The sequence below is a fragment of the Alnus glutinosa genome, chromosome 7 (genome assembly GCF_958979055.1).
Source record: "Alnus glutinosa chromosome 7, dhAlnGlut1.1, whole genome shotgun sequence".
NCBI lineage: Eukaryota > Viridiplantae > Streptophyta > Magnoliopsida > Fagales > Betulaceae > Alnus > Alnus glutinosa.
The window spans coordinates 1,108,487-1,237,351 of NC_084892.1; the positions used below are offsets into that span (position 1 = coordinate 1,108,487).

Sequence of the window (128,865 nt, forward strand, 5' to 3'; positions counted from 1 at the left end):
AGAAAAAAGAAAATAAAAACTCACATATCCAGTATCATTTGCAGAGCGAAGAAGCTCCTCAGGAAGATTAGACGACATAGGCGGAGGTTCACCGCAATTAAACTCCTCGAGAGTGTGCAGGGCTTCTTTAGCAGGTATTTGGTTAGGAAGAAGGTCAGGTATGGGAAGTGTGGGACATTGCATGGTTGCTCTAGTGTGGGGTAGGACGGTAGCTGGCCGGAGAGAGAGTTTACCGGCGGTTAAGAACGAACGAGAGAGAGAGATGCGGGCGGTTGAGACGGCACCGGAGAAGACGGCCGAACGGAAAGACGGAGTGCCGCAGAGAGAGAGAGAGAAAGAGAGAGCGGGCGTTGGGGGTGACGGCTGCGAATAGGGAGGAGAAAGAGTTGCTTTGTTTGTTCTCTTTCTGTTTTGTTTAGGGTTTACGTGCTGCTGTTTTGTTTCTGTAATAAAGGGTTGCTTTGTTTGTTCTCTTTATGTTTAAACGAGACCGTTGATTAATGCAATAATTATTTATTTGTGGGTGTGAGCTCGGCAGTCGCTACGCATGGAAAATTTTGATATGTCTGTTGTTGGAGATTCCGACCGGTGACGTGGAAGCTGGTGTTGAAAGATACTTTCGAGTGACCTACAAAATACAAGAACACACTGTGGACTCCTCCAGTGGTTCTCCTCCGACTTCCAAGTTAGACAAACGCTTGTGTGAGAGAGAGAAAGAGATCAAAAAAAGTCTCCCAAAAAAAACTTAATACCTTGGTTCTGCTATTTATAGGCCGTTGTAGGCCCTGTTCACTAAACCCCTTCCCCCCTCCCTCCCCTCTCCTCCACTCATTTTTTTCTGCTTGCGTCGATACAGATGATCAGACTACTGAATGGTTGGCCAACATTTTACTTTATTCTCATTTTACCCCCAACATTTCAGTTTATTCTCTTGTTTTTGTTCTTTATATTAAAAGGTTGAGGGTAAAATGGGAATAAGATAAAATGTTGGCTTCCTGAAGAAGCCAACATTTATTTCTATTCCCATTTTACCCCTAACCTTTTAGTTTATTCCTTTTTTTTTTTTTTTCTTTTCGTTTTTTATATTCAAAGATTGGGGTAAAATGGGAATACAAAATAAATGTTGAATTTTTTTTTTGCAGACTTCACACTTTTCGCACAAACAGGAAAGAATGATTGGAGGAGAGGGGAAAGAGGTTAGTGAACGAGGCCACAGGCGCACTTCTCTGTTACAGAGTTAGATGAGATTGTTTCGGTTTTCAAGGGACATCATTTCTCCTTACGTAAACAGTATTTAAGTACACTTTCAATAATGATTGGCAGGTTGACTCCCCGCTGATGAGACATGGGCTTTTATTAAATCTCGAATTTTCAGGGTTCAGCCACCTAAGCGCACTTCTCTGTCAGCCTCATCATCATTACCCCATGTCCGTTAATGAAGCATCCGATGCTTCGCTGCTCGGACTTCTTTGGCCGGAAAAAAAAAAACGCATCCACACGCGCACTCACAGTCACAGTCACAGACTCACAGCAACAGCAGATCAAAGGATCTGCAATTACCGAATCGAAAGAAAAAGAGGATCCGCAATTGCCGCTGCAAAGGTTGAGCTGTGCCTTAAAACGACACCCCGTTGTGTAGAAGAGAAGAGGAAGGGACTCAAAGAAAGGTTTGTTGAACAGGTTTTGATGGCTTCTGTGTTACAGATCCAAGGGGACGAGTCGGTGCTCTTGCGCGTAACCCATTCCAACCTCAAGAGCTTCTCCGCCGAGCTACGCTTCTCGCTCCAGGTAAACCCACCAGCCAATCAAACAAAGCTCGCATTTTTCTGGGTCTCTAATATTCTCTCTGCCTTGTCCCTCTTAGACGACAGTGGAATCGGCGAAAGAAAAGCTCTGGAGAAAATGTGGGACTTCTCTGAATTCAATGTGCCTCGAGCTCTACGACGATACCAACACCAAGGTTTCGGTTTTGACCGACGATTCGAGGCCGCTCGGTTTCTGTTCTCCGCTTGATGGGTAAGCCCAATTCGCCTTCCTTCCTCGTTTTTCTTTCTTCTGTTCTTGTTTAGTGTTGCTAGTTTGATTAAAGCTGTTGAACGACAGGCCGTGTTAGTGTCAAACCGCAAATTAGCCCAGTACACGAATGTATATGTCTCTGTTGGATTTTGTGCCTTCTGGCTGTTGCAGAGCGCAAGCTAACTCATATTTTTTTTTTTTTTTTTGTTGTTGTTGGATGAAGAAGCTAACTCATCTTCATGAACATTGCTTCGAGGTTTTGTCTGTTTGGCATAATTTAGCATGACAAGAGGTCCCAACATAAAATGGGTCGGCACTTGTAACGTTTACATGTTATACAGGAGTATTAAGTGTGTCTGCCATGGCGAGAAGAGTTCTCTGACGTTTATCTTTTTATTCATGGTCTAGGATGTTATGAAGGGCCTACTTTTGCTTGTTTTCTTGATAAGACCTTTCCCTCTTTCCTTTTTTTTTTTTTTTTTGGATCTTATCTTCAATATTTTGTTTTTGTTTATAATCAAAGTTGCATCATAACATATCAGGGAAATGTGGAGTTTAAATAGTACTAGCTTGTAACCCGTGCTATGCACGGGATTCTTCCTTATAATTTAGTTTTATGATAATAATAATAATAATAATAAAATGGAAGAAGAGAAGCATAGAAAATATAGATAAAAAATGAAAATTGAAAAACACAATATAATATAATAGGGACAAAAATTTCTTATAAACTGGTTTATAGGAAATTTTCTACGACTCACAATTAAAAAAGACACATATCCTTTAAACATGTGAGAAGCACATGTTTTTTTTATTAATGCTATGTTTGTACATGCTATTTAAATAACATATGTTTCTCACATGCCAAATGACACATGTCAATCTTATATGTGAATTGTAAGAAATTTCCTACAAACCGGTTTGTAGGAAATTTCTGTCCATATAATAGTATTATCTTTTTTGTATTACACAAAGTAATAAAAAACTACTCAATAAACATAATACTCTAAAAAATATCATACCTTGTACAAAAAACAACCATAGGAAACTCTCTCTCACCTTCATTTTCTTGAATTTAGTGTAAAATTTACAAAAGATAAAATAAGCAATATGAATGAAAAATAATATATTAATTACATAAAAAAATAAAGAATAAATTAGAGTTTTCTTTTCCATATACTTTTCCGGTTCATATGAAACCTTGAAAATCAATATTGTCTATCAATTAAGCACGTTAACAATATGCATTATACAGGGAAAAAAAAATCAGTGAACAATGTAAATTAAAAAATCATCATACCTTGTACTCAAAACAACAAAAAAAATAAAAAAAATATAAATTATCAATGCAAAAATAAGGATAGAAAATCAAATCAGAAAAACATAAGCACATAAAATAAATACAAACATATTATTTACAATTCTGTTGAACACAACCCCGACAAACTTGAAAGGCAAATTAAAAAAAAAAAAAAAAAAAAAGCTATAGCAATATTACAAACAAAAAGGTTCCAACAATAGCAAAAACTTTGCTCTCTTTGCTTTGAGCATCACTCTCCGATAATGTAAACAACATTGCAGTTTTGCATAGCCACAAACTATTACTTCTCCATATATTTATTTGAGAAAGTGAGAAATATTGGAGTGACTTTTGACATTTCCCAAATAAAAAAAAAAAAAAATTGACATTTGACTCTTTGAGGTTTAGTTTATAACAGACATTCAGTGGGAGGGGAAGCGGTGTTAGAGTAAAAGATTTTACTTAAAGGAAGAGAAAGGGGTAGAAATTAGTGATGATTTAATGACAAAAAAAATTGACGTTTCTATTCATTTTTTATTCAATATAAGATAGTTAATTAGTGATATTAAATGCACCATTTATATGATATATAAAACATTTAAATGAATTAATACATAAGACTCTTATTTTTAGTTTAATTCATATAAATTAAAACATGTTAAAACATTTGTTCTCATAGGTGTAGTTTAGAATGAAAATAAGTATGAAGAAGAAAAATAGCAATAAGAAAACCAAGATTTTGATTATCAAAATATAAAATAGAAAATTAGTAGGAATTTTTTTTAATGTTGGTGTGATACCTATTATATTTCAATCATATATAATTCTGAACATTCGAAAAAACAAATGAACGAAAAAAAAAAAAAAAAAAAAAATCTCATAAACATTCACAAACAAAATGGAACCATATTTAGATTTCAACCAAAAATATAAAAATACCAAAGAGTCATACTTATATCATTAATTGAGAGAGAGAGGCTACTTGTATCATTAATAGAGAGAGAGAGAGAGATTAAATAGATCGGTTATATTTAGAATACAACAAAAAATATAAAAATACCAAAAAGTCATACATGTATCATTAATTAAGAAAGAGACTATTTGTATCATTAATAGAGAGAGAGAGAGAGGGAGAGATTAAATAGACCGGTTCAATTTTATTTAAAATAAAATGAATTAATACATAAGACCCTTATTTTTAGTTTAATTCATATAAATTAAAATATGTTAAAATATTTGTTCTCATATGTGTAGTTTAGAATGAAAATAAGTATGAAGAAGAAAAATAGAAATAAGAAAACCACGATTTTGATTATCAAAATATAAAATAGAAAATTAGTAAGAATTTTTTTTAATGTTGGTGTGATACCTATTATATTTCAATCATATATAATTCTGAACATTCGAAAAAACAAATGAATGAAGAAAAAAAAAATCTCATAAACATTCACAAACAAAATGGAAACATATTTAGATTTCAACCAAAAATATAAAAATACCAAAGAGTCATACTTATATCATTAATTGAGAGAGAGAGACTACTTGTATCATTAATAGAGAGAGAGAGTGAGAGAGAGAGATTAAATAGACCGGTTATATTTAGATTACAACAAAAAATATAAAAATACCAAAAAGTCATACTTATATCATTAATTGAGAGAGAGACTATTTGTATCATTAATAGAGAGAGAGAGAGAGTGAGAGATTAAATAGACCGGTTCAATTTTATTTAAAAGAAAATGAATTAATACATAAGACCCTTATTTTTAGTTTAATTCATATAAATTAAAACATGTTAAAATATTTGTTCTCATAGGTTTAGTTTAGAATGAAAATAAGTATGAAGAAGAAAAATAGGAATAAGAAAACCACGATTTTGATTATCAAAATATAAAATAGAAAATTAGTAGGAATTTTTTTTAATGTTGGTGTGATACCTATTATATTTCAATCAAGAGAGAGACTATTTGTATCATTAATAGATAGAAAGAGAGGGAGAGATTAAATAGACCAGTTCAATTTTATTTAAAAGAAAATGAATTAATACATAAGACCCTTATTTTTAGTTTAATTCATATAAATTAAAACATGTTAAAATATTTGTTCTCATAGGTGTAGTTTAGAATGAAAATAAGTATGAAGAAGAAAAACAGCAATAAGAAAACCACGATTTTGATTATCAAAATATAAAATAGAAAATTAGTAGGAATTTTTTTTTAATGTTGGTGTGATACCTATTATATTTCAATCATATATAATTCTGAACATTTGAAAAAACAAATGAACGAAAAAAAAAAATCTCATAAACATTCACAAACAAAATGGAAACATATTTAGATTTCAACCAAAAATATAAAAATACCAAAGAGTCATACTTATATTATTAATTGAGAGAGAGATGCTACTTATATCATTAATAGAGAGAGAGAGAGATCAAATAAACCGGTTATATTTAGATTTCAACCAAAAATATAAAAATCTAAAAAATCATACTTATATCATTAATTGAGAGAGAGACTATTTGTATCATTAATAGAGAGAGAAAAAGGGAGAGATTAAATAGACCGGTTCAATTTTATTCAAAAAACCGGTTCAGTATTTAAAGGACCGGTTTAGTCACTAAAAAGTATGGGTTCATGCCACGTGTCACTATTCTATACCATTCTAAGGAAAAACTCGGCTTTTATATATATATATATATATATATGATGTGTCAAGGGAAATGTTACCATAACTGTTCCAAATTGAAAACACGTAATTGATTCAAGTAATTTAAATTTCATATATTGTTATTTATTTTTTTTATTGCGTCTTTCAGGCACTTTTAGAAAATTTAAGGAAAAATTGGCCTCTCAAAATCCATCAGCTCTTGGGAAAAAGGTAAGCTCCTGCGCTGTTATTCGTTATTCTGGTGGTAAGGGACCATTCCCTGGTTTTGTAAGTTGTGTTAAAGGCTCTCTATTCAGCGAAATTTGGTTTTCTATAAGCATTGTTTAGTTGTTATTTCCATTAACTCGGCATTAATTTACAGATACCCGACAACTATATGGAAGATCTTTGTGCCAATATCAAGGTTAGTTAATTGTCTTTGTGCGTCTAGCTATTCCGTAACCACTAAATTATAATGATGAAAGCTTTGTCCATTAGTGTAAACTTGCATTAGCTTAAGTGAAGTTGCACGTCAATGAAGTTAGCTTTATGGATGAGAAAATAGGAGAAACTTAAAAATGATAAGAAAAAAGAATGGAAATAAATCACTGCTTATTAATTTTATCTTATGTGTTTCCATTGTATGGTCATTAGCATCTTGTTTTGGGTTTTTTTTTTTTCTTGGAAAAAAATGCATCGAGAATTCCACTAGAATATGTTTTCTTCCTATGATGGTTATTATATAAAATCAGGAGAATGCTCCATTTTTTTTCAAGCGTTATTCAGCACTTCTGAAAAAGATAATCAGTCATATTTTTGGCATCTCTAAATACAGAGCAAAAGAAATTAGCTAATCTTTTTGACACATTGATCCTATCGTTAATTATGGTGGACCTACTAAGCTTTGGGGGATAGGCAAATGACAAAACACATTGCATTTGAAGGATCAACTTACATGAATGATTTTGTCTTTTCGTGTGTATGTGCATCCATAATTAATACACCCAACATCCCATTTTATTTGTCCCGCTTCATACTTACAACTTTTAAGGGACATCATTTATTACTTTTGCTATGTCCGTAAAAGGCCCTTTCCAAAACTACTACTCCTGTTTTGGTGCTTTTTTATATTCTCACTAAAGATATTAGGATAATATAGGGAAAACATATTCTTGTTTGTAGTTATTGTGGGACATCACCAAATGGAATAAGCGACAAGTAAAACTTAATTTATAAATTGTCCCAATAACAAATTGATATACACGGTACATGAATGGTCCATTCAAATTTGAACTTATTTTCTCTCTGTCTTCATTTTCTATTTTTACAATTAAGGTAGGAGATAGATGTGAAGTTGAACTGGGGGCAAAAAGAGGTGTTGTAAAATTCCTTGGTCAGGCAGAACCTCTGGCACCTGGTTTCTGGGTTGTAATTCAATATGATGAACCGTTGGAAAAACATGATGGCATGTAAGTTGGCACTTAATGCTCATTTCTGTGGTTGTTCTTGGATAATTATTATTATTTTTTTCCATTGTTCATCTTCAGTTTGATATCTGTAATATTATTTGTGATTTCCTACAACATCCTATCGAAATTATATTGTATGTTGTTCATAGTGCTTGCCCGCACATAAAAGAAGAAGGTGTTTGAAAGAAAAAATTTAGACGTACTCTTGCCGACGGTTGTTTTGGAATAACTAGATACAAATTCATTTAGATTATAGAAATGCATGAAGAGTTATCCATATAAATATTAAAAGTAAATTCATAGAGTTAATTTAATAATAATAAAAAAAAAAAAATTATAACTATATGTAGCTACCTTGGAAGAGATCCTTTCTTTGCCCTATCATCTTTTGTATTGTTGGATTTCGGCTTATGTCCATCCTTTGCATATTTCTTTTTCTGACTTTCTCACTCGCTCTTCTATTTCTAGTTAGGTGTTTTCCATGTATACTTCTAGTACACTTTTTCAATAATTGCTGTGAGTTGATATATCATCAACAATCTGGATAACATTCATATATATATTAATGTCACAATAGCTTATGATTTGGGCTCAACAACTTAATAGCCAAGATCGATAACCATAAAAAATATATATGAAAAAAAAGAAGGGAAATGGAAGATCTTTGGGATTAAAATGCAGAACTTTAGGTCATTATGGATGAACTGTGTAACAATCTAATAAACTTTGAGAACCACAACCACTAGTATATATATAAGCCATCCTTAATAACCTAAGAACTTGGAGGCAAGCTCGGGGAGAACCTCAAATGCTTAATTACTTCGATTACTGTGATTTCGCTGGTTTGAAGCCTGGAGAAAGTAGGATAACCTCAGTAGCATGATTTGTTATTAAGCAATTAGATTTGATTATTCTGAAGTGCTCTTATTTTGTCTGAAACTTTGGAGGTACAACCTTGTACCATTCTGAGATTTGTGTCCGACTGTCCGCTACTTGGGCTTCATTTTCTTGTATAACTAAGTCATCACTCATTTTGGAGTTATTTCCAAGTTTGAAGTGTAATCCTTTCTTGTGTTGGGACTCTACTTTTTAAGCTCAGCGAATACCTGCTACTGCTTACTTGCCTTTTGGATTTTTGATGAAGTGCCTCACTCTCTTAACAGATTGTCATGCTATGTTGCCCATATGCCATTAGTTAGAATTTCTCTTGGTCATGTTGCAGGGCGAAAGGAGTACGTTACTTTAATTGCGCTCCTCTTCACAGTGCAATCATTAGGCCAGACAAAGTAAAGGTTTGTATGCAATTTATTCTTGTTCTTCAGGCTCAAATCTGTTGGACTAGATTTAATTCAAGCCGTGCTTTTTTCCTTGTCTCATTGCAAGCCGTATTTTTATAAGAAACATACTTTTTCTTACATTCTCTGTATAGGATTAGACTTGTTATCCGATAATGATAAATGTAAAGTGTTGAGAGTTAGATCAAGATTCTTATAAAAAAAAAATAAAAAAATCAAGATTTGTCCTCTATGGATATTCTTTAGAATAGTTATATTCTATTAGTCTAGGTCTCTTTAGTCTTGTGATAAGGTAGATAGTTATCGGTACTAAAGCTCTTCATGTAAAAGATATCGAGTGTAACCTAGATGATCTATTCTCTATAAATCTGTTGGTTAAGTTTAAAACTTTTTAAGTTATCAATTCAAAGTCATACATCACTCTATTTACTTTTTTTCATTTATTTGATTAATTCAAATCTCGATTATTCTATGAGACAAAAAATTTATAAAAATAAAAAGACAAAAATATGGAAAACCCAATTTTTCTTTTTTCTTTTTTGTTTTTTTGTTTTTGTTTTTTTTTGTTTTTTGTTTTTTTGTTTTTTTTTTTTATCATTTATTTGCTTCTTCTTCTTCTCTTCTTTTTTATTTATTTATTTTATTTTATTATCATAGTTATTTTTTTCACTATAGCACGGAAGAGGGAATTGCAACCCCAAAAGGAAATTGGAGGGGACAATGTAAAAATTAAAAGATTGGGAGACATGAAATTATTTTGTATTGATGTCCCACATTCCACAATCCCATTTCACATGATTATTTCTCATTAAAATGATTACATTTGTATACTTTGTGTATTAAACAGGACTTGCTATTTAAGTTTTCACATACATTCTTCCATCCAGGCAATACTTCATATTCCACCTACACATGAGAACACATAAATCAAGAAGCCCCCCAAAATTATAAAGCAATAAAGACGGCGTGAATCATTTTACAGAAGTCAGGCAATCAAAAATCAGTTTTAACAATTTGAGAAGTCACATATGAAGCTCCACCCTTTTTCTTTGTCTTAAACAATACTTTTAGATTCTTGAGGAGTGGGTAGGGTGGTCTGATGTTGTAAGGTTAAAAACGAACTGCCCTCACAAGGCCGTATCCCTGCATACCCAATCTGGAACGGCTTCCACGTTAAGTCCACGGCAAGCACAATCAAAGCAGTACCAAAAAATACAAAAAGGCAGCTAATGGATTTGTCAATGACTGAACATATACCCAAACATAAAATTCAATAAAGGGGGTTTGGGGTGGGGAACTTGCCTTCAATTGCTCAAGAAGACGAAGATCTGCAGGGACTGATTTAATTAGTGTACCATCAACATGTTTATAAGAAACCCCCAACTGAATTTCAGGGAGATCCGACAACACATCAAGCTTGGTGAGATTCAATGATGAAAAGCCATTGATCTGGCAACAGTATTTCAACGCTACTATATATCAAGCCAACCACATGCAACATCGAGGACGACCTGTAGTAGTGCCAAACTCCTGACCGGCAAACCTCGAGAGTTTACCCCCTTGACCCAATATTTATTATTTCCGTAGGGAAAGGACCAGAACCAACTCTTGTATTATAGGGCTTTCACCTGCACAGGATATGTTCCAGTTAGGAACCTCAACTGGCTATGTCAAATGTTCTTAATTTATTTCAAGTATTTATTTAAATTTGGCTCCATCGAGTATTTGTTATAAGAGGGCTGTTGTTTGTGAGGTGTAGGGAGGATGGTGTGTGATGAAGGCGATATGAGATTTTAGGGTTTCTTTTCTTCAGACAATATGTATGGGGGTTGTGATACATGCACTTCACGTACAATTTCAAGACACATTGGAATTTTAGCATTTTTTTTAATCACTTTTTTTCTCTCTCTTTTTAATTACACGTCCAATCTCTCCTTTATCACGCATCAGATCAGCACGAGAGAGAGAGAGAGAGGTATATGCCTTTCCGCTTCCCCCACACGCCAAAGAGGCTTGTGACCCAAGTCTGCCCTGCATTTCAGCTCGTTCAGTCAATGGATTTGACATGTTTGCTTGACTATTTTTTATTCTTTCATTAAATAAACAAATAAATTGTCAATTAGAATAAATTACTACACGTTTCCTTTTCAAACAATATATAATAATGCCCCCACAAAATCAAATTCCAGGGATTCGAACGATTTTTTTTTGCAGGATTCGAATCTTTAGTTTTAGGATTTCAGCTGAGCATTTCATTAACCGAGGCACGCGGCTTTTTCTAACAATTATATTACTATTATTTTCTCTATCAAGTTTTTTTTTTTTTTTTTTTTTTCTCATCACAATATTAAAAAAAAAAATGTCATTTTTAAATTTTTGATAAGTAAAATTTGATGAAATTAATAGAAATGATTTTAAGCGTGACCCATGTTTTGATTATTTTATCATAATTTTAATTACAATTTTAAAAGTTAATCAATTTTAAAAAGACACAACAAATACACGGTCATACATTTAGTATTACTTCTTAATCAATTTTTAAAAGACAGCATCTTGCCTTCATCATCCCGCTGCTGGTCTCCTCTTTTGAATACATTCTAGTTGCTACAACTTTTTTTTATACGAAAATTTCTCTTTTTCATTTTTGTCCCGAAGAATATTTGCAGTTACATAACCATGTAAACGGGACAAATATATTGACGCTATTAAAGTTAATGCATGTTTGATAGAGGAACAACGATAAGGGGAGGGTATTTATAGGGTGGAAAAAGGATTATTATCCAGGAGTAACTAGGTGCTGGTTGCGTGGAAGATTCACCGAATATTAGAGTGATCCTAGTACATGTATTCGCCAAATAGTGATCCCTCACATCAAAGTATGATATGCACCAACATCGAGAAAATAACAGGTGCTTAGGAGGATAGTACAAAATCTAAAAAAATAAAAAATACCAGAATTCGTGATGTTACCAAGAGTCCAACAGTTAGAAAAGAGTCAAATGCCGACCTAGATCTCGGGAATGATCAAATGCCGACCTAGGTCTCGGGAAGGATCAGCTGCCAAAAGAAAAAAGAATCCATGGGTGGAACATAGATCCAATCATCAGTGGGATTAGAAATGTTTACCTTCCATACATCGAAAATTTCGTTTGGAACCAAATCAATAAAATTAAAGAGAATGCCACGAAAACAGTATAGATCAAGGCCTACCAATGCAAAGGTAGATTTCACATCTAGACACCATTGTGCCCAAACTTCAGAGATCGACCCTATTGTACCGTCGACGGCGTCCGCAGGAATCTTCATGGTATGCCACCTATCAAGGTTGCGCCTTTCCTTCCAGTCCCAGTCAAAGATAGGCATACGGATGAGGACAACACAAGGAGAAGGATTAGAAGATGGCGATGAACCATCCGTTTTTCTCTTCTTATTTTCTGGGAGTGATGATTGAACAGCGAGATGGCCGCCGATGGCTCCCTCCATTGAGTATTTGTTATAAGAGGGCTGTTGGTTGTGAGGTGTAGGGAGGATGGTGTGTGATGGAGGCGATCTAGGATTTTAGGGTTTCCTTTCTTCAGACAATATGTATGGGGGTTGTGATGCATGCACTTCACATACGACTCCAACTGACGTTGGAATTTTAACATAAGAAATGATACATACACTACAACTGAACAACTCCAAGGCCCATTGAAGTAGGGCACTACTAGGGCTCATACATAAAATTGGTAACCTATCCAGTCAATTGAGAAAGAAAAATGCATAACCAGGTACAGAAATAAGCTTGAACAAAAATAAATAAAATAACTCAATTATGTTTATGTTATCTCATATCTTCTTTCTATTGCTTTTCTTCTTTTCCTCTGGCGGTGGCTGTGTCATTCGAAATGAATAATAAGAAACTTGTGAAACCTCGTCACCACTCTTAGAATAAACTAAAGACATCATATGTCCAAACTACCTATTCAAACTGGATTGTGAAACCTCAAACAATTTATTCCAGGACTCCTTTAATCCATATTCTTTCATCACCCATGCATCAACAAAATCATTACCGTAATTGCAAAACATGCACAGGCACCCTTCCAAGACCCTCAGATCTATTTCAAAACTCCTCAACCACAAGATGAGAAGCAACAATCATACAGTACAATCCAAACCCTCCATAAACCACCCAATGCAAAGCACCACCAGCAAGTACACCAGACACTCTTCTAACCAAGCTGAAACAGATATCGAATATAATAAGGCATGTTCTTGATTCCTCTCCGAGAATTGGCCTTCAAGCTATAAACTTTAACCTCAGCAGAGAAAAACCCATTACCACCAACAAACTGCCCCATCGTCACCACCTTGTAATCGTCGCTAATGGCGTCGTACCCAAATCTATAAAAAGTAAAACGTTGAGGTTTAACATCACCTTTAGGATCCTCAACCAGCATCACATGCAGTCTCTGATGCTCTCTAATTGATGGATTCCACAGAGCTATTTCTTCTTCAGAGTTGCACAGCCACCAAGCCATTGATTTCCATGGCGGTCACAGACTAGCGATTCTGGGCATTTTAATAGGCTAACTTGCCCTGCGTAGCTTGTGAATAGGAGGCATAGGGCTACTATATCGCTCTCCTTTTCTCTACACTTGCACCATTACGTGTTCTCACGAGTAATGTTCCGGATGTCATTGATCTGCACCCCAAGCTACTTCGTTTTACTTCTTTATAATTTCATATTTAGGAACCCAGTTGAGCAAACGAAAGATACAACACAGAGGTGACTAAAAAGGAAAGACCCTCGGAATACAAGCAGCGCACTTGCAGGCCTACACGTACAAAATGACATTGTTTTAAATTTGGTAAGTTTAAAACCTTTTTAAGTTATCAATTCAAAGTCATACATCACTCTATTTACTTTTTTTTTTTTTTTTTTGGATTAATTTAAATCTCGATTACTCTATGAGACAAAAATTCTCTATAGCTTGATAATCGTGAGTTGTGTAACAACTAAAATAACAACTAAAATCTTAATTTATTTATGCATACATATAATAATAACCGCATTATTTAATCTTAAGCGGGTTTTAAAACCACAATTGAATTAAAATCCACAATTACGGAGAATCATATTACACTTACACCCCTGTAATTAGAAACATCAATGTTAAATTATGGAAAATAACCTTGTCCCCGGATTCACTAATTTGAAATAACCTATTACAAATTATTAATTCAGGATAATATCTTCTACGGTAGACAATAATTTTCCATACAAAAGCAATAAACTTCAAATAAACATTCAACACAAGTATCCTTATCCAAAAAAATATACCGACTCGGCCTTACAAAAACATTGGACAATGTCATGATATGGATACCTAATCTAGACTATAACAGTCAACTAACACAGTACCGACTTCTCATAATTCCCTGTGCTCTTTGCACTTTCTTTCCCTGTGCTTCTTTGCACTTTCTTTCCCTGTGCTTCCTTGCACTTTCTCCTTGCTTGACTTCTCCAAATCTACTTACCCCTGCAATTTTCATACCCATTAGCACTTCCACAAAAAACTAACAGCAAGTGTCATTCTCATGTGCACATAAAATAAACCCTATAGCATGGTCAAGGGAGAAAATTAATGCAGCAACACATGTTCTATTAGAGGAACATCGTGCTCAAGAACTACATTCAGAGTCATAGGTTAACTTCTTAATAAATGGTAGCATCTTAGTACCTAGCAGACTCCTAAGATCTTGTATATGTCTAAATTTTCTGTCCACACATTTCTTGTAGATTTTAAGGGTCTTGCAGAAAACTAGAATTTCATGTAGACAACCATTTCTGCAAAATTTACATATCAGGCACGTTTGGCAACCAAGCTGGTAGGTGTACAACACTTTCAAACTTTAAATACAACTAGGCAACTAGGGAAGGAATGATATGCTTCACAGTTTAACAGGGACAAGAACTCAGCGAAAGCAACTGCATTTAGACAAACTCGATCACCTAATGCAAGACCACAACAAACCCAACTCCTGCAAGACAATATAAACCGTAAGAAATCAACAACAAACTCACCTACAGCCAGACTATATGAACCGTAAGAAATCCACAATCTAGTGTCTGGCTACATGCTTTGTTGACAAAAGGATCCTATCAATCACTTGATTAATATAATTGACATCAAGAGTCCTAACTAAAGTCACAAATTTTGGAAATTTTCCACCTGAATTGAAGAAAATGTCAAACTGAAAATTAAAAAAAAAAAATTATAGCCAAAATGTTATGGAAGATGGTTTGGTAAAAATACAGGAAGAAACACTTACATTAAAAAGGCATCCCTGACGGAAGTGGTCCGAGCCGTCTTATATTTGATGGTGGAAACAAAGGATATACGCACACTCTTCAACTCGGGCATATGAAAGACATCAAATAGGATGCACTGAACGTAGCTCTCAGGTGTATAGCGATCAATTTCAGTGGTGTGTATAACGCAGAATCTTTTCTTCTCCAAATGGATCAAACAAGGAAGAATGGCATCAAGATGTTTATTGGTCGAAATATTCAGACCTTTCAAATCCCCTGTTAGCCACAAATCCGACTCGAAATTGTAGGCCAGCAAGTTAGCTTTATCTAGAATCCAATATAAATAATTTCCTACCGCAAGAGCCTTTCCAAATTCACCCAAAGGACATTTCGGGTGAATCTTGCGAGGTTCAGAGCCAAGAATTTTCCAACAACAATTCTGCACGTCGTACATAATGAAGTTTGCAAAAATATCTTTATGTTTATCTTCATCTTCATCTTCATCTTCACTTTCATAATCTAAAAATGGAAGCGTAGCAACGAGAATCCTGTTTGGATTCTCAAGAGCTGCAGAGATAATATGATATGCCTTACGATATGGAGGCTCAGGCAATGATTCCCATACTCCAGTCATGGGGTCATAAACCTCAGCACCCCAACACAGAGAAAAAGGACATTTATTTAAGACATATAATTTATCGCCTACGACTAAGTTGTGAGCACAGCATCTTGGAAAATCCAAGGGTGGAACATGGATCCAATGATCAGTGGGATTAGAAATGTTTACCTTCCGTACATCGGAAATATTGTTTTGAACCAAACCAGTATAATTAAAGAGAATGCCACGAAAACAGTATAGATCGGAGCCTACCAATGCAAAGGTAGATTTCACATCTAGACACCATTGTGCCCAAACTTCAGAGATCGACCCTTCTGTACCGTCGACGGCGTCCGCAGGAATCTTCATGGTATACCACCTATCATAGTTGCGCCTTACCTTCCAGTCCCTTTCAAAGATAGGCATACGGATGAGGACGACATAAGGAGAAGGATTAGAAGATGGTGATGAACCATCCGTTTTTCTCTTCTTATTTTCTGGGCGTGATGATTGAACGGCGAGATGGCCGCCGATGGCTCCCTCCATCGAGTATTTGTTATAAGAGGGCGGTTGTTTGTGAGGTGTAGGGAGGATGGCGTGTGATGGAGGCGATCTGGGATGGAGATGGAGGCGATCTGGGATTGTGATGGAGGCGATCTGTTTAGGGTTTCCTTTCTTCAGAGTCCAGACGGTATGTATGGAGAATTGGGGAATTGCCAATTAATGTCGGTGGAGTGAGGTGTCGGTTAATAAGAGATGTGTAGGTGAGGCGACGATCTGGATAAAGGAGTGTGGTTTAAAATGAATGGAAAAAAAAAGAAGCTTTAAACTAACTGCCCAATTTTAAAATAGTCATTTCAATTTTTAAATGCATTAATATAATCGTATCAAAAATTTCACTTTTATTGGAATATTCATATAATACCTTTATTTTCATAAAACCTAAAATAAAAGGCTACTTTTGTTGAAATATTTTATGAAGCGATGATTTGTTCTTCTTTTTATTTGATTGAATCCGACGTCAAAGTATTCTACATGTAATTTTCTTTTTTCATTAATTCAAGAATCAATAATGTTCTTCACTTCTTCATTTTTCATTTCTCACGTATGTGCATTCTTTTTTTTTTTTTTCTTTTCCCTCTTTCCAAAACATTATGCAAAGCCACCGTTCTGAGTCGTTTTGTGCACCATGTATTGTCGTCTTCGACCTTGAGATGTCCTAAAGTGGGGCGTAACGTGTTGGAGAGAGATTTCAGGCGCCGAGGGGGCGGCACTGGGTGTGCAAACATTTTCAGCTTATTTGAGCTGAGCTCGAGCCGAGTGCTTGAGCTCGAGATCAGCCTATATGATTGAGCTCGAGTTCGATCTAACACAAGGTTCATCCCTTGGCAAGCCGAGCTCGAGCACAGAAACATGGCTCGTCACGAGCTCTTGAAAAACTCAAACGAACCAATCTTGCAAGTACTACTCGCTCAAGATCGGTTTGTTTACATCCCTTATGCATAGATAAGGTGGTGATATGGAGAAGGGAGTTTGGTTTGCAACACTATTTTTATATGTTTTTTTAATAACTATTTTGATCCCCTTTAATGAACTCCTAAATTATTTTAATAAAAAAAAAACACGTCATTTCATTTTTATTTTTATTTTAAAAGAAAGCTTTTTTCTTTTTAATTACGACATTTTCCTGGGACTCTCATATTTTTAGTTATAACATGTGACTTTATTTATCAACCTTGAGGTTTAAAAAACACATGAAAGAATAACTAAATAATACAAATGGTAAATTAAGGAAAATGACAGAAACTGTCAGTCATCTGGAAAAGAGTGTAGTTGTTGTGTCAAACAATTTATTTCTGCCTCTATTAAAACAATTTGTCAGCTTAAACTACTAATGGGGTAAGATAAACTAATCCTATTAATCCTTAATTGAAATATTATGTATGGTAAGGTTTTCACTTTGTGCCAATTTTCTGTCATTCTCTTTTGCTTGCAAAGCCAGTTTAAAGCCTTTTGACAGGAAATCTTCCTGCAAAACAATGACCAATCCATCAAAGTAGAAAGTTAAACTAAAACAAAAATAAGAAGATGCTATAGCTATAGCAGTCATGTCGAGTGATTCAAAAAGAGTGAAAATACATCAATTTATTTTTTTTAAAAAAACTTGAATTCTTAAGAGAACCAGAAAATTAAACTAAAGAGATCAACTGTTCACATAAAATTGGTAACCTATCCAGTCAATTGAGAAAGAAAAAGGCATAACCAGGTATAGAAATAAGCTTGAACAAAAATAAATAAAATAACTCAATTATGTTTATGTTATCTCATATCTTCTTTCTATTGCTTTTCTTCTTTTCCTCTGGCGGTTGCTGTGTCATTCGAAATGAATAGTAAGAACCTTGTGAAACCTCGTCACCACTCTTAGAATAAGCTAAAGGCATCATATGTCCAAACTTTCTATTCAAACTGGATTGTGAAACCTCAAACAATTTATTCCAGGACTCCTTTAATCCATATTCTTTCATCACCCATGCATCAACAAAATCATTACCGTAATTGCAAAACATGCACAGGCACCCTTCCAAGACCCTCAGATCTATTTCAAAACTCCTCAACCACAAGATGAGAAGCAACAATCATACAGTACAATCCAAACCCTCCATAAACCACCCAATGCAAAGCACCACCAGCAAGTACACCAGACACTCTTCTAACCAAGCTGAAACAGATATCGAATATAATAAGGCATGTTCTTGATTCCTCTCCAAGAGTTGGTCTTCAAGCAATAAACTTTAACCTCAGTAGAGAAAAACCCATTACCACCAACAAACTGCCCCATCGTCACCACCTTGTAATCGTCGCTAATGGGGTCGTACCCAAATCTATAAAAAGTAAAACGTTGAGGTTTAACATCACCTTTAGGATCCTCAACCGGCATCACATGCAGTCTCTGGTGCTCTCTAGTTGATGGATTCCACAGAGCTATTTCTTCTTCAGAGTTGCACAGCCACCAAGCCATTGATTTCCATGGCGGTGTGAAGTGAATCGAACTCAACGGAGTAGAGGTACCAATTTTTGAGAACGAGGCTGAGATTGGATTTGGTGGCAAGGTAGAGGCTAAGTAGAAGCTTGATGAAATCTGGGCCATCTAACAGATTTGAGACTTACAGAAATACCATCTCCGACACATAATCTAACAAGTTGACTGTTACTGCAAATATACCAAGGGATAAAGAATATAAAATTAAAACTCTATACAGATCCCCCGACCATATTTTTTATCCACCAGCTATCTCAAATAGAAGAGAATGAACCATCCTATAAGTTGTCTTCATGGAAAGAGTAGAAAATGCAACTCATTATTCACTGCAATGAAATAAAAACTCCCAAGACATTTACCATAGGAAAGAAAATTTGTTACACAGAAACCTACACAAACCCTTAAATACGACAATTACATGGTAAAGGAACCCAGGAGGACGGAGAGGAGTTGATGATGTATTGATATTGCAATGATTAGGAAGCAGGGTGCCAACTCCTCACCCAATCTGTTAAACTCTCAACATTTCTGGTAATGTCTTCAATAGTATCGCTCTTCAATGCCACAACAATGTCCTCTTGATAACTTTCCTTTGCCTCCTGAAGCAAAACTTGAAAGATTTCACACTCAATATTGTTTGAATGCTTCGACCCTGTGTAACCTCTGTCACATAAATGGTTTTTGAGGGTCAATAAGATTAGAGAGAGGGACCAAAAACACGGGAAAAAAAAAAGGAAGATCAAGTGACAAGGAAAAAAGCAAAGATGGCAGGCACTACCTTCTACTCAAGCGATCGTACAACACAGAGTTGTCAGTCTGAAGCACAACAACTCGATCAAACCATCGCTCGGGAAAGAAATCACAACCATGGTAGTCCACTAGGTTCCCTCCTCCTTCCATCAAATCCTCAAGCTCATCGCAAACCTGCAAAATCAGCACGCTGTAGTTGGACCGGTCACCAATACAATGTGCATATCTTATGCATTACCAATTTTTCCTTGAACTCAACCCACACATAAAGGATTCAACCACACCTCACACTCCAGACCTTATTTTAGGGGAAGGATATGCACCATTTGGTCCAAAGACCATTGGCTAATCATACATTGCGAGTTATCAATTATATATTGTAAACCCAGGAGACTCGCATAATGATGTCCACTATTCATAATCATAAATTGGCAAGGAATGCGATAAAACCTCTCCAACCAATAAAACTAATGGTTGGAGAGATTTTAACGCATTCCTTGCCAATTTATGGTTGTGAAGAATAGAAGTTATTTTTCTTTACATGGTATCTTTGGACAGCAACTTTTGTTTTTTCTTTGGTAATTAGTTATTACAATTTCAATTCATTGTTTTCTTTTCTCCTTCTAGTTAGGTGTTTTCTCATGTATACTTCCTAATTTCCTATACACCTAAAGCCGCCTTCCACTTTTAATGATATCTCAATTACTTATAAAAAAAAAACATAAAATAAAATCTCTCCAACCAGTACAACACCATAAACCATGCAAAAGGTAAATTCAAACATTTATGTAAGGATAACGAAATCAAATATATTACTTAATTCATTCAGATGAAATCCATGCTCTCTGTACTATTGCAAAACAAGATATAGCTATTTGATTAAACAATTTACCCCAAATTAACAAGGAAACATCATACACTCATCAAGAACATGAACATATACCTCCATCAAACGAACAGCAACTCTAGTGTAGATGTAAAAATTTCACAAATATTAATTGTTTTTACCCAGAACATATTAACCAAAAAACCTTAACATGCAAAACTATGTTTTTAAAGTACCTCCAACTCGAACCCAACAATTCATTTTAAGTTCATAATTCATGCCAAATAAAACCCACAACAGTATCTAATCCTCGAAATTGAAATTTCTTTTCTTTTCTTTTCTTATTTTGCTTCAAAATGAAAAATCAACTGCCATGTATGTATCTACATCCTTATGTACGTATGACAACATATTAACATAAAGAACATAATTTAAACGTAGCGAATATTAAAAGGTACAATGAAACAGAAACAGAAATAGGGGTGGGTTTGTGGGGAAGTACGAGGTCTTCGTTGATGAGGTAACACTCGAACTCGTTGTCCCAGCCGTCGTGCAGGTTCTTCTCCCTCACCAAATCTCCGACGCAAATGTGGCGGAGCTGGGTGGCCTCTGCCAGAGCAGACGACGTCGTTGTCTTGCCCGTCCCGGGTGTCCCTGTCACCAGTATGTTCGGCTGCCTTCTACCTCTTACGCTACCGTTTTGCGCCATGGAACCCTTCTGTCACTTCTTCTTCTATGTATGATTACGAACTTACCAGGGTTTTAGGGATTTGGCTTCAGTGCAGTTATATAAATGACCGGGTATCTGCTGTTAAAATTTAAACGGTCAAGATTTGATGTAGCATTTTTATAGAAACGACATCGTCAAGAGACAACAATTTAAAGCAAAACAGACGTCGTTGTTCTTCACGTTCTTTTCCACTGATACTTTATGAAAGTTCTCGTCTTTGAAAAGATGTTGCACCAAGAATTACGCAGCTCCTGAGCTCCTCACCAAATTCAGCTTTCCACCTGAGCAATTAATCACCGCCGTTAAATCCCATCTCACAGGCAAGGCAAGGGAGCTTCGATTCTCCAAATGTAAAGTTTTTTTTTTTTTTTTTTATTATTTCCTTGAAGTGTTTCAAAACAACATTAGGGGAATAGTAAAAGAAATTGTTAGAATTGAATTTTAATTATGGCTAGTTTAGAGGAAACGAAATGATGAAGAAACTGAATAGGTTTTGTGACCAAATTACTTACCACAAACTGTGAGAACTTTTATGGGGAAGCCTTGTTGGCGTGAGTTGTAAATAGTCAACAAGCGTGAGTTGTAAATAGTCAACAGTCAAAGAAGGGAAAATCTAGGAGATAGACATGCAGTGATTACAGGCGTAATACTAGGCATAATTTGCGTATAGACCAAAATCAAGATAAATGTAATTCTATTTAAAGTGTATTCGATTAAATGAAAAGTGGAGAAAAACATTTTATCCCTAATTGTTGACAAGCCTTAATGGCCTTGATTTTGGATTAGGTCAAAAACGAGAGAGGAAAGAAAAGGGTGGTGTCGATTTGGGAAGAAGAGAAGCATTGCTGAAGATAGAAAGGCATCTGCTTAAACGCTGACAACCCATTTATCTGTCACTTAAAATAAGAGTTACTCTTCTTTTGATTCAAAATCACTCATATCTATCTTTTAATTTTTTTTTTTTTTTTTTTAATAAAATGAGATACGCAAGCATTTTTAATAACAATGACAAAAGTTTTTTTTAACATGTTATTTAAAAATGCACGTTCATCTCACATGCAATGTATTTATTGAATTTCTTCTAAAAATAATATTAAAATAAAACTAAAATGAAAAAGCTAACGTGCTTCGCCTTCTTAAGCCCAGCCCAAGCTTTGACGGGCCCTGTGTTAGGATATCCAAGTTAACCATAATTGTAACTGCAATTAATTAGATTGGACATCTCTTTTTATCAAAGATTATGAGGATTAAGGGAACCAAATAACTCTTTTTACAGATAACTTGTTATTGCATGGATAGATAAGTTTCATAATTTATCAAAGAAAAATGTTTGTAGCATATGATTGGACAGTAACAAATTTACACGGTAATTAAGTGAGGTTATGTGAGTGTAGGAAATGCCGAAATGGTTACTGGACAGGTGTTTGGACTGTCCGAACAGAGAGGATTCAAGCTATTTGGACACGTGTCCGAACAGGTGAGGTCCTTCCCCTTCACTCAACACCTGCCGTTTTGCACGGATCTTAATATATTTTGACCAAATAAATATATAGGAGAACAAGTGTGATATATATTGCACGATATATATAATATAACCAAACTTCATATTCAGAAGTCAGACCCCCTCTCTCTCTCTCTCGCGCGCGCGCGCGCGCGCAAAGCAATGGCCGCGACGATCTCTCAGCTCTCGTGCTTCGCTGCAGTGAACGGCGGTGTGAGGCTACGGAGGAGGCTATCATTTGCAAGCCCATCGCTGCGCTGCTCCAAGGTACTTCCCTAAGCCCCCAGCACCCACAAAATTGAGCCAAATAATAAATAAATAAATAAATAAATAAAATGGAAGAAATGGGATATATGGAAAGGGTGAAAACATGAATTTTGATTTTTGTGTGTTGCCGTGGTAATTGAGAGACCCTCGTAATTCACCATTCAATGAGCCAAATTGGGATCAATACGGCGTCGTTTGAAGGATTTTCCAAGTACTTTTCTTGTTTTCTGGTACCAAACACTCGTCATTTTCTTGACTGAATTGTTAACTCAATTCAGTCAAAAAAAAATTGTATTTATGTATAACTGTTACTGGATTCTGATCCGCGAAGATTTTTGAAGAAATTTTATTTTGTTGATTTCTTTTTTTGGGTTGGCTTGGACTAGAATGTTAGTCTGTCTCGGAATGATATCTGCATCCGGGTCCAGAGTTTTGTATTTGGGAAAGATTGGTTGCTGAAACGTATTTGTAATTGTGAATATTTTTGCCGGTAGTGTTTGATATGGTGCTCTTTGGTTTCATTTTTGTTATCTAGTTTACAGTTTTTATGAGCCTTGAAGGGCGCCGGACAGATGCTTCCAGTCCTGACGTTAAGAGTACTCTAAGGTATACAGCGGATGCATCGGAATTGAATGTCGGAGGAACATCAAAGTCATACCCGGATTTAGTAGAAGATGCTGCTGGAAAGTTGGGAATGGATGAGCCAGTTCTAGAAAACGATATCATTCAGCCAAAAAGAGGAGCAAAAATCCATGATTTTTGTTTTGGCATTCCCTTTGGTGAGTGTGTATCGATTTGGTAAACACCTATATTGTTCACTTTGCTGCATCAGAGAGACTTGGTAGATAACACTCACTTTTATTCTTTTGAAGAATAATAATTTTCATTGAAAGAAAAACGCAAAGCCCTCGTACACAAAGTATACAAGAACACTCACTTTTATTATTGCCACTTAATGGGTCAAACTATTTCCAATTTAATGAATAAAACATGAAATCTATTTTAGGGTTTGTTGGGCAATGATTTTGCAGGACATGTTAAGCTGATCTACTTTTTTTTTTTTAAAAAAGAAAAAAAGAAAAAAGAATGGATGGATGGATTAATTTGATCCTCTCTTCCTATACCTTAGACAAAATATGTGTTATATATTTATATGAGATCCACCCATAGTTAGTTAATCCCAATCAATACACATATTTATGTCAATAATAAAATTCTAGATATTGGCATTCAGTTCTCTCTCTCATTTATGGTATTTGTTGACTTGATTTGTTAAGGTGCTTCAAAATTTAAGTTCAATTGCTTATCAAAAAAAAAATAAAAATTAAGTTCTTATGCAGCCCAACTTAAGACCTTAACATGCACTTAAACACGCTAAGTAAGTAAACTTGAATTGACCTTAGCTACCATATCTTTGTAAAGTTGTAGAGATGTCCACAAAAGCATGTTAAGAGAGAAATAGACTCAAAGCAAATAGGGGGTTTGGCTTCAGTATCTTTCTTGGAGTTTTTGGATCTTTGTAATTTTAAATCATATGCATATTCTTTTGTTTAGTTTTCTCTTGCGTATCTTTTGTATACTTCCCATCTGCTAGCGCTAAACCCATTTTTTTACTGAGTGAATATTGTTAGTTATATAAAAAAAGAAGAAGGTGAATTAAACATCATATTTAAGTTGTAGGATAGTGGAGGGCGAAGTACTTATGCTGTGATTTATAATTTGTTTCCATCTTCCATTTTATTCCGATTTGCATATTGAGGGAATTGATTGAATTATAACACGAGGGAAATAGAAATTGCTGCTTATTTCAATTAAAAGAAAGTATTACAAATTTACAACTAAAAATGAAACTTGGAGCGGTATAGCGAACTGCTTGTCAAGAAAACTTGGATGACCTCTTGGGAAGTCTTCGTGTTGCCCCCTCCCTTTTATTAAAAAAGAAGAAGCGGTGAACTGCTTAACATCTTTAATCAAGCGAAAGGACCAGAAGACAAAGCAGTTATTGTTGGGCAAAAACCTTTCAATGTATAGCTTAGTGATTTCGATTAGAATATTGCCTAAAAGTGATAGATCTTTGTAGGTAACCCTGTGGGTGTGACATGGGGGATACAAAAGCTGTGAAATATTATGTCCTTGTTTAATTTAATTTATTTTCAACTCTGTTTAGGAAATGGTTAGCAAAATATACTTGGTCAATGTTCTCACACCCTTGTTCAAGTCATCCCAGATGTTACTATCAGATATGAATGACTGAATATACTTGTGTGGAATCAAATCACTGAAAGGCAAGCCCTCAAGGTACAAGTTTTGCTAAATGTTAGGAAAAGGAACCTTGAGGTAATTGAGTTACTATCTCGATAAATAATGCTCTGTAGGCTTTAACTTTGATTATGGAGGATGTTAGCCAAATCATGGAAATCCGTGGGATAATCGATAAAGGATGTTATTCTAGGCTTTAGATTATCAAGAAGGATTTAAGAATGTTGGAGGTTCTGTCGCGGAACTAAGAAACATTTCCAGGAGTTGTTTTGGGTTCTAGATGATTTAGAAATAAGAGTTGGTGTTTGATTTTGGGTTAAAAAAATGGGATGGTTGCCTGAATTTCATGTTATCAGCAGACTTCGATCGATTGAAGTTGGAGTTTGATTGATTGGACCTGTGGCGCTAAAAGAAAGAATGATGTGGCAGATGAGCACTTATTGAGTCTGACCAAGTCAACTTGATCGATCGAAGTAGGGTTTCGAACAATCGAAATGGAATCTACACGTGGCAGAATCACGCATGCGGGTAGGTGAGAAATGACACGCATTAAATGGGCATGACATGTTGCGATCGATCGAACCAGGTTTTAATCATGCAAGGGAAGCTTCATAAGAAATCAAAAGAGAGGGGGTTCCCCCCCGCCCCTTCAAAGATGCAGTGACAAGAGAGAGTGAGGGAGAAGGCATAGAGAGAGGGTGCGTGAGAAAGGAGGAGAGGAGCGCCAAACCTAAAAAGCTCAAACCTCTATGCTCTTTGAGTTTCATTTTGGTTATGTGGGTATGTTGTTAGTTTTGATTGTTGAGATTGGATGATTTCGTTGTTGTGATTTTGATTGTTGGAGTTTTGATTAAGGGAGAGGTTTTTGTTGCATGAGAATTTGTTGAGTTGGAGAAAAGTAGCGTTATTGAGGTTTGAGTAGAAAAAGGGAGGATTTTGAGGTGGGAGGATGTTGTTTTATGTTGTTGGTTGATTGATGAAGCTTGGCGAGGTATGGAAAAGGAGAAATGTGGAGAGGGAAATTAGGGTTTGGGTGTTTTTTGAACGTGAAAAATGCCTAACAGCGTGATTCGATCAAACAAAGTTGGGTTTCGTTCGATATTGAACTTAGAACAGAATGGTTTGATCACATTTTGATTGATCGACCCAATAACAGTGTTGAAGTATGTCACGCGTGTAAGTAAAACTGTGCATTATGGGTTCGATCAATTGAATGAGGGACAAAATGATTTGATTGCAATCTGATTGATCGAACCAGAAACAGAAAGGTTCGATCGATACTTCGATTGCAGTCCTATCGATCAAAGTGAAATAGAAAAGCTTAGATGGGCTTTAAATCAGTTTTAATTATGAGGTAATATTAGGGAGTTTAATGCAATTAATTTCAATGTAGGAAGAGGATCAAGATATTGAGGAATTAGGTTTAAACCAAATAGAGCACTTGGGGGTGTTACAGATATACTTTAATTGGTTCAGATTTCTGTTTATTCATACGATATAATGAACGATTTTAAAAAAAAGAAAAAAAGAAAAAGAAAGATTCTTAATTTACTGGTCTCCAAAACATAGTTTCTTTTGTACAATGCATTTTTAGGTCACAAACTGTTCGAGGTTGGTCCCTTGGTCAAAGCAGTCCTATAATTGCAGTTATGATTGTTATTACAGTCAAATCTGTTGGACCACTGGTCTTCGTGCAAGTTGGTTTGCACACGCTTTGCATCTGTCCAAATTGCTAGTGATAAGTATGCTAACTGTACAGGTACATGCCCATATGTGTCTTTTTTTTTTTCTTTTTTTTTTTTTTTCCAATTGATGTTGCTTTTTTCTTAAATGAAGACTGACTAGTGCAAACTTTTAACTTTTGTCTTGTTACAGGTGGACTTGTTTTAAGTGGTGGACTTCTTGGTTTTGTTTTCTCAAGAAATCCTGCAACTCTGACTACTGGTGTGCTCTACGGAGGTGCTTTGCTAGCTCTCAGCACCTTTAGCTTAAAGATCTGGAGGCTAGGAAAATCCAGTTTACCGTTCATTCTAGGACAAGCAGGTTCTGATTTAATCTCACTTGAGACATTTTGGGTCCTGCAATATCTTTTGTTATTCTTAGATTTTAGTTACGGATTTACTTCTCTTTTTGGGAGATCATCCTATACTAAGTATGTGTATACTTTTAAAATTTGCAGCACTGTCGGTGGTCCTTCTTTGGAAGAACTTTCAGGCGTATTCATTGGTAATACATCAAGCAGAAAACCCTTTTTACTCATTGGCCGATTGATTTGATCTTTCTAACTTTATAATGGTACTGTTGGTGCAGACGAAGAAAGTATTTCCAACAGGTTTTTACGCTGCTATTAGGTATTGCGTTATCTGACTGCCAATGTTTTTTTTTTTTCCTTTTAATTTACTTGACAAGAGAGTTAACTTCTTTCTTTTTTTTTTTTTTTTTTATTTGACAAAAGAGAGTTAACTTTCTTGAATCTGGTTTGACTCCTTTGTATTCTGTTTTTTGTCTTTAGTGCTGCAATGCTTTGCTTCTATTCATATGTGCTGATTTCGGGGGGAAACCCACCACCAAAGAAGTTGAAGTCATCTCCAAGTGTTGCATCATGGTGAGAACCCCCAAGGGTCTGAAATGAAAAGATATTAAAGGTTAGGACATTTTGAGATTAGATGCTGCATTGTGATTTCAAGGGTTATAGGTAAATAAGCCCCAAGTTGCTTAAATAAACAGAAATTAGGTGAACTATGAGCTGAGCAAGTGTGTATTTTTTCTTTGTATGGTGAGATACTCTATTGACAATAAGTACTATTTCTTAATGTAAACGACCAGCAAGATTTTTTTTTTAATTAATTAATTAATTAATTATTTTTATTGATAAGTAATAAAAATCAACAAGATTATGTTTCTCAGGGTATAATGCCACTAGTGAAAAACCAACTCGTTTGCTGGGTCAATATGTGACCTTGTGAATTGTGTGTGTGGGTTTTGAACCCAAAGAAGGATAAAAGGAAAAATAAGTAAATAAATTCAGTCTTTCTTAAAGAATTTGGTCAAAGGAAATTAGCAAAAGGGGAATTTCAGTGCTCATTGTAAATAACCTTTTGTTTACTTCGTGTAAAGCGATTTTGTTGTAATATGGAATCCAACCTTAGAAGGTAAAGTGTCCTGACATCGATGGATTTGGATCTTAGCAATTTATAATTCGGACAGAAAATATGAGAAAACTTTTATATGGCTTACTTGTCCAACAAGTAAGCAAACAGTCTAACACTTGTTCGAGCATGTAAGTCAAATTTTTTTCACATTTATTGTTTGAATTATTAGTAATCTGGTTAGCAAAATCTCAATCCGCAATGTGCATTTTTAACCTGAAAATCGTCTCCTTGTAGCAATGTTTTCTGTGCACCAGGATTTATAAGTCGTTGATATTTGCTGCATGCAACACGTGGTATTATCCGCTTGGCAAAACGTTGTTTTTCTATGCATGATTTTTGTCCCTCAATTGCAACAAGTTAACAACTTTCAAGAATGGAATTTCTATGACGTTTGTGGGTAAATATTTGGGAATTTAGAATGTGTGCGCTTATGCAAATTATGTGGGGATAATCACGGGCATTATGGTTATGTTTGTACGTGGAATGATTATTCCAATAGGAAAATGAATAATTTTTATTGAAAATTGAAGAAATTTGGCTCATGAAGGAATAATCATTCACTCGTGTGCAATGAAAGTAGCTATTCCAAGTGTTAGATCATTATTATTTACTCTAACACTAAGGTTATTTTATTCCCCACCTTCATCAATTCTTAATAAAAGATATTCAATTTTTTAAATAGAATAATCATTCTACGTACCAAACAAAACTTAAAGCAATAGTTTTGAAGTGACTATTTCTTCATATTGGAATTCCTAATATTAGGGCAACTTAAGAGAGTGGCTATAGGACCTACTTGTCTTAGGTAATTAGTAGATCCTGCATCCAACACTATCTAGGGTAAGTGGCTCATGCAACCCCCTTCTTTTAGGCGGCTCAAATTTCTATAAAATTCAAACAACCTAATAAGAGGGGATCCTCATCCCTATTTCGAAGCCCTATTTCAAGGATTAAGTCTCCCATGTGAGAATTAGGAACCCCACTTCCTGATCTATGGCTCTTATTGCAACACGATCATAGGAAAGATGCTAAGGCAGCTTTTTCTTTCCTTTTTGGGTTATGTAACATAAGGAGATGAATAAAATGAAGTCTAGAAACCCAAGGTTCAAGTTCACTCAATAAGAGTGCATTAATGCAGCATGTTACGTGTAGTCATTGTTAAGTAGTAGCCGGCTCTGTTAGGAAGTATTATATGTTAGGCTATTCGATCAGTTCTTTAATGTTTTATTGTTCTATTAGGTGGTCAGTTCATTAGTTGTTTTATTAATTAGTTTACGATTTTTGTGTCGGTAGAAGTATGTCTCCTGTTTATCTTTTTATATTGTTATTTGGGTAGAATTAGGTTTATCTCTTTTATTTTTTTTAGAAGTCCTGTTAATAGCAGGTTAGGTTGTTGAGTTACAAGTGAAGTTTTATTTTATGTGGGACTCTATTTTCTATTGTATTCTATTCTTTTAAATACTATTTCATTATTGAATAAAATTTATCAATCAGGTAAATTATCAAACATTGTGTTTGTGAGTTGAGAGTACTTCTAATTGCTCAACCAACGACGTCCAAGATTCCTCACCTATGTGACGTACGCGAGTAACACGTACATAAGTTATTTGATAAAAAAACAATGGTAAAGTCCTCCCCCTGGTCCTTTATTTTTCTTCTTAAAACTGCATTTAATTTGCAGATAGGTTCACGTTGGTGCACATATCTTTACTCACTGCTTAAGGAACATGAAACAGTTATCAGATCATTATATACATAATATATTATCTTTTATATAAGGGTTTTTTTTTTTTTTTTTTTTTAATTTTTTTTTGTGGGGGGGGGGGGGGGCGGGGCGGGGGGTGGAGATTAAGTGAAATAGAGAGCATTTATTTTATGGTCTAAATTAAGTTTTGTAGATCTAACAGTATATATGTTATCACATCGTGAATATGTTGCAACGTAATTTAAATTTTGAAATAGTGTAGGCTTATGTACGTACACCGTTAGATATATAACAAAATAAAATCTTGATCATAAAATAGATATTTCTATTTCGTTTAAAATGAAGAGGATCGGTATGATATATATATTAACTCGAATTCGGATTCATAGGAATTAGCTACCCAAATTATTAGAAAGTTTATGTGGGACCCAACTTCCCAAATAGGCGGCCAAGACAACACAACACAACTCAAAATTCAAATAAAACAACCTCGTAAATTTATTAAAGAAAATCAAGCCATTTTGAATTGAGGCTTCGTTGAGATCTGTCCCAAAGAAGTTTTACTAAAAATCTCAATTGCTGTCTTTTGGCAAATCTTAAGGTACAAAGAGCTTAAGACATTCATCTCATGGCAAAACCATAAACACAAGCAACTAATTAAATACAAAAAGAAAAACCCACCATATATATTATTGCAACAAAAGAAGATTGAACTGTAGCGCACATACGACGACGTTTGAGCCTTTTATAGTTTTCTTTGGCATTCTCCTAAAAAATGACACTATATATGGATTGGAGGAGGACTCTCCTCCAACCATACACAATTAACCCTTATGAGATAAAGCAAATTTTGCTAAAGTATGAACTGCATTATAATTTGCAGTCCTACGGCAGTGCCTCACGGTGACTAAATCAAAAGCTATTATATATATATATATTGCTCTTATTGCGAGAAGAGCCGCTTGTAATTGCTTCGAAATTCCAGTCCCGATAATAATATCTTATTAATATAGTAAATGGTAAAGAGACTTTTGTGTAAGTGTTGGGGTTAGAGATATTTTTCAACGTACGGTTTAAATTTATTTATTTATTTTTTCTGATCATATAAAACTTTAAATTATATCTAAACTAATAAAAAAAAACTACAGAACGTAAGTATATATATGTTGTAGTCTCGTTACATCACCCAAGTAAAATCCCTTATTTTGCACTTGTATATATAGCTAGCCACATTGATTGTTTCTTTTTAGTTTTAGAAGATCACTTTGCTTTGCCTCTTCTGATCATACGCATGCACACCCTTTTAAGTTTTAACAAGGGCCAACATTTCCAAGAGAGAAAAGTGGTGGGGGAGGGGGAGGGGGAGGGGGATAGGGGGGAATATTGCGGCTGCCACATGCAAGCTAAGAGAGAGGAGACGCATGGGTCGTTGGATTGATCACTTTTTAACACATGGCTTTCATTGATTTAAAAGATGGGAGATAATGGGAGCTTGGAACTTCAATTGGAGGTGACTCACCTCTCCCTGAAGTGGATGACCAAATTTAACAAACTGACGCCGGCCATCACACCACCTTATTGGAGAGAGAGAGAGAGAGAGAGAGAGAGAGCTTTCAAAAACTTCGACATATTACATCAATCTCAGCATTTTTTTCTTTTCAAAATCTTTGGGAGGTCAAGGGGAAATATTTTGGACCCCCACCCCTCCCCTAGCCCTCTTGGATTCATCCCTGAATACACTAATAAATCATTATTAATTCTAAACACTTACAAAGTTGAAGCATAATGGGGATGGAACCAGCCACTTTACAATATGATTGTAGAAAGCATTAATTACAGCAGAGAATCGACCCTTCCATATATATATATATATGTCTATTTCAAACGAAGCTTATTTGTGGAGCTAGACACATAAACTAATGATGTTTTATGTCATAAAAATCCTTGTATAGTTGTAGACAAAATGAAGACTAGCTTATAGCTAGGGTTTCGTTTTTTGACGTTCAAAAAGGAAATATTGTTGGGGATCGAGCCAATCTATACGTTATCCCCCCCACTATATCATGTATGTGGGTGGAGTATATTGTGAGCCACCATTTTCACTTACGTGTAGCTGGCAAATATTCAAAGACAGGAGAGGGGGGTCCAAATTCTTGCTTGCCCATATATCCGGGCTGATGAACATGTGCTTCGCTAGGGTTTTCTTTTAGTGCATGATCACCAACAAACAACCCTTTGGATATTGCATGCGCTAGCTAGCTATGAAGCGACTGAATTCTACCTCATTTTTCACATGTCATCTCACCTTTAAGAAGTCCCTTCATGTTTTCTGAAAGACAATAATCGATGATCGATCAATACAGTTTGGTTTACTTCTTCTCAGTGCAATTTGGTTGGAACCTTATCAGACTCCCACACATCAATTCTTTTTCTACAGACATTTGGGAAGTCTTGTCAAGTTTTCAACTGATCGATGATCATGAGAGTAGTACTGTTGAACTGGCTACTTATCATGTTAATTGATGGCTGCCTTAATTCGCCTATGTGTATCTAAATTAATCTGTCATGAACAAGTTACTACTGTATATATGCCTTGTTAAGATCAATATATAGGAAAAAGAAAAAGGGCATAGAATAAGTAAGTACATGAAGTTGTGAAAAAGAGAACTTTTAGGCTAGGGTTAAACTTTGTGAGACTATCTCATGGTGTAATTCAAAATTGTTCCAGTTTTGTTATTGCTCGATTTTGGGGTTCTTTGTCAACATTAATTCTTCGACAAAGATATCCGTTCTTAGAGCATATATGCGAGAATTATATGCTCTAAAGACAATGTCGGTTCAATATATTGAAATAAATTTTTTTTATCCAAACTCAATTACGAGAAAAACTATTTTTCTTGAACATGCTTTATTTACATAGACTTTAGATGAATAAATTTTCTGTGGTTTCCTTCACGAGAAGCTTTTTAGATTCTTAACTAATTAAATGCAGATAAAACTTTGTCTTTGTCAATAATAAAAACCTAATGCTTCATTTCAAACCTTATGCTTCCCATTAATTTAGGGTTTCGATCGCCGAAATAAGCCTTTCACCGTTTCCTTTGTTAGGCTGATAGGAAATAATAAATTTAATTACTTTAATTAATATTCTAATACTCCCCCTCTCACTTATGGGCTCAAATTTCACCTCATAAGTAAGGTTTAACATGCATATATGTGAAAGATTTAATTAAAATGAGAGGTGAATAACAGAGACAAAGTTCGAACTCATTACCTTTACTCTGATAGGATGTTAGATATCAAAAATATAAAACCAAGAAGTAAAAACAAAGAAAAGTTTCCTGAATTTATTACCTTTGCTTTTAAAAGAATTTATTCACTAAAAGAACTGTATATTTTCTTGATGTTACAATGCAATCTATTTTTTTTTTTTTGAAGCAGACAATGCTATCTATTTATACACAAAGGATGAGAGACAAATTACAAATCCCGTATCAACACTAATTAACACGACGAAATTGGGTATGGAAAGATTGCATTGAATATGGAATATATATATATATGTTGCCTTATCTAGCACGCGTGGTAGCCTGGTAGGTGTTTGAATATTGATTGCCGCTGTGAATTCTTTGGTTTCCTTGTTTGGCCGATTGGTGGCATATGTTTGAGTTGCCTTTTGCTTCTTTGGTTGATAGATCGATTTCCTTGTTGGTGTTGATTGCCTTCCTTAACACCCTTAATTACAAGGAAACTTTCCTTTCAATTTTTTTTTTTCTTCTTTTCAGAACAATTAAATAATTGTTCTTTCCTTCTTTTCAATTCCCTAGCTTCCTTTTCTTCTAGGTTCCATCATAAAGGGTCCTATGAAGCCGATTGATCGACAAAGAAAATTCATATCAGAGACATCTCGTGCTAAATGTGACTCCCCAGAGAAAAAAGATCAGAACCCAAAAAAGATATGGCTAAGATATGCCTCCAGAAAGAATATCAAGCATTAGTGCATGCTTGTGTTTTACAACACTAAAGGCATCACTTCTTATGTGTCAAGCATGCTAGACGCTATCAGCTCTTACACCATATATGCTTTATTTCATAGTCAGGATATATAGCAATTGGCATGCATCCCAGGGCCCATTCAAAGTTTCTAGACTTATTGAAACTTCCAAGCCCTTGTAAGTTGAAAACGTTGGGCATTGGGTCTACACCTAATTAACCTCTAGGTAGCACATGGATCGATCTCCTAATGCCGAATGATGTGGCAAGAAAGTGACAAATCAATGTATACCAAACACACACATATAATGATGTCAGAGAGAGACAGCTTTTGGTGAAGATGACTGGAGCAAAGTCATGATATATCATCCCAACAGCAAAGAGTTGTTGTATAGATGGAGCATGCTCTCAGAAAGACTTTCTGCTTGTACTTCAAACACTTGTGAACATCCTCCTTTCTACTCTCGGCCCATATATGTAGTTCTAATAATAATGACCTCCCTCTCTCTCACACGCACACCAAATCCATCCTCCACTAGAGAAAACCCCCTTGATGTGAAAGTAGTCCATGTTGGTTGCAGCATTTTCTTGCTTGCTTGTTTCTGTTTTGAAGTTGCCAAGAAAATGATACAAGGAAGTAGCATTTCTGTTAGAGGTAATTAATCTTTTACTAAGAGATAATGTGTACTAAGATGATGTGGAGCTTATTCATTGGTACCCGTAGCATTTTTTTTTATTAATTGATTTGATCATCTCCAATGAATAAGCCTCACATTATCTTAATTAATACCCATCTCTTAGTAAAAGATTTAGTATTCATATCTGGCCGTAGACTAGGCTATAACATGGATATATAACCCCTATTGATGAGTCATACAAGGCATATTCTCCCTTCTTTTTTATTGGTTTATATTTTCACTAAGGCATGCATATATATTCTCCCTTATATGGTATTAAATCACAAGTTATCTTAAGCGGATAAAAAAGAACATCTCCTCTCACGCGTGAATTCAAATTCTACTTAGTAAATGATCCCAACATGTAGATATTTAATTAAAATATGAGGTAAATTATGAAAATCAATGTTCGAACTCAAGACTTTTAATCCTGATATCATGTTAACTAATTAATTATAATTTATCTTAAAAGTTTAAGCTCCCTAACTTCGTCATAAACTCTGGTGGGTACTCTGGTGGGTTGCTGTTTGAATTGCTTATTGACATTCAATAGAACTAGCCAAAGAGTGAAAACCTAGCTAAAGGTACCATCCTAGCTATCATCTTTTTGACGTTCTAGCAATTTATAGTACAAAAGAGATGGTTGCAAGCCACATGGGTAAATGTCATCAGTTCACACTTATACTCACATAGTGTGTAAAATGTGAGAAAATAGTGGAAGCCTAGCGGAAAGGATCGAACACAAAGAGAATTTTGAGGCCATTGAGTGTACACTACCTTAGACACCTACGTCTACAAATAGAAATTGTCCTAAGACCTACATTATGCTTTTGTTACTTTATTATATTTTACAATTCAAATGACCCATATATATATTTATAGGGGAAAGATGATTGGTAAAAACAATACAAATAAGGTATGATTTGATTACAATCACACCTATGAAAAATAAGCTTCTAAATGCTTAAGCTAGTAGAAAACGTAAAATTTTATCATTTAATTAATATTTTAACACACTCCTTTACATGTGGGCTCAGACTCATTCTTAATAAGTGAGGTATAACATGTGAAATGTTTAATTAAAATGAAAAGTAAATAACAGAGTCAAGGTTTGAATTCAAAATTATATTAAATTATCATCACAAAAGCTTAAGTTGATATGAAAAGATGAATTTAATTATTTAATTTATATTCTAACACACAGGTGACAGTACCATTGCTTGATGCTTAAGCTAGGTTACTTCAACTTTGTTTTTTGTCTTTTATTTTCTGTACGTTGTCAAGTCAAAGACGTCATTAACAAACAACTATAAACACAAATTACTTATCGAAACACAAAAACCTATTTCACCATTAAGGATCACTTCAAAACACATTTTTAAACTAAAAACAAAGAATACTCTTCAAAACATGTTAACAAAGATCTGTGTTCTTCGGCTGGGTCCTTCATGACACGCGCCTCTCTATGGTGGAGATCGTTGGAGATTGGTGGTTTTGGCGGTTGTCTACTGCAGAGGGAGGTCTCTGATCGATGAAGGCTCGTGTTTACAGTTTACACGCGCTAGTGCCGATGACAGCTTTTTCCCGACGCCAGTTTCGTTTGATTTCTGTTTGGGATTTTTGTTTGTTTTTCTGTTTACAATCTGCCTTTGTAATGCTCAATTGTTACTGGACTATTTGTTGGCATAGTAGCTAGATTAGCCATCTTTTTCTTTGTTTAGATTGTGCTTAAACGTAAAGAGTGGCTCAAACGTTGTTCATGTAATGTTTGTGTGTTGTTTAGATAGCTGTTTTAAGTCAGATTATTCTGGCTTAGGGTGTATAGGGTCCTGTACCTCTATTCTCTGTAATTGCTTTCGAGCGTTCTTCAGTAATATATGGTGACTCATGTTATCTGTTCAAAAAAAAAAAAAACAAATTCTACACTCCATCTTGTTTCTTTCTAACAAGCTAGAGAACTTAATTATCATATTAAGTTGGCTTTTCAGAATAGTTAGAAAAAGTTGTTTGAGATGTGAGAAACAGAATTAGGGGGGGGATCGGAACAGAAAATTAAAAAGAATGATATGAATGTAGATCAGATTTGTAGCAATTAGCCATGGGGTATAGTTCAACATGTCTAGCTTGTATTGATAGAAAGACAGGTTTGTTTTGGTGTTAGATGCTTTAATTTGTTTTAGCATACGTTGTTCCAACTTAATTGGTTGCTGGAATGGGTTGTATATATATAACTCATATATTCATCCAAAAAAAAAAAAAAAATTAAAATGGAGGATCTATAATCGCATATATGAAGATTTACAAAGGGTTTATCAAGGGCCATGGTTAATTCTCATAATAAAAAGATTTGTCCAAAAACTTATGATTAATTAGTGACAATTGATAATGGCATTAATTAGTACTGCGTTTTGCTTTCTTTTCAGCAGTGATGATATATACATACAATCATCATTTGCGGGAAAAAAACGTTTAGCAAATGTTGATGAATAGCATATATTATACAATGAACCACTAACCAATGACATTGACAGTTCGGGTGAGTTGGTCCAGCATATATACCAGGCCAATTGCTTAATTATTGTTTTGAAATGACTCTACAAAAGACCAAATAATTAATGGAATATATTTATATATCAACGGATTCAACTGTCTCTGATCTTGAATGAAACCGTTGCTCATTTTGTCAAGTGACCTAGACAGCATCATGACTCCCTTCAATTCAGTGCCTCACTGCAACGGATCCGGATTCTCAGCAATTAATTGTTGTTCGAATCGTTAGCAAGTTAAACAGTAAATTTTTTAAAAATCTCTATTTCACTATAACACCGAAAATTAAGAATTGAAATTATTTATAATTGGTTGTGCATGAGAGGCTAGGGGTTCTTCTGCCGAGAGGGGGCTTAATTACTTGAGAAACCCTTCTATTCGGGCAGAGCCTCCTTTCACAGATCTCGTACAATTTTTTTTGGCCCCTCAATCCTTTCTAGGCAAGGGGATTCTAGGGGACCTGTATCCGAAAATTAGAGCTTCATCTTTTCATGCATTTCCTTTTTTGTTGGCATGATCACCCCAACCATATATATATATATGTTATTGAAGTCTTCAATGGACCCCGGCCATATATCCTATGTCTTACTTATCATATTATTCTTTGACTTACTACACCATAGCAGAATTCTTTTTCTTGCAGGATCAATTGTCATGCTTATATATAGAACCTTAATTTGTGCTACGTTTGCTTTGGCATCTAATTTACACAATTCTAATATATACAAGTTTTTCAGTTTACATTTATCTGAGCATGAGCTAGCAGGCATCTCCTACCCACCATCTAGTTTATGTTATTATAAATTCTCTTTCTTTCTTTTTTCCTAGGGTATAATATTTTTTAGATGATTTAAGTACCATCTACATTTCCCCCAAAATAATCAAAGTTTGAGAAGGCTACCAGCCTATGGTTAAACCTACTTCCAATATGATGGTTATTTTTATTTTTTATTAATATACATGTGGCACAGTGGCCACGTGTATTTAGATACACGTGGCGAATTGTACAATTCGCCACAACCGGATCTACCACCCCCTGACTGAACATGTGGTCAATTACACGTGGCAAACTGTTCGCCACGTGTACGGAGCATGTACACGTGGCGAATTGCAAGTGGCGATTTGCTGAATTTTTTGTAGTGACATGATGGTATTTACTTGAGAATGTTTTCCAAATACTAAAAAAGAAATAAGTTTTCCTTCAAACTGGGTCAGAACAAATTTCTCAAATACAATGTATTAAATCAATATCGATCGGTTTAAAATGCATATGACTCGATCTATTAGCGTTCTCTATTAGGATCACATGCCTTTTGGACAGACATCATTTTAATAGGCTAAGTTGGATGAATTTCTTTCAAATTGGTTCCTCCAATTCAATTTGGAGGAAAAATTTATTCCTAATTAGAAAGAGGCATTGCAAAGTACATTATAATTTGAAGCTTTTGTGGTCTTGCTATTTGAGAATTAAGATCTAGTTAATCCAGCCAAAGGAGAGGGCATTGGGGAGTGCTAGGAGGAGAGGGAATTAAGGAGGTTCTAAGTAGCTCAATATAGAAATTATTGGATCTGTGAGTTTCAACTTTTTTCTATAATTTAGAATCGAAATATAAAATACGTACAAAATAATTTCTCATAGAAAGAATGACTTCGAGGAAAAATATTGGGAAAGAAAGGATAGCCTCTCCTTTTTTTTTTTTTGTTAATTTCTTTGCCTTTTTCCTTTTTTTTTTTTCTTTTTTTTTTTTTCTTTTTTTTGGTTTTGGTTTTGGTAATAGCCATAATCATGTTTTTAGGATTTAATTATTTTCATGGATGTAATTAAAAAAATCAACCCAACAGAAGTACATGGATTGAAGTAACTAGCTAGTATAAAAATATCATTAATTTTATGAGTATCAACTAGCTTAGGTGGAAGAAATTAATCTTATGGATATGATTACTTTAATCATTGCAATTTGATTAAGGACATTCTTGTTCGTTCAAAAAAGAAAAATGTTATTTTGTATTCTTCTAGCATATTTAGCTGACACGGCATGCTCAATTAACCATTGATTTTTTATTTTTTTTAACTTAAAATTAATCTAATGATGAATTAATTATGTCACGTCAATTACGTATGCTTAAGAAAAAAAAATTAAAAATTAAAAAAAAATGACTTTTTTAATATTTTATAGAGTTTGAAACCAGCCGAGTGGAAGGAGACTGACAAGGTGCCATGATAGAAATTGTAAAAAGGAACCTTGCCCTCGAATTCCATTAAGAGGCCAATAGAAACCATTTGATTATGATTTATGCAAATCATTTTAATAATTAATTCGATGATTCGCTTGTCTAGTCATTTTGATTGTTTGTAATCTTTTGAAAGCTTCAAAGATGTCCCATCTCTTCCAAGTCCAATGCATCTATTTCCCAAACATGTTTGGTACATGAATTAGATGAATGACTTTGTTTATATGTATCTGAAAATGCATGACATTAGAATGACAATAATGGTGCGTTTAGTCTCGCAATTTCGCAGGTCAAACGTACGTTTTTAAATAAAATTATAAAAAGTGTTTCGTTTGAGAAGGAAATTTGAAAAGGTAATAGTAGGCAATGGAATATGTTTTGAAAAACGCACGATTTTATAGATCGAACCACAGTTTTAAATGCCAAATCGCAATCTACGTTTTCATTAACTGCATTTAAAAACTGTTATTTTTTTTAAGCCATATGTTTTGAAACCGCTAAAACATATAGACACTAATACATTAATTAGTTTACATTTTAAGAAAAACCTCTATCATGAGATTTTTTTTATTATTTTTTTTTAAACAAAAGATCTGAGTATTTGATTGATCAAAGATCACGAACATAAAGCTCTTACACTACAAAACATAAAGCTCTGCAAAATCATAGTCACATGCTATGAGGTTACAAAGTCATAGATACAAACAAAATTCTTACAATAAAGTGTTATTTATGACTTTCATATTCTGTTATCCATGTACAAAAATAGTTAAAAAGAATACATGCTCCTAGCAGACTAGATCTAATACAATGGTGGCTAAATATCCTATAAAAATTTATTTAAACTGGCCGTGAAAGATACCCCCTCACACCTGACTAACCTGCATCCCATAGATTGTTCATGAGGGCAGACCTATGGAGAAAAAAACTATTATTCAAAGCAAAAACTCAATCAGCAAACAACAGCAACGGCCATGTAGGATATGAATGACACAACACGGAAGTAGATGGACGGATGCATAGCGGAGAGATCAAAATTGTTAATCTGGTCGGAAAATACATACAAACAAAAAAACTAGAATAAGAAGGGGAGGATAGGAGCGGAGAGTAGAAAGAGCCAGCTGAGAGAGATATATAGTTCAAATTAAAACACTTATCTTCGAATCTTGGTCTATCATGGGATGTTTTAGTATGTTCTTTAATTAAACTCTCATTTTCTCATTAACAAGAATCCAGAAACAGTATTAAATTAAAACAAAGAGTGTAAGATGATGTGTTAACTATTTATTTATGAGTACCATGAATCAAGACTCAATAGCCTTACAAGACTCTATTTTATCATCAAACTGATAATCATTCATCATTTTTTATTCTCCTTCTTATCAATGAAAAGGTAGTTTTATTCTGACAAAAAATAATAAAATTAATTTTTTAACAAAATTAAATAACACGTATAAACATTAGACTGCAAACAAGAGGTCTTTAAATAGAGCCCATTGAAGCTCCGATCCTCCTTCTAGTTCTGCAAACACAGAAGGCATTAATTATTAAAGAGTGGGAAGAATTAATCATATTTACTCCTTAATATATTATTATAATTAAGTTTCTCTTTTTGTTTTTTAACAAGTAAAAAGGTATATATATATATATATATAGGCATGCATGTATATATTATCGACATGAAGAAGAAAGGGTGAAAGCAGAAGCGACAAGAAGACAAGAAAAGAATGGAATGTAATTGAAACGGGGAACACGATAAGAACACAATAGGGGTTCATTTCTAATCTATAAAGGGCTTTGGGACATGTAGATCACCTAACCACCTGTGTATCCTAGGCATATCTCTCTCTTTTCTCCTTATTTTGCAGCATGATGTTGACCAGGAATGCAACCAAAATGACATCGTACGTGATTCATTGCCCTTTCAAGATTACTAGTCATTTCTTTGATTGTAGCCCATGGAATTTTTTAATTGAAAATGAGGATAAACGGAAGATATATACTCATCCTAAAAAGTTTAAGTGTACGTATAAAAAAATTATGGACTTAATTAATATTCTAATTATCGATCTCCATAAGAATTTATGGTTCCGTCCTTAATTAATTTTTATCAATAGATAGAAGCCAAAGCATGAAGACTACTGAAGAGCAACTCTGCAGCTAGCTTAGGGCCTCGCGGCAGTACTAAAGCTTCTCTTCTTTTGTGTACTGTCTGGGTTTTCTTTTTAATTTCTTTCTTTGTTGTCAAATAACAAATAGAAAACATTCTAGTATGCAATTAATTTGTCAACTTACGTGTGTTGATACACATGATAATGTGTTCCACGTTGTGAAATAAGACCCCATTTTGTTTTCACAAAAACTAATTATACAAATTATAAAAACATTTGGGTGTAAAGAGGCTAAGATTGGATTTTTTTTTATTTTTTTATTTTGGCCAAACTTAATATTTCGGCCTTAATTTTAAGATATATGTAACTATGAGATCATCCTCATCAAACTCTCTATTTTAAACTTTTCACCAAATATTAGAGAAACTTCTCAAAAACCTCCATGCATTGAGCTCTCTAATATTTCCCCAAACTAATTCTTGTCAGAAACTCTCTCTAAATTTAACCCCATTTGGTCTTACGCTATTCACTTTAATATCATTTTTTTTTCTCTTCCCGCGCGTCTTCACTTTTCCTCCGCGCCTTCAAGCTTCCGCAATATCAACTCTCTCTGGCGCGATGTCTTTTAATTCCATGGAGGACAGTTGCTGAAACAAAGGACTCTGTGGCAGACGGCGTTGCTGCTTGGAGAATGAGTGGGAAGAAAGAACTTGTCACGGGTTGATTCCTCATAAGGCAAGGAATGCGGTTATTGTGGAAGGAAGCTAAAACTAGAGTGAAGGGAAGAAACAAACTGAAATGAAGACTAAGCAAGAGAAGAAGTTCAAGAAGTCTTGAGAAGGTTTTGGAGATAATGTCATTGCGTCATCTTCAGTATAGGTGGTGGCTTTTGGATGGAGCTGAGCAGTTTGTATTTTACAGCTGGAGGTCGGTTTTGTGTTTTTTTTTTTTTTTTTTTTTTTTTTGTAAATAGGCCGGTTTAGTGGTGCAGTGTAATTTTGAGATTGTAGTTATGTGCGAAGATGATTGTAAAAGGGGCTGTTTTTGGTAGGAAAATTTGATGTTCATATAGTTAAATTAGTTGGTGTCAAAAGTAATAAAAAATAATATATAATTAAAATAGAGAAATATTTAAAGAGTTTGATGTAGAAAGGGTTTCAAAAGTAAGAGATAAAATCAAAAAAGTAGATTGTTTAGGTTAAGTTTAGAGAAAATTTTGGAGAGCTGAGGATGCTCTGAGTAATGCTACATACTATACTCCTATCTTTTCAATTTTTACTTTGTAGATGTGGCGGTACCTATTAACCATTGGTTTATTTATTTTTTAAATAATAATTTATGGACACTACCACATCAACCTAATGAAATGTGAGTATAATATACTATATAGAAGAGGGGGAGAGAGAGGTCATGGCCCTATGACCCCTCCCTTGGTTTGTCTCTGTCGATGAGGTAAAATATTTTAATTGAAAATACGGAATAAACTGAAGAGTCGGGGTTTGAATTTAATATTTTTGTTCAGATATCATATTAAATATATATATGTTTTTTTTTTAAAAAAAAATTAATAAATTAATAAATTTAATCATTTAATTATCACTAATAACTAATTAAAAAAAAAATAATCTAGATATGTTGTCTCCTATGGTTGTCAGAATACCAATAATTTATACTTGGTGATAGTCTTTTTTTTTTTCAAATAAATGAGGCTTAGGGTTACATATAATATATTATAGGCTATACGTGTAAGATTTATAGGAATAAAAGATTCTGCTGTCGGGTGCTGAATAGAAAAAAGAAAAAGACTATGAATGTTAGACTACACTTGACCTAACTTGGTCTTTTTTCGACAAAATCGGTCTCCTTCTAGACAGCACATTTATTTTATTATCTAAGACCTCATTTTCTTTCTTCAAATTAGTTTTTTTTTTTTTTTTTTTTTTTTTTTTTTTTTTTTTTTTTTTTTTTTTTTTTAACTCTTAGACGAAGACTTTTTAGTGGAATTTGAAGACCAAATCATTTTTTTTTCTCTTCCCGCGCGTCTTCACTTTTCCTCCGCGCCTTCAAGCTTCCGCAATATCAACTCTCTCTGGCGCGATGTCTTTTAATTCCATGGAGGACAGTTGCTGAAACAAAGGACTCTGTGGCAGACGGCGTTGTTGCTTGGAGAATGAGTGGGAAGAAAGAACTTGTCACGGGTTGATTCCTCATAAGGCAAGGAATGCGGTTATTGTGGAAGGAAGCTAAAACTAGAGTGAAGGGAAGAAACAAACTGAAATGAAGACTAAGCAAGAGAAGAAGTTCAAGAAGTCTTGAGAAGGTTTTGGAGATAATGTCATTGCGTCATCTTCAGTATAGGTGGTGGCTTTTGGATGGAGCTGAGCAGTTTGTATTTTACAGCTGGAGGTCGGTTTAGTGTTTTTTTTTTTTTTTTTTTTTTTTTTGTAAATAGGCCGGTTTAGTGGTGCAGTGTAATTTTGAGATTGTAGTTATGTGCGAAGATGATTGTAAAAGGGGCTGTTTTTGGTAGGAAAATTTGATGTTCATATAGTTAAATTAGTTGGTGTCAAAAGTAATAAAAAATAATATATAATTAAAATAGAGAAATATTTAAAGAGTTTGATGTAGAAAGGGTTTCAAAAGTAAGAGATAAAATCAAAAAAGTAGATTGTTTAGGTTAAGTTTAGAGAAAATTTTGGAGAGCTGAGGATGCTCTGAGTAATGCTACATACTATACTCCTATCTTTTCAATTTTTACTTTGTAGATGTGGCGGTACCTATTAACCATTGGTTTATTTATTTTTTAAATAATAATTTATGGACACTACCACATCAACCTAATGAAATGTGAGTATAATATACTATATAGAAGAGGGGGAGAGAGAGGTCATGGCCCTATGACCCCTCCCTTGGTTTGTCTCTGTCGATGAGGTAAAATATTTTAATTGAAAATACGGAATAAACTGAAGAGTCGGGGTTTGAATTTAATATTTTTGTTCAGATATCATATTAAATATATATATGTTTTTTTTTTAAAAAAAAAAATTAATAAATTAATAAATTTAATCATTTAATTATCACTAATAACTAATTAAAAAAAAAAATAATCTAGATATGTTGTCTCCTATGGTTGTCAGAATACCAATAATTTATACTTGGTGATAGTCTTTTTTTTTTTCAAATAAATGAGGCTTAGGGTTACATATAATATATTATAGGCTATACGTGTAAGATTTATAGGAATAAAAGATTCTGCTGTCGGGTGCTGAATAGAAAAAAGAAAAAGACTATGAATGTTAGACTACACTTGACCTAACTTGGTCTTTTTTCGACAAAATCGGTCTCCTTCTAGACAGCACATTTATTTTATTATCTAAGACCTCATTTTCTTTCTTCAAATTAGTTTTTTTTTTTTTTTTTTTTTTTTTTTTTTTTTTTTTTTAACTCTTAGACGAAGACTTTTTAGTGGAATTTGAAGACCAAATCATATGTCTTGGAAAATTTTACCACGTCCCCCCACCCTCCCGCCCCTTACACGGTAAGCAAAGCCAGAATAGGTGCTCATGAGTCATGACCACTAAATTGATGATAATTAATCAAGCTCCCCTTTATGAGAGCAAAGGGACTCCCATGATAACCGATTTGAAATATAGAAATGGAAAATGTCTAAAAGATGTTATACTAATTTTTTATTACAATCTTTTACAAACTGTCACGGTAGTTTACGTAGCATTTATCACGTCAGTTACAATCAAATTTAACTGTTTAGTGACTAACATAGTAAGTGTTCCGTGAGCTGGCCATGGCACGTCAGTTTATAAGGGGGTTGTAGATAAAGTTGTAGCACCCATAACAACGCTTTATAAAAATGAAGATTCAGAAAGTGATCGAGGATAATTAAGAGTCAATTTTTGGCATCAAATGTCTATGCGCGCTATTGTGCTTTAAGATCAATGCATGTTTGAAGCACCTAATTACACGTTTTGTTTGATAACATTCTTTCTTTCTACATTTTTTTTAAAAAAAAATAAAAATACAAATATTAACAAACAACACAAAACATTTATAAAACGCTCAAAATTACTTTCAAATTTATGTCACAATATAACATTTTTTTCCCACACTCTCTAAAAAGCATTAACAAACAGAGTATAATTTCTAACTTTTACATCTGGGGGCCGGGATGCCCTCAACGAAGCGTTGTTCTTTGTCCATATAGTTTGTGCGCAGTCTTACACATACATTTGTAATTATTTTTATGGATGAAATCAAATGCACAATAGTTACGTATTTTGGATTTGTAATCAGCGTATTGTGTTGCTTATCAAAATAAGTAATGTTATATATCATATTTTTATTTCACAATATTGATGTGGCAATTACAATCAATAATTAAATTTTGTTTTTAACAAAGACTTATTCAAAAGTTGATTAAGATTGACACTATCAAAATTAGTTGAAGACAAAATTCAAGGCCTAGGTGCCCCTTGGTATCGATCAAGATAATATTGAGTCATTGACATATGCAATCAAAACTCACCCTCATTTGGATTTTCCCAACATTGGAGGGAACTATTTGATATCTTAGAAAGCAAGATTTTTCTTTTGGCTTTTAGGGGAACAAACCATTTCAGCAGTTTTTTTAACTTTATGTACAATTGAGAAGTAGTGTTAAAATATTAATTACATATTTAAATTTATTTATTTATTTATTAATTTGAGCTTTTAACATCAATGATGATTTAAGATCATGATTTATCAGAGCACAAAATCATGAAAGATAAACCAATAGTTTATTCCACACGTAAAATAAAGTAATAAAATATTAACTAAATCATTAAATTTACACTTTTTGATCCTTATAAGTAGACAGATTGATAACTTAAAAGAATAAGTTGTTTTTCTCGTAAGACTTTGTAATTTTAAAATATAAAAAAGGAATCATTTTGCCGTGTTCGTGCTTGGATCTTGGACCCCATGGCCATTCTAGTTTTAAGATTAGCCTTTTGCCTTTAATTAATTAATTAAAGCTTTGTTTACATTTTGGTTAGCAGGGTAAAATAGTTCATGATTACCAAATTGAAAGCAAAAGTTGTCTACGTGAATGTGCTCTTCTTTTTTATTTCCACTATTTTTATTCTGTCATTTTATCCGTACGAAAAAAAGTAGGAATATTTGAAAGGTGGTGACCTTATGCAAGAGGGATTTCCTTTCGGTTCAAACGAATGGGAAAGGGAGTCGGTCCTTTATATATAGGGGGTAAAATACTCTTAAGTTGAAACCAATAGGAAAGGAGCCGGTCTTTTATATGTGAATGACAAAATAGTTATTTTGTCCTCTACATATAAATGACTGGCTCCTCTCCCGTTGGTTTCAATTGGAGAGAATCTGTCTCCATGTGAGGGTAATTCTTGTGTGTACCAACATTAAGAGCATTTTTATATGGGAGCAAAATGAATCTCTCGCCGATATGTTAAATACTAATAATAATAATCTTTAACATTTTATCTCTCTTCAATAAAGAATAAATAAAAAATAATATTTAAATAAAATAGTTAAAATGGCAGTACTAGTGGGGCCATGGCCCCCACAAAAGTTGATATGCGATGATATAGAAGGTAAGGGCATGTTTAGGTAGCATTTTATTTTATATTATTGCATGTTTGGGTAGGTTTTTTAAATTCAATTTCTACCAAGTTTTATCCAACTTTTTTCAATTCTGTCACAATTTCTCTAAACTATTCAAACATAATTTTAAAAAATAAATTTTTTCGTTATTCGCAATTTTGAATATATATAGTAAAATATAATTAAAAAAAATCCCACATCCAAACAAACCCTAAATGTCGTAAGATGAGTTCCTAACTTCTCCCATTCATATTTTTTATGAATTTAATTCTTTCTAGACAAACTATTTTGACACATTGCAAAGACAGACCATTGGCTTACGTTTTGTAGTTTTTCTTTATCATTTGTTGAATTGCCTTTCATGATTTGGAAATTCACAAACTTGCATCTCCTATTTCATGTTTTTCTTTTTCTTTTTTTACAAGTTTAATATATTTATCCTTATTCAAATTTGAAAGAAAAATTGTTGAGAGCTTCAATTTATATATTTGATAAGTAATGATTTTAGTACTCTAAAATAGTGTAGTTTGCAATTTCAAACACTTTATTTTTGTATTTTTATTTCTTTTTATACTTATGCATACATGTTACCTTACTAATATATCATTCTTGACACATTTCTGAAGTTCAATAGATGTATTCTTTGTGATGCACATATTGGGTTATAAAAAGTTACGTATTCATTACATTTTAATTATGCCCCTTCAAAAATGAATTCCTATCTCCGATACTAGAAAATAGATAGCTAAAATAGAGATTGAAATATATGTGCTTTTGAAAAAGTTGATAGTTAAAATATTAACATAATAATAATAATAATAAATTGTTGAACCGAATGTGAATGCTCTAATCGAAATAACGACCCAAGAAATACCTAATGAAAACCAAACAGTGACCTAACAATAATTAAAAGAATATCATATTAGCCACCAAATTCTATGGGATTGGCCTAAAACCACTAAAACTCAAAAGTTTGGATTAAAACTATTCAATTTGGATTTCACAGTTCACACAGGGCCTCTTTAAGCCCCTAATTTATTATATATATATAAATAAAAATAAAAAGTGAAAGAAAGGCCTTAAATAATAATAAAATGAGAGGAGACCATTTGACATTTTTTGAGTTTAGAAAAGAAAAAAAAATTAAATAATAAAAGTGATGTAGCAGGTTTAAAATCTTATAAGATTTCAAACTAAAGCATGCACTACAAAAATTGCAGCAAATAGCCACATGCAGTTTGACACGTGTACAGTGTCGTACACGTGTCAAACATTTAGACACGTGTAGTTTGACACGCGTATTACGCGTGTCAAATGTGCATGTTACAAACTGCACAATTTGACACGTGTATCGGAATACACGTGTCAAATTTGACACGTGTATTCCAATACGCGTGTCAAATTGTTTTTGACACGTGTATCGGAATACACGTGTCAAATTTGACACGTGTATTCCAATACGCGTGTCAAACTGTTTTGACACGTGTATTGGAATACACGTGTCAAATTTGACACGTGTATTCCGATACATGTGTCAAACTGTTTTTAATTAAAAAAATAATAATTTTTTTTATTGTTTTTTAAAATTTATTTGGGTTAATTAAAATTTTTTTTGAATTTTTCAAATTTTGTAATTTTCGACCACAAATAACGCAACATTTATTTTACCCAAAACCAACACGAAATCATACTACACAAACAAATAATTAATAACATATTCGTTAACAAGCAAATATTTACGAACAAAAAATAATTACACAAAATATCTACAAATCTGAAAGGCGTCTCTGCGAATCACGAGGTACCGTCCCAGGCGTGTTCTCGCCCACCGGCGATTGCTGCGCAATGAATGGTGTAGCGGGCGAAGGTGTAGCGACAGTGGAGTGCTGGCTCAGCTGTCGTCCAACAGGCGACAACGTACCAACCGTTGTCGAATTACCTGCAAATAATATAGACAATTAAAGTATATAATATTACTTGCAAAATTAAAGGGGTAATGAAAACAAATTGAAATTAATTTTGTCCTATACACAATATAAATCATACATGCAGATGCACTACCAACGGACGACGTACTACCTACGTGTGCAGGAGAAGACTGATTACCAACACATGGTGCTGGTACTCCCATGGAGGACATGAAGACCTCCATCTCTCGCAAGCGCTGCTCTATGCCGTCGAACTGTTGCACGCGCTGCTCCAACCGGTCATTCCTCGCTCGCTCAGCCTGTAGCTCCGCTTGCATCTCTTCCATCTTCCGAGACTGTTCGGCCCAATCCCGAGACGTCCCCTGAGATGGTCCCCCCTGTGACCGAGGCCTATATGAAAAACATGTCTCTCGAACAGGTGTGACGTTCGGCCCAACCTGCCGAACCCTCCCTGCATACTCAGGCCTCCCAATCGCCTGTTCGTAAGCGTCGTTCGGTGCCCAACGCACCGTGTCTGCGGAGACGCTTTGCGTGGCGGCTGGATCACTGGCTAAACTCTGCGTCATCCTCTCTTGTACGTCGTCAACATGAAAAAGTCATATATTGAATAATGACATATCACACATAATTTAAAAATATTAGTAAACTAAATCAGTAGCATACGCATAAGACCCGTGTACGGTCGTTCACGAAAGTGCCGTCCTTCCTTGTGTGGGTCTTCACGAACGACGCGGCGCGAGTGGGGGGCGTGCCAGATGTACATGTCTGTCGTCATGCAGTTGACATATATAACAAACAGATAGCGATAAAAATAGTTTAAAGAAAAAGAAAAAGAAAAACAATTACCAACAAATATTAAAAACATAAACATATATATTTAATTACCTCCTCGTGATTAAATCTGGCATAACTTTTAGATCCCGCACAATGGGGTAGGTCATTCCGCTCCCGCAACCTCTTCATCCGTTCAGAGGTTGCCTACGCATTGAACATGAAAATAAACATATAACAATTGACACACTTAAATTAAAACTAAAATTAAATGAACTGTTATTAAAAAATAGTTGACAATTTTTTGGCCTACATACGATTTTATGCTCTCTGCACCAATCTCTCAGCAGGAATTCTACATCTTCTGCATCATACTCCTCAAAAAATTTCTCCGGCATTCTCGCACGGATACTCTCGGGCGTGTCACTGATGAGTGCCAAAAAGTGTATATTTGGACCCCTTAATTTACATTAGTTAAACCTTTAGCTTTGTTATTTTCTAATGCTTTGGTTAGTTTTAGTGTTTTTATATTTTGTAGGACAATAAGAGAGAAATGATATAATTCAAGCAAAATACAAGGAAATTCGGATGCAGCAGACCACTACATTTATACTGATCATAACAGGACCAAACGATATCCGTTTTGGGAGTTTCTTAGGTCTAAATTGAAGTTCAAGATGTCAGCTTTCCAACGCAACAAGTTTCAGCCAATTTGGAGATTCGTGGAAAAAGATATGGCTGTTTGAATTTCAGTCATCGGATCATCCCGAAAATCCGGAACCATCTCTCTTATTATTTTTCTTTTGCTTCATCCCTTGTCTCCCCAAAGCTAGAGCCAATACACGTTTTTCTCCACATTCTCAGCCACTTAATCACTTTTTTTCCACTCAACATCATTCCATAAAACACTCACCACTCATTCCATAAAACACTCACCACTCATTCCATAAAACACTCATCACTCATCTCTCCACTCATACACCCACTCACCCATTCCACACAAACCACTTGGCTATAAAAGGAGACCAAGGCTGAAAATCAAAGGGAGGAGGAGAGGCATGAGCCTCTTTGTACATAACTTCTTGTTTCTCTTCTTCTTGTAGCTTATTTCTTTCCTTTTGCAACTCTTTGATTTTTATGCTTTTAATTTAATGTTTTAAGTTGTAGTTATTTTATCATGTGTAGCTAATATTTTCGTTTGGGGTTGAGGATGAAACCTCACCATTGAAGAGAAACCGAGTTTCTTGCTTGTTCATGCTATTTGAGTTTATGAGTTTGATTTCTCATTGTTCTACTTCGATTTTTATGAGATGATGTTTTGATATCTCTTGTGGTTTCCGGATACAAGTGATGATGTGGAATAAGTCTCATTAAAATTGATTGCTTGGTGTTTGATCTATCTAAACATTGGATATTCATTGTGCGTCGTTCGACTAATACATTGTTTTATCGGTTTGAATGATGATATCCATTGTGATTGAATGATACATTAGATGTTTTGATTTCAATTGGTACTCTTTGTGATTTGTGCTATGAACGGAATCATTGAATGTTTCAAATGATTTTTGAAGCAATGTAGAGCATACCTAAGATTTGAATGTGACAACCTCAAAATATGTGTGATGAGCATGAGATTATGTTCTTGTGATTTGGTGAGTGTGGATTCCGAAACCCTAGACCCCTTTATCTTCATTATTTTTGTTCATGTTTTCTTTTATAAAAAAAACCCCTAAATTTGGAACTAGGTTAAAATAGGATTAGTTTGAATAGAGATTAATTTTCGCAACACAATTCCCTGTGGGATCGACCTCGCACTTGCATAACGCTATATTGCAAAACGATTCGTGCACTTGCGAGTAACTATTTTAAAACACATCAGTCACCGTCTCCAATTCGTAGTTGGGTTTTGAACCTCGACTTCCACGAGCGGTGCTTACGTCCAATATCATTTCACGCCTCCTGTTGTGCCCTGCGCATGTCTACTGATACAGGTAGATAGAACTCCTCCTGCACATTTCAATCAAAGCATTATAGGTTTAAAAACTTCAACCTAAACATTAAGCTCAAGTTTAATTCAAATAAATAATTAAATTATATTCATAAACATACCATCAGCGCGTTCCACATTGCCTGCTTAATCTGCCTATTTACCCTCGCCCATTCATCCCGCATGTGTATGTAGGACCCACTCCTGATCATCTTGCCCACTTCCCGCCGAAAACGATTGCAGGCTCGTCCTACAGGTTGTATAGCAGCATTGTACTGCAATACAACCTTCTTCCCCCTCGGGAGCACCCAGTTTCTCGCTGGGTCGTCAATCACCTCATAATAAATGGTCCCGTCTGGGTTGTACCCTAATGAAAAAATATATTCAACATTAATTTAATTGGTTAACACACACACACATATATAAACAAAATGTAATCAAATAGTTATTTTTTTCCAAACCAAAAAAAATATTTTGGTAACATAATATGAGTTTTAAGGATGTCTACATATGTACTTACCCATCAACCGAATCTGCCCAGTCCCTATGTGCTGCGTCGCTGGGTCGCCTGCAACCTCCTCGCCAACCTCTCCGGCTGGTGGAGGATGCTGATCATCATCTGAATCCATACCCTGGGGGCTACCGGGGGCCAACTGATCGGTACCCAACATCGCAACGTCCTCCTCATGGGTAGTCTGGCTCCCCCCCACATCTGGCATCTGACTCTCACCGGAAAGCGGCATATGGGTCTCACCAGGTAACGGCATCTGCCTCTCTACATGCCCCGGGCCCTGACTCGCCCCCGATGCTGGCATCTGTCTCGGCCCCAAAATCTGGCCCTGCATCGCCGCCTGTGTCGGTATCTGTCCCAACCCCACAGCCGGCATCTGCATCTCCCCGGTCTGTGACAGTGGAAATCTACCATCCTGCGTCTCACTATCAGGGTTACACGTCGACGGTACACTATACGTAAACGGATAGTACGATGCATAACCCTGTTGACCCATCCCCTCTCGCATCCACCATCGATAGGCGTTACCCGGATAGGTGAACCCTAACTGAGATAATGTCGGCGGCTCCGACAATGGAGAGCTGCCAACTCCAGCTGTGCTGGTCTGCCCGTGATCTGACGTGGGCACGGCCACCATACCCAGCAACAATGGTCTGTAAGCCCCGTCTGGGTGGTGTGGCCACGCCGCAGTATATACTGGCGTCGAATCAGTGGGCGTGGTCATGGGGGGCACGGGTGGGCGAGGTGCCCGATATGCATAAGGATGGCGTCCCTGGTCCATCAATACCTGCGAACAAATGTAGACAAATTAATTAGAATATTTTTTGTAATATATTTTTAATGAATATGCAAATTATACAACGAAATTTATGCAAATAATAGAAATTCGTACTCAGTTCAAGCGAATTGTACAAACAATATATATATATCAGTCAAGTGTGTTGAGTTCAAGCTAATTATACTCACAAGAAATACATCAATCATTGTATCACGGGAGCTTCAATCGGATCAATGTCGGGCCTGTCGTACTCAAATTCATCATTCGTATCGGGTAGGTCATCAGTGGCTAGTACGAGCGGTACGCACTCATGGTAGGTTGTACCATCCTCATTACTCCCATCCCCCTGGCCAACGTCGTACACGTTGCGCGGTTTGGTCCTAACCGCACAAACCCAATTTGGGTTCCTTCCATCTTCGACGTAGAATACTTGATCCACCTGAGATGTAAGCACGTACGGCTCGTCCTGAATCAATTCTCCCCTGTGGACGAGGTGATTGAAGTTGACAAACACTAGGCCATACTCGTCTATTGTGAATCCTCTTTCCATCGTGGGGTCTGCCCAATTGCACTTAAATAGGACGTACGTGGTCCTGTCATAGTACTCGACCTCAACTATATCGGTTAACTGCCCGTAGTACGTTTCGCCTTCAACGGTAGGAACACATACGCCGCTGTTCTGAGTCCTCCTTCCCACATCATGGGCAAGCGTGCGAAACAATTTCCCATTTACCACGTACCTGTTGTACTTGACCGCTGTCTCCTTCAGCCCTCTACAACGCATAACCAAGTTGTGGCCCAATTCCTCCCTACGTTGATCGTCAAGGCCATCGACCTATGTTATAATTACAAATATTAAACACGTGTATTGGGTAATTATATTGAACCCGCATAAATTTATCCAACTTAAAAATTACAACTATTTTCTTACATATGCAGGGTACCATTCGCAGAACTGCTCATGATGTTCTGCTTCAATAAGAGCCTCCGTAATGCGACCTCTAGTGCATGATCGCCTAAGCGCGTCTTTGTGCATCCTACATTCAGCGTATACAATTATGTAGTAAAATCAATTAATTGCGTTATTCGAATTCTGTTAAATATATAAACACTACTTACGTCCGCAAATTGTGAAGAGTTGAACACAATATAACGATGAATCTGGTGCATTATCAACCGGTTCAGGGTAACACGCGTGCCCGCCCCTTTGGATCCATCAGGATTCCTCTGAGGTCTGTTGTGGAATGTTGGTGTGTTATTCAGATACCTTGAACAGAACGTTACCAGCTCGGTCGCTATGTACCCCTCCGCAATGCACCCCTCAGGAGCCGCTTTATTGCGCACAGTAGACTTGAAATGCCCCAGACTCCTGGTGTACACACATACACGACAATTTAATTGTCGTCAATTATGGTTACATTTAAATCAAATTATATATTTACATATTACGCCGAATTTTACCTCTCTGCCGGGTACATCCATCTATACTGCACGGGTCCGCCGAGTCTACACTCGCGCACAAGATGCACGACCAAGTGGACCATACTCGTAAAAAACCCTGGAGGGAATATCTGTTCTAGTTTGCACAAAGTGATACAGACGTCACCCTGTAGTCGGTCCATATCTTCTTGTGATAGCTTTGTTGAGCATATGCCTCTAAAAAATGCCGAAATCTCCACAAGAGGTCTAACAACTTTATCAGGCAATGACTTACGCAGTGCAATTGGGAGAAGCTGTTGCATCAGTATGTGGTTATCGTGGCTCTTCAACCCGGAAATTGTACGGTCCTTCAGCCGAACACATCGTGAAATGTTCGAGGCGTATCCGTCCGGGACCCTCACATTTCGAAGAACCTTCAGAAAATTTTCTTTGTCCTCTCTAGTCATGGTGTGACAGGCAGCGGGAATATACGTTTTACCATTGGCGGCCGTGAACGGATGCAACTTAGGTCTCAACCCCATTTCCTGCAAGTCCAGCCGAGCTGCCAAGTTGTCCTTCGTTTTCCCTTTTATATCCAAAATAGTGCCAAGTATATTGTCCATGACATTTTTCTCTATGTGCATAACATCAAGATTGTGCCGAAGCAAATTGTCTTCCCAATACGGCAATCTGAAAAATATACTTTTCTTCTTCCATATAACATCGGAACTCCCTGCACCCTTCTTCCGCTTCTTCCGTTTCTTCTTCTTACCCGCGGTCTCATCCCCAAACGCAACTCCGTCCAACTGTTGGAGAACCTCGTATCCGCATGGCACAATCGGGGCGCTGTCAAATTCTTCAGTACCGTCAAATGTCCTCCTATTAAGCCGCCACAGATGTTCAGGCGGCAGATATCTCCTGTGCCCCATATAGCAAAATTTGCATCCGTTCTTTAAGCGTATAGAACGCGTCGATTGCATACAGCAAGGACATGCCTTCGCACCCCTGTTAGGCCAACCAGATAAATCTGCATACGCTGGCAAGTCGTTTATCGTCCACATCAACTGAGATCGCATAATAAAATTTTCCTTCTTTGAAGCATCGAATGTTCGTACCCCTACATTCCACAGTTCCAGCAACTCATCAATCAATGGCTGAAGGTAAACATTAATATCCATACCTGGTGAGCTCGGTCCAGGGATAACCATGGAAAGGATGAAGGACGACTGTTTCATGCACATCCAAGGTGGCAAATTGTACGGCACAAGCATTACGGGCCATGTGCTGTGGGATGTGCTCATGTTCCCAAATGGATTAAATCCATCTGCTGTCAAACCAAGCCGGACGTTCCTACTCTCTGCCATAAAATCTGGGTGTAAAATGTCAAACGATCTCCATGCCTCACCGTCGGTCGGGTGCCTCAATACGCCATCCCTAGTGCAACCTTCTGCATGCCATCTCATATGGGGCGCAGTATGCTCAGACATGAATAACCTCTGCAACCGTGGGATGAGTGGAAACCACCTCAAGATCTTCACCGGGCGTTTTTTTCTCGCTGATATGATCTCACCATCATCATCTACATGTGTATCAGCCCTCCACTTAGACTCTCCACATACGGTACATGAATCTAATTCTTTATTGTCTTTCCAGAATAACATACAGTCATTACGGCACGCCGGAATCTTCTCATACCCCAGACCCATGCCACTTAGGAACTTTTTCGCCTCATACGTGTTATCTGGCAATGCCTCATCGCAAGGAGGCAACAACTGATTGATGAATTCGAGAATGTAACGACCCGCTTTTTACAAAAAAGCGTAAGTAATTATATCTGGATAATTACGTGTCATTAACCATTCAGAGTTGATAAATCTGGCAGCGGAAAAATACGAATATCTTTTTTTTTTTTAAAACCTCACCGATAGGGACAATTCCCTTACGATATATTCAGAGCTTTAACTGACATCTTCTAGAAAATACATTAAAAGTCTTTACACTATTTACAAAGAAACATATGTCACATATGACACTAAAGCATGCATGGAACTTATTAATTACAAGTAAATGTCTAGTCATATTACAAGCAAATGGTACAAATATCTACGAGTACAAAGTACTAAAATCCTAACTACACAGCTTTAAATCTCTTAAGCTAGCAGTTAATCCAATCCATAATCTTCAGTACCTGCGCAAACATCTATGAGAAGGTGGTTACCGCCACAATCCCATAGTTCCATAAGTGAGCTAACTATCATTCAACAACATCATGATTTATGCGTTATTTTAAGGTACAGATATGACATAATGATGAGGTGATAGTTTTCATGCAAAGTTTAACAGTTCATATAGTGATTACACTCCTCTCTTGTAAGGGCCGTTCCCCCGGTCAGCGTCTTTCTCGAGGCCGTTCCCTCTACATTACATTTTAATTAACTTGTTTTCGCACTATCGGAGACCTCCCTCCTCTAGTACTTTGAAAGCCGTTCCAATCAATATGATTATTATTGTTTTCGGTTCAACTCTATCATGAACCTTTGGGAGACGTCGCGCCCAATATTAATAGGTTGATTATTAACAGTATGCAATAATCAGTCATGCGCATCCAATTAAAATAAAACATAAACACAACACTATTGAAATCCAGTACTACCCTCAGTAAGTATAAAAATACTTACAGCCCTTTTGTGCTGTCTCAATTCATCATCTGCATCAAATACATCCACATGTGCATACTAGGTCAATATCATTACTTCTAGGAACTCATGCCTAAACATGAATTCCAAAGTCACATACATACATAAATGGAAGCGATCATCATGACTAGAATTCAACATGTAAATTTTCAAACGTTAATACCTTAATCCATATTTCCATAAAATACTAAAACTCCAAACAAGACCTAATCCTTTCTAGGGAGCATCAATCCAAATACCAAACTAATTAATAAAACATATTAATTCTAACAATTATCATATATTAAAGAACTCGCAGTAAAACATTATGCTCAATTTCCATAATTAATTTTATACTAAAGTAAACTAATATATTTAAACCTTACATATTAATTCTAACATCCAGTTTTTACTCACATCACAGTCTATTCTAAACAAACATCTTTTCAATCGTTCTAGCATGTTTTCTCCAAAGATAATTACTTTAATCAAAGAAACATTTAGAAAGAATACTACTAATAATTTATTAACTCATGTCTCGTAAATAAATGCTTAATTTAAAAATATGATTAAAACATCTATTTATTATTTAAACACACAATATTGGTTAAAATCATAAACATGATATACTTTAATAAATACCAAAATTTAGTTCTTTTAAAAGTACTAATTTTATCACTATTTTTCACGTATTATAAAAAAAAACATTCCAATGAAAATTTTTTACCCTAAAATACATTACTAAAACAATCACCAAAAATCATGGTTGTTCACAAATACTCTAACGAGCCAAAAGCAATCCACTAACTAAAAATCCAGATTAAAGCTCATAATTAAAACCTAGAATATTATAGGCAGTTGAGTAAACAGTGTATCATCGATTAAAAAAAATACTGCATATAGCCAAAAACACACACCAATAAACTAGGACAGTATTTGGCCAAGACACAGTTTTAGTGCAGGTTATTATTTTAATACAAAGTAATCGGGTTTCATTATTACCTACTGTGGAGAATCAACTTAAAATATTCATATTTGAAAATCATTAGTCAATAGAATATTAACTAAAACTTAACTATTATTCAGAGAATACGGCCAAGCAAAACACTAATCACTGCATTGAGTAAACTAGACTATCTTCAAGGATTGCTTACTCTAAGGGTCTCCGTGTAAACCAGGAATTTTGTCCTCTAAACGGCTGGGAGTCAGCTTCGGGTTTGCCAGAGATCGCCACTCCAGCTCACGAGTCACGCATGGTCTGGGTTTGCTGGGTTCATGCATGGCTTGGTTCGGTCACGGTGGGGGTCGAGTTGCATGGGCACAAGCACGGGTTGAGCTGAGCAGCTGCCGAAAACTGGGTAAGGGTGCGGGTCACTGGCTCTGTTTCTGGGTTTGCCGAGTCTCGGTGGTCATGCATGGGCTCATGGCTTCGGCTATGATCACGTTGTGCTACGGGTTTGGGTCTGCTGGAAGCTCGGCTGGGTTCATGCCGGATCTGCTATGGGTTGATGGGTTTCGGTAACACTGGGTTGCTGGCTGGGGTCGTGATGCTGGGTCACCGGATGGCTATGGGTTCGGTTCCAGTATGGGTCACGGCCAGTTGAGCTCTCGGCTTGGGATGGGTTCGGCTGCTCGGGCTAGGCTGGACTTTCGGTTTGTGTCATGGAGCTAAGTTGGGTTGCCGAGATGCATGGGGGTCACGAGTTCATGGTCCATGCACGTACTGTCGAGGTCTCCTCCAGTTTGCATGGGTTTGGGGTTGAGCTGGGACGTTGGGGTCGGCTTCACTGTGGGGCCAGATTGCATGGGTTTGGGCCGGAGGTGGTTCTTGGACTGCATGGTTAGAAGATTTTGGCTTCAAGCTTGCTGGAAACTAGGCTAGATGGTTGCTGGGTCATGCCTCTGCATGGCTTCCTCTGTTGGTCTAAGAAGAGAAGGAAGAAAGAAGGTAGGGAGAAGGAGAGGAAGACTGGTTTCTCATGTCTGCTGGTCTCCCTCTTGGTTGGTTTGGTGGTCTTCGGCCAAGCTGGTTTTGGTCACGGTGGTCCTCAACTTTCACTCTCAGCTTTGCTTCAAGAACGGGCGAGAAATAAGGAAGAGGAAGGAAGAAAGAAGAATAAAGAACTAAAAGTAGAAAGAAGGTGCTGAGAGAGAGAAACATAAAATAATGAACATAAAGCATTCCATATTCGCATCTCTCCCACTAGGTTAGTGCTCTAGCATGATAGACGGACAGCAGAAAAAGGAATGATATAAAAATAAAATAAACAAAACCAGCTTGTCAAGTTATCATTTTGATGCCTTTCAACCAAATCGGCCACCGCATAAATATATGCATTATTATGCTTGAAGTGCCGACTGTCTGTCGAGGGAATAAAAGAAGAATAAAAAGAAAGGAAAAAGAAGACGTCGAGTGGATTGAGTTGGTGAAGGCACTTCAGCGATTAGTATAAATAGAAATGGAAGGTTTTAATAAACCAAGTGGGAAAGCAAAATAATGTGCGACTGCTTAAACGATTTAAAAATAGGTTTAAATGGAATAAAACGGCTAATCAATTTTAACACTGTGTTATAAAAACTGGGTCTTTATCAATTTAATAATTCACTAGAGTGTATTTTAAATTCGTTTTGAGTTTATAAATATATTTTATTATGAATAATAATGCTTTTATTATTATTACAATAAATAATAAATTGTCAAAATCATATTTGCATAATTATGAAAATAGGATAATTAATCTAATGATTAATTATCTGTCTATTTTATTAACTCAGAAATAATCAGTTTTATTAAAACACAGCTTTTCAAATCAATTGAAAATATTTATAAAACAACTAAAATAATTATTTTTATTCTTTAACGTATTTTAAAATATGTTTTAAAATCCGGGGCGTTACAGAGAATGTCTGAAAATATCTTGTTACTAATACCTCCAACGCACTTCAAGTTGTACATGTGTACAGTAGCACTCAATTTACTGTGCTTCGTACCAGGGTGAAGGGGCTTCTCGGCAGTCTTTAACAGCTCTTGGTACTTCAATGCGTCCCCGCACGAGGTATCTTCATCAACTTGTTGCAGAAGAGTACTGACCCCTTCAGGAACATCGTGCACGCCGAAGGCGTCACGCAACATGGCGTGCATGTTATCATCCTGTTCCACGGCGACACCCTCCTGTTCTGTGACATGATCACCATGTTCAGTGCTACGGTCAGCGGCCTCTGTGCCACTGTGATGACTCGAACACTGACCAGGAATAGCGGAACCAGTCGTAGTCTCACCGTGCATATACCACAAATTGTATCCCGGATTCATCCCCCGACCTCCAGTCAGGTGGGCAAGAACGTACTCAGGAGTGTGACGCTGGTTATTTCGACAATACTTGCATGGGCAGTAAATTTTTCCATCGCCGGCCGTACAGTTACTAACGGCAAATGCCACAAACGCCCTACACCCATCGTTATACCGTGTCGTACCCCTAGGTGTTGACATCCAAGACTTGTCCATGTTTATCTGTATAGGGTTAAGAGGACAAGACAAATCATATGGCTTACAGTATAAACGTGTACAAATATAGTGCATGTCACGCAACATGGGGTGTACAAATTTATTTCCCTTTTAAAGGGTTTATGGTTAGAGTTTAGGAGTTTTGTTTTTTTTTATAAAGTGTAAGAAATTGTTTTATTTTTTTTTTAAAAGGGTTTAGGGTTAGGGTTTAGGGTTATAACCCTAATTAGGGTTTTATTTTTTAGAAAGTGTAGGATTATTTCATTTTTTATTTTTAAGGGTTTAGGGTTAGGGTTATGGTTTGTTAGGGTTTAGGGTATTTTTTGTTTTGAAAGTGTAGGATTATTTTATGTAGGGTTTTAGTTTTTTTTTAGAAAGTGTAAGTGTTTTTATTTTTTTTATTCTTTTAAAGGGTTTAGGGTTAGGGTTTGTTAGGGTTTAGGGTTAGGTTTTATTTGTTTCTTTAAAAGTGTAGGATTTTGTTTTTTTATTTTTAAGGGTTTAGTGTTAGGGTTTAAGGTTTAGGGTTAGGGTTTTTTTCCTAGAAAGTGTAGGAATTTTTTTTTTTCGGTTTAGGGTTAGGGTATTTTTTTAGAAAGTGTAGGTTATTTTTTTTTTTAAGGTTTAGGGTTTAGGAGTTAGGGTTTAAGGTTTAGGGTTAGGGTTTTTTTCCTAGAAAGTGTAGGATTTTTTTTTAGGGTTTAGGGTTAGGGTATTTTTTTTAGAAAGTGTAGGTTATTTTTTTTTTAGGGTTTAGGGTTTAGGATTTAGGGTTTGTTAGGGTTTAGGGTTTAGGGTTTAGAGTTTACGGTTAGGGTTTGTTAGGGTCTAGGGTCTAGGGTTAGGGTTTAGGGTTTTAGGTTTTTTTTTTTTAAGCGATTAGGGTTTAGGGTTTAGGGTTTATGGTTTAGGGTTTAGGGTTTGTTAGGGTCTAGGGTTAGAGTTTAGGGTTTTAGGTTTTTTTTTTTTTTTTAAGCGATTAGGGTTTAGGGTTTATGGTTTAGGGTTTAGGGTTTGTTAGGGTCTAGGGTTTAGGGTTTTAGGTTTTTTTTTTTTTAAGCGATTAGGGTTTAGGGTTTTAGGTAATTTTTTTTTTTTTTAAGGGTTTAGGGTTTAGGATTTAGGGTTTTTTTTTTTTTAAGCGATTAGGGTTTAGGGTTTAGGGTTTTAGGGTTTATGGTTTAGGGTTTAGAGTTTACGGTTAGGGTTTGTTAGGGTCTAGGGTCTAGGGTTAGGGTTTAGGGTTTTAGGTTTTTTTTTTTTTAAGGGTTTAGGGTTTAGGATTTAGGGTTTTATTTTGTTTTAAAGCGATTAGGGTTTAGGGTTTAGGGTTTGTTACGGTTTAGGGTTTAGGGTTAAGAGTTTTTTTTAAGAAAGTGTAGGAATCTTTTTTTGTAAGGATTTAGGATTAGGGTTTAGGGTTTTCGTTTTTTTTTTCGAAAGTGTAGTAAGTTTTTATTTTTTTTAAAGGGTTTAGGGTTTTATTTTATTTTTTTTATAAGAGTTTAGGGTTTGTTAGGGTTTAGGGTTTAGCAGTTTAGGTTTTTTTTAGAAAGTGTAGGAATTTTTTTTAGGGTTTAGGGTTTAGGGTTTAGGGTAAGGGTTTTTTTTTAGAACGTATATGATTTAAAGTTTATTTAAGGGTTTATTATTGTGTTGGTTTTATGGTTATGATTTTAGGATATAAAGTTTATATATGCATATGAGAGAAATTTTAGTTTTTTTTTTTTTGAGTTTTTTTATCCGAAGATACCAAATTCTTCTTATAAATCTGTAGTCTCTTCACATGAATAGTTAACGTTAAAAATGGAAGATAAAAAACAAATTTGTCGCAATTGATGATTTATGACGTTTGTTTTAAGGTTTTTTTTACGAATATGATTGTAAATGGTGGACAGTGGAATATTTGTTTTTTGGTTTTTTTTTTTTCCCGAAAATACCACAATTTATATATATTAGTAGCACAATTTATTTTCCCCACAATTTATATATATTCATAGCACAATATGTTGATTATAATTTTGTATTTTAATTTTACTTTGCCATTATTGCTCACGATCATATTTTTATAAAATTAAAATGATAGCGGATATTTTTTTCTTTTTGCCACTTCATAAAAATACCAAAATTCACAATAGCACATTAAATTCATAGTAGCACACTAAAATATATCTCAAATATCCTCACATCAAGAGTTTTTTTAAAAAAAAAATTAAATATAATCACCAATAAATTCCATATTTCCATATTCCATATTTTCCATATTTCCACGAACTAGACAATGATTCAGTAATAAAAAATCAGTAATAAAAAATCTACAAGTATATATTCCATATTTCCACAAACTAGACAATGAAAAAAATTAGACAAATATCACAAAAAAAATTAATAAAATATACAAACTTATAGCAAAAAATTCAAAACAAAAATAAAAATAACTCACAGTGATTTTTGTAGTGCAAGCTTGTACGTGTACCTGGAATTTTTGACAGAAAAAAAATAAATAAATAAATAAAGCTGAAAATGTTAGAACATGCACTGTAAACCGAGAGAGAGAGAGAGAGAGAGAGAGAGAGAGAGAGAGAGAGAGAGAGAGAGAGAGAGATTGAGAAGATGAGTGAGAGTGAGAGGAAGTGGAGGGAATACCGGTCCGGACGCGAGGGCTGTGGTGGGCGGGGGACAGTGGCGAGAGCTGAGAGAGAGAGAGAGCTAGAGAGAGAGAGAGAGCCGGTATCGGACAGTACTGGCCGGAACGGGAGGTGAGAGAGCTAGGGAGAGCGAGAGAGAGGGAGGGTCGCCGGCAGAGAGGCACCGGAATGGGCTGTCGCCGGCCAGCTGAGCTCGACGGAGAGAGAGAGAGAGAGAGAGAGAGAGAGAGAGAGAGAGATAGAGTGAGAGAGAGTAAATTAACGTAAGAAATGGGTAGCTTCCTCTGGAAGCTACCCATTTCTTTTATATAAATTAAATATAAAATTTAAAATTTAAAATATAAAATATATTTAAAAAAGTATATAATTTGAATAATATATAATTTAAATATAATATATAATATTATAATTTATCCTCCGATTGGCCAGGTGGCGCGCGGGAGAATTCCCGCGCAGTACCTGGCCAATCAATTGGACACGTGTACGTAGTACACGTGCCCAATTGGGGACGTGTATGTAAATACACGTCTCCAAATGTCATTTTTTTTTATATATTATATATATATATTTAATATATTATATATATTTTATATAAACCCATGCAACCCAGAACGTGTATGCACTGCATGTACTGCATGTACACATTGCTAAACCCTAAGACCTAAAACTAAAACATAAACTATAAATTAAAACTAAATATAAACCCTAAATTTAAATCATGACACTAAGTATAAGTATATATACTATACTACCCTAACCCTAAGTATATGTACTATATATTATTTTGAATTTTAAAATGGCGGCGCGCGGGAGACGTGTAATTAAAATACACGTCCTCCATTGTAGAAATTGTATGTAATTAAAAAAAAATAATTATATATATATATAATTTAACAACGTAAAAAATTGTTAGGGTTTAGGGTTTTAGTTTCTTAGGGTTTAGGGTTTAAGGTTAGGATTTTTGTTTTTAGTGTTAGGAATTTTTTTTTTAGAAAGTCTAGGATATTTTTGTTTAAGGGTTTATGGTTTAGGGTTTAAGGTTAGGATTTTAGTTTATAGTGTTAGGGTTTTTTTTTTAGAAAGTGTAGGTTTTTTTTTTCTTAGGGTTTAGGGTTTAGGGTTCGTTATGGTTTAAGGTTAGGGTTTGGTTTTAGAAATTGTAGGATTTTTTTTTTTTTTTTTTTTTTTTTTTTTTTTTTTTTAAGGATCTAGGATTAGGGTTTAGGGTTTAGGGTTTTACTTTCTTAGGAAAAAAATTTTAACAAAGTGTAGGATATTTTTGTTTAAGGGTTTAGGGTTTAAGGTTAGGAATTTTGTTTCAGTGTTAGGGTTTCTTAATTTAGAAAGTGTAGGGTAATTATTTTTTTAGGGTATAGGGTTTAAGGTTTAAGGTTAGGAATTTTGTTTTTAGTGTTAGAGTTTCTTTTTTTAGAAAGTGTAGGATATTTTTGTTTAAGGGTTTAGGGTTTAGGGTTTAAGGTTAGGAATTTTGTTTTAGTGTTAGGGTTTCTTTTTTTAGAAAGTGTAGGATATTTTGTTTTTTTAGGGTATAGGGTTTAAGGTTTAAGGTTAGGAATTTTGTTTTTAGTGTTAGGGTTTCTTTTTTTAGAAAGTGTACGATATTTTTGGGGTTTAGGGTTTAGGGTTTAAGGTTAGGACTTTTGTTTTTAGGGTTTAGGGTTAGGGTTTTTAGGGTTTGAAAGTGTAGGAATTTTTTATTTTTTAGGGTTTAGGATTTAAGGTTTGGGGTTTAGGGTAAGGGTTTTTTTTTAAGAACGTGTAGGATTCAGAGTTTATTTAAGGGTTTATTATTGTGTTGGTTTTATGATTATGATTTTAGGATATAAAGTTTTGGGATACAGTTTTTGTTTTGTTTTAAGAGTTGAATGTTCTTTATTTAAAAAACAAAAACAAATACGGGTTTAGGGTATTTCTTCTTTTTATAAAAAGGGTTTATTGTTCCGTGTTTAGGGTTAGGGTGTTAGGGGATTTTTTTTAAAAAAATGGTTTAGGGTTAGGGTTAGGGTTTTTGTTTTGTTATAGGGTTTGGGCACGTGTACTGAGTACACGTGTCCAATCCGGGACGTGTATTTAAATACACGTCCCGAAATGTATTTGCATGCCTTAAAAAAATATATATATATATATATATATATATATATATATATATATATATATATATATATATATATATATATATATATATATATATATATATGTATGTATTTATATAATTTAACCACATAAAAAAAAATACAAACCCATGCAGCCTGAAATGTATATACCGTACATATAGCTAAATAAAAAATAAAAACTAAAACCTAACCATAAAATTAAACTCTAACCCTAAGTGCATAGACTATATATAGCTATAAACTACAATCCTAATTAATGGTACGTATTGTATATAGTCATAAACCCTAACCCTAATCCTCGTGATTTAATATATATATTTAAAAGTATACAATAATAACACATGAAAAATATATTGACATTATTATTCATAAAATGTAAAATCAATTAAATCATAACCCATAGCTTTAAGTGTATATATTATATATACCTATACAACATAAAACCCTAACCCTAAGTGTATATACTATATATAGCGATAAACCTTAACCCTAAGTATATACTATATATAGCTATAAACCCTAACCCTAAGTGTATATACTATATATAGCGATAAACCCTAACCCTAAGTATGTATACTATATATAGCTATAAATCATAAGTTTAAGTGTATATACTATATATATTGGTTTTATTTAATTTTGAACTGCTCATGATTTAATATATATATATATATATATATATATATATATATATATATATATATATATATATATATATATATATATATATATATATATATATATATATATATATTTAAAAGTGTACAATAATGAAACGTGAAAAATATATTGACATTATTATTCATTAAACGTAAAATCAATTAAATTATAATTCATAGCCCTAAGTGTATATATTATATATACCTATAAACCCTAAAACTCAAACCGTAAGTGTATATACTATATATATCGATAAACCATAATCCTAAGTATATATATTATATATATATAGGTATAAACCCTAGCCCTAAGTGTATATACTATATATAGTTATAAACCCTAACCCTAAGGGTATGTACTATATATAGCCATAAACCCTAAATGTATGTACTATATGAGGGACTAAACTATAAGTATTTAATTCATTATGTAGCGCAGAACTCTAAAAATAATTGCATTTACTATATATAGCCATAAATAAAAAGGTTACTGTATATAATTTCTAAACCGTTTACATGCATGCATATCTATATATATAGTATTAATTATAGGTTTTTTAACTTTGTTATGTTTAAATTTTTTTTTTTTTTTTTTTTGTTTCTAAACGTAGATGGTGTACAAAACTGAACCCTAATTTGAACTATTTGGTTTAATTAGATATATAGCACCAAATTTGGTTAATTATGTATATAGTACAATATAGTATACTATATATATATAAATAAAGAACCTAAAAAGTATAAATTTCAAATATAAAATTTACATATAGCATATAGTTTTCAAACTTAATTTTATGTGTATAAGTTATGTACACCGTATTTTCAAAGATTTGTATGATTAATAAGATAATGAGTTTAATTTTTTTTTTTTATTTTAAAAAATTAATACAACACAGATTTTTTTTTTTAATGTTTATTTTGGCAAAAAATACCAATTTGCCACGGGTAAAAATACACGTGTCCAAGTGGACACGCGTATGAAAGACACGTGTCCAATTGGACACGTGTCTTATTACACGTGTCCATTTGGACACGAGTATAAAATTCTCGTGTCGAACTGGACACGTGTCTTATTACACGTGTCCATTTGGACACGAGTATAAAATACTCGTGTCCACTTGGACACGTGTATTTTTACACGTGTCCAGTTCGTCAAGAGTATTTTATACTCGTGTCCAAATGGACACGTGTAATAAGACACGTGTCCAATTGGACACGTGTCTTTCATACGCGTGTCCATTTTTTACGCTTGCACAATTTGACACGTGTCATTTGTGACACGTGTCAAATTTGACGCGTGTCTACAGTAACGGGTACTGTAGACACGTGTCAAACTGCAGCGATTTTTGTAGTGATGACCCACTTCCCACTGTTTTTTTTTCTTATTTTCTTTCACCACTCCTAATCTTTTGTTTTTTTTCTTCAAAAAAAAAAACAAAAAAACTTTTGTTTCTTGGTTATATCATTCTTTACTTTTTTTGATATTTGATATTTTATACTTACTATTAAATGTCGTTGATTTTAATCGGTCATTGTTATGAGTTCGGATCGCTTATCATAATTGTGCCACTGATTTTAATACACAATTAACTAAATCTTAATTACAATCGACTATCTTACAAGAAAGATAAAATAGATTAACTATATTATCTATTGAGAATAATATATTAACAAAACTTGAACATAAAAATTTAATTAATAATTTTACATCTTTCGATGATAATTTTAGAATTAAATTTTAATATTCAATATAAAAATTTATTTATAATAATATTTTAAATTAAAAATGCATCATTTAACTTTTTGCCTTTTTCTTTGATTTGTTCCTTAATACACACCACTCGGTTTTGTAACAAGATTCCCGCCATTTAAGTGAAATGAAAATGAGTTATTTTAGGATCAAGATTTAATGTTGGTATATGCTAACGATGTAGATAATGCCATATAATTATATTTATAACATGTCATTATCTACTTCGTTAAAGACAACAACATTAAATCTTGATCCTTGTCCACCAATGTCACTATCCATTTTCATCTTCCATCATGCTCATTAATTGCATTTTCGCCTACTTTAGTTTTGAAAAATTATTTTATTATTTTATTATTTTATTATTTTATAGTGTGCGTTGGAAAAGATTTGTAAAAGGTTGTCTTCTCTGTGTACTTGATTATAGAAGGGAGAAAGGAGAAAGGGGGGGGGGGGGGGGGGAATTGAGATGAGAATTTTGACAAAATTCTTACAAAATGAAAAGGAAACATTGTTTTACAATAGAATATAATTACTTAAACCCACTAAAATTAATGTTATATACCACTCTAATATCTCACTTTTATCTTGTAATGCTGATGTGGCAAGGTCTAGTAACCATTATATATATATATTGAGAAATGATCCTTACACTCATTTCTCACAACAGCCCCACAACAAGCTGACGTGGCTGGTAATATTTTATTACTTTTTTACAAAAAGAAAAGAAAAGAAAACAAAAAAAATAATAAAATATTACCAGCCACGTCAGCTTGTTGTGGGGCTGTTGTGAGAAATGAGTGTAAGGATCATTTCTCATATATATTTGTTAATAAGGGTTGATCTAAAGGCTACTACACCCTAGCACGTTAACATAGTAGGGTAAAAATGAGATATTGGTATGATATATAACATTATTTTTATATTACAAATATCTTATTCTACTAAGAGATGTATATTCATGAATTACATGTTAAGACACTTTTCCTTTTGCCTCGAGTAATTTCAAGAATTCAAATTTCGGAGTTATAAGGACAGGACTTAAAACGAAGAAAATACATTTTACGGTTCATTTAAAATTGAGATGTGCTATATATCCTCCTAATGTCTTTTTTATTTTTTTTTTATTTTTTTTTATTTTCTTACTTTTGAAAATCAACGTTAGATCTGCAGGACCCCATGAAAAACCTACAGATCCAATAATAATTTTAAAAAATAAGAGGAGAAGAAAATGATTGAAGAATGAAATGAATCATTTCTTTTTAAATGACATGACAACATATATATATATATATATATATATATATATATATATATATATATATATATATATATATATATATATATTTATAAAAGCTTTTAAATACCTTTTCCTTGAAATCTAAATTTTAAGAGTGAGTTAGATTTGTATCAAAATGAAACCCTAATTTTATTTTATTTTAAGAACCTATTTCAAGGCATGTACAATAAATTAAAAGAGTTTTGTTCTTCTTAAACTCTTTTTCTTTTTCACGGCCTTCTATAATTTATAAAACAATAAAAAATATTAGACATATAACTTTTTTACAACTCGTTGACACGGATGAATATCATCTAACTCTTGGATAAGACTGGATCCAAAAGCTTATTAGGTGGAGTTACACTTATGGCCAAAAATTGCCAAGCAATTTGTACGTATCTGACCCCAATAATTGAGACAATGTCACGATGCACATGATTAAGAGAGACAAAAAAATATCAGAAAGAAACGACCAAACTTTTACAGTAATATTATGAAATATATATTACATAGGCATAAACTTTACAATACATGACGGAACTAAGAATTTAGAGTTAACTTTACTTACCAAAAAAAAAAAAAAGAGAATTTAGAGTGAACTTAACTCTAAGGGGCTGGATTGCATTAAAAAAAAATTAAGAGAGCCATCATAATAAGATTAAAATAAAGAAACCCTAAATATGCTAAAAAAAATAAATTAAAACCTTTCTTCTTCTTTTTTTTGAAAGGGTCTGAACTGTCAAATTAATCGAGTTTGAGTCAACCCAAATTAGCCCATTTAATAAATGGGTAAATCCGCCGGTCAACGCACTTAACCCATAAGTGACCCGCATAATCCATATAAATTAAATTAGATTTTTTTTACAAGTAAAAATCAAAACTCTAAAAGGCTAAAATTCATAACTTCATATAATTAAAATTCTTTTTCTTTCATTTTAATTCATATACATGTTCAAATCTCATACGAGACGTATTTAGATCAATCCAACACAATATATTTATTAAATGGGTTATGTAGGTCAAGTCTTATTTAAATAAGTCATGGCAATATTGAAAAGTTTGACTCGTTTAACCAAATGGGTCAAATTCGAATTGATTAATTAGTCAATCAAACCCGAATTACCGGTCCTAAGAGAAGCCATGGCTGCTCCCTGTCCCCCCTTAGCTCTGTCCCTAGTAATATAAGTGCGTTTGGCCCACGATTTCTCAAGCCAAACACGTGTTTTCATAGCTAACAAACTTTTCAATATCTCTAGCTTCGATATGATGGATTTGTTGTGGATTCACATTAGAGACAAATATAAAATAAAAATAAATAAACAATGCTGAAACAGAAAGAGCTGCTGAATGAAAATGGGTGTTTTCTGGTCACCCAACTAGAAAAGCAAAAGGGGTGATAATTTGCAGCATAGTAGCTTGTTAGGCACAAAATGCAGTGCAAGAACATGCATCAAAAGGGGAATCATTTAAGGGATGCCCCACTGTTGGGATCTAAGACTCCAAGGCCAATCTAGTTCTTAGCTTTAATACCTAAACACCTTTTTGTGTTTCCACCATTCAAACTGTCTATACCTTTTTCCATTTTCCACTTCCACTTCCACTCCTTCCTTTACCATTCTTCTCCTACAGAGATCCAAGAACACCCCCCCCCCCCCCCCCCCCAGGGACCCCCACTTTCCCATTACCAGCAATGGATACTACTTCGAAGTGGAGACACTTATTTGACTCATGGATGCACAAAGCTCGATGTTTATTGGGTAAAACAGCAACAACAGGGTAACAAGGAACCAAAAAAGACTCTTTTTCTCACTTGGTGAAAAAAGAAGCAGATTGAATGGAATTTCATAGCTTTAGCTTTTTCAGGTCAAAAGCCACCAACCAAGCAAGCTGTTATCTCAAAGGACCTTTTCTGCAGTATAAGATTATAAAGGTCCTCTAAAGAAAGTACACAGACCTTCGCTTAATGGAATAGATGACAGGGTTTGTACCTCGGAGTCAAGGTCATGACAGTTCCCCTCCTCCACCCGGCAGCCCCCCACTTCTTCCATCCCCAACCTTATGGGGTTCACGTGCTTCAGGACCCACACCTAATATCATAATGTAAACGTCAACATGAGAACACAATCAGTCACATTTTAAAAGGTAAAAATATCAACTCCGTCACAAAGATTTACCTTTAATTTACATCACATCTTTCTAAGAATTTCAGCCAAAATAAATGCCCATCGAATCAAAGTTACCAACTTCACTCTTAAGTAGTGCTCATATAGGTTTGGAGAAAATTCTTTCGATCAAGTTAAATTAACTCATATTTATCCTTAAAGCATATGATTTTCACGTACATTTTAAAAAATGCAAGCAAGAATCACGTGCCGTAAAGATAAATGTCCGTTTATTGGAAGAATTCTCTACATCACAAAGATTTACCTTTAATTTACATCACATCAATCTAAGAATATCAGCCAAAATAAATGCCCATCGAATCAAAGTTACCAACTACACTCTTAAGTAGTGCTCATATAGGTTGGAGAAAATTCTTTCGATCAAGTCTAATAAACTCATATTTATCCTTAGAGCATATGATTTTCACGTGTATTTTAAAAAATGCAAGCAAAAATCACATACCATAAAGATAAATGTCCGTTTATTGGAAGAATTCTCTCCAAAACAGTTTTTTTTTTTTTTTTTAAAAAAAGCTTCATCATTCTCTATTTATATATTGACCGAAGCTGGTAATTAGTTGATACACGCCAAAAAGGACAAAAAGTTTTTGAGGGAATTAAAAAGGAGCACCAATTTACTACTAGTAGAAAGATTTCGGGAGGTTCTTAACAGAGTTGATAACTGTTGGGAATAATCTAACTCCAAGTTGAATTGGGGTAGTAGTCTCAATACGGGTCCAATAAGGACTCTTTGAAAAATTTGGTCAACTGTCCAACTCCCTGTTGAATAGAAATTAGACTTCAGAACAAATCAAACTCCAAGCCCCCCTAATTTAAGTGGAGATAGTAAACCTAATTCAAGTTTGACTCCACCTCTTTACCTATAAATAGGCTCATACCCCAGGTATAAACGACAGACTAATTATTTTATGCATTGAACATACTTTTTTCTCATAAGCTAATTTGGGCATTGGAACGAGACTCCCGGAAGGGTCTTTAAATTTTAGTTGTTTTACAGTATTCTTGAAGAGTTTTAATTGTTTTACAATATTCTTAAGGAGCGTGAAAAACAAGCAGCTCACACCTTACTAGAAATTGTCCCAAACTATAACCATGAATCAAATGGTGAATTTCCTTGATACTCGAAGAGGGCAGGCATTTGAGTGTTACTTGAAATTATTGAAGGCAGCTCAAGGAGAGAAACCTAAACCACAAAACATACACTTCCCAAGAACTCCACTGCAGTGGGACCCAATAATCTGTCACACTCGGCTGTAACAGCATGCAACTTAGTAGGGGCCGGCCCCCCGATCACTCCACGATCAGAAAATTGAATCCCATTGCACTAAAACAAATGCAGGCTTGGGCATCTTTTGTGTACTATTCAATGCTTGAAATAGCAATGCCAGGCTCCAGAAATGGCAAGAAATAAAGTAGAAAATGTGGTTCTAACGAAACTGAGCAGAAAGTGGCATTGAGACGTGAAATCTTCACTTTCATCACATCGCTTTGGAACACAAAAAAGCGAACCAAAAAGAAAAAAAATCCAAAAAACGCACAGACGTACGAATACAACATGGAATACGGTCTAATGTCTATATACAGCGTCATCACTGAATGTGTGTTTGACTATGCCGCCCAAAACCTCCCCTTTAAATTCTTTTCTCTGCCTTTCATTTCCTTAGCCTTTTCCCCACCTCTCCTTTTGCCTTGCCTCACCAAAGAGAGCAATCCTCTCTCTCTCTCTCTCTCTCTCTCTCTCTCTCTCTCTCTCTCTCTCAGCATATCCTCAGAAAAATATGAAGTTACCACCTTTGAGCTTCCTCAAGCAAAATAATGCATACCTCAAGATTATTATGATTTTATTCTTGAGCTGTACAACTGATAGAACCAATCTTTGTTCAAACCACTCTTTTGCCACCCCAACGGCTCCACAACGCTTAAACTCTACCAATACTTTGTCATCATTGGAAACACTTGGTCTAGATGGGTACTTCAGTTTTGATTATATGAACAATCACCATGCCGCCAAGGACTTTGGCAACATGTATCATTTCCTCCCATCAGCAGTCCTACATCCAAAATCAGTGCCTGATATTTCCGCCACGATAAGGCATATTTTCGACATGGGCTCTGCTTCAGAGCTAACAGTTGCTGCTAGAGGCCATGGTCACTCCATCCAGGGTCAAGCTCAAGCCCATCAGGGCATAGTTATTAACATGGAATCACTTCAGGGACTAGAAATGCAAGTTCACAGTGGGGAGATGCCTTATGTGGACGTTTCAGGTGGTAAGTTGTGGATAAATATTCTGCATGAGACTCTTAAAAATGGGCTAGCACCAAAATCTTGGACAGATTACCTTCATCTCACTGTTGGGGGCACTCTATCAAATGCTGGAATCAGCGGCCAGGCATTCCACCATGGACCCCAGATCAATAACGTCCACCAGCTGGAGGTTGTCACAGGTATGTTTACGCAAAATTTGGCTCGTTCACAGATCACTACTAAGGGACATAGCACTGCATTTCACTGAAAGGTCAAGGGTACTCTAGTAAGTTCAGTATTTTGATTCTTGTTGAAAATTGACAATAATATCCCTTCACAGTCCACACACAATAATGAGATGCTTTCAGTCATCAACTTTTAAACCAACCACTAGAAGAGAAATATGCCCTTAAGTAAAGAAGAATAATAACTTGCCGCCAGTTTGAAATATCATAACCATGAAAGGCACAACTAATATAGACTGAGATTTTGAGTGCAGGAAAGGGAGAAGTGGTTACCTGCTCGGAGAAGCAAAATGCTGATCTCTTCTATGCTGTTCTTGGTGGGCTTGGACAATTTGGCATCATCACCCAAGCTAGAATTTCTCTTGAACCAGCACCAAAGATGGTAAGAATGCATCCATTTTCTGAGAACTACTCTATAAAGGCACATTTTTTATAACCAAATCATCTACCCTGGACAGGTGAAATGGATTAGAGTGCTCTACTCGGAATTCTCCATATTTTCCCATGATCAAGAGCACTTGATATCATCTGAGAATTCATTTGACTACATCGAAGGGTTCGTAATAATAAATAGAACTGGCCTTCTTAATAACTGGAGATCTTCGTTCAGTCCTAAGGATCCACTTCAAGCCAATCAATTCAATTCTGATGGAAGAACTCTGTTCTGTCTTGAAATGGTCAAATACTTCAACCCAGATGAGACTAAAACTATGAATCAGGTGAGACTAAGAAATTGTACCTTAGATAAATATGTACACTGTGTGCACTTAGCCAAAATTGGCTTTTAACCTTTGTATTCATATGCAGAGCGTCCAGAACTTATTGTCACAATTGAGTTATATTCCATCCACACTCTTCCAGTCAGAAGTTTCTTATTTGGAATTTCTGGATAGAGTACACGTGTCTGAGAAAAAACTGCAAGCAAAAGGTTTATGGGAAGTTCCTCATCCGTGGCTGAATCTTCTCATCCCCAAGAGCAGAATTTCTGAGTTTGCTGAGGAGGTCTTTGGTAACATTCTTACAGACACAAGCAACGGTCCTATCCTCATCTACCCAGTCAACCAATCCAAGTACTTACTTAATAACTCTAATTATTCTAATTATTTATAGCAAACTCAGATTTCATAATCTCAACCTGAATTTCCCCTATTTATGTGTTGTAGGTGGAACAATAGAACATCTTTAGTTACCCCAGATGAAGATGTTTTCTATCTAGTGGCATTCTTATCCTCTGCAATGCCATCTTCCACAGGAAGAGATGGCTTAGAACACATTTTAATTCAAAACAAAAGGATTCTAGACTTCTGTGCCATAGCCCAACTTGGAATGAAGCAATATCTGCCCCAATACAATACACGAGAAGAGTGGCAAGCTCACTTTGGCTCTCAGTGGGAAATATTTGTACAGAGGAAATCAGCCTATGACCCTTTGGCAATTCTTGCTCCTGGACAGAGGATCTTCCAAAAGGCAATACGCATCTCATAATGCATTGACGTTGGCCTCACAAATGAGCCACATCGTACAGAAAGGGCCTCAAAAAGTAAATTATGACAAGTTATCGTATACGTTTTTGGCTTTCAATAACAATTGTACGCATAACAAGAAGGATGTGGGCCATTTGAAACCTTTGTTGGGAACTCTGGTAGGAAATTAAAAATGTAAAGAGAGCATCGCACTATGAAATAGATGTAACTCTGGTAGGAAATTAAAAAATGCAAGGAGAACATTGCACTATGAAATAGATGTAACCCATCAGCCTCACAGAGGAAGAGTTTAAGCATATGCTGCATATTAAACAGAGTATAGTAATGTCATATTGGTTCCTCATACAGATGACATCTCTTCCACGAAAATAACAGTGCGCGCTAAAAGGAAGATAAAGTGTCTCCTTAAAATTAACCCAGATCATGAACCAACATGTGGTTAACATACCTCAATATCTTATAAGCAAGTACTATGAGAAAAGTCAAGTGCAACAACTTGAGGGTGGTGGTGACAACAAAACTATTCTGCTTCTGTAGCTTCTGTCCAGCCAAGACCCGGTCTGCATATATCCCCCTGTGGTTCTTCATAGTCTCGGGCATCACGGATAGTAGCTTCAAAGTCAGTAGAATCGCTAGCAACGGGAAGAAAGCTACTTATATCATCCCTTGCTCCAAAGCCTCCAGCCCGTATAACATCATCAGTTGTAATGCAGGCCTCCATTTTAACTTCCCAAGAAGCCTCCATCTCTTTGGGAGGTGCATCTCTCAGAACAAGTTCTCCAACTTTCCAATCAGCCATGTCAACTTGTGCAGGATTCACTGGAGGACTTAAAACCGGATCTAGAACATCTTTGCCATCCATCTCACTCCGATTGGATTGAGATACTTCACTCCCCATAATGTTCTCATTCTCATCTGCGCACACAAACAACTTCAATTTGCCAATAAAAAATACCAGCATGTGCTTGAAAGTAATTCTATTCACAAAGAAAAGAAATGGGAACCACCAAACATACTTTATTCCACTAAACAGATATGGTCAGAAATAAGGTTTAAATTCAGTAGACTTCAGCGTCTATGGAAGTAGGATTACAATGTCATAAGTCTATAAACATATTAAACCAAAACATCTGATAGGGCCATGCTTTGACATCAATTCTAGCATAAGTAATAGTAGCTTGTTAGATTTAAAAGCAGTTCGGGTCTCTAAACAAACTGTGCACATAACATTTTCATTAGAAAGAGTTTCAGGCAAAGAAGAGTGATTGGTAAAGTTAGATGTTAATATTCATCTTAAAACTTTGAATTATGTGTAAAAGCAGTTATAGTTTTACTAGTCCAACTATGATAAGAAAGAAAACAATAACATTAACGCCTGAACTGTGCCAAAAATGGTACATGGAAACTTAAAAGTGAAATCCTAGGATTCCAAGTTTTGGTTATTTTCCCTTTCAATAGATGTCTTCTACTTCTGTAACCAAATTTTCAATTTTGTAATCTCACCTTTCTTTAAGTCAGTTGTTTCTCATGTTCACTCTGCTAGAATTCATTCCACAATAATTTCTTATATTTAACTTATAAATCAAGCACTCTCTATCATACATTTGTAACATTTCTTCAATTCATACTATGGCAATATTACTTAAAATTAAAAATAAAAGTCTATTTCTGTTCTATTTTCAGATTCAAGAGGGGTTTTGAGTTGGATAAATATTTTTGACATCATAATTTCCATATGTTGGTCTTACTAGCTTGTCTACAAATTTTAAAAGCTCCTTTAACATAAAGTTACCACCAAAAAAAGTTTAACCACAAATTTTTGTTAAACATTAGATCTTTTCTTGAAATTGAAGTATACTTAGGTTTTCCAAAAAGAATGGAAAAGAAAGGCAAAAGCAACTTTATTATGATTTCATGTTTTTCCATCTCACTTTATATAGAAGCTGTCATTAATGAGTTGGCTTCAATTATAAGAGCAATCTCAACGGTAATCACTAAATGGTTATCAACTTTTGGTCCATCTTTCGAATTAAATAAAACGCATATCCACTTCACTCATCATGCAATGAGGTTGTCTTTCTTCACAACATTGAGACCCCCTTAATGAGTTAATGTCTCTCTTATCGTGACAATTAAGCATGCCGTTGGTGAATGAGTCACCACATAAAAAGGTTTGTTACAATTCTTTCAAATACATTCAACTCATATGGCTTTAGACTGACTAAAATGACAATTATGAAGAGCAATGACTAAAATCTAGACTTAAGGGCAAAGAATTTTTAGCTCAAGTGCTTGTAAAAGTCAAGCACAAGATTTAAGGTACACTGATGCCTCATGAAGGACATACATAATCAAATGCTTTAAAGACAAAGCACAATGGGCATGCTAAGTATATGATCTTTTACTGATGCACTAAATTATCCAAACATAAATATTTAACAGAACCAGCAAACCTTTGGCTCATTTGCTTCTGGCCGCCACAGCTGTGCCAAGGCATGGCTTCATCTTGGGATGGCAATTTGACAGTAACTTTTAAGTATAGACAAGCTACAGGAGTATGGAATGATTTCAGATGGTAAATGTATTTTTGTGATGAAAACCTTGCAGATCCGGAGCACTTTTTTTCAAGATTGTTTGTCAAACAAGGATAACAATATAAGTGCAGAGAACATGACTGACAAGGAGGAAAGTTGAGGAATGGGATGCTGAATTAAGTTGAGATATTAAAAATACTGCTCCAAATTATTTTAAGCCTAATATGGTGAGATCAAATAATTTGTAGTTGGTGGAATCAAATGGCACATTTTCAATAAGAAGTGCTCAGGAAGGCATTCAGTCTCGTGTCCCTATCATCAACTGGTATAGAATTGTTAGGCATAAAAAAGTTATTTCCCATCCTGCTATAGTTCTTTTCGTTATATATTTGGGGTAGATTGAATACTCAAAACAAGTTTCATTTCTATGGTTGTGTCTTTTGAGGGCAAAACATTGAAGATCTCAACTACATTTTTATCTCCTCTCCCTGGTCCAAGAGAATATAACATTTCCTATTTTAAAAAAATTTAATGTTGCTTCTTTGTTACTTAAGTCCGTCTTTTTTTTTTTACGAAAATAGACTGTCACACGTGAGTTTTTAAGAGCAATTCTTCTCAAACTATTCCTTAATAAAATCATTTAAAAGAAATAAAAACAAAACAAAACAAAAAAAGCATAAAAAACAATAATAATTTGGGGCCGACCTGAGGTAGTTTAGCCACCCCATGAGCCATGGGGCTGGTTTGCCACCCCATGTGGCCAAATGGGGGTGGCCGTATCTTATCCGAAAATTTCATCATCCTCCAAGTAATCGTAACCAATAATTTCTTTGTCATTGCATATACATGTTAAAGTAATGCTGCTTTTATGGGAGTTTATTATTTTCTTGGGTTGGTATCGAGCTAGCTAGGCTTGTTCTCCTCATCGTTCTTCCTCAATAGTTGAAATATATACGGCAGAAAAATATTCTGATCGAACGTATCTCTTGTGATCACTACATTGTGGATGATAAAGACCTTTTTTTGCCGTCGTTGAGTTCATACTTTATTAAATCTAAAGTCACCATCTTACATTTTAAAAAAATGTAAATGAGACATCTCTTCTTTGTCACTTTCGTACGTAGAGGGTGTTATAGATTAGTTGATTAATTACTAGTTAATTCCTTGGAGGTAGGTCATTGCTCAAGAACTGAAAAGGGATCTTTGGACGGATACATAGGCTCTGTTTGCTAATGGCTTGTAATCAAAATGGTATTAACCTCGATAACTATGAGAGAATTATAGGAAAGGCCGGGCGGGAATGTCGATATATTATTATAAACAAGAATGTAGTCACTAAAGCATAAGCATCACCATCTTAATTAATTTATTTATTTACATGCCACTGTAAGAACTATAATTACAGGAGTATTTATTCACTACCAAAAAAGATCACCTTTTCTTGACGGTTTTTTTGAAAACCGTCTAGAATTATAGTTTTTCAGTCGGTTTTATAAAACCGCCTAGAAATTAATTTTTAGACCTTTTTTTTTTTTTTTTTTTTTTTTTTAAACCGTCTCTAAATTTAGAGACGGTTTTAATGAAACCATCTATATTTTAATTTCCAAAAAGTTTTATTTTAACCGTCTATAAATTTACAGACGATTTTAAAAAAACCGTCTAGAAAATAAAATTCAGATAAATTTAGAGACGGTTTTTTTGAACACGTCTGCTAACATTTTTTTTCGTTTTCTTTTCCCGTTTCTTTCTTTTTAAAACAAAACCATCGATGGAATTTTCAAAACAAAACCCATGGCTTTTCAAAACCATGGATTTCTCTCGTTCTTCTTCCTCTCTGCGGACGGCGATTGAAGACTGGTGACTGGATCTGGACTGTGGGAGGGATCGGGATGACGGGAACGAGACGACGGCTTGGCTGACCTTGAAGCTGCCCTGGCTTGACGACGGGAACGGGATGACTTCTCTCTCTCTCTCTCTCCCTCTCGTTTGACAGATCCAGCTAGATCCGGCCGAAACCCACACTCGGCCAGATCCCTGGCCGGGATATAGAGAGATCCGGGCGTCGGATCTTTTTTTTTTTTTTTGGGTAAGTGAAATTGTTAGGGTGTGGATTATGATGATTTTTGGGTTTGATTTGTGAAGGATTTGTGAACATTTTCGGGTTTGATGTGTATGTCGGATACTTGATGGTTTTGAGAAAAAGAACAAGAAGGATTTTTGTGCAGAAAGCTCAGTGTGGGTTTGCGAAGGATTTTTCTGTCCTCAGTGTTTCGATAGAAAAGATGGGTGCCGGAGGAAGAAGAGGTGGCGGGGGGTCGAAGAAAAAGCAGGTTTCTTGGTCGGCGGTGGGGTCTCTGTCGATCGGCGTTGTTTCGTGTTTCTGGGTTTCGGTGGGGGGTTTGGTGTGGCTGAAAGGCTGGATTGTGGATGGTGGTAATTGGAGCTGATTTTTTATGGATAAAAATAAAAATAATAATTATTATTATATTAAAAAATAATGATAATTATAATTAAAAAATTATATATTTTTAAAAAATAACAAATTCTGGACAGTTTTGGACAAAACCGTTCAGAATTTTTCTGGACGGTTTGGGCAAAATCGTCTATAATTACGGATAGTTTTGCTCAAACCGTCTATAAATTTATTTAGCGACATTATATTCTAGACGGTTTTAAACCGTCTAGAAAAAACCGTCTGAAATTGATTCCATACGATTTTTCTGCATTTTTGAACGGTTTAAAACCGTCCAAAATTTGTTCTTTTTATTTTTTTTTTGTAGTGATTTATTTACATCTCTTAGTACAAATTATAATGATCAAAATGTTTACAACATAATCAAGGAACAAATTAATATCTTTGAACTGAGCTGCATTAAGGCTTAATAGTTGTTGCATCTCTTGCTGAAGTCATGCCATGGAAACTGCAAATATATATAGACATGTAAACTTAAGATGAGAACATAACAAGTGAAAATACTGGATTAGAAAAGAAAAATAAACAAATATAACTTGAATAAACAAACAGTATTAATGATTGATATTAAAATGTTAGAGAATGCAATATTCTTACCAGCTAATTCTTCATTTTTTTAGCAGTAGAACCCTCGGCATATGAGCAATCTTGGACCGGTCTTCCTCGATCTTTGCATTTCCTAATCAATTCAGATTTCAGGGCAGTATTGAATCAGCAATATTTCTCTTAGTGCAGTGAGACGATCCATCCCTTCCGGAAAAGATGACAACTTGGGAGCAACTGATAATCTCAAGCGTGTGAAGCGACTTTAGACTTGGCAGCCACTCCGGAAAGGCCGTGAGGTTCTTACAAGTTGAAATATGCAGGTACTGTAAAGTACTGTTACCAGATCCTTAGAGCCATTGCGGTAAAACCTCAAGCTTTGGTAAATTAATTAATTATAAATCTTCAATTTTCTGAAGGCTAAACTTGAAATCCCAATTGTCTTCCAACTCTAGATTTTGACTATTAGTTAGGCATTTATTAAATTCACGATCCTTTGGGAAAAGAGAATAGAAGACAAAGCATTGCTTCAAGTTTTCCGCCATTAAAGCGAGGAAAGTGCAATTTAATTGATGACTATTATTTTAGCCGAGGGTCGATGTGGATTGTTCGTGAGCTTAGACCCGTGCGGCTCACGGCACGATTCTCCCCATTCAATGAACCTTGACTTGCTTCTCTCAATTGTTGGAAGACAATTAGAACAATTCTGCGAGTCCCTCCATTACTTGCTGCTGGCCAGTTCACAGGGATGGCAGTGAAGCGATTGAGGTTTTGGGCCCCTATTATGGAGGATTGCATGCGGACAACTGGACAAGAGAGCAAGGATTTTTTTTATTTTTTATTTTTTTTTTAAAAAAACAAACTACATTGAGGGAGCCATGACTCTTAAGGGTGTCAAATCCGGATAGTCAGCAATTTATTGTTCAGAGTGCAAGCAATTTAAATAATAAATGTCAAAAAGTCTTTATGGAGCCCACCCACCTAAGCAGATGGGCAGACATTCCAAAACTTGATTGCATAGGTAGGCCTCATATTAACTCTTTCATATTTACTGTCTGAATTAGTATCATTTCAAAGAACAAAATTGTTGAGGATTACTATCAAAGGTTGTTATGCAAGATGAAAATTGGGAAAGGATATTAAGATACATTTATTAATGCTTGGTAGGGTTCTTATAGAAAAGTAATACAAGCGATAAGGACTCTCTCACAGGTAATTGTGAGAGATCACTTATAGGACTCACCTGACCAAATGCTTGGTAGGGCTATTATAGAAAAGTAATACAAGAGACCTAGTAACCCTAATTTGAGTTTTTGTTTTTATTGGTAGGGGTTACACAAAGTAATTTGTAACACTCCGGTCCCATATTAGAAAGATGAGTAGCCCACATGAAGTAGGTGATTTATAAAGATAATCATAAGTGATAGTCCCACATTTCATAGTTATTAGGTAAAACTGGGCTTTATAAAAAAATTTAGAAAAACTCTAAATTAACTAGTCCTTTTGAGGTGATAGCGCAGATGTGACTAGCGTTTTTTTTCCTACAATTCCTTATGAAGCCTAGTTTCACCTAATAACTAGATAATGTGGGACTTAACACTCATGACTACCTTTATAAATCACTCACTCTATGTGGACTACTCATTTTCTCAATATGGAACCGGAATGTTACATAATTATTAACTCAGATCTCCTTCATGCATTCACTTTCGGAATTCTAAAACCGAAAAGAAATCATGGTCAATATAGAATGCCCGGAAATGGGGGAAACCAGCCAAGTGACCAAGCTGCCGGTATTCTTCTTCAGTCCTGTGCTTACCCTTTGCCCTATAGATCGTCATGACAAAGATGTCTCCTTCTAAGAGGGCACGAGTCCTATGGCTGTCATCAGACTGCTCCGGTAGCACAGGCTCACAGGCAATCATTTTCCCTCCAACTGGGAGTGCCTTGTAACAATTCTCCAGGATCAACTTCACTTCATCATCTGTCCATGTCGTCAAGATCCACTGCCAAATTAATTACACGGTAGAAGATGATAAGCTTTCAAGTACATGTGGTCGAAAAGTGACAGCCAACGTTGTTACAAGGCTACAAGCTAGCTAGGTATAAGTGAGCTAAACAATTTGCTGTGCGCTTGTAAAACTTTGTTAAAGCTTTAAATTTTCCTTTTTTTCTTTTGTTTTCTCTTTTCAAAAGCGGAAAATATAAACAAACAATTTAAAACAAGAAACACTCAAATATTTTAGGTCAAAATACTTAAAAATAAAATAAAAACTTAAATACCTTTTTGTCCCTTGTGGTTTAAAAACTTTATTTTTTGTTTCGTCAGCTTCATTTTTTCATAGGTGGTATTTGTGCTATAGGAAAAGACAAAGATAATACTTCCGTCCATTTTTCCATCTAAAACTAACGGATTTTCACGTCAACGACACGTGATACTATTAAAATTGCGACACGTGGCCCCCTACTTTTTAAAAAAATAAAAAATAAAAAAAATTAATTTTTCACCCTTTAGGGTGGCCAAGCCATTCCCAGGTCAAATGGGGGTGGCTCAACCACCCCTTTGGCCAAAATGGGGGTGGCTCCACCCCCATTTTGGCCAAAGGGGTGGTTGACATACCCCTACAATTTTTTATTTTTTATTTTTTATTTTAAAAAAAAAAACTAAAAATAAAATATATTTATATACATATATATAATATGAGGGCTACATATCGCAATTTTAATGGTGACATGTGTCGCTGACGTGGAAATCAGTCAATTTTAGACAGATGTACTATCTTCATCTTTTCCCGTAACACAGGTACTACTTATAAAAAAAATGAAAACTGAAAAGGCAAAAAATAAAATTTTTAAACTACAAAAGTGTGTAAGGTATTTAACTCTAAAATAAAATAAAAATCTCCAACTTAATAGATAGACCCATGATAAACACAGAAGAATCAATTCATGACACTTTCCTACTCTGTCCTATTTTTAATTGATTTCCCATATTGAACGGAAGTCTCATGCATCACTTTAACCTAATTATTATAATTATTATAATAAGATAATAAGTAATGATTCACTATTATCAAAAGATACAAGTTTTCAACACTTTATCTATGTGATAAGGTGATCTCTCACTTTACTCATTTTATTGAGTAATGATTTACTATCATATAAAAATACTACTTTTTCCCACCTTATCACATAAGACAATGCGGTAAAAAGTGGTATCTTTGGGTGGTGGTGAATTATTACTCTATTTAATTTTAAAACTCAAAAAATAGTGGGGAAGTCACCTTACCACATAGGCAAAGGAATAAAAAGTGATATCCATATGTGGTGGTGAATTATTTCTTTAAGATAATTCCAACTTTTGTTTTTTTTTTTTTTTTTTTTTGGAACAATAAGATAATTCTTGGTGAGCGAGAGTGTGTGGTGGTTGGAGGTTGCACAACAGTCAACAACGCCAAGTCCTCTAAATTTAATTATCAAGAAGATGAATGGCCAATTAAAATTTTTGACAATTTTAAATTATATAGTCTGAAATATATATATATATATATATAATCCCAATTTTTTTTTCTTTAAAATTTAATTTTTAAATAATATGTCACAATCTTATATAATTTATTATTTTTAAAAATGTCATCATCGATCTTATGAAATAATGACACATAATTTAAAAATCACTTTGGGGATAAAAATTTGAAAAGTAAAATATTTTCTATATATAATTGAAAGATCATTACATATAAACTAGATAGAAGGAGTAGATAAGCTTTGTAGAGAAAAAAATTAAAAATAAATAAATAAATAAATAAAATAGAGAGAGTTTTTACAAATAGACACCTTCATGAAGATAGCATCAGCAGTAGGAATTGACTCGAACATGTCGCCGCCAACGTGGGTCACTCCTGCCAAAAGAAGCAACGGTAAAAGGTGTTTTTTATTTTTGAAAATATATTTTGATATAAAATATAAATAAATAAATAATAGTTTGGGAGATAATAGACGGTAATTTGAAAGATTACGAGGAATCTGAGGCGCTTTGGCCACGACCTCCGGTAAATCGAAGTTGATCCCTTCACGTACGTTAGGATGCTTCCGTAGGATCATCCGCAGGCAATCCCCTGCACTCCCGCCCACATCGACCAGTCTTTGCACTCCTTGGAACCCATCGTAGCCGTCCAACATCGCCTTCACGAATGGAACGGATACTCCCGACATGGCCTGCTGCATCAGGCCGTTCATCTCGGGCCTCTTCCCGTAGTACCCGTACGCCGGCTCACCATTAGCCTTCACGAATGGCTCGCAGGCGGGGTCCACCACGGCCTCGTAGACCAGCGGCCACGCTGCCATGAGTGCGTCCTGGTGGTGCTGGAGGACGTAGGGCGCGTGCGACAGGCCCTCGGCGTCGGTGACGAGCGTTTGGCCGATCTCGGTGAGGGAGTACTTCCTCTCAGGGTGGGTGCCGGCGGGGGTAAGGTGCTCCTGGAACACGCCGTAGCTGGTGAGCATGCGGAGGATGCGCTGGAGGTTCTCGGGATCGCCGGAGGGGAGGACACGCCCGAGGATCTGGGAGGCGGAGAGTGGGGAGTTGGAACCGCCTTGCCAGATGGCTTCCGGGATGTTGAGGCGGACGATGGCGTTGAGAGACATGGGCACGCTGATCATGTTGGCCAGCTCCATCATGGCCAGCCGTGCTCTGTTCCTGCTGTCGTCCTCCATGCTCTCTCACTTTGTCTTCTTTTCCTCTCTCTCTCTGTTCAGAACCACGTGCAAACTGCTCCTTCTAGCAACTCTTATTTATGAGCACATGGTGAGACTTACTATCTGGTGGGATTTATTTAATGGTCTTCCTCCACGTGTCTATAATTCTGTATAATATATTTATGATTTTCACTTCATGTTTTTATAATGCTGTATAACATATATAACTGTTGTGTAAAAACATTTTTCTTTATTATTTAATAAAGAATGCGGGGGACTTGGGGGACTTAAAGAGGATGACGCCGAACAATAGTTTATCTGTACTTTTATTTAAAATAGAAAATCGAAAGCTATATTTTTTAGTTAGCTAATAATTTTTTAAATGCATTCCACGTGTAATTATATATGATTATTTTTCTTTTATTTCCTTTTTTTCAAACATATACTTGCTCCTAAAGAAAATGAATAAAGAAAGAGAAAAAAAAATCATAAAAAAAACTTATGCATTCATTTTCCATGCTTTTTTACATTTGGGTAATTACTATAAATGAAATGCGAAATACATTTGGTTTAGAAAATTGGATGAAGATGCTTTTCTAGGGGTTTTGTTAGTCATTTTATATAAAAATTCAAAATGCATAAATTATTATGAATGCTCTAACTAGAGCTTTCCTATACTTTCTTGACACAATCAATGTATTCTTTAGATTATAATATTAAGTTAACATTTTGATGATGGCTTGTCCCACATCAACCAAGGAGCGGCAGTTGGATGAGTTTTAGCTTCACACTGTCTTTTTTTAGTTAGCAATTGTTTAAATGAAGTACATTTGTGAGTTTCGCTTATGACTTAATTAATTCTCTTCTATTTAGCTTTGATAGTGTTGTTTCTTTCCCTTACTCAAATCCCTTGATTTGCTTAAGAAAATGAAATGGGGGCTTGTCCCACATTCGCCAAGGAGCGAGAGTCAAATGGATTTGTAAACTCCACAAGATCTTTTTATAGTTAGCAATTGCTTGGATGAAGTACCTTTGTAAGTCTCACTTAGGACTCATTCTCTCATATTTAGCTTTGATAGTGTCGTTTCTTCCCCTTATGAACATATCTGAACTCCGCAGTTAAGCATGCTTCTGCGAGAGTAGTACCAGGATGTATGACTTCTTGGAAAGTCTGGTTCAAGAGAACCAAAAGCAGACAATATTGTGTTGTTGGGGTGAGTCGTTACACCCTCTACATTAAAATTCATGATTCCACCCCTAACAGTCCCCTATAATTTTGTAGGAGATTCTAGAGGATCCAAATCCTAATGACAAACCATTGATTATGCACAATTGTGTCAAGTCAAGCCAAGCTAAATTTAATCGGCTTTAGAAAAATTAGCAAATCGGTCATTTGATTTGACATTATACCAAATATATTGTCGTGATTTCAAAATGAACCTATAATAAATCTACAACAAAATAATTCATCCGTACAAATTACGACCATTTTTCTTTGATAGGAGTAGGACTTATGACATTATATAATTCTAGTCTCTAATAAAAAATTATTAAAAAATAAAAAATAAAAATTTAGTTTGAGAGTGTTCGGCCATCTGTCTAGCCCATTTTGAGGTGATTGACCAATTCTAGGGACCTTTTGAGAGTGATTCGATCATCTTTAAAGGCCGATTTTGGAGGTAACTAAATCTCAATAATTTATAAGCTCATTTTGAAACCACCAAGTTTATTTGTTACAAAGATAAATTTGTAATAAATAAGTTAAATATGAGAGTTGGTGAGTGGTTTTAGTAAGAGATAGGCTACTCAACTGATATGATATGTGTCATACATGTCTATTGGTTTGAAAAAAAGTCCAAGTACGGTAAAGAAATCATGTATTCCTTTTCACTGCATTGAGTAATTGGATACATTCCCCTGCCCCCAATTAGTGGGGATAGAGTGGAGTATATATATATATACTAATTCAATTTATAAAATTATTATAAGTCCCTTGATATATGAGAAATACATGCATTTTAAATAATATATTAAAAATGTATACTTTTTAATAGACTAGATTATAAAAAATTCTTTCCATCCAATTTTTTTTTTTTTAAAAAAAAAAAACTCTGTTAGACTAATGACTAATACAATGGGCAAAACTCCTTTCCGATACATGAGTGCGGTTCAATAGAACTCAGCGCACATGTAATACAAAAGCTTAAGATGATGGCTTTCATCAACAAATCAATTGAACAAATTCCAAATGGTAAAATGATGTGCAGGTAACAGTATTTAAAATTTGCACCGCATAGCAAGATGAGGATATGATCATGATGCTAATCACTTCAACTTCTATAGTTAGACGTGGCAGCTCATGTTCATATATCGAGTTCAAATCGTGTTGAAATATAAGTTTAAGCTATATAAGTCAACCATAAACCGACAATTTTAATTAAACGGGTCAGACCCTTCAATTTTAACCCACAAATTTCGTGTTGAGTTCGCAGGTTATGTCAAAAATTGTCAGCCTTAAATGTTGCGTGTTAGGTTTGGGTCCTGTCAAGGCATATATATATAAGTCAACCTAACTCAACTCATTTAATTAAACAGGTTAGACCCCTCAACTCTAACCCGCAACTCTATAGTCAGTCAACAATGACAAAAAATACTTCTGTCAGTCAAAAGAATAGAACAATATTATGATTCTTACAAAACTGCACTACTACAACACTTTTTATGCTGAACCCACCTGGATTATCAATTTTTATGTACAACATTACAGCTTACCTAGAAGCCGAGGGAACAAATGCGGGTTTTGTTTGCCGTTGACTCAGTTTCATGTACAAGCCCTGCAACAATAGCGCCATGTTAAAGCACATTCCATGCATCATGAGAGGTAAGCCAGCTCTAATTTGTTGAATTAAAATCTTTTCTTTTTCTTTTCTATTAATTTGGTCTTCTGTTATCTTCAAAACCAAACAAACTTGCAATAATTTATGATAAGATCACACAGAAACCATTGACAGTTACATCTATAAATGCCTATTAAGGTTAAATAAAAATCAACAGCAAACCGGACACAACTCGTCGTCGTTTGTTTGATATGTCACCAACAGAGAAATGCATGATATTGCTTCAGATTTGAATTTCTAATCCAAATCTCAAGCAATTTGTGTCATATGTACTCGTGTGTGCGTTGACTAGTAAGACACGAAGAAAACGTTACGTTTGTTGTATGTATTGTTGCTCCAGTAGTCATGCTAATGGTTTGGTTAGGAACCAACTCAAAGTTCATGTGCTGCAGAAAGATGGCGAGAGAAACAATAGCTTCCAGCAAAGCGAACTGATCACCAACACACTTACGAGGCCCTCCACTGAATGGAATGAACCTGTGGTATATATATTCGCACTATTAGTAAGAGCAAAGAGCACATGTTTCTCAAAATGGGATCAAGAAATAGGAATAGCATTAAATTTTACTCTATGACGGGATATAAAAACAACAATACCTGAAATCTGTATTTGTTTCATTAGGTACTGGGCCTTCCAAGTCGAATCTTTCCGGCAGAAACTCTTCTGCTCTCTCCCAAACCTTGTAAAATCACATTGAAATTGCCAAAAATGTGGAAAGGTAAGTGAATCTTATACCTCAGATTTGTCTAAACGTGCATCAAATTAGAGAAATGCACACAAAGAGAAGCTGGAATTGACCACAAAAGAGAAATCTGAGCAACACAACGTGATACCTGTGAGGAACGATGAATGTTATATACAGAAATCATAATGTCTTGACCAGAATTAACCTTGTAAGCTCCAGGAAGCATGTCAGCAACTTGAGCTCTTCTTATCAAGACCTAAAAGATTCAGAAGAGTAAACCAATATGAAAGTGAGTCAATATAATTGCCATATACTTTTCTTTTTTCTGTTAAAATTTTTGTTTTACAATCAACTTGAGCGGAAGAGAAAGAAAGCAACCTACAGGAGGATGTGGGTACAGTCGGAGTGACTCAGTTATGCAGCGGGTCAAAAACTTTAGATCCTTAATATCTTCATAAGTAGGAGGCCTACCCTGTAGAACTCTGTCAACTTCCTCTTGTGCTTTCACCAATGAGGTGGAGTTCTGCATAGGAAAAAAAAATGATGAACAATAGGCAGTCGATCTTAATAATGGGAATCAAATTACATATTGTATTTACACATGTTCTAGAGATCACCAGATCTGGCTATGATAAGGCCACAATCTCTTTCAAATTACTTATTTAGACCATTTGAATATTAACAGAACCAAATTACATTTGCTGAACCTTTTTTTGAGTCAATTAGGAGGACAAGGGTCATTAGGAAAAAAGAAAAAAAAAAATCTGTCCAAAAAAATCAAGAGATAAATATAAAATTCAACTTTCACAATATATACTTCTTCTGCATCTGCAACACAGAGAGTCTGCAATTTGCAGTCTGCTGCTAAAATTAGCCAAGGTATAAATTGTACGCAATGGAAAGCTCAAATGTAAAGAAAGACTTTCAAATGGAAAGGATACCTTACTTAGAAGATAGAGTGTCCAAGTCAACACTGAACCAGTGGTCTCATGACCAGCAACTAACATTGACAAAAGGTCATCTCGTAGTTGTACACTTGAAACCTAAAACAATATATAGCAATTGTATCAAAACTAGAGGTTGGGACAAAGCATATCTAGGATAATACAAATTCCATCAAGACAACATAAAGTCCAGGCTAAAAAAGACAATTTCAAACCATCATTAAATGCAAAACATACGCTGAATTTAACACAGTTCTTTACACTTTATAGGGATATAAGGAATAACAATAAACATATGCATGTAGCATATGATGATAAGTCAGCCTCATTCAAATGCATGCATATTTTCCAAGCGCAACTGACAACTTCTGGCAAGAAAGGGAGATCGTATGCTTGAAGCATAGAAACTACTATTGGGTGACAATAACAGCCACAGTTATATGAAGAACTTTGCTTAGTTCCTTTTTCTACGCTTCCAGGACCAAAAGCTTGGAAAATCCTGCAAGCTTTAAAAGAAAGCTGAAAACATGATGAACATGCTAAATTGCCAATCAATGAAAAAATGACAAAGTTGAATATGATATCTTTTTTTTTTTAAAAAAAAAATCCTGAGCAAGTCCAATACGATATCTCATCAATTTTCTATAGAAATTTCCATAAACAATCTACATTGCTCCACAGACTTAATGAAACTGATAAAGCAACTTGCACATTTTATAAAACCGAAAAATGTTCCTCCCATGTCTCCAATTCTTGATAGTCACTTGTTCATATTTAAAAGTACATGTAACCATGTTAGAAATGAATGCTTTACCAAAACCAGTTCTTCCATTATTCTTTGGAGAAAACAAAAAGTTTCCAATCCCAAAAAATCTAAACACCAATTCCTTTCCGCTTTAAAACTTCTACGTATGTGCATTCTGAACAGTGAAGTAAGAGACAATGAACACAAGCAAAACATACTATAGATCCAAGATAAGAACACTAGCAGACCTCTTCTCTGCTTGCAAGCAAGAAGCGAAGGATGCTTGGATCAGCATCATTTACATATTCCTCCTCATCGATTCTTTCACCCTCGGCTTCCACCATCTCTTTGCACTTTGCAACAAGTTCTTCAACAGTTCTCCTTATCACAGTAACTGCATTTTCGGCTTTTATTTGTCTTGGGATTATTTTACAAAGAGCTTTAATCTACACCAAAACACTATTAGCTAGGGTACAATTATCAAAACAAGTAAAATAGAAAATCAAGAGCAACTGAACAAGTAACAAGAAAGACATACCTTCCAGTATGGTAATATATCCGTGGAACGGGCCTCTGCCTCTTTCAGTGCAGTGTAAACCGAATCAATCACAGGACTATCAGTGTTAAGTGAATCAAAATTGTAGTTGAATACGGACAGACCAATAACATCAAGAGTTAGTTGAGAAAATTTTTCCTCCATGTTTACAGCAATGCCACCTACTGTGTCGGGTTTGAGCTTTTCCACCAATCTAAGGGCACATTTGCAAAAGACTCTATCAACCATCACTGACAAATACTTCTTGTGAAGTGATGGCACCACAGCCCTACGCCTTGCCTATTTCAAACAAGTAATTTGAGCTCAAGCAAAAACTACTAAAAATAATATGGACCATAACCAGTTCACTGTATTTTTTGTTACTGGCGCAAAGCTTACTAAAGTGGTAAATTGAAAAGACAAAAAAAAAAAAAAAAAAAAAAAAAAAAAGAAGCATAATCTAGGCTCGTATTCCAAAACACCAAAATCTCAACTTGACTCGACATTAATTTGTTATGTCAATAACCTTTTGTTCTATAAGAAGATAAAACAAAACATTGAAAGCTCAAGAGTCAAGAAAGAAGGCCAGTTTAAACCTTTTTGAAGAATTTTGTCCTCTTTCTAAATCTTGGCAAGAACCCATTGAAACTTAAACCAATAGTTGCTTATCAGTTTCAACATCTTCAGTCATACATCTACTAAATCAAAGTAATCGAGTGGCAATACCAAAACCATTGAAACAAGTTTAAAATGATGTACCAAAACCACAACCCCAAACCAATCCACATTGAACCAACAATATACAGCGTTGCAAAAAAAAAAAAAAAAAAAACCCCATTCATAGCCAGCATAAGAATCAAAGTAAATCAACTCTACCCAAAAACCAAAAACCATCCCACCACACAAGCAATCCCTCAAACAATTGAACAGCATTATTACCGTCCAAAGCGGGCCTTCGGCAATGGCAAAACCGGACCCGAACAAGAACTCGGAGACCTCAGCCACCAGACCCTTACCATACTTCCCGTAGTTCCTCAGCACATGCTTGGCAATGGCAGGGTCGCTAACCACCACGAAATTCCTAGGCCCTGCGGCGAGCCTGTAAACGGGTCCGTACTCGTTCATCCACTTGAACAGTGGGAGGAACAGAGCACCGCCCAGAAGCTCAGACACGTCCTCGAGCTTAGCGTTGGCTACTGGTATGCCCGAGTCGTCGTCTTTGGTAATTGTCAAAGACCGTGTGAGTGAAGTGAGCCAGTCTGGGCTCACCCATGAACTGGGTTTGTTGTTGTTGTTGTTGCTGTTGTTTGCGGAGGACTTGATGGTGAGGAAGTGAGAACTGGGTCTGAGAGAGAGAGTAGTGGTGGTGGTGGGGGGTTTGAGGAGAGGGGCTGGGAGGAGAAGACAGGTGGAGAGTGAGGAAGGCATGATGATGGTTCTTCTCTATGCACCTTTGTTTTTCTCAGTCACCATTGCCGAAAGAGTTGAGAAGCGTTCGAACCTCGAAGTTACTCTGTGTGTGATCTCTGCGACTGTTGTGGATTGGGTTGTTTTTAGCCGTTCATAGGCTTTGGAGTTTTTGGGCATTTTAACATATAGGGGGAGGAAAATAAGATGAACAAATATATGTAATCTTAGTTGGTTTTAATTTTTTATTTTTTTTTATTCAAGTTGGTTTTATTGTTTTGATATAATATATTATTTATTGAAGACTTTCAAAATATTTAAAAACATAAAATTGTATTATGAAATTGGCTGAAATTAGTTTGAGAAAGAAAAATGAATTTTATCTTATTTTATTTCTATTAAGACAATAGGATGATCATTTTAGTGTTGAAATTAAAAAAAAAAATATATATATATATATATATATATATATATATATATATATATATATAATTACTAAAAAGACAAGTTCATTGTAAATGTGATACTGAAATAAATAATTAAGAGTCCACTCAATTAAATGGCTATAAAACCTTATGGGCCAGTTTGGCAAGTCACTCCCGCCCAAATTTTTTGCCTTTTTTCCTGTCATGAACAGTGACAGGAAATTTAAACTACTAAACCAAATCCAGCGTCTCTGACTCCATGTTCCCTTTCTGAGTTTAGTTTAGCTTTTTGCGACTTTTTTAATTTTTTCTTCTCCCGTTTTTCGAGTCCATCTTCTCCATCTTTCAAAGGAGTAGTGATAGGCAGGGGCCATCCTGCCGGCCCCTGCCCGGCCCTTTCCTACGTGGAAAGGGCCACCTCAGATTTTAATTTTTTTGTTTTTTATTTTTTTTTTTAAAAAAAAAAAAAAAAAATTCAAAATTTGAAAACAAAACCAGATCGTTAAGCTCATTTTCGCACTTTTCTTCCCCGACTTCCCCCCAAATTTTCCCTCCCTCTCTCCATCTACCCAAAATCCCACCGCCGACCACCGTCCCGCCACCGTTCCGAGCCCGCCCAGGTCGTTCTGCCCGCCACCGTTCCGAGCCCAGCACCGTGCCCGCCACCGTTCCGAGCCCGCCCAGGTCCGAGCCCGCCCAGGTCGTTCTGCCCGCCACCGTTCCGAGCCCAGCACCGTGCCCGCCACCGTTCCGTGCCCGCCACCGTTCCGAGCCCAGCACCGTGCCCGCCACCGTTCCGAGCCCGCCCAGGTCGTTCTGCCCGCCACCGTTCCGAGCCCGCCCAGGTCGTTCTGCCCGCCACCGTTCCGAGCCCAGCGCCGTTCTCCACCTCCGGCCAAAACTTAGGGTTCCGGCGACCCATTTCCGGCCCAGATTTCCCCCATTTCCGGCTCTGGTACCGATCTCCCCCATTTTTGCGTTTTTTCAGTTGTTTTCGGAGTTGCTTTCTTTAGTTCCTTGCTGTGATTTGTGGTTATTTGTGGTTTTTTGCTATTGGGTTTCCGGTTATAAAATGCCTTCTTACATGTTTGTGTTATGTGGACTGTGAAACATTGATTGTAAACCGAAAAACCCCTATGGATTAGTAAGCCTACATTTTTTCTGAATATGGTTTTTAATAAGCATATTCACTTTTGTGCATGTTGTAGAACTCAGCTGGGATCTCAGCTAGAGTTATAATAAGATCTGTTTGGTTCCCGGAAATGGTATGTACATGTTTGTAAAATCAAGTATTACAAGCTCCGTGATTTGGTCATCTAAATCAAAAGGCTACAAGGTGCTTCACTTTGCATCCAAACAGATCAAAACATATTTGAACATGTAAAATACAGTAAAAGGCCAAAGCTGAAATTAGTTCATTTCTTTAAAGGTTCTAGCTGAAGAATGTTTTTAGAATATTGGAAAGCATTGCTTACAATGTTTGTGTTTTTTCTTTTTTGAATAATAATTTATTAAAAAGAAAAAAGACAATTAAGAATGACTGTCTGCAATGTTTATGTTAACCTTGTCCGATGCAATATTATCAAATGCCTTCCATTAAGATGTCCTTGATCATCAGAATGCAACTAAGGGTTAGTATAATAGTGTCAAAGCATGCTTGTAAACCAGCAATTAAGAATGGATCAATTTTAGTTTGCCATTAAAAACCATATTCAGAAAAAATGTAGGCTTACTAATCATAATTTGAGAGGCCTAGTCCAATAAATTTTCAAGCTCATCAAATTGATTACTAGTTGAACCGAGTAACTACTGTTTACAAAACTCCACTGTTACCCTCTTTGTTTGCCAGCATATTCAACTTTCTTCCTTGCTCCTAGATTCAACCATTAATTCCTTGACTTTTGCTTCAAAAATGCCTCCTCGATCTCCTCAGCTTTGTTGATTTGACATGTATATATTCATGTACACATCTATTTTCTTTTTTCATGCATTCAGTATTTCCAATAGTAGAGAGAACCTCCCAATGTGATTAATCCCTCCATACAGCCCTGCATTCTTAGCTAGATTTCAGTATCCTTTTCACCGATTTAAGTTTTGCATACAACTTAAACATTGGAACACCTTCACCCTCTAGTATTCCAACCTTCAGCAACACATGATAGAAAGTTTTCATTCTCATGCCAATATCCAAAGAACTCAAAAGGTTTAGGACCAAAACTTTGAACTTTTCTGCTTGTTGGTGTTTGCTGCTATGCAGTTTCGGTTTTCTGTGGGAGGGGGTTGAAGTTTATTTGGATACTGTCAGTTGCCTGCAGTACTGTTATTTGAGTTTGGGCTTTATAAAGAGTTTTATTCATTAATTTGTGATTACACAGCTTCTCAAATCACTTATTTCTTGTTTAAGTAACATATATTTAGCCCCCCACTTCTGAATTTAGGCACAAGTAAATGTCTACAACAAGTGATTTGTCAAGCGGTCATCCGTTATGTAAGTGTGGAATTCCTGCACGTCTAAGGTACTCTTGGACCACATCCAATCCCGCTAAAAAGTGGTATGGATGTAATAACTACAAGGTAATTTTTGTTATATTTTGAAATTAGCTTTGTGTTATATTTCGTCGTTAGTAGTTCATGACATTTTTGATGACCCTTGTTTTTTTCACGCAGAAAGCCGGTGATTGTGATTTTTTTGAATGGGATAAGAAGATGTCTGCATATGAGAAGGGATTAGCGCAATATCTGAAAGAGATGGAGGAGAGAAGACAGGCTGACAATGACAAAGTTGAGGAATTAATTGAAAAAAAATGCAAGGAACAATTAGCGCAACATTTGAAAGAAATGGAGGAGAAAGTTGAGGAATTGATTGAAAAAAAATGTAAGGAACAATTAGCGCAACGTAACAAGAAGATGTTTCGTGTTTTGTTGTTAGTTGTCATTTTGCTGTTAGCCTTTTATTGTTGTAGTTATAGTGAACCTAGACATACTAACTTGATGTTAAAATGAAATTATGAAAACAATTCAGTTGTAAAAGACTTTTGACTTTTTTCTGTTTGTACTAATTTCCTAAATGTATGTTAAACTTAATTGATGACTGTGAACTTTTGGTCTTTGATCATCTTTGATCTCATTTTCACAATAGACTGGTGCTCTACCTGCTTCAAATGAATTTGGTTCTACACTATTGAATGTATTGTATGTTTAGGTAGATGTCAAACTTAATTGATGAGGATGCTTTTGTATATTCTTTTTTGGGGACATCAGATGATGAGAGGGCCCATTCTTGGAACCTCATATTTGTTCGTGCTTTTCATGATGGGAATATCAGTTGATATGCTGCTTGATCTCTTTATATTCTAATATGCCAGTGAAAGAAGAGGTTGACATTGAAGCTTAAATGTGGATGTCAATTTCGTGTACACGCTTGCTATAATTCTTAAGAGGTTTGAATGACATGCAATTCCTTTATAGGAGTATTTTGGGAAGTAAAATAGCCATACAGGTGGTTTTTTTTTTTGTTTTTGTGGATAATAGCCTTAAGGATGGTATCAACTGTGGATATGGCTTTAAATATGACAGCAAAAGTGGATATGCACAGCCAACGTTACAAGAAATGGAAAGGAACAGAAAACTGTTTTGGTGTGAATTTCCCACAGTCTCATCCACTGTCTTCAAAGAATGTTCGATTCTGACATGAAATAGTATCAACTCTAGCTTCTAGTTCTGACTGGCGCTTCAGTTGTTGCATACATCTCCAATTGTCACAAAAATATTGATTATAAGCAAGAATAAGCTGATAAAAGTTCTGCACAAATAACATCCTCGTATAAGTATTCACTTGTTAGCAGTCGGTTCTGGAGGCCCTCTGGCTTCTGCCATTCCACCTCCGAAACTGGTTTTGAGCTTTGCATAATCCACAAAAATAACACGTCCATTCAGAGCCTGCCATCAATTACCTTTTAGTTTGGAATTTAGAAGCTTAAATGAATCAAATGGAGAAGTGAGAACGGGGGGGCTTACCTTTCCATTCATCTCAGCAATGGCTTTCTCTGCTTCATCTTCTGATGCAAAGGTCACAAATCCAAATCCTTTTGATCTGTCTGAGACTCTGTCCATTGCAATTTTTGCTGGCAAAAAAAGAAAAGTTCAAGCTCTAATTGATTGAATCTTGCTACTGGCCTAGAAGAGGATACTCAATGTCATTGCATATAAATAGCCCACAGTCACCTTCAACAACTTGACCATATTGAGAAAATGCTTCTGATAATCTTTGCTCTGTGGTGTAAGAGGACAATCCTAACAAAAATTGAAATACCATCCATTAAAAGTTGATGATTCAGGAAATATGAGTAAAATAATACACAGTTAAACAAGACCTTTTGTCCCCATCAAAGAATATACAAACCCTTGGATACATGATAACAAAGCAAGCGATAAAGTGCTGAGATTCAAAACACATATAAGTAGGAATTCTACACATTAAAGAATCTCTCCAATTTATAAAACGGTTTCAGCGCTCTTTTTATTAATCCTACTCGAGGCAAGGCATGCTTAGCGTGCACGGTAGAATCATAATGGAGAAGAAGTGTTGGGGCTTTGCCCTATGGCACTAACTTTAGTGTCCATATATTGTATAGGGAAAAAGGCGCTCAGCTGCGCTTACAGTCTTATTACTTTATCCTACCAGAAGACTCGAGAGGCCTTTTGGCACCAGAGCCATAGCAAGACCACAGCACTGTTCCAGAGTTTTTGAGGAGCTTCAGGACCAAGACAAGAGTAGACGGCTTAGCTGGTCGAACCCATCTAGCAGTCTAAACTAGGATCCCCTATTCTGAAAGTAATACCAGCAGTATGTATAACACGTTAATATACTGATAAGGATTAAGCATAATGTTAAGGGTTGGATAACTAGAGGCATGCACAAGTGCAAAAACAATCTCACAGATTCCAAATAAATAAAAATTTTGAATTCTAAATCGAAATCCCGAATAGAAACAAAAGCTTAATCAGAATTTCGTGCGTTTTGTGAGCCGGCCAATTTCATGCGAACTGCCTAACTATATGTTAATGCAGGTAATCCATAATTAACAAAGTCCTAATAAGAGTATTTTAGAACTCCACACCAGGATTTGAATCATCCCCCGCGGATCAAATTCTTGGCCCCATTACCGGTCTTAATTTCGGCATCCCAATTGGTGTATATGATAGATGTTTAAGAAGAGCAGACGAATTACTTGCCAATACAAAGTAAATACATACTACTAATCAGAGCAGTTGGAATTAGGAAAAGAGTTAAGGATCAAATTTAAACTCAGTTCCCAATAAAGCAAATGATAATGCGATACATTGGCACAGAGAAAAGCCCAAAACAAAGAAAAAGAATTTGAACAAAAGTGCATAAATGGATGAGATCAACACCAGACTACTTGAAAACAACACTAAACATGAAAGAGACCTTACCACTTACGACAAGTATATAGAATCTCCTTCGAAAATACATGACGATTGTGAATTCCCAAACGTCTGGAACAAATACATCGAACGATTAATATATATGAAATTAAACTATTCGTCAACATGTATGAATCAATTGCACGTATATGAACTTTTTTTTCCCTCCTTTCAGTACCTGTGTAAGTACACTATGTTGTGTTTCAATCACTTGGTCATGCTGCACATCAGTTGAAAAAGGCAACTGATCTTCACTTGTGTCCAGTTCATCTACTAGCGATCTTTGGCATGTCTTCAAAAAATAAAATATTCAAGAATGTTAAAATTAATATTAAAATTACAAATGAACAAGTACAGATACAACGACTTTTGAATAGTTGAATACCTTCTTTCTTTTCCTTCGCTGCTCGGGATTTGCGTTGCTCTGTTTCTTATTTCCTCCTTTTGACGACTTTTTTCTCACCACTTTTTCAACCACAGACACTTTTCTGATTGATGGTCGCGCGCCTTTAGTTCGAGCCACAAGAGGACTACACACCTCCATCTCCATACAATCCATGGCTCCATTATCGATCATAGGTGCACTTGGGAGATCACTTGCACTTGGGAGTGATTGGGAAGGTTGACTTTGTTCACAGCTTGGACCGCTAAATTTCTTAATTAGCATATCAACATACTTTTGCAATTCCATGCAATGGTCCACGTTTGGTGCTGCAATAGCGGCCAACTTCAGCACATTGTTGCTCAGTTCAGCATATCGATCTGCAGTAGGGTTGCCACTCAAAGGATCATAACTACTCTTGATTAACTTATATGGCCGCTTCAAATCCTTCCTCCATCGATTTAGAAAATACTTTTCGGGCAAGAAATCGACATCTTCAAATGTAGTCAACACGGATATGGCATGTTTGCACAAAATTCCTCTTGATTCAAACAAACGGCAACTACAATTCACTTCACATACAGGGCCATTGTAGCAAACATTAAAAACGATTTTTTTCCTATAGGATTCATTAATTTCTACCTGTTCGATCACCTGATAGGTACGAATTCCACATTCACTTTTTAAAAGAGAAGAACCACAATACATAATCGATGAAATCTCCTTCTGAACTTCTCTAAACTTTGCATGGGTGTAAATTTTTTGGAATTGCTTCTCAAAGGGCCAATGGCTCACACATGAAATGGTGGTATTGAAGGAATCGAAATCAGCAACATTCTCAACCTCAACCTTCCTGCGCAAAGCGTTATCGTATTGATCCACAAATTCCTTCAGTGAGGTGGACGATTGCACATAACCATCAAAAAAGGCATTCATACTCTCACTACGCTGTGTGGTAGTCATGCCGGCCCAAAATACATCATTCAAATATGTTGGTACCCAAAAAGTCCTTTCACTGTATAAACCACGCAGCCATGCATTCTCCTCTAGATTATAACACTCAAGCATACTCTGCCAACATGCATCAAACTCGTCACATGTATGAGAATTATACACACAATTTCTTATGGCACTCTTAATGGCATAGTATTGTAAATGTGATCCAAACTTTTCCGGAAGTTTTTTCAGTATATGCCATAAACAAAATCTATGACGAGCATTCGGAAACACCTTCTTAATAGCATTTTTCATGGCCCTATCTTGATCTGTAATAATTGCCCTTGGCGCACGGCCCTTCATGCATTTCAACCATGCCTCAAACAACCAAACAAATGACTCCGTATCCTCACTTGAAATTAATGCCGCCCCTAAAAGAATTGATTGACCATGATGGTTTACTCCCACAAAAGGAGCAAATGGCATTTCGTATTTGTTGGTTAAGTATGTTGTGTCAAATGTAACCACATCACCAAAATCTTCATATGATGCCCTACTTCGTGCATCAGCCCAAAAAACATTTCTTAGCCGACACTCATCATCCACATCTATATCAAAATAAAAATCATCATTTACGTTCCGCATTCTATTGAAATAGTCACGAAGTGCTGCGGCACCTCCTGTACCAAGGCGAAGGCGTCTTGAGTTCGCAATATAATTGCGACACTCTCTCTCTCCAAATGTAAGATTCTCATAACCCCCCGCTTCAACGGCTAGTGCGTTATAAATTTTATTGGTGCGGATTCCAGCTCTATCATCTATATCAAGCTTTCTCTTCGTAGCAGGATCCAACTTCTTGTTGCACCGAAAGTATCTCGCTTTACCTGGGCTTAAGTCGTGATTATGCCCTAGATTTACATTTGTCACATACCACGATGTATCCACTAACGTTGCATTCAAAGTAGCCTGACACCCCGTTTTGCTTGTTTTGCTAGCCTTGCACAGGTTATTACTTGAACTGGATGATGCTTTGCCTCCGCGAGCACATGTCAGACTGATGTAGTGTACATCTCCATTTTCATACTTTTTCTTCTTCTTTTGTGTTACACCAAAGCCCGCTTGCTTTCCATAATTCCTATAATAGTCAACGACTTCCTCTATGGAGCCAAATAGCATACCGCTCTTAGGCTCCTCAACAACTTTATCTCCATCTATGAGCTTGGCCTTGGACCGACAATTATCCACACCATCATTCAATTGGTCATTAGCAACAATTTCATTTCCATCTATCACAAAATGAAAAAAAATAAATAAATATGGTGTAAAGAACCCAACTATAAATAATAACATTTATTATGTTACAAAAATTAAAGGTAAGCATGAAGTGTCCAACATACCATTTTGAGGGTCCATTTCGATGGGCACAACATCATCAAGTTCAATATGTGTCAATGAACAATCATCTTCGTGTTGTGAAATCAAGTCCAATTGTGATAAATCCATTTCTAAATTTCTGTAACAAATAAAGATTCATATCAATGCATTATCATTTAAATGATAAATATATTTTCCAGGTTAAAATAAAGTTTCAGATCCTTACATGCATTTTTAGGTAAAAAGTACCAACCGATTTACATCACAAAGCATTCAAACTTGGGGAAAATATTTTAAATTTGTAAACTCTAATAGATTTGAACCATAAAATGAATTTTTTCTATTTCACTTGTTTGGTAAGTAGGTCTCTTTACTCCATCATAGATTTCTTCTGAATGTGGTGGAAACTTTAATGTACTGTATACGTATATTAATGCACGTGACAGTTTGATAGTGTACGAAAAGATGTAATTCATGTCAAAAAAAAAAAAAAAAGATGTAATATAATTTTACAAGTGTGAGATAATAATCTAGATTTCAGGTCTTTTGAGAGAGTAATAAAAGCATCCCCTATCTTCTGTTTAAGGACCACAAGATCGAGTTAATTACCATATATATATAAGATAGGATTTAAACCCATGCTGCCTCTTCATCACAAGGATAGTTTATATTCCACTTCACTTCAATTAATTTTTGTGAAAGCTAGGGACAGTGCCTCTTCATCAAGATTTCAAGGTATATATATTGGAAATGGGTAATTGACCAAATAAATTAGATAGAGTTATATTTTAAGATTGAGGTATATACAAATTTTATCAAATATTTTATCAAATGAACAAGATATTTTATCAAATTAGATTGAGGTATAAAATATTGCAATATTTTATCAAATGAACAAGACACAAAAGCAAGCTAAAACAGGGAATTCCTTTTCATTTACAACGTATACAATTATCAAATCTGTGGGAATACTTGGGCATAGCTTAGTGAAGAGAGGGCTTTCACAGGGGGCTAACAGTATGTTACAGTTAAGGGAAAGAAGGGAAAGGAAATGTTAAGGACTAAAGGAAGCAACTCTGAAAACAACTGAAAAAACGCAAAAATGGGGGAGATCGGTACCAGAGCCGGAAATGGGGGAAATCTGGGCCGGAAATGGGTCGCCGGAACCCTAAGTTTTGGCCGGAGGTGGAGAACGGCGCTGGGCTCGGAACGGTGGCGGGCAGAACGACCTGGGCGGGCTCGGAACGGTGGCGGGCAGAACGACCTGGGCGGGCTCGGAACGGTGGCGGGCACGGTGCTGGGCACGGAACGGTGGCGGGCACGGTGCTGGGCTCGGAACGGTGGCGGGCAGAACGACCTGGGCGGGCTCGGACCTGGGCGGGCTCGGAACGGTGGCGGGCACGGTGCTGGGCTCGGAACGGTGGCGGGCAGAACGACCTGGGCGGGCTCGGAACGGTGGCGGGACGGTGGTCGGCGGTGGGATTTTGGGTAGATGGAGAGAGGGAGGGAAAATTTGGGGGGAAGTCGGGGAAGAAAAGTGCGAAAATGAGCTTAACGATCTGGTTTTGTTTTCAAATTTTGAATTTTTTTTTTTTTTTTTTTTAAAAATAAAAAACAAAAAAATTAAAATCTGAGGTGGCCCTTTCCACGTAGGAAAGGGCCGGGCAGGGGCCGGCAGGATGGCCCCTGCCTATCACTACTCCTTTCAGAGTCTTCAGCTTACTTTTGACTTCTTCTTTTCTTTCTTCGTCCGTTCTTCCGTTTTTTTCTTTTTTCCTGCTTCACTTTTTTGCTTATTAGACAGCTATTACACAGTTATGTGCCCATTATGAAAAATCAAAAAACACCGTTCAAGAGATCTTCTCTAAAATCTCGAAAAATCAAGAAAACTCATTAACACCTCAAAAATCCTATAACAAGGAGTCACAAACTCCATACAATGTATGGCAAGAAAAAAGGTGACCTAAAATTTTATTGAGGTTATTTTAAAAAAATTATCTAATTTAACTATTGAAAGCTCTCCAGCGACTCACGTCGGCAATGTTTCAAACTCCTGATAGTCTTCTTATTTTTGCTGGTGTCCAGCGTCCAATTTGACAGAGTAAAAATTCTCAGCATCAAGTGTATTAGTAATTAAGTCATATACATGCATGAATACATCCGTAAGCAGAACATATCTTTCATTAGTCCCACAAACAAAATTGTGAAAAATGTCATATTTAAAATAAATTTTTTTTAAAAAATTGAAATTGAAATTTTAAAATTTAACCGACAAAAACTATACTTTTTTTTTTTTTAAAGATCTTACGAAAGGTATAACTGCTTGAGTATAATTTAAAAAAAAAAATAATAAATAAAAAAAAAAAAAAATTGAGACACTTTTTGTCTTAATTTGGTCATCATCGATTTATGAACAATATGAAGTGCAGTTTGATAACACTTGGTTTCCGAAGTAGTAATTAGTAAACGTCCTACTATGTTGGATCTCGATGAAAAACCCACAAAAACAAAAGCAAATAAAAAATCGTACATTCGGCCATTTTATGAAGATTCGGCCTTTTCTATTTGGGCTTTAACTTATAGCCCATTAAAGATCATAACAAAATTTGACTTTAATTTTTCCTCTGAACATGTACTTTGCTATAAAATAAAAAATAAAAAATAAAAAATAAAAAAAATCGAGTAAGGCTATAAATTACATTTTTATTTCATAATTATCTCATAATGTTAATGTAGTAGTCACAATTAAGCCTTGGATTAGTTCTTGCTAAAGTAAAAAAAATTCAAAGGTTAATTGAGACTGTCACATTAACATTATGAGATAATTGTGGGCTAAAAATATGGTATATATATAACATTACTCAAAAAACAATACATGTAAATGACTATCGTATCTGGGTTATATATAGTTTTAGTTAAAACTGAACGTGTTGTAATAAGAATATATACCTTACAACACGACACAAATAACACGTCTCAATCTCAACAAATTCATTTCCAACTGAACTGACCAATGGTGCATTTGGAATTGCTATTTCGTAGACAATAAGTGCGATTTTAAACCAAATCGCATAACATAAATCGTTTAAGAACTACGTTTTTAAAAATTGTGATTTGAAAACGTAGAAAATCTGCTTTTTCAAATCGCAGGTAAGATTATGCTTTTTTAAAAAAATAGAATTTTAAAGGCTAATTTGCGATTTTAAAGGCTAAATTACGATTTTACCAAACGCTTAACTGCATGTTTTAAAATCACTTTTTTCAAATCGTACATTTTGAAATCGTTACTTTAAATTGCACTTCTTGAAATTACAAACTCAAACGGACTCCAAATCTTGTTCATGACTTTATATTGCTTCTCATACAATCATACAAATTTGTCTTTTCCTTTTTTTTTTTGTTATTTTAATTTTTTCTTTCGTAATAGAACCATTTTGCCGCAACATGTGAAAATTATAGAGTAAGACCCACAACAATTAGTTATTCAAATTGCTAATAATTGGGTCAGTTATTATCAGAAAGACCATGTATAGAACCAAATTATCTAAATAAATTTTGAATTGTCCGACCACCATGACAAACAATTGAATATTCTCACGCGCGTCCTCTTCTAAGTTCTAACATAACTACCAAAATTGCTTAGTTTTTGGGACTCTATTGTGGATTAGAATCTAGACAAATAATTGTGAGAGAGTCCTTATAAACTCACCTGGTTAAATAAAAATTGAACTGTCCAACTATTTATTCGATTAAGTAAATCTCATAAATAGTTTCTCTTTCTCACAATTATTTATTTAAAATTAAAAAAAATAATTTGAGATAATCGAATTTGATCTAACGGTACGGTTGGCCCCGCTGTGACATTTGACCAATTTTTGAAACCAAGCATGGGGAATAATATCGTGCAATTAACGGCAGCAAGTAGGAAGGAAGTCGAGTTCGGGCGACGACGAGCATGTGGGTCAACTAAGATAAGGTCGTCTCCGTCCAAAGTCAATCCATATATTTAGAATTAGCCCAAGCCATCTCTTCTGAAATTCAAGCACGAGGTTGATTTGATTTGGACACAGGCGGCTTCATTTTCTATATTCATTAAATTTTCTTTTGATATTGGCTTTGTCAAATTCGATCAGCAGGAGGTGGCGCCCGACGTTTTATGGAGTTTTGACCTTTTTTTTTTTAAAAAAAAAGAAAAAAATAATTGTTTATATAGACAATAAAGAGAGTGAATGATTAATATATTATAATTGGTACGTAATAGCCACAATAGTGGGATATATATTAATGCTTCACTTGAAGAATTCTTCATGAATTTATGAAATACCTTTAATTAATTAAGTTCATCCCTTTTCTCTTTATTATTCATAAAAATTTAAGTGTTTTATGGGCTATCGACCGAGAGGCGTCTTTTAACTTTTAGATGTAATTTAAGGCATTCCATAGGCCAGCCAATTAATAACTTTTTTTTTTTTTTTTGGGGGGGGGGGGGGGGTTCTTTTTAGTATCCCTCTTGCTAAAATTTATAAAATAATAATGAAATATACACACTTTTATTCTATTTTATTGATATAAGTTCTTATATTTGTTTTTGTTTTATTAAGAAGAGCTGATCCAATGGTTGATTGATAGTGTTACATCGGTAAAATGATTTTTTTTTTTTTTTTTTTCTAAAAAAATAATTTCTAACATTTATCTTTAAAATAATAAGGGGTGTGCATTCTTTTGTTCGGTAAGTAGTTTTTATTCTTGGCCGACCACCGCCTATATATGCATGCAACAAAAACTAGGTTGTTGGCGGACAAAGTTTTTTTTTTTTTTTTTTTTGTTTTCTTCAAATTGAGTTGTAAGAATTTTTTTAAAAAAATTAAGTTGACTAATAATACTTTAATATAACTAGAAAAAATTAGTCACGTGAAAACACCAAAATGGTAAATTTTTCGTAACATCCAATGAGTTTATTAGGTTGACTAATAATAATCCTTTAATATAAATAATAGTTTTAATTAGTTTAATAAAATATATATGAAAATTATATTTAATGCCTAATTTTATATTCTCAGTTTGAAATCAGAAGTGGACATGCAGTTCGAACTAAGCTCTATTAATTCACATTATAAATAATTTGACATTTAAGATTTAAACGATCAGACTTAAAAGAAAAATAGATTAATTAAAAAAAATTGTAGTTTGCACAAAGATAAACTAATAGGTTTTAATTTTTTTTAAAAAAAAAAAAAAATCTCTCTATCATTTACTAAAGAGTTGGAGCTTAAGTTAAGAATAGTCAAAGAAAAGAAAAGGTCTTAAAATTTGGGTCTTACGTCCATGACTTTAAGAAAAAGAAAATAAGTAATGATAATAAAGAAGATCCAGATAGGCATCATATATAGGCTTGTTTAAAAAGAGAAAGGATTTGATGTTGAATGTAGACTGTTTCAAATATCCTAAAAGTAGGACATTTTATGTTGTAGTATGTAGAAGTAGAACAAACGTACGCTGAAGCTGTGGACCAAAAAACAAGTGGGAAAACCAAAACTGGATTTCGGCGCCCACTAAACCGCTTAAACTTACCTTATCCAAAATTCCAGTTGCATGTATCCCAATAAATTGCCTATAATTTATAAATACTCCCGTCAGTACAGTAAAAAAAAAAAAAAATCACTCAAAAATTCACTCTCTCTCGTACGATCAGTTCATAAGAAAAAAAAAAAAAAAAGAGAAATATTTTAAGAATAAAAATTAAGCTTTAGAGCTAATTGAAGCGATCGAGAGTGTTAGGTATTAATTCTTTTATCCTTAGTTTATGTCCATATATTATTGTTATTAGAATTTAAATTATGTTGATATAATGCCTAAATTACTAGGGAAGGTGTGATTGAATGTCTCAGGGAATGATATATATTATATTCAATCATTCTTTTAAAATTACAAATGGGTCGTTGTGCTGCCTAAATATTATTAGGTATTTTACAATAGCGCCATTGTAATTCCTAAATAATGCTAGAGGTTCAAATAAATATTATACTAATGTCGACGTAGTAATATAATACCTCTTATGAAAAATACGTGGAAATGCTACATAGTCGTTATAATGCCCAAACAGTACTAAGATATTTTAGATATGTCATTATGATATCCAAATAATATTAAGATATTTAGATTTGTCGTTATGATGCCCAAGCTAGTTGCATTATGACATTGTAAACATGTCGTTATGCTGCCCGAATTTTTAGGATTTAAAATAAGGTTAATTAGGAATAAGAAATAAAAAAATATAAGCTAATATGAAGGTACAATATTGATGCAGAAAGTTTAAGAAGACGCAGAAAATCATCTAAAGAGTATAAACCTAAACGGTAAGTTTAATCTTACTGACCCTGCATTATAATTTTACAAAAGTACATTATATATGTTTTCTTGAGTCCTGTTATTTTGATTACATTTATGAACATATTTTGATATGTTTTGCATATGTGTTAAATGAAAATATTTTTTTAAAGGAAATGATTTATGAAAAGAGATTGGGTTTTGGAAGGAAAAATGTGATTTGTGAAAATGATAATATTATATGAAATTATGTATGACTGCATGCAAATGCCCAACTGTTAGGTGGAGATTATGCGCCTAACACTTTGATGTTAGGAATGGGGGAAAACAAAGTTGCATAACAGTCTAACGGTTAAGTGAGGTCACACGCTTAACACCTCAAAGCTATAAGATGGATAAATTATTAGTAACCTTGCAGTTAAGTGTGATAACACTTAGCAAACTCTTAAGGATAAGTAGGAGTATAAATTCACTTATTGTTATGATGATATGTTATGTTCTGCAATGTTTGTGCATAAATTATGTTGATTTATCTAATGTTTTACTCATCATGCTATGAACTATTTTATTACTTCATATTATGAAATGTTGAGTTAATTATACAATAAGAAAATGCAAAGAAATATATTTTATGTTTTATTACTATGTATTAAATTGTCTGTCACATAGTCCATGGTTAGCCATACTTTATTGAAAACTCTTTTGTGAAAACACTACACATGTGGTTGTCTAATAAACACTATATAATGATGAGATGTTTTATAAACAATTGATGGCTCATATTATAAATGATCAATTGTTTGAATTCAAGCAAAGTAAATTTTTGCGGTGCCGTGGACTCACCCTTTCACCTATACTTTTTATAGATGCGATTGAGGAAGAGAAAGACGAAGACGAAACCTGTTTAAGTGTTCGATCTATGATGAAAGAGGCTGACTGAAAGCCTCATTTTTTTTGAAAAGACTGACATACTTGAAGTCAATAGTGAAAATACTTATAGTATTAGATGTGTGTATTTTAGTATACTAATTATGGCAACTTCTAATCTCCAGTGTATTGTTAATAATATTGTAAAGGATGTAGCCTGTTGCCAGTGACAGTTTTGAAAAACTAAGTTCTTAGTTGTTGATATATATAAAGTTTTAATTAGATATTTTGGTATAATTATATTTTTGAAGAAAAATACAATCTTTAAAAAAAATAAAAACTTTGCAATTATTATATGTAATAATGTTACGTGTAATTTTAGATAATTATACTTATGACATGCTTAGAAAGTTGAGTCACTACTTGATAATTAATAAACATCTAATTATTAGGAGTACATGGAATATGCTTATTTATGGATTTTGATTCCATCTCTATCATCTACAACTTTCCAAACAAAAATCAGTAGGCTAGGCTTTGGTTTAATTAGCTAGCTCAGGTGATAAAAGGGTGGGTAGGGTTTGGATAGATTTTAGATTATATATATATTTTTACCGTGCAAAAAACAAAATGTAGTAGGTAAACATTGTAAAATAAGACAAAAATAAAAATACAAAAAGCTTTAGATATATTTATTATTTTCAAACACAATTAATATAGCTAGCTAGCTAGCTAGATCAACCTCGACACAATCTATGTGCCTAGATTGGCTGATTCACACTAAATTTCAATTGCAGTTGTCTTCTAACACCAGCAGGTGAGGTCGGGTTTAGTAGTTTACAGCATGTTTAGGGTTTGATATATCGTCACCCTTCACCCTCTAAAAAAAAAAACAGAAAAGAAAAAAAAGAAAAAGAAAAAGAAAAGAAAAGAAAAGGTACATTCCATTTCATAAAATTGATGCTAGAAAAGTGAACATGCACGTCTTTTCCAATATTTCTGAATTTCACTTAATTTCCTTAATTCAACCTAATTTCCTAGAATCCAAGAAATTCTTCCTCTTGGGTTCACAGGATGAAATGTAGTCAAGAAAACTGTAAAAGTCCGTGTCCATGTAACGCCTTGGATTCGCTTCGTTGATTAGTTTAGGCGATGGCTTGACCATTCTATCGAAAGGAAGAGCATGCAAAGAAGCCACCGATATCCGAGACTTCTTAGAATTCACTGAGACTCTGTGTAAAACACTCTTGTATTTTCCATTGCTGAAGATCTGAAAGACAAATAAAAGTGATCAGTCAATAAATCGTTGTTAACCATTAATATTGCATTTCAAAAAATTCAAAATTTATGAGCGACAAATAATATTATTTAATAAATTGTTATACGATGCATTTTATCCGATCGTGTTTGGTTCATGGCAAAAATTTGAGGTTAATTTGATAAACCCACCTCAAGATGATCACCAACGTTGACAACAAATGAATTGGGGATTGGTTCAACAGTGACCCATTTGTCTTGGAATTGAATCTGTAAACCCTCGACCTCATCTTGGAGAAGAAGTGTAAGGCATCCATAGTCGGAGTGAGGTGGCATTCCTAGCGTTAGATTGGGTTCGGGGCATGGAGGGTAGCAATTGACAACCATTAGCTGGCTCCCATCTTGGAATTCCTTTAAAATGTCATCTTCTTCTGTCGTCTTCTCTGTGGTTCCCACAAGTCCCAAGCTTTCTAGGATGGCCTCCATTAGCATTAGAAACAAGTGTTTTGTTTCTTTTGCGTAGGTAACAGCCGATTTCCTGTTTAATTAAGCATGAACAAGGAACATAATTGGTCATTAATTAGATTACAATATAAGTGGCGGACAACTAGAAGCAACTTATTCAAAATTATTATTCTTAATATAATTTTAATAAGCGATTAGGAGCAATCCATTTGCATGTTGTTAATTCATCTGTTATTCTACAATAAATTTAAGAAAAGATTAATTAATATTTTAATACTTTCTTAACGGTTCAAATTCAAGAATTCGACTATGATATTATATTCAATTATCAATTATTATAAAAATTTAAACAAATAAAAAAGATGGATTCAATAATTTAATAATATTTTAACACAAGTCAACTTCTTTTATTTTTATTATTTTGTTTCTATTCAAGTCAACTTCTCAACTTCTTATTTAAGTTAGAGAAATTAAAGGTGGAGCTAATCCTGCAAAGCCTAAGTCATCGATCGATTCTGAGCCACAGAAATATTGAAGAAAGATTAATAATTAAAGAATATGAAGCTAAGCTTTCACCTCAAGTCTACGGGAGAAGAAGGCCAATGAGGGAGAACATCTGACATATTGGGATGACACATTAGCTTCAAGAAGTCTCTCCAACAAAAAACAGTGTCTTTGGTCTGGTTAAAGCTTGTCCCATATCGGACCGGCGAACGCATGTCGGAAGACATGAACTTTGCTCTTTCTTCCATTGGGAGCTCGAAAAACCTTGTGCCCACGTCGATCATACTGCTTATAACATCGCTTGGAATGCCATGGTTTACCATCTGCATATATTAACCAACAAAAAAATTTCTTCATTTTGAAGCTAGCTCGTTAACTTACACTTACCTAGAACATTTATCTTAAAAATTTAAACGGATAAAAAAGACTGTAGCTAATATTTAATTGAAATAGAAAATAAATGAATTAAGGAGATAGGATTTTAAATTGCTATTTATCCTAATAGTTTAAGATAAATTTAAACGTTTAATAAAAAACCTACCTGAAAAAAACCATATTGCTCGCAAGCATTAGCGAGAGACTCGAGGACTTGTAGCCGGTTGGAACCTTGCAATTCTGAGAAATCAATGATGGGCAGCTTGAGAGTTTTCTTGAGTTGATTGAGCTCCCCATCATTCACATTGGGTCGATCGGAAACAGGCCATATGTACTTGTTGGGAACTTGGTTTATGCCACTATCAGATAGGTACTTCACTCCTTTCTGGTACTGTACTGTATCATCCTCCCTTGTCTCAGTATTCAGCGCCATTGCAGGAGACATGTTGTAATAACCTGAAATTTACAATTAAGGAAGATTATGTTATAAGCCTTCTATTTTTATTTTTTGAGAACTTGAGAGAGAGCGTATATATATATATGGATTGGATATATACATACCAAATTTGAAGGCTTGAAGAGATCGAGATGAAAGGGATAGTGAGAGAGAAAAACTAGGAAATGAAGTGTGGAATAATGAGAAGGGGTTTAGGGGTTTATATAGTAGAGAAACAAGGGGGAGTAGAACAGTAGCAAGGTTTTGTGAAACCGCTCAACCAGCTTCGGGTTTGTGAATCCATGTAACGAATCGTTGACCAAAGTCCAGTCAGAGCACGAGATGGGTAGGGAGTAGGGACCAAAGAAAACCCCTCCTTGTCCAGGCCATCAGACCAAAAAAACTTCAACTGTAACTCTTTGTCCTCTTCCTTAGCTACCACCTACCCTTATAGGTGAAGCTCCCTCTCTCTATCTCTCTCTCTCTCTCTAGAAATATTATAAATAGAAAACGTCATAAATGGCAGGAAATCATGGCTGACTTTTACCATGCAAGTCATTTTTATTAATTAGTAGAGCTCCTTTTTTTTTTTTTTTTTTTTTTTTTTTTTTTTTTTTTTTAAAGAAATCGTAAAATTACCTTTAATTCTTATAAATTCTACAAATCTCACACACACTCATAATAGGTTAACCTCAGATTTACATCTATAAATTTTACAAATCCCATGCATATATATATATACTAGCTATAATGGGTTAAGTCTTACACCTCCACCTTATAAAGAAGGATAAATTTAAAAAAATATTAATTTTGAGTATTCATCTTTTAAATTTTTTTTTTCTAATTTTAAAAAATGTCAATTTAAGGTATTCATTTTTTAATTTTTTTTAATTTCAACCATCCATTAGAATTTTTCGTTAAATCCTATCAAAATTCTTAAAATAATTTTTTTTTAAATAATAATAATAATAATTTTTTTTTCAAAGATTCAGGCACAGGTTTTTTTACAAATTCTGTTAAATTCTAACCAACACTTAAATTCTTACAATTTTTTCTTTTTTTTTTTCTTAAAAAAAAAGAGTATTTTGAGAATTTTGACAAGATTTAGTGAAAAATTTTAATAGAGGATTGAATGCAAAAATGATAAAAGATCAAGAGTTATTAATGAATCTTTTTCTAAAAAAAAAAAAAAGAGTACGTACCACTAAATTGTAAGATTATTAATTCCTTTACCATACTAAACCGTTGAATTTTTTATTTTTTATTTTTCACTTTGTTATATACCTATATATACTTTTAAATATTCACCGGCCAACAATCAGGGTCAAACACATGGCAATTGATTTTTTCATACCAATTTTGACTGCCTATATATAATGAATAATGATATTAATTATTACTCAGTGCAGAATTAACCTTTGACGAGGCATCGATCTTGAATGATTAAATTGGAGATATGTAGAACAAATAATATTGTTTATTTGCATGATCAGCTTAATTTGGAGGGGTTCATACGCGCGCACCCTATATGTTGTCACGAGAAATTTGACAAATTAATAACTTGTTTGTCAAAGAAAAAATACTTAATTCATATGACGGTTTACCTAGTCTTATGATGTAATAGTGTGATTTGTCGCTTTATTTTATTTGACAAATTAATTATAAGATGATTTTTTTAAATTTTTTTATTATTATAATTTTTAATTATGGGAAACCCTACTGCCCCGGATTCGAACAAAGTACTCCTTCCATAACGATCGGTAAGATTCTGACTGTGCTAACAGGTATAACTAGTAATCTTAAAGAATTGTTCGCACTTAAAAAACAAAAAAAAAAAAAAAAAAAAAAAAATCAAACTTTAAACTAATTAATAAAAATACCACAAAAATCAAGACTACCTTTACCACCGGAATCAACCCGGTTAATCCACTACAGAAAAATAATTGGTTTCTAGGGACATATATTTAGTAACGTGCCAAAAGGTCTAACACGTTACTAAGTTTCAAATTTAGTGACTTGTCTTCGACGTGATAAATCACATATTAATAATATTGGTTTTCATAAAATTATTATCCTTTAGGTTTTCTTATAGCTGTACGTACATGGTTCAGAAATTATAAACAACTTTTGGGCTTGTGACTGCATGCGTTGGACCAACGACCGACCAACCAGTAATCTTTGTTTACACGGAGAAAACCTACGTACGTACGTACGTTTGGTGAGGAAATATAGATACATTCTCCTTCTTAACGTGATCCAAGGAAACAGGAACAGAACAGAATTTATCATCGAGGTTTAACTCTAGTTTTAATTAGAGTTAAAATCAGTGATAGGGCTAAGATTTTTGTTAAAACGAATCAAGATTGAAAGTAAAGTTTTTTTTTTTCCCCCTTTCTGAATAATTAAGTAGAACTATTATTAATAAAAAGAATTAATTGTACAACAAATCAACACAAACTAAACCAGAATATTTACATCAATATTCCTAGTTAAGACAAAGTCTAACATTCTCCAAAGTCTTGTTGAATCTTCATTTTTCAGAAAGCCGAAACCACACGCACCTCTCAAAAATCATCTTCAAGATTTGTTCCTCAGTTTCTCGGTTGGCCACCAAATTTGATTTCATTTCTAGCCTTCCAAATTCTATACACACTAAGAACCAATTTGCAAGTCACCCCCAACATGGACTTAGTTTTCCAATGGCTGCACCCTTCCTCAATCAAGTCATCCCAAACATTAGGAGGATTCAGAACATTACATCTATGCAAACAAGTCTTTCAAATCCGTGAACTAATTCAAGGCTGCAATCGAATTTCGCAGAATCTTCACCGCACTTTGTTACAGCCGTGGTTGTTTGTAACACTTTTGATTTTGAGATTTGGTGCAGTCCGACAGCTAAAGAAGGTTGCATCGAATTCTCCAAAACTTGTAAAACGATGTTTGATTTTTTGTGAAGAATTATTTACTTTTCATAATTTAAAGTACCTTTTATGCTCACTCGTAAAGTCGGTGAAAGCTTTGGGCATTTAAGTGTGATGTCAGCAATGAAGTTACATGGGGCAATTTTTTGTCTAATGGTGGGCACACTACAAAAAAAACTGTAATTTGCCGCGTGTCTACAGTAACAGTTACTGAGACACGCGGCCAACTGGCCGCGTGTCTTAATAACTACGTGACAGATTGTTTGCGAAAAACAAGTAGCCGCGTGTAAAAAATACACGCGGCCAATTAGCCGCGTGTATTTTGCACACGCGGTCAATTGGCCACGTTTATTTAATTGGCCGCGTGTATTTTGCACACGCGGCCAATTAGCGGCGTTTATTTTTGACACGCGGCCAATCAAATAAACGTGGCCAAGTGATTCAAAATTCCCTCCTTTTCTTTTTTTCTTCTGCAACTGCACCGCCCGCATTGTTTGACTTTTCTTTATCATTTCTTTTTTCTTTTTCTTTCTTCCTTCAAGGATAATATTAATGGCCGGTTCTTTCTTCTTCTTTTTTCTTTGTTCTTTTTTCTGCCTTCTTCCTTCTTTCCCTTCTTCCTTCTTTCTTCCCCTTATTTCTTTTCTTCCCCAGCCTTATTTCTTCACACAGTCACAGAGAGCCAGAGAGGGAAATGGAAGACGGAGACCGAGAGAGTTGGAGATCCGGTCTGTGGTATGATTTCCGCGTGTATTTTTTCTTTTCCTTCTTTCCCTTTTTCCCACGCTCTTCGTTCCTAAATCTCCTTTTTTTTTTTTTGTTCTTTTCTTCACACAGAGGGAGATGGAAGAGGGAGACCGATCGGAGCTGGAGATGGAAGAGGGAGATTGATTTCCGGCGACCGATTCTCAGGGATTGGTATTTTTTTTTTTCTGGTTTTATTTTCGGCGATTTGCTGTTGTTTGGGTGTATTGAATTTGATTTTGGGTTTTGGGCGTTTTGGTTTGATAATTTCCGACGAATTGGTTTGATGATTTAGGGTTTCTCTTGTATTGATTTTTTTTTTTCCCCATTTTGGGTTTTATTTCCGGCGTGATGTTGTTGTTTTGGTCCCGGCGTGATGCTGTTGTTTTTTTTCCCATCTTGTATTGATTTTGGGTTTCGGGCGATTGGGTTGAATGGCCGGGTTCTTGCTATTTTTTCTGGCTTCTTGCTGTGTTTTCTGGGTTTGGGTGTAATGAATTTGCTGTTGTTTTGGTTATGGATTAATGGGAGAAGAAAAAAGACTGGCCTGGCCTGGCCGGATGTATGCCAGATTGGAGAAGAAAGGATACCGGCCTGGCCTGGCCTGGCCGGATCGATGTATGCCAATTTTTTTTTTTAAAAAGGACAAAAATTTTAGCCGCGTGTATTGAAATACACGCGGCTAGAATTTCAAAAAAAATAAATTCCTGTCAGCCACGTATTTTTTGCAAGTTGCTAAATGATACATGGCTAAATAGCCACATATATAAAGGGACACGCGGCTAATTGTGCATTTAAACACAACAGAATTTACCACGTGTAATTGGCTGTGGCTAATTGCAAGTGGCTAATAACAAAGTTATTTGTAGTGGCAAGTCATCAGTTTATATGTACTGTGAGTTTTTTTATGGTCTGTTTGGGTATTAAATATTTTGAATATGAATAGTATTTTGAATCTGACTGCGGATTTTAAGACAATGAAAATGTATTTGAATGTTGAATATAATTTAGATTCTTTTCGAACATGTGTTTGGGTGTTGAATTTTTTAAATTAGAAAATGTGCTTTATAATGGTAGAAAGTGATTGGAAATAATTGGATTGTATGAAAAGTTGTGTATAATGATTGGTGTTATGAAAATAAGTGTTAAATTTTAGAAATTGAAAAATAATAAAACTAATAATAAAAAGAACAACAACAAAAAAAATTAAAAATTAAAAACTAAAAAATCTAATATTTTATTTTTAGTTTTATTTTTATTATATATATATATATATATATATATATATATATATATATATATATATATATATATATAGTGTCAGCCACCCCGGCCCCTGGGGGTGGCCGCGGGCCACTCCCGACCCCCGAAATCCATTTGAGGTAGCTCGAAAGCCACTCCTAGGACACTGGGGGTAGCCGCGCGGCTACCCCCAACCCCAGGGGTGGCCCGAAATCAATTTAGGATGGCTCGAAAGCCACCGCTAGTGCTCAGGGAGTCGGGCGCAGCCAACCCCGGCCACTGGAGAAAGCTGCACGGCCACCTTTGTTCCCAGGGGTGGCCTTCGGGCCACCCCGGCCACTGGGGGTAGCCGCTTGGCCACCCCCGGTAGCAGGGGTAGCCTCTGGGCCATTCCTAAGGCTCAGGGGTGGCTTTCGGGCCGCTCCGAAATCCATTTGGGGTGGCTTGAAAGCCACCCCCAGGGGTCGAGGTGTGGCGCGCGGCCACCCTCAGGGGCCGGGGTGGCTTTTGGCCACCCCATTTTCCTATTTTTCTTCAAAAAAAAATTAATTCTTTTTAGTTTACTTTTTTTTTCAGTTTTTTTTTTTTTAAAAAAAAATATGTTACAAAACTCAAAATATGCTACTGAACAGCCGGTTTCAGACTAGCATTTAATGCTACAACTCAAAAGTCACGCCTATGTTAATTGATAGCATAGAAAGAACAAAATTCAAGCCTCTATCATTTCACCTCGGAATTCAAACTACATTCACATTATATTCAAACAGCTGGTGAGTTTTATTCAGCTTGGTTGCAGGTTGTGGATTTTCGAATAAAAATCCGGTTTGAATATTGAATAATATTCGAACCAAACAGACTATTAGAAAATTTGGGCGGGTGAGGATCAGGGTCATTTGACCCATCTTGACCCTTTCCTCCGCCCTTAGTCAAAACCATATATATATATATAAAGACAAAAATTTAAAATTGGAGGGCCATGACTCTCTTGATCGAATCTAAGTTCCTAACAATTAGCTGGTAGCTAGCTAGATTGGACAACTAATTATTGTAAAAAGACTTTTTATAGAGCTTATTTGTTAGAGGACGTGTCTGTTCAAATTAACAAATTCTATATGAGTTCTCTTACACTTATCTTATCGAATTGCTAACTATCCAAACAAACAAATACATTGAACTCAATCCCTCTCAACCCTAAGTTCGTATGTATAATAAGAAGAGTACTACTAGCTGGAATTAAAGGATTTTTTAGTGTTACAATGTGCATGTGGATGAAGAGGATGAGTTGATTAATTGGTGTAAGCTTTCTGCCCACTTCGATTAAAAATTAAAACGAAAGCTAGCTTAGCAATATTTATTGTTATGGTGCCCCGTGAACCCAAATTACATGTGTGCAGACCAATTAACTAGTCTTTTCATCTCAAAAATCAGATATATATATATATATACACAATACATGGACATGCATGCGGCGAGCCCTAGCTATATAGAGACCCAATTAATTAATTAACAACCTGTCATGATCGATCACATTTGACATTTTATGATTAAGTACGTCAATTAATTTTTTTATTAAACATTAAACTTAATTATACAATGCCACGTGGCCAAAAATGGTATCAAAGCTAAATATATCCTCTGAGAGAGGCCATGCAAGCATGTTGGCATATTGTTGCACTAAGCATTTTATATTTTATTGTAAATAAAAAAAAAAAGCTCCCTTTTCAGCCAAAAAGAAAATTATAATATTCATATTTTGGCATGATTATCACACAGATATTTATTTCTAACAGACCCTCGTTCTGAGAAACCGCAGGGAATTAACTTGCAGTTGTATCGATCCTTGGAGAAAAATAAAATAAAATAAAAGGATAAATAAGACATGTGATGGCATTCATCCTACTCACACACCAAATTAATTAAGCTTATCCTGGATTACAGCTGTTGACCTCTAAAGTTTTGTACTTATATAAATCAAACTTATCGAAAATAGTAACACAATAATGTTGTATATATATATATATATGTACGTGTGCAGCTGGGCATTCATTTTATATATATGACGTATTCATCACGTTGTCTCTTTATATATATTGCTTCTTTATAACTAAATTATTTCTTCCAAATTAGGTTATAATTTTTTTTTTCTAATTCTTAATCTATTTAGATGTCATTTGTCTTTAGAGAAACGTTTTTGCAATTTAATAAACCAAAATTAAAAATATTCAAACCTAATTTGAGGAAAATTCAAGTTGTTCTAGCATGGTCCCAAACTCCAAAATCTTAGACTCTTATGGGTCTATGTTCCTTAGCCAATTCCGTCGACTTTCAAGTTTCAACGCTGTTTAATTATTAAAAAAGAAAAAAAAAAAAAAAAAAAAAGGTTTCAACGGTGTTTGTTTTAGGTCACTTGAGCCTTAAATAATTCGTAAGAAACAGGAGTGAGCTGAGGTCAAAGGATGGAGCCATGGAGGCCTGCGTACGTTGGTTGAAACAGTGAGGTTTGTGTGTGGTCGGGGTGGTGCCAATTAAGCTGGTCGACCTCCATGTCTTCTGCTCGCCACTAAAACTTTTTGCTTTGTCCTTTTATCCCCCATTCGTTGCATGCTTTCTGGGGTCCACGTCAGCTCCTCAATATTGAATGTGATGGACATGTAATGCACCGAATATTTTTTGTCATATCAACGTCCTTCACATCTCACGGGTTCATCATCTTGTTCGTGGATATTTTTTCTGTTTGACTCTCAGTAATGTATTATTCGATCAATTATTTGGGTTTGGGTTTTTAATTATTTGAAAATTCATTTCTTTATTAACAAGTAATATTTGCATTAATGTTGTTTTATTTATTTATTTTATTTTTTAATGATAACAGCGGACTTTAGCTGTAATATACCGTTATACACTAGATTTGACATGTCCCTTGGCCTACTAGATTTAAAAATGTAGATTTATTAACAATTTCTTCGTTTTTATTTTTAAATTTTTTGAGCTAATTCTGAATTCATAATATAGAATTAAGAAAAAAATATACACATATGTACCCCCTTCAAAGTTCAAACTGCCGCTCTTTTATCAATGTGTTCTCAAATTACTAATTACGATAATGTTCTCCCAAAGCTAACAAAAAAAATAAAAATAACCTTAAAAAAGTTTCAATCAGATAAATATATTCCTATAAATTCGAAGAAGACAAAATAAAACTAAAAAAAACATATTAAAAAAAAACAATTTTTTTTTGAAAGATTAAATAAATATTAAAAGAAATAAAAAAAAAATGAAAATTCAAGAGGGTGGCCACACTAAAAATTATATAAAACAAAATCAAAAAAAGAAAAAAGAAAAACCCTTGATTTTTATTTTTATTTTCCGTTTATTAATTTATTTTTCATTTTTTGTTTCTGTTTTTGTTTTAATATAATTTTCAGATTTTTTATAATTTTATGAACAATATTTTTGTCATTGAGAAAATATTAACATTATTTGATACTTTAAGGAAAGACATTGACACAATTGATAGTTTGTGGGTGGAATATTAACAATTAAATGATCGTTTAAGGAGAATATATATACTTTTTCTTATAATTAAAGACGGCCATCTACATATTGTCCTCTCGGGTTTTTGTGTATATTTTGCGCACGGAATTAGTTGGAAGCCCATGGCATTTAGCAGAAACGTAACGAATTTGTATGGAAGTCTTTGTTTTTTTATATAAATAAACATAAATCCATCCTTTTCTTTTTCATTATGCTACTGACTTCATTATATAAATATATATACATGAATACATCACATTGGAAGTCAACCTTTCATTGGTTTGGATAATCGCACGATCGATTCCTCCTCTATAGGAATCATAGGATGTATAAGCAGTACAATACTTTATCTACTCGCAAGTCACAAACTCAATCCAACAATCTACCTCTAGCACCCCTGTCTAGGGCTGTATTCGAGCTGAGTCGAATCGAGTATTGAATGTTCAAGCTCGGCTCATTTAATTTTATTTCGAACACGAGTCGAATTCGAATTTATCATCGAACGAAATATTCTGTTCAAGCTTGGCTCGTTTAATTTTATTTCGAATACGAGTCGAGCTCGATCTTATCACGAGCTGCTCAATTAACTTATTCATTTCTTATATAAAGTAAATATCATGATTGTTTATATTTTCATAAATCCATATTAATCATTAATTAATCAAGTCTTATTAAAATTTTATCATCTGAGTTCATTAAATAAATTAACTTGAATCTTAAATAATATAATCTCGAGTTTATATGTATGTATATAAATTTGTTATGCACATACACAAATTACATGTGTGCACACAAACACATATAACCACACATACTCACAAACACACTTATGTACACACAAATCTATAAAATTAAACTCACAACAATAATTCAAGCTATATCTATCATATTTGGATGATGATTCATTTTTACTTAAGATGTTCTTATTACAAAATTAAAATAATACTAAGAAAAAATTGTAAAAATGAAGTTATACGAGTTTATACAAGCTTATCCGAGTCTATCCGAATCGAGCCGAGTTTATACGAGTATGTCTCGTTTAATATTCGAATATATTATTGTGTTCACGAACGGCTCATTTATTATTCAAACCGAGACCGAATCGAGTTTAACCGAACCGAATCGAGCCGAGCTGACGAGTGGCCGAGCTCATCTTACACCCCTACCCCTGTCTCCACTTCCTCATAAGTTTAAAAATAAGGGATAACTTTACATAGAGTATTGATCATTTTGATTTAAGAATAATGAAGTTTTAAATGTCTTAAATAAAGGTATTTAAGTTTTCAAACGTTTCAATAAAAAAGTAATATGTTAGGATTTATCGTTAAATTCTGTCAAAATTTTCAAAATACTAATGTATTTATATTTTTTAAAAATAAATACATAATTTTTTTAAAAAAATATATATAAATTTTTTAAAAGATTCAGGTATGGGTATTTTTGCAAATTTCGTTAAATTCTTACTAACACTTAAATCTTAATAATTTTTTTTCTTAAAAAAAATAGGGATCTTTTGAGAATTTCGGCAAGAATAAACAGCAAATCCTAACGAAATACTTGTAATTGAGACGTTTGAAAATTTTGATACCCTAGTTTGAGACTTTTGTAAGTTTAATCTCCCTAAATCAAAATGGTCAATACTTCAATACTCTTATGTGATGTAATCCAAAAATGTAAATTTTTGCGCACATCACGGGACAAAATGATTTGTCTCTCGATCTTATTCAAGAAGCATTATCATGTCATTTCCGTTGCAATTATATTTGCCGGGACAGTGAAAAGGCCCTTGTTGATCTTTCTTTATGCTCTTAAAATAATAATAATAATAATAATAATAATAATAAACAAAGAAAAAGGGAAAAAAGCCTGCATTGAGAGTTTTTGTTTTGTTTTGTTTTGTTTTTTCAAAAAAAAAAAAGAATGAGTAAGCATTTCATATCAACAAAACAAAACAATCTATACTATCTTGAGAGTTTCATTCTCAATGCAATTAAGAAACAATTTAATTAACTCCCAACCCAACTCTTGATTTCGCTAAATAAAAAATGTCTTCTTTTTCATTTATCGAGTTGTTTCTTGGTGAGATCAAGACAAGGCCCACCAAGCATCCAACTAAATAATCATGGCCAATTATTTCCAATTATTTCGAGTCTAGAGCATACGTAATTCATTTGTTTTATTTGGGTTTGCGATTTTTTAAAATTTAATTTTTTAAAAATGCAATTAAACATTTAACAAAATCACAATTTATCATTTAAAATTACAGTTTATCTTTGATTTTGTAGGCGTGAGTTGTTATTAGAGAGAATAAGCGTGAGTTTCCAGATTGAGGGATATACGGATGCAGATTGGGCAGGAAATATTTCAGACAGAAAATCCACATCAGGGTACTTCATGTTTGTCGGTGGGAACTTAGTTACATGGAGAAGTAAGAAGCAGAACGTGGTGGCTTTGTCAAGTGCTGAGGCTGAGTTCCGGGGGATGGCTAAAGGTCTTTGCGAGCTTCTCTGGCTCAGAAGATTATTAACCGAAATTGGTTTTGCTCCTAGTTGCGAAATGGACCTTTTTTGCGACAACAAAGCAACAATTGATATCTCACATAACCCTGTCCAACATGATCGAACCAAACATGTGGAGGTAGATCGACACTTCATCAAATAGAATTTCGAGTCCAAGATAATTCGATTTCCCTTCATCAAATCTGAAGATCAACTAGCAGACGTACTCACCAAAGCAGTGTCCAGCAAGAACTTCTACAACTCACTTGACAAGTTAGGCATTAAGGATTTGTATGCACCAACTTGAGGGGGAGTGTAGGCGTGAGTTGTTATTAGAGAGGATAAGCGTGAGTTGTTATTTGAAAGGATAAAGGATTGATCCCATAATATAAGGATCAATCCTTCATCCTTTATCCTTTATTCTAGCCATGAAACCGGTAGTAGTAGCCTAATAGGAATAGATGTCTACTATTATATATACATGTAAACAGAGAGCAGAAGTATTCAATTGAAAAACATATGTTTCTGACCTACAATTCGTAAGAGATTTGATTTAAAATCGGATACCAAATGCACTCTTAGTTGCCCTTGCTTTTTTTTTCATTACATAAGGTTGTGGGACTTGTGGGGACCCATGAACAGTTAATTGGTCTTCTGAACAAAAGAATCAGCGTATAAAGACATAAAATCTAATTACAAATTCATGGGATTATGGAAATTAAACTGGACCCAACCTCTATCGGACTCACAGTGGATTTGGAGCCCGTTAGAAGCCCATTGCTACTTCCTCGCAATTGCAGTCAAAAGGCAGGCCCAATAATCTTACAAATCAGTGGCCGTTAATCCATGTATAGATCTGCTTCCAGATCTAAACCTGTTTGATTAGGCTCATGATTTGCTTTATATCCCCCGCCAAGAAAAAGGGCTCATTCCTTCAAAAAAAAAAGAAAAAAAGAAAAAAGAAAAAGGGCTCATCTGCTTTAACGAAAATGATCATATACTAATAGATTATTCACGCAGAAAAAATTAGTGTTAAATTCTTCTGTAATCATATACTTGTGAATTTAACGGAAGAAAAATGCATGGTTAACAAAAGGCTGTCATAATTGTTGGTACTATTTTTTCTCAGATTATGCTTGAAGGGGATTCTTTAGTTACTATTCTTGCTTTAAACAATTTCTGTTTAAGTGCTGAATGGTCTTCAACAGTCATAATTGCTGATACTATTTTTCTTTTTTCTGTTTTTCCTTTTTGGTCTGCAATCAAAGTTTCAAGGAGTGTTAATCTTCAGGCACATTTAATTGCCAAATAGGTCACTTCTCATCATTGTAATAGAAGCATTCATACCTCTTTCCCTTTTCTTTTCTATGTAAGAATCAAGAGCGAGAAAGACCGAGCTCATTAGGAAAAAAAAGAAAAAGAAAAAGGCAGTAACTTACGAAAAAGTTTGTATGTTTACGTGTTTTAGTGAGTGTTGTTTATTTTTAGTTTAAAAATGTATTTAAATGTAACATAAATGAAGAATTTATCTTGTGCATGTTTTGGATTGTTTATTAAAGTTTTTGTTTTGAGGAAAAAAAAAAACAAAAAACAAATAATGAAAGTTTTAACCAACAGAGCAAGCTAGTCATTAACAATTTTTATATTATGATTTTTTTTTTTAATCCAAAATATATGGGCATAGATAATACATACTTTCGAAACCACAATATTTATACCTTTTTTTTTTTGAATTAAAAGATACTGAATTTAATTATTGTTCTTACGCTTACAAAATATTTATTTGTTTACATATATTTATTAGGGTTAAATACCTTTTTAGTCCCTGAGTTTTGACAACTTTATTTTTTAGTCCCTGAGTTTCAATTCGCATCACAGATGATACATCAATTTTGGGAAATGACCAAATTAGTACTTCGGTTAACTTTTCCGTCCAAAAATTAACGGTCCGCCACGTGTCAACCTCAGAAGTTGACACGTGGCGCTATATAAAAAAAAATATAAAAAATAAAAAATCTTTAAAAATTAATTAAAAAATTGAAAAAAAATTGAAAAAACTAAAAAAAAAAAAGGGGGTGGCTCTTGGCCACCATGGGGGTGGCCGGCCACCCCCATTTTGGCCAGGGAGGTGGCCGGCCGGTCTGGGGTGGCCGAACCACCCCCATGTGGTGATTCGGCCACCCCATGGACAGGAGAAAAAAAAAAAAAAAAAAAAAAAAATTGGGTTTAGGGTTTTGCCCTTGGGAGTGGTTCGGCCACCCCAAGGGCAAAACGGAAAAAATAAACCCTAAAAAAAAATTTCCCGTTTTACCCTTGGGGTGTCCGAACCACCCCCAAGGGGCACGGGGGTGGTTCGGCCATCCCCAAGGGCAAAACCCTAAACCCAATTTTTTTTTTTTTTTTTTTTTTTTTTTTTTTTTTTTTTCTGTCCAGGGGGTGGCCGAACCACCACATGGGGGTGGTTCGGCCACCCCCTGGCCAAAATGGGGGTGGTCGGCCACCCCCATGGTGGCCAAGAGCCACCCCCCTTTTTTTTTTTTAGTTTTTTCAATTTTTTTTTAAATTTTTTAATTAATTTTTAAAGATTTTTTATTTTTATTTTTTTATATAGTGCCACGTGTCAACTTCTGAGGTTGACACGTGGCGGACCATTAATTTTTGGACGGAGAAGTTAACCGGGGTACTAATTTGGTCATTTCCCAAAATTGATGTATTATCTGTGATACGAATTGAAACTCAGGGACTAAAAAATAAAGTTGTCAAAACTCAGAGACCTTAAAGGTATTTAACCCTATTTATTAATACAAATCATAATGATCGAAATGTTTACACCATAATCAAGGAGCAAATATATATATGTTTGAACTGAATTTGCTGAAGCCATGCCATGGAAGCTGCCAGAGGCGGACATAAGAATTGCCTCCCAAAACTTTTAAAGATTTTTCATAATTTTGCCCCCTGGCCTCCTCCTCATCAAAACTTTTAGTTCTGCCCATAGAATCTGCAACTATATATGTTAGCATATGTCTGACGAGTAAGAGCTCGTCTACACGGAGGATGAGGGTCAGCTTTATTGTTTTTTTAATTTGAATTTTTTTTAAAAAAATAAAAAACAAAAAATTGATGCAACATTTATCGGTTTGAACATTTTTCATTCCCCAAATTTTTCCCTCCCCTCCTCATCTCCTCTCCCTTGCTCCTCCATCTTCCCTCTCCCTCCCACCTTCGGCCGAAAGCCACCCACCGGCAACCATCAAAACCCAACCTCCGAGCACCGGTAACCATGCCGCCCAACCTCCGGCAACCTCAGATCTGGTTTTCACCCAAAAATTTATCCCTCCATCTCCATCTTCCCTCTCCCCCTTCCCAACGCCGCCCATCGCTGACCATGCCGACCTAACCTCCATCTTCCCTCTCTCTCCCTCTCAAGCTCGTCTTTTTCCTTGATGGTGATCTAGGGTTTTGAGGCTTTTGGTTTTGGTGTGACCCAGAAAGGTAAGCTCTTTCTTCCTGCTCTTTCTTGCTCTCCTTGGTGCTTTTTGTTGATTTTTTGAGGTTTGCGCAGGTGGGTGTTTTGATTTTGGTTTACTTGTAGGGTGTTTGCATGTGGGTTTGCTTCAAAGTTATGCCCTCCAGAACCTAATCTTTTGTGTTGAGTTTTATGTAGTAGATATATTTTTAGTTTTTTTTACCCTTATATTTTGATATAAAATTGTTGCTCTATTTTGTTTTAATGGATTGATTTGAAATCCCCAAATCTCTTCCTCCATCTACATCTTCCCTCTCCCCCCACCGACCTCCGCCCACGGGCAGAAGCGCCGACCCAACCACCAAGCACCGGTGGCACAACAACCCCATCTCCGGCGACCACGAAAACGAGTAAAGTATTTGAGGTAAATAAATTTCCTCTGTAATTTGGGGGTGAATGATTTTTTTTTTTATTAAGCCTTGTTGTGTTACCCATTAGTTTTTGTGAGTTTATTTAATGGGTTTTTTAGGAAGGAATTCTAAACACTGTTTGAATTACTGAAAACTGCCGACCAACGTGATATTACGTGTATTTTGAATTTGGGTTTTGGCTTGGTGAGATGTTGAGGCCCCATTCTTCAACTGCATCGACACATTCAAAAAACCCTTTCTGTGTCCTTTGGAACGAAGCAAAACGGAAAACCAATTTCTCACCCTCTTCCCATCTCTCTCTGATTCTCTGTAATTTGGGGGTGAATGCTTGTTTGGCTTTCCATCTCCCATATATTGATAGTAATATGTGGTTTATTGTGCCATCTGGGTAGCTTCACTTCTTGTTTTTCTCCAATATCCCTCATGTCTTTCTTTCTGCCTTTAATATGGAGATGACAACTATGGCACCAACCTTGGTCTGATGGTCACATAGTCATCATCTGATTCCTGGTTATTGTGATTATTTATTTATTTATTTATTTATTTATTTTTTTTCGTTTATAACTTAGAAGCAACTAACTTTGGTCTTTTATAAGATGCCAATAATATGACTTTAAGAATTTGGCCATATTGCTTATTTTTGCTTTAACTTGCAGGCGATTATTGAGAGAATGGGTGAACTGGAAAAGTTAAGAGTGAGATTATTCTGAGTGCTTTATGAGTGCAATTTGTTCCTGTGGATTTTTTTTCCCCACATGTGGGTTTTACTTTAGTTTGTTATCAAATTTTTCGCTTCCAATTTCCTCTTGTAATATCATAAAATTGAATGAGGTGTATAAAACTAAAATAAATTAGATTTTGAAACTGGTCTTTTAATTTTTTTTTGACTTTGGCATGTTTGGCATCATGTCTTTAATATATAGTAATTATCTATTTCTAATTGCATCTCTGGTTGAAGTGAATTTATGGTATAGATGCACCTACAAATTCTCAGTTACAGAACGTGTTGAGTGTTGACTATTGAGAAGCCAGCTCAAGAAGAGTACATTCATTTCTTATAACAAGCAACGTCTACATTTGCCTCATGGTGAAGATGAACAAGGAACGTCTACTTTTAAAAATATGTAGTAAATTGTATTGGTCTGATATGAATTTGCACCTAATTTAAGACGTTTGAAAACTTGGATACCCTAATTTAAGACATTTGAAAGTTTAATATTCCTAAATCAAAAACAGCCAATACTTCAATATTCTTACGTGAAGTTATCAAAAAATGTAAATTTTGGCACATATCTAATGATAACAGTGGACTTTAGTTGTAATATACCGTCATACATGCATTAGATTTGACATGTCCCCTGCTGGATTTAAAAATGGAGATTTATTAACAATTTTTTCCTTTTTATTTTTAAATTTTCTGAGCTAATTCTGAATTCATAATATAGAATTAAGAAAAAAGTACATATATATACTCCCTTCAAACTACTACTCTTTTGTTAATGTGCCCCCAAATTACTAATTGCATCAATGTTCTTATAAAGCCAACAAAAAAACAAAAATAACGTTAAAAAAGTTTTTGTAAGCCAAATATATTATAATAAATTCGAAAATGATAAATTAAAACTAAAAAAAAATTATTAAAAAAAAAACAAAAAAAAACAATTTCTTTTGAAAGATTAAATAAATATTAAAAAATAAAAAATGAAAATCCAAGAGGGTGGCCCAATTGAAAATTATATAAAACAAAATCAAAAAAGAAAAACCTTGGTTTTTATTTTTGTTTTTGCTTTTATATAATTTTCAGAATTTTTATAATTTTATGAACGATATTTTTGTTATTGGGAAGATATTAACATTATTTGATATTTTAAAGAGGGACATTGACACAATTAATAATTTATGAGTACAATATTAACAATTAAATGATCGTTTAAGAAAATTATGTATACTTTTTCTTACTCTTAAAGACAGTCATCTACATATTGTCCTCTCTATATGGGTTTTTGTGTCCTCTCTACATATCGTTTGAAAACTTATATTTTGCTCATGGCATTTAGCAGAAACGTAACGAATTTGTATGGAAGTCTTTGTTTTTTTTATATAAATAAACATAAATCCATCCTTTTCTTTTTTTATTATGCTACTGACTTCATTATATAAATATATATACATGAATGCATCACATTGGAAGTCATCCTTTCATTGGTTTCGATAATCGCACGATTCCTCCTCATCCATAGGATGTATAAGTAGTACAATACTTTATCTACTCACAAGTCACAAATTCAATCTGACAATCTACCTCGAGCATTCCTGTCTCCATTTCCTCAAAAGTTTAAAATAAGGGATAACTTCATATAAGATACTGAAGTAAATTCAATCTGACAATCTACCTCGAGCATCCCTGTCTCCATTTCCTCAAAAGTTTAAAATAAGGGATAACTTCATATAAGATACTGAAGTATTGACGGTTTTGATTTAGGAATATTGAACTTCAAAATATCTTAAACAAGAGTATTTAAA

The 128,865-nt window shown here is 34.9% G+C and overlaps 12 protein-coding genes, 3 long non-coding RNA genes and 1 pseudogene across 17 annotated transcripts; 4 read left to right on the forward strand and 12 right to left on the reverse strand.

The window, feature by feature from the left end:
* Positions 1 to 1,195: 1,195 nt before the first annotated feature.
* On the forward strand, positions 1,196 to 8,926 carry LOC133872588 (tubulin-folding cofactor B-like). The gene is made up of 7 exons (XM_062310145.1): positions 1,196 to 1,788; positions 1,865 to 2,016; positions 2,104 to 2,108; positions 6,135 to 6,196; positions 6,348 to 6,389; positions 7,301 to 7,434; positions 8,657 to 8,926. The coding sequence occupies exons 1-7, from the start codon at positions 1,339 to 1,341 to the stop codon at positions 8,829 to 8,831; spliced, it is 1,020 nt and encodes a 339-aa protein (XP_062166129.1). The 5' UTR covers positions 1,196 to 1,338; the 3' UTR covers positions 8,832 to 8,926.
* Positions 8,927 to 10,309: 1,383 nt separating this feature from the next.
* LOC133874363 (uncharacterized) lies at positions 10,310 to 12,281 on the reverse strand. The gene is made up of 3 exons (XR_009901252.1): positions 11,940 to 12,281; positions 11,682 to 11,786; positions 10,310 to 10,357 (listed from the first exon to the last, which is right to left on the reverse strand). It is a non-coding gene; the product is annotated as an uncharacterized LOC133874363 (long non-coding RNA).
* A 1,705-nt stretch (positions 12,282 to 13,986) lies between these two features.
* Positions 13,987 to 16,386, reverse strand: LOC133874025 (uncharacterized). The gene is made up of 2 exons (XM_062311853.1): positions 15,048 to 16,386; positions 13,987 to 14,254 (listed from the first exon to the last, which is right to left on the reverse strand). The coding sequence occupies exons 1-2, from the start codon at positions 16,169 to 16,171 to the stop codon at positions 14,245 to 14,247; spliced, it is 1,134 nt and encodes a 377-aa protein (XP_062167837.1). The 5' UTR covers positions 16,172 to 16,386; the 3' UTR covers positions 13,987 to 14,244.
* Positions 16,387 to 17,543: 1,157 nt separating this feature from the next.
* On the reverse strand, positions 17,544 to 18,942 carry LOC133872589 (F-box protein CPR1-like; annotated as a pseudogene).
* A 199-nt stretch (positions 18,943 to 19,141) lies between these two features.
* Positions 19,142 to 20,967, reverse strand: LOC133874261 (adenylate kinase isoenzyme 6 homolog). The gene is made up of 3 exons (XM_062312141.1): positions 20,744 to 20,967; positions 19,444 to 19,589; positions 19,142 to 19,328 (listed from the first exon to the last, which is right to left on the reverse strand). Exons 1-3 carry the CDS (start codon positions 20,948 to 20,950, stop codon positions 19,142 to 19,144), a joined length of 540 nt encoding a protein of 179 aa, XP_062168125.1. The 5' UTR covers positions 20,951 to 20,967.
* Positions 20,968 to 22,560: 1,593 nt separating this feature from the next.
* On the forward strand, positions 22,561 to 27,839 carry LOC133873098 (protein FATTY ACID EXPORT 1, chloroplastic-like). Its single transcript, XM_062310819.1, has 6 exons — positions 22,561 to 22,739; positions 23,275 to 23,518; positions 26,874 to 27,041; positions 27,178 to 27,224; positions 27,309 to 27,349; positions 27,511 to 27,839. The coding sequence occupies exons 1-6, from the start codon at positions 22,635 to 22,637 to the stop codon at positions 27,605 to 27,607; spliced, it is 702 nt and encodes a 233-aa protein (XP_062166803.1). The 5' UTR covers positions 22,561 to 22,634; the 3' UTR covers positions 27,608 to 27,839.
* A 23,622-nt stretch (positions 27,840 to 51,461) lies between these two features.
* Positions 51,462 to 54,347, reverse strand: LOC133874154 (uncharacterized). Its single transcript, XM_062312001.1, has 6 exons — positions 54,138 to 54,347; positions 53,950 to 54,055; positions 53,207 to 53,853; positions 52,250 to 53,027; positions 51,852 to 52,096; positions 51,462 to 51,749 (listed from the first exon to the last, which is right to left on the reverse strand). The coding sequence occupies exons 3-6, from the start codon at positions 53,222 to 53,224 to the stop codon at positions 51,693 to 51,695; spliced, it is 1,098 nt and encodes a 365-aa protein (XP_062167985.1). The 5' UTR covers positions 53,225 to 53,853; positions 53,950 to 54,055; positions 54,138 to 54,347; the 3' UTR covers positions 51,462 to 51,692.
* A 2,047-nt stretch (positions 54,348 to 56,394) lies between these two features.
* Positions 56,395 to 59,177, reverse strand: LOC133873859 (uncharacterized). Of its 2 annotated transcripts, XR_009901173.1 has the most exons (3): positions 58,267 to 59,177; positions 57,116 to 57,144; positions 56,395 to 56,637 (listed from the first exon to the last, which is right to left on the reverse strand). It is a non-coding gene; the product is annotated as an uncharacterized LOC133873859 (long non-coding RNA). The 2 variants fall into 2 exon arrangements; XR_009901172.1 differs by lacking the exon at positions 58,267 to 59,177 and having other exon boundaries at positions 57,116 to 57,448.
* A 13,748-nt stretch (positions 59,178 to 72,925) lies between these two features.
* Positions 72,926 to 75,499, forward strand: LOC133872428 (cytokinin dehydrogenase 1-like). The gene is made up of 5 exons (XM_062309932.1): positions 72,926 to 73,716; positions 74,016 to 74,143; positions 74,220 to 74,480; positions 74,569 to 74,831; positions 74,925 to 75,499. Exons 1-5 carry the CDS (start codon positions 73,050 to 73,052, stop codon positions 75,244 to 75,246), a joined length of 1,641 nt encoding a protein of 546 aa, XP_062165916.1. The 5' UTR covers positions 72,926 to 73,049; the 3' UTR covers positions 75,247 to 75,499.
* Position 75,500: 1 nt separating this feature from the next.
* LOC133873266 (uncharacterized) lies at positions 75,501 to 76,196 on the reverse strand. Its single transcript, XM_062310991.1, has one exon. It carries the CDS (start codon positions 76,141 to 76,143, stop codon positions 75,766 to 75,768), a length of 378 nt encoding a protein of 125 aa, XP_062166975.1. The 5' UTR covers positions 76,144 to 76,196; the 3' UTR covers positions 75,501 to 75,765.
* Positions 76,197 to 81,921: 5,725 nt separating this feature from the next.
* On the reverse strand, positions 81,922 to 85,575 carry LOC133872345 (nicotinate N-methyltransferase 1). The gene is made up of 3 exons (XM_062309834.1): positions 84,815 to 85,575; positions 84,633 to 84,697; positions 81,922 to 82,801 (listed from the first exon to the last, which is right to left on the reverse strand). Exons 1-3 carry the CDS (start codon positions 85,509 to 85,511, stop codon positions 82,499 to 82,501), a joined length of 1,065 nt encoding a protein of 354 aa, XP_062165818.1. The 5' UTR covers positions 85,512 to 85,575; the 3' UTR covers positions 81,922 to 82,498.
* Positions 85,576 to 88,138: 2,563 nt separating this feature from the next.
* Positions 88,139 to 92,872, reverse strand: LOC133872328 (carotene epsilon-monooxygenase, chloroplastic). Of its 2 annotated transcripts, none has more exons than XM_062309817.1 (9): positions 92,240 to 92,872; positions 91,304 to 91,600; positions 91,014 to 91,211; positions 90,018 to 90,119; positions 89,459 to 89,599; positions 89,282 to 89,332; positions 88,988 to 89,070; positions 88,705 to 88,867; positions 88,139 to 88,327 (listed from the first exon to the last, which is right to left on the reverse strand). In XM_062309817.1, exons 1-9 carry the CDS (start codon positions 92,726 to 92,728, stop codon positions 88,262 to 88,264), a joined length of 1,590 nt encoding a protein of 529 aa, XP_062165801.1. In that variant the 5' UTR covers positions 92,729 to 92,872; the 3' UTR covers positions 88,139 to 88,261. The 2 variants fall into 2 exon arrangements, with proteins under 2 accessions (XP_062165801.1, XP_062165800.1); XM_062309816.1 differs by having other exon boundaries at positions 89,225 to 89,332; positions 92,240 to 92,871.
* Positions 92,873 to 93,976: 1,104 nt separating this feature from the next.
* LOC133872439 (uncharacterized) lies at positions 93,977 to 96,259 on the forward strand. Its single transcript, XR_009901029.1, has 3 exons — positions 93,977 to 94,087; positions 95,571 to 95,706; positions 95,800 to 96,259. It is a non-coding gene; the product is annotated as an uncharacterized LOC133872439 (long non-coding RNA).
* A 504-nt stretch (positions 96,260 to 96,763) lies between these two features.
* Positions 96,764 to 98,872, reverse strand: LOC133873987 (small RNA-binding protein 11, chloroplastic-like). The gene is made up of 5 exons (XM_062311805.1): positions 98,759 to 98,872; positions 98,590 to 98,652; positions 97,357 to 97,425; positions 97,150 to 97,256; positions 96,764 to 97,071 (listed from the first exon to the last, which is right to left on the reverse strand). The coding sequence occupies exons 2-5, from the start codon at positions 98,627 to 98,629 to the stop codon at positions 96,964 to 96,966; spliced, it is 324 nt and encodes a 107-aa protein (XP_062167789.1). The 5' UTR covers positions 98,630 to 98,652; positions 98,759 to 98,872; the 3' UTR covers positions 96,764 to 96,963.
* Positions 98,873 to 98,917: 45 nt separating this feature from the next.
* On the reverse strand, positions 98,918 to 100,384 carry LOC133872590 (protein FAR-RED IMPAIRED RESPONSE 1-like). The gene has a single exon (XM_062310146.1). The coding sequence runs from the start codon at positions 100,382 to 100,384 to the stop codon at positions 98,918 to 98,920; it is 1,467 nt and encodes a 488-aa protein (XP_062166130.1).
* An 8,747-nt stretch (positions 100,385 to 109,131) lies between these two features.
* Positions 109,132 to 111,909, reverse strand: LOC133872193 (probable 2-oxoglutarate-dependent dioxygenase SLC1). Its single transcript, XM_062309637.1, has 5 exons — positions 111,629 to 111,909; positions 111,234 to 111,523; positions 110,765 to 111,015; positions 109,916 to 110,261; positions 109,132 to 109,736 (listed from the first exon to the last, which is right to left on the reverse strand). Exons 2-5 carry the CDS (start codon positions 111,510 to 111,512, stop codon positions 109,491 to 109,493), a joined length of 1,122 nt encoding a protein of 373 aa, XP_062165621.1. The 5' UTR covers positions 111,513 to 111,523; positions 111,629 to 111,909; the 3' UTR covers positions 109,132 to 109,490.
* Between the last annotated feature and the right edge of the window lie 16,956 nt (positions 111,910 to 128,865).

Excerpts from the sequence above, each read along its gene's own strand:
- LOC133872193 (XM_062309637.1), bottom strand. The coding sequence starts at position 111,512 with ATGTCTCCTGCAATGGCGCTGAATACTGAGACAAGGGAGGATGATACA. Across the intron at positions 111,016-111,233 it reads AGCAATATGGTTTTTTTCAG|ATGGTAAACCATGGCATTCC; the intron begins GTAGGTTTTTTA and ends TAATATATGCAG. Across the intron at positions 110,262-110,764 it reads TCTTCTCCCGTAGACTTGAG|GAAATCGGCTGTTACCTACG; the intron begins GTGAAAGCTTAG and ends TTAATTAAACAG.
- LOC133874261 (XM_062312141.1), bottom strand. The coding sequence starts at position 20,950 with ATGGCGCAAAACGGTAGCGTAAGAGGTAGAAGGCAGCCGAACATACTG. Across the intron at positions 19,590-20,743 it reads ACCTCATCAACGAAGACCTC|GTTTGCGATGAGCTTGAGGA; the intron begins GTACTTCCCCAC and ends CTGATTTTGCAG. Across the intron at positions 19,329-19,443 it reads TACGATCGCTTGAGTAGAAG|AGGTTACACAGGGTCGAAGC; the intron begins GTAGTGCCTGCC and ends TTTATGTGACAG.
- LOC133874154 (XM_062312001.1), bottom strand. Across the intron at positions 52,097-52,249 it reads TGGGCAGATTCGGTTGATGG|GGTACAACCCAGACGGGACC; the intron begins GTAAGTACATAT and ends TTTTTTCATTAG. Across the intron at positions 51,750-51,851 it reads CAATGTGGAACGCGCTGATG|GAGGAGTTCTATCTACCTGT; the intron begins GTATGTTTATGA and ends TGAAATGTGCAG.
- LOC133873266 (XM_062310991.1), bottom strand. The coding sequence starts at position 76,143 with ATGGGGAGTGAAGTATCTCAATCCAATCGGAGTGAGATGGATGGCAAA.
- LOC133872588 (XM_062310145.1), top strand. The coding sequence starts at position 1,339 with ATGAGACATGGGCTTTTATTAAATCTCGAATTTTCAGGGTTCAGCCAC. Across the intron at positions 1,789-1,864 it reads AGCTACGCTTCTCGCTCCAG|ACGACAGTGGAATCGGCGAA; the intron begins GTAAACCCACCA and ends TGTCCCTCTTAG. Across the intron at positions 6,197-6,347 it reads CATCAGCTCTTGGGAAAAAG|ATACCCGACAACTATATGGA; the intron begins GTAAGCTCCTGC and ends ATTAATTTACAG.
- LOC133873987 (XM_062311805.1), bottom strand. The coding sequence starts at position 98,629 with ATGTATTTTCGAAGGAGATTCTATATACTTGTCGTAAGTG. Across the intron at positions 97,426-98,589 it reads CTATATACTTGTCGTAAGTG|GATTGTCCTCTTACACCACA; the intron begins GTAAGGTCTCTT and ends AATTTTTGTTAG. Across the intron at positions 97,072-97,149 it reads TTGCTGAGATGAATGGAAAG|GCTCTGAATGGACGTGTTAT; the intron begins GTAAGCCCCCCC and ends AATTGATGGCAG.
- LOC133872328 (XM_062309816.1), bottom strand. The coding sequence starts at position 92,728 with ATGCCTTCCTCACTCTCCACCTGTCTTCTCCTCCCAGCCCCTCTCCTC. Across the intron at positions 91,212-91,303 it reads ATATATTACCATACTGGAAG|ATTAAAGCTCTTTGTAAAAT; the intron begins GTATGTCTTTCT and ends GTTTTGGTGTAG. Across the intron at positions 88,328-88,704 it reads CAACAATACATACAACAAAC|GGCTTGTACATGAAACTGAG; the intron begins GTAACGTTTTCT and ends CTATTGTTGCAG.
- LOC133874025 (XM_062311853.1), bottom strand. The coding sequence starts at position 16,171 with ATGGAGGGAGCCATCGGCGGCCATCTCGCCGTTCAATCATCACGCCCA.
- LOC133872428 (XM_062309932.1), top strand. The coding sequence starts at position 73,050 with ATGAAGTTACCACCTTTGAGCTTCCTCAAGCAAAATAATGCATACCTC. Across the intron at positions 74,144-74,219 it reads TTGAACCAGCACCAAAGATG|GTGAAATGGATTAGAGTGCT; the intron begins GTAAGAATGCAT and ends TACCCTGGACAG. Across the intron at positions 74,832-74,924 it reads TACCCAGTCAACCAATCCAA|GTGGAACAATAGAACATCTT; the intron begins GTACTTACTTAA and ends TATGTGTTGTAG.
- LOC133873098 (XM_062310819.1), top strand. The coding sequence starts at position 22,635 with ATGGCCGCGACGATCTCTCAGCTCTCGTGCTTCGCTGCAGTGAACGGC. Across the intron at positions 22,740-23,274 it reads CATCGCTGCGCTGCTCCAAG|TTTACAGTTTTTATGAGCCT; the intron begins GTACTTCCCTAA and ends TTTGTTATCTAG. Across the intron at positions 27,350-27,510 it reads GGTTTTTACGCTGCTATTAG|TGCTGCAATGCTTTGCTTCT; the intron begins GTATTGCGTTAT and ends TTTTGTCTTTAG.
- LOC133872345 (XM_062309834.1), bottom strand. The coding sequence starts at position 85,511 with ATGGAGGACGACAGCAGGAACAGAGCACGGCTGGCCATGATGGAGCTG. Across the intron at positions 84,698-84,814 it reads CAAAGCGCCTCAGATTCCTC|GAGTGACCCACGTTGGCGGC; the intron begins GTAATCTTTCAA and ends TTCTTTTGGCAG. Across the intron at positions 82,802-84,632 it reads CTGATGCTATCTTCATGAAG|TGGATCTTGACGACATGGAC; the intron begins GTGTCTATTTGT and ends TTAATTTGGCAG.
- LOC133872590 (XM_062310146.1), bottom strand. The coding sequence starts at position 100,384 with ATGCCATTTGCTCCTTTTGTGGGAGTAAACCATCATGGTCAATCAATT.